The 144,179-nt window shown below is 37.8% G+C and overlaps 5 protein-coding genes, 3 long non-coding RNA genes and 4 pseudogenes across 11 annotated transcripts; 6 read left to right on the top strand and 6 right to left on the bottom strand.

The window, feature by feature from the left end:
- Window positions 1–27,249: 27,249 nt before the first annotated feature.
- Window positions 27,250–35,506, bottom strand: LOC147523803 (uncharacterized; annotated as a pseudogene).
- A 3,483-nt stretch (window positions 35,507–38,989) lies between these two features.
- LOC147523802 (uncharacterized) lies at window positions 38,990–41,310 on the top strand. The gene is made up of 2 exons (XM_086599641.1): window positions 38,990–39,342; window positions 39,590–41,310. Exons 1-2 carry the CDS (start codon window positions 39,277–39,279, stop codon window positions 40,685–40,687), a joined length of 1,164 nt encoding a protein of 387 aa, XP_086455767.1. The 5' UTR covers window positions 38,990–39,276; the 3' UTR covers window positions 40,688–41,310.
- A 2,891-nt stretch (window positions 41,311–44,201) lies between these two features.
- Window positions 44,202–48,983, bottom strand: LOC147523801 (RNA-binding CRS1 / YhbY (CRM) domain protein). 2 transcript variants are annotated; one of them, XM_086599627.1, is made up of 4 exons: window positions 48,763–48,983; window positions 48,433–48,688; window positions 45,849–46,250; window positions 44,202–45,434 (listed from the first exon to the last, which is right to left on the bottom strand). In XM_086599627.1, the coding sequence occupies exons 1-4, from the start codon at window positions 48,840–48,842 to the stop codon at window positions 44,472–44,474; spliced, it is 1,701 nt and encodes a 566-aa protein (XP_086455753.1). In that variant the 5' UTR covers window positions 48,843–48,983; the 3' UTR covers window positions 44,202–44,471. The 2 variants fall into 2 exon arrangements, with proteins under 2 accessions (XP_086455753.1, XP_086455758.1); XM_086599632.1 differs by having other exon boundaries at window positions 48,433–48,683; window positions 48,763–48,975.
- Window positions 48,984–57,734: 8,751 nt separating this feature from the next.
- On the bottom strand, window positions 57,735–59,457 carry LOC147523800 (uncharacterized). 2 transcript variants are annotated; one of them, XR_015196792.1, is made up of 5 exons: window positions 59,320–59,457; window positions 58,510–58,667; window positions 58,006–58,331; window positions 57,839–57,936; window positions 57,735–57,769 (listed from the first exon to the last, which is right to left on the bottom strand). It is a non-coding gene; the product is annotated as an uncharacterized LOC147523800 (long non-coding RNA). The 2 variants fall into 2 exon arrangements; XR_015196791.1 differs by lacking the exons at window positions 58,510–58,667; window positions 59,320–59,457 and having other exon boundaries at window positions 58,006–58,492.
- A 196-nt stretch (window positions 59,458–59,653) lies between these two features.
- LOC147523799 (serine decarboxylase-like) lies at window positions 59,654–60,993 on the bottom strand (annotated as a pseudogene).
- Window positions 60,994–67,926: 6,933 nt separating this feature from the next.
- Window positions 67,927–69,271, top strand: LOC147523798 (uncharacterized). Its single transcript, XR_015196790.1, has 2 exons — window positions 67,927–68,285; window positions 68,376–69,271. It is a non-coding gene; the product is annotated as an uncharacterized LOC147523798 (long non-coding RNA).
- A 2,492-nt stretch (window positions 69,272–71,763) lies between these two features.
- On the top strand, window positions 71,764–75,199 carry LOC147523797 (Phototropic-responsive NPH3 family protein). 2 transcript variants are annotated; one of them, XM_086599624.1, is made up of 5 exons: window positions 71,764–71,919; window positions 72,436–72,671; window positions 72,765–72,834; window positions 72,960–74,225; window positions 74,453–75,199. In XM_086599624.1, exons 2-5 carry the CDS (start codon window positions 72,613–72,615, stop codon window positions 74,945–74,947), a joined length of 1,890 nt encoding a protein of 629 aa, XP_086455750.1. In that variant the 5' UTR covers window positions 71,764–71,919; window positions 72,436–72,612; the 3' UTR covers window positions 74,948–75,199. The 2 variants fall into 2 exon arrangements, with proteins under 2 accessions (XP_086455750.1, XP_086455747.1); XM_086599621.1 differs by having other exon boundaries at window positions 71,782–72,047.
- A 10,133-nt stretch (window positions 75,200–85,332) lies between these two features.
- Window positions 85,333–85,839, top strand: LOC147523796 (uncharacterized). Its single transcript, XR_015196789.1, has 3 exons — window positions 85,333–85,396; window positions 85,478–85,645; window positions 85,741–85,839. It is a non-coding gene; the product is annotated as an uncharacterized LOC147523796 (long non-coding RNA).
- Window positions 85,840–96,194: 10,355 nt separating this feature from the next.
- LOC147523795 (serine/threonine-protein phosphatase PP1 pseudogene) lies at window positions 96,195–99,108 on the bottom strand (annotated as a pseudogene).
- Window positions 99,109–133,308: 34,200 nt separating this feature from the next.
- Window positions 133,309–134,272, bottom strand: LOC147523794 (uncharacterized; annotated as a pseudogene).
- A 3,621-nt stretch (window positions 134,273–137,893) lies between these two features.
- On the top strand, window positions 137,894–140,570 carry LOC147523793 (uncharacterized). The gene is made up of 6 exons (XM_086572389.1): window positions 137,894–138,077; window positions 138,197–139,267; window positions 139,492–139,729; window positions 139,859–140,038; window positions 140,136–140,388; window positions 140,484–140,570. Exons 1-6 carry the CDS (start codon window positions 137,894–137,896, stop codon window positions 140,568–140,570), a joined length of 2,013 nt encoding a protein of 670 aa, XP_086428515.1.
- A 2,013-nt stretch (window positions 140,571–142,583) lies between these two features.
- Window positions 142,584–143,371, top strand: LOC147523792 (uncharacterized). The gene is made up of 3 exons (XM_086572383.1): window positions 142,584–142,799; window positions 142,878–143,147; window positions 143,231–143,371. Exons 1-3 carry the CDS (start codon window positions 142,746–142,748, stop codon window positions 143,369–143,371), a joined length of 465 nt encoding a protein of 154 aa, XP_086428509.1. The 5' UTR covers window positions 142,584–142,745.
- Window positions 143,372–144,179: the final 808 nt, after the last annotated feature.

Below are 144,179 nucleotides of genomic sequence, written 5' to 3'. Positions count from 1 at the left end.
ATGCAATTACATTGAACTAATTAACCTCAAGAAATAATTAACGGGAAATCGAAAACTGGATGCAAATTCATTGAACTAACCTCAAACAATAATTAACAGGAAATCAGAAACTAGATGCAAATACAACTTTATCAAATAATAAACGAGAAATCGGAAACTGGATGCAAATTCATTAAACTAATCTCACAGAATAATTAACGAAAAATCAGAAACTGGATGCAAATGCATTGAACTGACCTCAAAGAATAATTAATAGGAAATTGGAAATTGGATGCAAATGTATTGAACTAATCGAAAAGAATAATTAACGAGAAATCAGAAACTGGATACAACTGCATTGAACTGATTTCAAAAAATAAATAACAGGAATTGGAAATTGGATGCAACTGCATTGAACTAACCTCAAAATATAAATAACGAAAAATCAGAAACTGGATGCAAATGCATTGAACTAACCTCAAAATATTGTTGGGTTATATATTGTGAGAATGTCTCGATAAGTATAGTTTTGCATTTAAAATGGTGTTTATCTTATCTCTTTCACTACTAAAAAAAATGACATTTAATGACAGCTAAAAACTGTTATGAAATATATATAATGACACTTTCTAGTTGAAAAATATAGCCGTCATTACTGGGGGTGTCATAAAAAGTCTACCAAAACTGTCATAAAATCTATGACAGTTTTAGTGAAAGCGTCAAGAAAAATCCTTCTTTCATGTCAAAAATTAAGTCATAAACGTCATAGAGGGACACTGTTTATGACAATTTTTTATGAACCTGTCAACGTTTAATTACAGAAAGTGTCAAGATATAGTTCGCTTAATGACATTTTTACAACAACCGTCATAACAAGTTTATGATTTTTCAAAAAAAAAAAAAAAAAATTACAATATATATTGTAATTTTCAAGATATTCAACCTTTATGTCATTACCATAAACTTAAACCATAACACCACATTAGTTTAGAAGATACTTCAATTCATTCCATAAATATTGTCAAAAACAAGATCATAACATAACATTCAATGATATGAAATATAAATTCTTTTCTTACATTTGAGCACACGTCCTAAAATAAAAAATTTAAACAACTGCATCTAAAACACTTCGGCTAGCGTCTAGCATTTTCCCATTCTTGCATGCCAATTACGAGCAATGACATGCACATCCAATGACATGCCAATTACGAGCAAGCCAGGGAACTTGATCAATGCCCCTAAATAATTTGCAAAAACCTATAGGAGAACCAAAAGATAATATATAACTATCGATGCTACGTGCCACTAAAGGATAAAATTCCATAAGACGAAGAACCAAAATATATATCTAATGGGGAACTAATTTTCAAATGAATGCAATATTATTTATTGAAGCTGATCATTTGGAAAATCAAAATTTTGTACTCATTTCCCGTATAAAAATAGATAAAAGTCACCGTAAAGCCCGCAAATGAGTTTACTAACAACAGTGGAATCATTCAAGTAAAGCAGCGCTGATGAGACAATTCTCAATTAATGGCAGAAAAATTCAAGGAAACTTGTGTATTCAATCATGATGTACACTATCATGGTGTGCCATTTAGCATAAAACAATTACATCACATTCTAGTTTCATGGGTTCAGGCCATGCTATCAATCATGATTGCCCATTACACAAAATTTCCCTTAGGAATAACATTCAATAGTGAGATGCTATTTAATACCAAAACAACAAAAGTTTTGTATGGCATTTTATCAAACAGATAATGCACCCCTTGCATACCCAATAACGTCACTGAAAAAAATACATATCTAGTAGTTAGTGAGTATGTATAATTCTTTGTCTTTCATATCTCCTAGGACATAAAAATCAATTAGTAAATAATCAGCATGTAACCGTAGCTAGCCTCTTGAAACCAATAGAGGTGCACCAACAATAATGAAAATCACAAGCACACACAAGAAGTCCAAGCCTTTGAAAGATCAAATTCTATCAGAAATTTAATCAAACAGTCAATATTCACTTTCATAAATTTACTCAGAAATTTCTTTCAAGCTGTCGATTGAAATAAAAAGATACAAGTTCAATTCGTACATGATGATAGATTGATAGAGTGAAAACTCGCTACTGCTCATTGGTTAAGTTCCCTCGTTCCTTTTCCTTATGGAGAACAAACTAATGCAAATGAATTCAAACCAAGAGGAAAAATATTTAATTTTGTAAGTGAAAAAAAGAAAGCAGATAAAGATTATGTGAAAATGGTTGGGAGAGGATCGGAAAAATGAAGGAGATGAAACTGGAGGCCGAACATATCAGTAAGGGGGAGAATTAGGTTTGATGAGGAGAGCATCACTCGGGTGTTTGAAATTTCAGCATTTCTTTTATTTCATTTAGATTTATTCAAAATTTTAAATAAGTAAAAAAAAAATGAGTTGCTCTTTTTGACGCTTCAGTTCAGCCAAGTGCTAGGACTGAATACTTTTGATGGTTCACTTTCTTTGTGAGTTGGGGTTGTTTCTGGTTAAGTTCTCGACGGTTTAATTGAAAGCCAAAAATGTGGGCCAGAAAATAATAGAAGGAGATGACGGTCTATTATATTGCTAACTTGATTGTTTTAAGAAACCCGTCATAGAATCAACTTATTTTCTTAACGCCTATCTCATATACCACATAATATTGTAACAGCCGTTATAAAATCATAATATTTTCTTGACGCATGTGTCATATACAACATGATGTTGCAACAACCGTCATAAAAATATCACTAAAGTGCCTATCTTGACAGTTTTCAACAAAGACGTCAAAATATAAAAAAAACCAGCATCATAATATGTCCTTTTTTTAGTAGTGTTTCCGTATGATTAGGAACTCCTTGATATTCAAGTAGCTTCAATATATATGAACTTCACCTTATTAGGCAATCTCATAAAACTTCAATCAAACTTCTATTATTAAACAACAAAATAAAGTTGAAGGGTTTTATCAAAGGTGAATTTTTTTTAATGGAGAGTGGGGTTTTCACGTTATAAGAAATTTGGTTGAGTGATCAATATAATATTAATATATAATAGTTCTGTATATTTGCAAATATTTTTCAGAATAATTAATATAACAACACCCGTTCGTAGATAATCTTTGAAGATTCCACATAGTGAGTCATACATAATTTAAAGAATAATTAATGGGAAATCGGGAACTGGATAATCTTCGATGATCCCACATAGTAAATCAAGCATAATTTACTTTTTATGTCATGTTTGTAAAGACACTACAGATGGATCAGTAGAAGTTGGTATTACACACCACATTGAATAATTAAAAGGAAATCAGAAACTGGATTCAAATACATAACTGAACTAAAAAAGTAATTAACAGGAAATCGGAAACTTTATGCAAATGCAATAAACTAAACTCAAAAAGTAATTAACTAGAAATCATAAACTAGGTGCAATTGCATTAAACTAACATCAGATAATAGCTAACGGGAAATTAGAAATTTGATGCAAATCCTTGAAAAATATTTAACGGGAAATCGAAAACGGTATGTAAATAAATACAACAAACCTCAGATAATAATTAATGGGAAACCAGAAACTGGATGCAAATGCATTAAACTAAACTCAAAAAATAATTAACAGAAAATCAAAAACCAAATGTAACTACATTGAACTAACCTTATAGAATAATTGGTGGGAAATCAGAAACTAAATGTAAATGCATTGAATAATCTCAAAGAATAATTAACAGGAAATCAGAAACCAGATATAATTGCATCGAACTAACCTCAAAGCATAAATAATCAGAAACTAGATGCAGATGTATTGAACTAACCTTAAAGAGTTATTAACGGGAAATCGGAAACTGGATCCAAGTGCAATGAACTAATCTCAAAGACTAATTAACGAAACATTGAAAAATGGATGAAACTGCACTGAACTAACATAAATGAATAATTAACGGGAAATTATAAATTTGATGTAACTGCATTGAACTAACATAAAAAAATAATTAACGGAAAATCAAAAACTTGATGCAAATGCATTGAACTAACCTCAAAGAACAATTAACATAAAATCAGAAATTGGATGCAACTGCATTGAACTAACCTCAAAGAATAATTAACAGAAAACCAAAAACTGGATGCAACTGCATTAAACTAAAATCTGGGAAATCAAAAATTGGATGCAAATGCATTGAAATAACCTCAAAAAATAGTTAACTAAAAATCGGAAGTCGGATGTAACTGCATTGTACTGACCTCAAAGCATAAATGTCTGCTTTTTTGGCATTCTCACATGAGTAATTACGAGTAATTAAGAACCTAAAACGAAGGTGAGATTATAGAAACAGACTCTTACATGTATACAAACTATATATAAATTGTAAACTATCGAACTAACCTAGAAAAACAATTAACGGGAAATCAGAAACTGGATGCAGATGTATTGAACTAACCTCAAAGTGTAATGAACGGGAGATTGGAACCTGGATGCAAATGCAATGAACTAATCTCAAATACTAGTTAATGAAACATCGAAAACTGAATGCAACTATACTGAATTAATCTTAATGAATAACTAACGGGAAATCATAAAGTGGATGCAATTGCACTGAACTAACCTCAAATAATAATTAACAGGAAATCGAAAACTTGATGCAACTGCATTAAACTAACCTCAAAGAATAATTAATGAGAATTTGGAAACTGGATGCAACGTACTACATTAAACTAACCTCAAAGAATAATTAATGGAAAATCAGAAACTTGATGCAAATATATTTAACTAATAACCCTAAAATATATTTGTATTATATGTAGGGGGAATAAATGTTTCGACAAATATAGTTTTGCATTTAAAGTAGTGTTTATCATAATTCTTTTATTGTGATTGGGAATGCATTGCTATTCAAGTAACTTCAATATTATCTTCGCCACATTGGATATTCTCACAAAACTTCAATCAAATTTCTATTGTTAAACCTAACAATAAAAAGAAGTCGATGAGTTTTATCAAGGTTTGATGCTTCCTTTTTATAGAGAGTGGTGAAAGAAATTTAAATGAGTAATTAATATAATTTTCACATATCATAGCTATGCATAGTTGCTAATATTTTTTAGAATAATTTAATATAACGGCACCCGTTCGTAGGACACGTTCATGTGATAAATCTTTTCAAGTGGGAGTAGTATCTTCTTTGAGGATATAAAAACAATCAATCTGTTTTAGTGATTTGTACACATTAGTACGCAAGCTGAGCAGTGATGATTTATCGCTAAATCACCATAAATCTAATAAAACTATTATACAAGCTAGATCGAGTTTAATATAATTCCATTTGAAAATTACGGATTAATATCCTAAACCACAAAGTGAAGAGGCTATCTCAATTTGATCTCTTAGTTTCCAAGTACTTATGCACCATAATCGCTACTCATTAATGTATTTCGGTTTATTTTCAATAAAAATATATTCTAATTCTAAAATTTGCCACTAAATCGCCATAAATATAAGAAAACTATTATACAAATGTAAATGTTATATTTCGTCTAACCTTACTAGTGTGGGTAACTTGGGGGAGATGGATTAGTTGATTGAGTTTGACCGAGTTCGTATGGACGAACTACATACGTATTAAGTTCTCTCTCTCTGGGGGGAGACTTGAATCAAGTCAGACGTAGTTCCTCATCCTCCTTATACAGGCAAGATGTCCGCGCCTCATGCTCTCCCGCTTCGGGTCAGATCTAGGTCTCAGGTCACTTATGAGCCATGATGGCGATTTATGATGAATCAATGAGCTGCGTGACTGAAGCTTCGGTCTTGATGGTTGCAATAAAGGGTTATATTACAAGCCGTTATGAAGCGAGAGGAATGAGTGCTAGTGAGGTCGCTGCATGGTGAGATCGTCTACTCGACTCGAGTCACTTTGAAGCTAGCTTGCAGGTCGAGTATGGGAGATCAGTTGGTGGTGACATTACTCTGGGCGGGAGTTGAATAGGGTACTTGCCTGAGTCAAGTCACTATGAAGCGAGCTCTGAGGGCAAGGATACGAGGTTGGTTGTTAGTTCTGTATATGCTGGACACGTGTGTGGTATTCATTGGATGTGAATATTACTCTCTCACATAGCCCCATCTCAATAAGTCGTTTAGTACGTCTTAACAATCTGTTGAGAGAGAACGTTTGCACGTGTGTAGCATGTGTGTGGAATAATAACTGCCTCGTTTTTTGGAAGTCAAAAATACAAGACATAAAGAGACGTGTTGGTTTAGGGTTCAGTGCAATGATGGCCTGCATTGGGAACTGAACGGGCGGCTTGTATAAGATGTTTTCAGGAACTGAGAGTTATTGTTTTGCCTCATTTCCTTCAGATTTTTTAGATCGTTAAGTGCTTAGGTTAGTTCAATCTCCTCAGCTTTTCCTCTTCTCGTTTGATAGTTAAACTTTACTTGTTTAGGTTCATTCATTTTTTTGTCTTCACACCATGTCTGACTCCGATGATACACGATCGGAGGAGGTTATAGTAGGGTCGGTAGGGTTTGAGAGTGAGAAGATTATGTAAGATATGAGTCTGTAGTGGCTGTGGAGAGTAGCTCTGGGCGTTGCGAGGGTTCTTCTTCTAGTGAGTTGCCCCTTAGAAATGTAGATAAGTGTGCTTTGGAAAGTTTTGGAGATTTGAGAGATGCTTGTGGTATAGATGTTAGCGACCTGGAGATACATGAAATAGGGGATGACGTTGATACTTTAAGTAATGCGTACACCCCCCAAGGATATGGGGTGGTAGTTTGTGAGGGGCAATTGCGAGCTGGCATGGGGATACCGTTCTCACCACTTATCTGTAATTTTTTGAACTTTTGTAAGAAAGTGCCCTGCCAGTTCGTTGGCAACACTTGGAATTTATTGAGAGTATTTGACCTGTTAAATGAGAGGTTGGGGTACCGAGTTGAGGTCGCTGACATTATTGAGCACTTTACTGTGAAGCGATCTCGTGTTAATAACTTTAGCTTGCAGACGACGCTAACGGGGAAGTCGAGCGTTCTGGATGGTGTGAGCAACGAACCTTGGGAGAGAAGGTCGTTGTTGTTAATTGGAAATTACTGTGCTAGTGGGTTTGCAATTCATACTAGGGTTTGCAATTTTTTTGGTATGTCTTGTGTCATCTATTGTATATTGAATGATATTAATTTGTTTGAGTTGACCCTTGAACTGGTTGTTTTGCAGAGGTCGCTATTTCCCAACGTACTGAGCAGGGAGTGATCGAGAGGTTTGCTAAGTTTAGCTGGGCTAAGAAGCAAGAGAAACTGCCTGCGGTAGCTGCTTTCTTTGTGGAAAGGGGAGGTCGTGGGATAAGGCTCAAGCGAAGGACTCAAAAGAAAAGAGCTCATGGTCAGGTCGATAGTGCATCCTCTAGCGAGTTCGTCATGGAGAGAGAAGAAAGTGGCGTTCGGACTAGGGAGGCTAGGAACAGGAGCCAAAGCGGGCCTTTGAGGCCTGTGGGAGGTGTTAGAGCCTCTGGGAGTGGTGGTGGGATGCCCAAGCTTAGTGGTGGGAAGGGTCACCATTCTAGTTCTGATCCTACTTCTCAGGAACAAACCAAGAAGCGAGTGCCCGCTCTGGTGGATGTAGATGAGCTCAGAGTTTCAGCTCTAGAACCTGGAAGTTTGTTAAAAAGGAAAGCTGTTGCTGACGACGATAGGGTGGCAAAGGCAGCCCGTCTGGAAACCATAATGAGAGAGGATTCTGGTCAACGTTCTGTAAGGAAGAAAGCTGGGCATTCTGATGGAGGTTCAGGCTCTCAGGTGAGGTCGTTCAAGAGGGTCAATCTGGGAGATGATGACCTGAACCCACTTGAGAAGGAGAAGGGTATAACCGTTGTGACTGTTATTCCTCCTGCTAGAAGAGAAAAGTCTTTTGGCAAGGGTAGTGCCAAGGCTGGTCCTAGTAAGTGGAAAGGCGGCGCTCTTGAGACGGGTGTCACCTATGTTAATCCCGATACTAGAGAAACCCAATACGTGCTGAGGTCTGACTGTAGCTTCCAGTCGGCTCCAATCATGAGTTGCTTGTTGGATAGGATCATTCTTGATGGAGATCGGTGGAACTTGGATGCTATGGGCGACCTCGCTGCAAACGTGAGGGCCATGGACCTTGGATATTGCTTGGTATGTATTTGTACAACTTTGCCTTTTGTTGTGTATGAGTAGAATGTTTTATTGATTTGTGGACGTTCTGCTTCTTCATAGGTACTATCCGGTTATCAAAAGTTGAAAGAGCTGGCCGTGATCGCTGATGCTGAAAAGGGCGAGCGAGAGAAGATGAAGGAAGAACTAGAGAACGTGCGTTCTATTCAAGTCTCTCTCCAAACCATCTATGACGAACTGAAGAAGCAGCATGATCAGGTCACTCTAGAGAAAATGATCATGACAGGGGCATTAGAGGGGGCAAATGACGAGCTGGCACAGTATACTGGGTATGTAGAGAAGGCAACAGCTGTGGCCAAGGCGGTGAAGGACGCCTATGAGACTCTGTTCGGAGAGGCGACCGAGCTGGCCAAGGAGTACAACGATGTAAAGCACAAATACCTTGCCTTACAAGAGGAACCAAAATGTGGGGCTCGAGGTGCAACAGTGTTAGACGCACCTGGAGATGCTAGTACCGTTCTTCCTGTATTTGAAGGTCCTGCTCTTGTGGCTGATGCTGCCTCGGATCCCGCCATGTTGGAGCTGCTGTGGAGGACGTGCTGGAACCCCTAGCCACTGAGAGTTTGCCCAATGTTTCTTGAATCTTGTCGACTGTGAGAGAATGTTCCTTTGTTTTTGTTTATCTTTGTGATTGGTTGTTATGATACAATACAGCTGGTTTCCTGGGCTTGCCTGGGCAGTTCTATTTTATTTATTGCTGCATGGCCTGATACATTAAGAGTTGATAACCTGGGCTTGCCTGGGTAGTTCGTCTTTACTATCTGCTTTAGTTTGAGTTCAGAACGACTGGTTTCCTGAGCCTGTTCAGTCAGTTCGTTCGCTTACATTCATGAAATGCATGTTCATTCTCCTTGCTATTTTCTTGATGTCTTGAATGCAATTTGGCTGATGTTGTTGCACTTGCCTAGTGTTGTAAGTTCCGGCTGGTGAGAAGTGTTCAGGCTATGTAGCCTTTGAGTTCGAGTGAGCGTCTCTCTCTTGTAGAGCGTTCTTCACTGAGTCACATCTAGCGTTGTAGGCTTCAACTAGTGAGAAGTGCTAAGGCTATGTAGCCTGTGGGCTCGAATGAGAGTCTTGATCATAGAGAGCGTTCTCCATGTTAGAGTGTTCTACTGAAAAAGGACTTTAGCACATGTTTGGCACGTGTTAGGAGGCAAAATGTTTGGTAGCACAAATAGTAACTACCTTGTGTTGTGGAATTTGAAAAGATGGCGGGTCGTACGGAACGTCGGTTAGGGTTTCAACATATTAATGGTATCTCTTGGTAAGTGAAACGGTTTACCCTACAAGACTTTTTGTGAGAGGTTTAGGGGTACTGGTTTATCACTTTTATCAAGCTGTTTGCCAAAGTTCTAGAGCGCTTCAGGTTAGTTTCTGACTTCTTTTCATTCCTCTTCTTTTGTGATATGTAAGTTTTGTATGTTTGTTATTTTTGTTCCTTGCTAATTGTTGGGTTGTCCCTGGAGTGTAGAATGGCTAAGGCAGATGGTGATGATTATGAATATTTGGTCCCTCTAATGGGAGGGGTGATAGTTAGTAAACTGATTCTTAATTATCTATAGATGAATATAAACAACTAATGATCAACTACCTTATCAATATTATTCCTACTCTCAATTCATTATGCAATATAAAGAGTACGGATTCGTTCCACTCCTAAACTACCAAGACTAAATAGAATCCAATTAATCAAACACAAAGAAACAATGGTGAGAGTAATATTATGTTGAGAATTTATACTACGAGATAATACTATCAATTGATTTTATACTAATATTAACTAAAGTAATTATTTATAGGTGAATCAAATATAGAGAAAACTAGAGAGAGATTGAAATCCACTTTTAATTTCTTAACATGCTAGCATAGATTTGTATAGAAACCCCTAGTCTAGATATTCTCACACAAGGTTAAAATATAAATACTAGACCTTTAATGATCCCTAATTACTTTATACTATCTCTAGTCATAAACTAATTAGCATGAGAGAAAGCTTGTTCCCATTCTCATGGCAAACTCACTATTTGCTAGTTTAGGTTAAACTCTTCTTATCTCTAAGTCAAGAAAAACCTAAACTTAAAACCCTAACAGCAAATCTATACTAACAAATCAAGTCCTCTCAAAGCTTCATTCAAACTCCCTCTAATGGGAGTTTAGCTTTGATTCATGAGACTATCATGAACAAAAGAATGAAAGGAAGACATAATGTAAAGAAGAAGTAATTGAATTGAATAAACTAAAGCTTTTATTAATAATTTTAATGGATGCTACAAACTAAACTTATAAACTAAAACTAAAAAGGAGATAGAGAGAGAGAACCCTAATTTATTCTAAACTAAAGAGGGGAGTAGCTAAGTTTTGTTTAGCCTTAAACCTCTTTATATAGGAGAGAGTTAGGTTTACAATTTCGTGCATGGGCTTTGGAGCCATGTTTTGGGCCATGAAATCAAGCCCAAAACCTAATTACATATGTCCAAAAAGGGTTTCTCTGTGTGAAATTACTTTAACACCCTTTTTGTCCACTTTTACTGCTCTGATTGAGTCAAGATTTGGACCATTAGAAAGCTCTTTCCGAGCCTATCGTTTTGACATATATTAGGCCCAATTCTGAGGTCTGAGTCCAAAGATACGACCTGCGAAAGTTCTGTTGATTTTTCTGCTCTTTTTCTACCCACGTTGACTTTGATTTTTCAGCTTTGACTAGGCTTTTTTTCTTTGAAACTTGGGCTTTAACTATAGAATTTCTTAGCAACCAACCTTTGCTCCTTTCTCTTGCAAAAGTGACATATTTTTTCACATATTTGACTCCAAGACCTGAAATACACAAAAACACGTAAACAATACTAACTCTTATTTATTATACTTATAATTGGTCTAAATGTGATATTATTAAGGGGTTAAAACTATAGTTTTGGGCTCTTATCAAGGAGCGAGGGAGACCTCTCCGCTCGTCTTGGAGGAGATTAAATTATTGCCGTGCCTTTCGTGCGATTTGGGTAAACAGAAGGTGATCGCTTCTGACACAAAGGACACGAAGTGGTCTAAACCTATAGGTCACTCTACTTCTAGTTTGCTCAAGCGACCTGGAGGTGTGGTGTTTAGGTGCCCTAGTTCTAGGGGTGGGGTCGACCTGGGCGCTCACGACCATGCTGTGGCGGGTAAGGGAAAAGTTGTTGCTGGAGAAAGCTCTAAAGCTGGTGCATTGGGAAGGCGGGGAGGTAGCCTGGGAAGCAACTTCGTCTATACTGGGAAGACGGGGAAAAAGCATGCAGTAAAACGATTTGATTGCAGCTTCAGGTTGGCACCCATAGCTAATTGTCTCTTGGAAGGGATTGTCTTAGAAGGTGACAAGGAAGAGCTGGACGGTCAAGATTTGGACAAGATTTTGGAGACCATGGATATGGCTTGCTGTTTGGTAAGCTTCTAATATTCTCTGGTCCCTTTCTATTTTATTGGCGAGAGTAACATTGATGTTTCTATTTGTAGTTTCTTGCTGGATATCATAAGTTGAAGCACACAGATTATGCGTTGCTAGAGGAGACGTAATTTTAATTAAAAGAAGAGCGTGAACATGGGGCTCTAAGTACAAGTATGCTTGTCGTACCTGGAGATGCTAGTAACGCTCAGTCTACCAGTACTATTCCTGCTGAGCGAGCTAACGAGCCTGTGGATGATAAGCATGTTACTCCTGGTGCTTGACCATTGCGTTGTGGTTTCTTCTTCCTTGTGTAAGTTGTGCGGCTTTTAAATATTTTTCTCTAAAGCCATGTTTGTAAATGGTTGTAAAATAATAGAATTGGTTTCCTGGGATTGCCTAGGTAGCTTTTAAAATGGTTGGGGTGTGGCCCAGATACATTAAGAGCTGATACCCTAAGAAACCTGGGCAGTTTGTGTTATTGATAACGTAGCGAACTGGTGTCCACATAAGTGGCCGTTCGGTTATTTTGAAGAATTGGTTTCCTGAGTGTGTTCAAGCAAGTTCGTATTTGCACTATGGAATGCATGTTTGCTTTAAATTATTAACTTGCTTTTGTTTGAATGCTTGTTGCGTATATTTTCGTAGGAATTGAACCTAGAAATATATATCCCGCTGTCTAGGAAGACATAAGATGCTATGAAACATTTGAGCTCGTTTGAGCGTACTTCTCCGGATAGCATTTTGACTGTTCCAAAGAACGTTCTGCACTAAATTGATCCCCGAGTTCGACGTTATCAACTAGAGAGAAGTGTTGGAGCTATGAAGCCCTTGAACTTGAGTGAGCCTTGTAGCTGAAGTAAGCGTGTTGCTCTGAGAGCAGTCTTCACTAAGTTAATCCTAGCAGTGTAGGTTTTGAACTAGTGTAATTAAGATGTGTAAGCTATATAGCCCTGATCTTGAGTGAGTGTTTAGTCACTCAGAACGTTTGAGCTTTGGAGAGCGTTGAAGTTCGTTTGAATGTTTGGCCCTTAGAGAGCGTTCTGCACTTAGTTGACCCTAGAAGTATATGTCTCCAACTAGCGAGAAGTGTTAAGGCTATGTAGCCTGTGAGCTATGTAGCCCTGAGCTCGAGTGAGCATTTAGTCATTCAGAATGTTTGAGTTGTGGAGAGCGTTTAAGTTCGTTTGAATGTTTTGCTCTTAGAAAGCGTTCTGCACTTAGTTGACCCTAGAAGTATAGGTCTCCAACTAGCGAGAAGTGTTAAGCCTGTGAGCTATGTAGCCCTGAACTTGAGTGAGCGTTTACTCGTTCAGAATGTTTGAGCTTTGGGGAGTGTTTAAGTTCGAGGGAGCGTTATTTTCTTAGAGAACAAGTTGTGTGTTGACCTGGCAACATTGAGAGATGCAAAAATAAAAGCTATATGTATACTGCTAAGAGTAAGAACTCATTAAAGTGGACTCGTTTATTGATAAAATTTCTTTAACAATAAAGTATTCCAAGGCCGTGAAAGTGCCTGTCTATCTTGGGTCTTGATCCAATATGCTCCATTGCCAACGACTCGTTCCACTATATAAGGGCCTTCCCATGTTGGCGCCAGTTTCGAGTCATCCTTAGTCTTTTTCAAGACTAGGTCGCCTGGTTGGAAACTGCGAGGGTTAACTCGCTCGTTGTATGTCTTCCTCAGAGTTTGTTGGTAGGATGCCACTCGAATGGCTGTTAGGTCGCGTCGTTCTTCAAGTAAGTCGACCTCACAAGCAAGAATGGAGTCGTTCTGCCCCGATTCGACTATCTCAGATCGAGTCGTTGTAATTGTCAGCTCAGTAGGGATGACGACCTCAGTACCATAGCGTAGTGAGAATGGTGACTCGCCTATACTAGAACGAGTTGTCGTTCTATGAGCCCATATGATGTTTTCTAGCTGCATTGGCCACTGATTTATGTTCTTTTCGATCTTCTTTTTCAAGTTTTCCAGAATTCCTTTGTTACTTGCTTATGCTTGACCATTGCTCTAAGCGTACTGGGGAGTGGAGAATGCGTGAACGATCTTCCACTTGGCCAAGAGTTCTTTGACTGTATTTCCCTTGAACTGAGAGCCATTGTCCATCACCAATTGGTGGGGGAGGCCAAATCTGGTAATGATGTTAGTCCAAATGAAGTTCTTGACATTAGACTCTTTGACATGAGCCAAGGGAATTGCTTCTACCCATTTGGTGAAGTAGTCTATTGCAGCTAGGACGAAACGAAAGTCTGTGCTTTTCTGTGGAATGAATGGATCCATGATGTCCAAGCCCCACATGTGAAATGGCCAAGAGCTGGCAATGTTGATCAGTTCACGAGCTGGCTGAATGATGTTGTGGGCAAATGTTTTGCACTTAATGCATTTGAGTATAGATTTCTTGGCGTCAATCTGCATTCATGGCCAGAAGTATCCTTGTGAGATCACTTTGTGAGCCAGAGAGCGACCTCCTGCGTGGTTTCCGCATTCTCCCTCGTGGATTTCTGCGAAAATCATCTGACCCTGTAGGGTCTGGGCTTATGCACCTCAGATGGGGTCCTCCGGTGGATTTTCTGAAAAGTTTGTCGTTTACCAGACAGTAGCGACCTGACTGATACTGAACCTATCTGGCTTTTGTACTAGACAGTAGCGCACGCCCTCCATTTTACCTTGTTCAGAGCGTGCCCGCCCTCCCTTGTGTCTGCGGAATTATGTTTTCCCTTTATTGTTTAAGTAATTTCAGTCCAATGCATCAAAGCTAAACTCCCATTAGAGGGAGGTTAATGAAGCTTTGCGAGAACTTGATTTGTTTAGCATAGATTTGTTGATTAGGGTTTAAAGTTTGGATTTTTCTTGACTTAGAGATAAGAAGAGAAAAATCTAAACTAGAGGATTGTGAGTTTTGCCATGAAAATGGAAAACAAACCTTCCTCTCATGCTAATTTGATTATGACTAGAGATGGTATAATTGAATTAGGGATCATAAAAGTTTAAGATTTATATTTAACCTTTTAGTGAGAATATAAAGATTAGGGTTTCTTAACAATCTATTCTAACACTTCTAGGAATTGAAAAGTAGATTTAATTCTCTCTCTAACAATCTCTCTCTTTGATTTACATCATTATATTGTTAGTTAATTTAGTATAAATTCATAGTATCATCATATAGTTAATTTCTTATTCAAATCATTACTCTCATCATTGTTCCTTTTGTTTGATTAGTTGAATTCTATTTATGTTTCGATGGTTTATGAGTGGAACGAATCCGTACTCTTTATATATTGCATAATGAATTGAGAGTAGGAATATTGATTAAGCACTTATTTAGTTAATTGATTATTTGTGTTTACGCATAGATAGTTAGTTTACGTAAATTTGTTATTATCAAATGACGCCGTTGCCATCTTAAACTCTTTCAGGACAAGAATTCAATTGCTTGAATCTAAGGGGCAATCCCCCATTCTCAACCCACCCACCCTTTTAATTTTTCATTCTTATTTCTTGTATTTTCGGTATTGTTCACTGTTTTAGGCATAGGGGCTGCGGATTCACAGAGGAAAATACTCCAGTAAAGGTATTTGTAAATTTCTAAAAAATTTAAAAATTTACAGGTTTAATCCTTAAGGTGTTATTGATTTACTGTAATTGTTTCAGATTTGTCCTAGTTGTTTTACCTAGTGAACTAATACGATCTTTACAGTACTGTATTTCAGCTTTCAAACCGTAATTTCTTGAAAAACAGACGAGTAGGGTTACTTAGGCAGTTCCAAAACTTTTAACATTTTTACAAGAGTATCTATCCTAAGTCAAGAGTTTTCAGTAAAACTTTGACGAGTTTTTGATTTGTTTTGACCACCTAACTAGTGGATTCTTTTTAGTGTGTTTTTGCGGTTTTGCAAACACTTAATTTCTGGAACACCAGCCAATAAGGAGGGTTTTTAGAACTCCAATTGCTCTAAATGTTTTACAGGAATACGTAGGATCTGTCAGGAGTCTCCAATAAAATTTTGGCAATTTTTGGCTCTGTTTTGATTGGTTAACTATTCGGTTGTTTGTATTGTATTCGAAAACTGTTCCACACACTTTGAAGGGTAGTAGAAAGACTTTCATAGCTGCGATTGATCTAATATTTTATAGACTACTTGATAGATGTCTTAACAAACTACTGTAAAAATTTCAAATTTTTTAGAGCACGTTAAACGTATTGGGCATTGCCAAAGGAAAGAGCACGACCTGCGCCCGTGTCAGGCAAATTCTGAGCGTCCCCTGCGTTCAACTCACTGGACATCGCCTCAGGCACGAGCGCGACCTGCGCCCTTCACAGGAAAATTTTGAGCACGCCTTACGTTGAAGTGCCTGGAACTCGAGTTAGACAAGAGCCCGACCCAGCGCCCTTCCTAGGCAATTTCTGAGCGCACCCCGCGCCATCTTCTGAACACCCCGATTTTCACAGGTTAGTACAAACTTCCATTTCTTCAAGTTATTTAGTGTTTCTAACTTGTTCAATACACTGTGCTCACGTATACAAGATGCTATTCATAAGCATAGTAAGGAGGCACTCAGGTACTCCTTCTTCCACTCCTTGCCTCTTCTGTCAGAGGAGTTTTAATTCTAGTATAATCAGGCTTATTTTTTGTAAACGCAATACCACACGCCTATCTAGAAATTTATAGTTAGAGTTTAATTTGTATATTAATTATCCTAGAATATTTAAAAAAAAAACCAATATGGCATATCAATATGTAGACCAACAATCATGTGGTTATTATGCAAACCCTTCACCATGTTCATGCTGTGGTAGTCCTTACCATTGGGCTTCTCAGTGCCCATCATACCAAGAGTTTTGACCTACTATAGGATATAATAATAATTATGAGCCTCAATTTTTAAATTTTCATAGTAACCAATACAATCAAGAGTTTTTTAGTCAACCTAACCCATCACAGTATGAGATCAACCAGAGTCACTCAAACGCCAATAACTATGACTATCAAACACCATACCAACCAGAACCACACCACCAAGCTTCCCCTCTGCTAACGACATTTGACAAAATAATGGCCCAAAATAGAATATAATACTTCAGAACCTAGAACGGACAAGATTGATGCTAACCTCACCTACGCCAGAACCTTCCACCATGCCAGAAATCACCCACACATCTAGCTCGCCACCCTTCCCAAACCAAATTTCCCAATAAATAGCCAACAATGGAAAAACGTTTAGAGAACAAAATGCCAAAACCCAAACTATGCTTCAGAATTTTGCCCAAATGATTTCCATGATCCCCCCACCTAACACAAAATTTTCAACCTTGCCAGAGATCGACACATCAATAGAACAACCTATTCCCATAACCAAACCATTCGACCTAGTTAAGACATACCCTAAATTTCATGAACCATTACCTTCCCATGACCCTCCCATTAACCGGCCATTATATTATCTCCACACACTACCTGGATGAGGAAATTTTTGAAGACGACTCTGTAGGACTTGTTTTGGATGACCATGATGTCATTGAGGAAACTTATATTGTTTTAGAGGACGAGAGTGAGAAAATAGAAATCAACAATTCTAATCTAAGGCATAAACAAGGTAATGTGCAAGAATTAAAGGAAGTAACTTCTTTATCGCAATGTGAATCTCAATTTAGTTTGGCAGCTGAGGAAATAACAATGGAAGAAATAGATGAAATTCTTAAAGATAAAGCCACGAACCACAACTTTATAGATTCAGCTAAGCTAGATGAAGAATTCTATAATTTCTTAAGAATGTGTGAGGATCCTACCCCAACCAACCACCTTCCACCTAAGTTACAACCTCCTGAAATCCAACCATCTATCATAACTAAGTCATCCATTCCTCCACCATTTCAAAGGAACCTAGAATTTGCACTTGAGCCAATTGCCTTAGAGACCCCTATAATTTTTTCAACCCTCACGGGGAAGAGTATTTGCCTAGCACACAATCCCATGAGTACACCATTCCTATAGTTGAGAGCCAAGCGTTAACCGAGTGTAGTGAGAAACCTAATTTGTCTTATTTTTCCTCATCTGAGCCTCATGAAAGACATCAGGATCCATACTTCATTCCTTTCTCATCTAAAGTATCAATAATTCATCTTTTGGGTCATTCTAACTCTTTAAAACAGCTACAACATGATCGTTTGCATACGTTCTTTGATGGGTTGCATACGTTTTCATTCATTCTTCTACATGTTTGCTTCCAATTATACAACTTCATTCTGTTTGGGAGTGCTTTTGGTATCATGTTTTTATGGCTAGACCCCCAACTCTTTCGACTATTAGTTTATAGTTGACCACGCATCATCTATTTTGTGCCACCCTAGTTTCTTACTTGTTTGGAGGTGTGCACAGTCTAGGGAATCTGACTTTAAAAAACCCAAGTTTTTTGTAAAATACCACCTTAATGGAGTATAAGCCACAAAAATTTTCAAACTTAAAAAGAGTTTTCAAATTTTGTTTGGGGGTGGCGTATTTTGGTATTTCATTTCAAATCTTTTTGCCACTCTTTGCCTGTCATGTTTACTCTAGTAGAGTCCATGTTAGTTCGTACGTAACAGTTTAATTGTGTTTCATGTTATCATCTCTTCCTTACAATATTTCTATTACAGGTACTGCCAATTTTTGTCACGTTTCTATGGTAAAGTCTTTCCTTATCTCTTTACACTTTGAGGACAAAGCGTTCATGTCACACCCCGAATTTCGATAAATCAGATAATAAAATGATATCCGACTCCTCGATATCCGAGATGTGACAACAACCTCACAACCCAATCTATATCATAACCCTAATGAATAATAACACATGCGGAAAAACTAAAAAATAAAATACTCAAAACAATCCACTCATCATTAAGAAAACTTGTGATCAAAAATTAAGTTACAAACTTCTTCACTTAAGAATTCGGAAAAAATAAATTAAACATATGTCCCCAACAAATTCCACTACATCTCTGAGGAAAAATGAAACGACATCTTATTAAAAATAAATGCTAACATCAATCACGAAAGCAAAGACGCCACCTTCTCGAACATCGCCTAACCTGTCGGCTGATTGACTATGTTCATATAAGAACACACCCGATTAGCAAACATGCAAATCGGGTCAGCATTATAAATAATGCTGGTATGAGTAGCCTTAGTAAAACCATTTAGACATACATAATATTTCATTCTTTATATGGCAGGTAGTTCCTCCATCGAGGCGCCTAAGCTTAAAGTAGTTAGTTCCTTCATAAAGGCACCTTAACTTCTAACTAAGAGTAAATAACTTATGTTAGCCTAGTACTTACCTTTATGCGTGTTCTATCACAGAGTGGGTCCTCTCTGCAAGAATAATTAGTTTAACCCACTCTCCTGCAAGCAATTATTAATAATCATAACAAAAATGAAACTTAACTTGAAAGTCTTAAATCAATAACCACGCCTGAGGAAAATATCATGGCAGTAACATTTATCAAGTGTCCCTAATAACCCGTCGTCTCTATGTTTTACCTAGTTTTTCTGGCTACCACAATCGCTACCCAACGCCGAACATGTACATCCACATGCCTCCCCTTACATAATGTACCACTCCGTGTAACTAACTACCACGGCGGGGATGCACACGGGTAACCCTCACACGAAAGCCATTATGTAAGTAATGCCACTATTCGGCATAAAATATCGCGCGTCTCGTTCTATTTTGCGAACGGAATAATCAAGCCATTATTCGGCTACACCAGAAGGGTCATTCAGCTTTACTGAAACGCCAGAATGGCCAATCACATTACTTACGCCCGAAGGCCATTCATATTCACTGAAACGCCAAAAGGGCCAATCAAATTGCACACACCCACACAGGGCAAATCACATGAGTTGTGGTAGCTATGTTCTAGGATTTTCGTTACGTAATTTATTCAAATGTATATATCTATGCATCTTAAAATTTCTCTATCTTCACGTGTCAAAATTTACACCAGATCGACGTCAAATCTATATTAGATACTGACAAACAAGTTTATACAAGTATCACCCACATCCTATCATCGGATTGGTCCATAAAATCACTCTATAAAATTTTTGGAAAAAGTCAACAGTCAACGGGTCAACAGTCAACCCAACAGTCGACGGTCCTAACCGGTGGTCATTCCTCCCGATCCTCACCCAAACCCATATTTAAAAAGAGTTCAAACCCTGGTCCTAAGCGACTAGCTAAGCTGACCCGGTTTAACCCGGCCCATAAACTGATCTGACCCAACTGGAAATTTCAAAACTAACTAGATCCCATGCGATCCAATTCAAATTTTAGGAACCAGCCCACATAAACATATTAAACTGGCCCAAAAATAAAAGACTAAAAGAATTGGCCCAAAACAAAACTGATGTGGTCCGGCCCAAAGGTAACCCAACTAGTGCGGTCCGGCCCAACTAAAAAAATACCCAAACAAAACATCAGCAATAGTGGCCGATCCCTTCATCTTCTCCAGTGCTCCAACCCAATTTCCGGCCACCCAAAAGCCTTCACACACCACCCAAAACTAACCAACCGAAATTGGTTAGGATGAAAAACCCCAAAGCTTTAATTCACCAAGCAACCCCCGATTTCCAGTTAGAAAAATCACCTCCAAATTCTTAGATCCGACCGCCATTAATGTTCTTGGAGCTTTCAAACCCCCACAAACTCCCCACTACCACCATACATTCAACTAACAACCCTCAATACATAAAAACAACTCAAACACGAAAAAAATAAATACAAAAACAAATCCCTCAGTATCACAGTAATGGCAGTAATGGCCTTCTTTACATGGGGAGGAGGTTTGGGGCTCGCGCCTCCCTTTACCACCACCTAATGGTGTTGACAATACTAACAATCTACTAAGTTTTAAACATACACAATAAGAATACTCTTTGAAGAGAAAAATGGCAGAAAATGAAAGATGAACAGAACATGGTTTTGGACGTAGTCAACTATGTCTATATACGAGAAAAATACAAAAAATAAACTACTCACCTCCTATGTTCGGCAACAGAAAATATCGAAGAAAAAAATGAGAGAACCAATCCCAGCTAGCTCGCGATATCCGCGTTCTTCTCCGTTTTCGGCTTGTACGTGTTGTTTGTGGTTTTTCAGAAAAAACTAGTTTCTCCAGAGACACCCTCTATTCTCCTTAACTTCCAAATTACTAAATATTCTTATATCATAACTATGGAAATATTATTTCTATTAAAAGTATTATATATATATATATATATATATATATATATTATGTTCCTTAGGTTAATATCTTGTTTCCTTTTTATTTAAAGCTTTCCAAAAATTAAAGATAATCTACCCACATTCAAAATTCAAATACTAGTTTCCTATATTAACATTATTCGAAATTACTATTTGGTATTCCACATGTTAGTACGTTGACCAGAAAAATACAGTCAAATACAGAAAAATATTAAATATTGTTATGCAGATAATGTAAATATAAAATAGGGGTCTTACAGTTCGATTATTTGGCGGTGAGATAGAAACATTTGCAAAAATTAGGCACTTTTAAGATGTGAATTACGACTTTTTTTTTTTATAACATATTAAAAATCATAAAAATTGTTTATACTAGGCACTTAGTGATAATGGTATTGTCCCCTTCTCCATGATGATATTAGTCTAGAAATCTCACGTAGTACTTGAATTAGGATTTAATTTTTGAAACTTAGATTAATATATAGATAATAGTCGTTGCATCTTTTCATGAACATTTTGCTTGAGCATATTTGATTGTACTTGGCAGTATTTTTCTAAGACCTAGGTTAAAGTACTTAATACATATCCAGTGAGCATCTAGCCTTAAAGCCTCATAAGAGTGAAATATCTGAGTGATGACACAAGGGAGAAGTAAATTCCAAGTAAAGAAATCATACATCCACTTGCTTGATCACCACACCATATCCTAAGCGAGAATTTAGACTCTCTTTAGATCGATATAGCCAGAAATTCACACCTATATGAAATTTATTATCCGCTAGTCACCTCACTGAGTCTTGCATTAGCCTTTTCACAAATCATAAATCCTTTACCCAATAAAACAAAATAAAAAAATAAAATCAGCCTACCTATCTGGATAAGTATGAGAAGTAGGATGAGTGAAAAAAAAAAAAAAAATCTGTGTAAACAAAAATTAGTTAGTTGCTTCAGAAAAGAAAAGGAAAAGAAGTTTACATCCAAAGAAAAAATAAAATAAAAGAAAAGAAAAGAAAAAATAAAAAAATAAAAAATAAAAAATAAAAACTCCAAAAATAGAATAAAATGAGAGTCAAAAAGCCAAAATAAAAAGGCTAAGGATGGAAACAAAGTGTAGAAGCAAAAGAACAAGGTTTTCTCTAGTTACATAATATGAAGACCCTATTTTCTCATACTTGTCTTTTTGAATATCTATTTTCTTCCTTCTTTAACCAATACCTACGCCCCATATCACCTAATAAAGACATCTAGCTCAATTAGGAATAGGTTGGTGTGATAGTAAGTGGTAGATGTATTCGATCGACCTCGGCTTTCTTTGATTGTCATTGAGATTGTGAGAAAACGTGTGCCCACTGCACACTAGAGTTAGCAAACTTGAGTGGAAAAATCAGAGTGTTATGTGTTTTGACACATTCCTGGTGAGAACCTACTTAGGCACACTACCCAAAATTTCCGAAACGGACCTGCCATTGCATTTTATATCATAGTTCATTGTATAGTTATTTATCTTAAGATGATTTGATTATTATGCATGTATTAGTTTAAGTTTTAGAATGATCATCCTTGTTTAAATACTAGTGAGATGTATAAAGTCCGAGATAAAATTAGGAAACAATTACTTTTATTTCTTAGTCGTTGTAGTATAAATGAAGTTTGTGAGTACCTTCTCTAGAAAACTCTCACGAGGCTATAACTCGTCTACTAGGGAATTCCTAGTGGTTTAAGACCTTATTGTATATGGTCAATGCAGTCGCCCTCAACGAAACGAGACTAGTTAAAAATATATTTTTGGCCACTTATTTTAATTTCACATATTTGTTTGAGGACAAGCAAAATGTTGTTTGGGGGTGGTTTGATAAGAGCCCAAAATTGTAGTTTAAACTCTTTAATAGTATTTCTATTTAGCCAATTATGTTATTAATAATATAGGTTTATCACTAATTACGTGCTTTTGAGTATTTTAGGCTTTGGAGTTGAATAAATGTCAATTCGTTACTAATTAGGTGCTAAAAAGAGCTAAAGTGATTGTTAGAGAAGTTCCATGAAGAAAGCCCAAATTTAATGGAGAAAAAGCCCTTAAAAAGCCCAAATTTAATGGAGAAAAAGCCCTTAAAAAGCCCAAGTCAACACTGTTAAGTAAAAATTAAACCGGATTAGAGAGCTGAAGAAAAGTCAATAAAACTTCAAAAGGCCATATATTTAGACTCAGGCCTCGGAATTAGGCCTATTGTATATCAAAATGACCGGCTTAGAAAGCTCTTTTCAATGGTCTAGGCCTTGACTCGATCAGAGTAGTATAAGTTAGTAAATTTGTATGCTACAGTAACACGACCAGAATTGGAAGTTTTGGATTTACCCAATTGGGTTATGGACTTGATTTATGGGTCTATAACCTAGCCTAAAAACCCATGCACGAAATTGTAACCTAACCCTCTCCTATATAAAGAGGATTAAGGCTAAAACAAAGATTGGCTACTCCCACTTTAGTTTAATATAGTTTAGGATTCTCCCTCTCTCTCTTTTTGTAGTTTAGTTTAGGTTAGAATAATTTAGTTTGTAGCCTCCATTAAATCCTTCAATAAAAACCCTTAGTTTAATATTCAAATATTGTCTCTTTAATTTAATGTCTTCATCTTATTGTTTTGATATTGTTCATCCAATGAAACAAGGCTAAAACCTCCATTAGAGAAGGTTAAAGAAGTCATGTGAGGATGATTAGTTGTTAGAATAGTTGTTATTTAGAATAGAATTTCAAGTTCATTATTATGAGTATTTAGAGATAAACCTCATAATGATGAACTAGAGTTTAGAGCCACCATCAAAGAGATTTGTGGTGGAGCTAAACTCTCATGCTAGTGGAACCTTGATTCGAGAGGACTTGGTATTCACTAGGGATTAATATTCGATTCGATGACTAACTAATAGCCAATCGAATTGCATGGTGGAATTTCCCCTCTCTAATTATTCTTCTCATCATTATAATCACTTTTTTAGCTTCTTAAAATTATTGTTTTCATATTATTATAATTACTCTCATCATTGTTCCTTTTGTTTGATTAGTTGAATTCTATTTATGTCTTGATGGTTTATGAGTGGAACAAATCCGTACTCTTTATATATTGCATAATGAATTGAGAGTAGGAATATTGATCTAAGAACTTATTTAGTTAATTGATTATTTGTGTTTACACATAGATTGTTAGTTTACATAAATTTGCTATTATCAGTTTGCTGGTGCTTTATTACCGAGCTGGATGTAATCTATGATAGGTTGCATCCATGTTTGACTCATCTGAGTGTCAGAGAGTGGGCATAGGTCTAAAACTTTTAGGATATGCTCATTTTTGTAGGCAGGTCGGTCGACTATTTCGATGAGTAGTTTCCTAGGGTCACAATTCGGTGTTTAGGTCGCTAGGTACACCAAGCTGTCCGCGTGGCGATTATCTTCCCGTAGGAAATGTTGTATAGAGATTTTTTGAAAAGAAGGCAGTAATTGATCTATAACTTGAAGGTACTTAGAAAGGTTACCTTCACTGGTGGTATACTCATGGACGACCTAGCAAACCACCAGTTGTGAATCACTGAAGACCCTGAGCTCCAAAACATTGAGTTCTAGTGCCATACGAAGTCCCATGATTAGGGCTTCATACTCCACTTCATTGTTAGAAGTCGCAAAATCGATGCGAACTAATTTTTCCACCATAGAACCATCTGGTGACACTAGGACTACTCCGACTCCACTGCCTTGGATTGCTAGCTCCATCCACGAAAAGTGACCACTCTGACGGGTCGTGTTGTTTAGAGGTCGGGGTGCTGTCATTTGGTTCCCAGTTTAGGTCGTCTATTGGGAAATCTTCTAAGAAATCAACAACGACTTGACCTTTCTGAGATGTTCTTGGGGTGAACTCAATGTGGTGTTCACCGAGTTCTTCTGCCCATACTGTTATACGAGTTGTCTTGTTGGCTTTAAGAAGGATCTTCTTAAGTGGAAGATCGGTGAGCACTTTTATTAGATGTGCTTAGAAGTAGGGCCTGAATTTTTGTGCTGAATAAAGTAGTGCCAGTATCGCCTTTTCAATGTGTGAGTAGTTCTTCTCAGCTGGAAACAATGTCTTGCTTGTGAAATAGATTGGTTTCTCTGCATTTTGATCCTCTTTGAAGAGAACTGATAAGCGAGAAGGAAACCACGACTAAGTAAGTACCCAGTGATGTTTAGCCATCAATCGGTTTTGCAAAGACGGTGGTGTTGTCAAATAGTCCTTGAGAGTATAGAACGCTTGGTGGCATTGGCCATTCCATGAGAATTGTTCACCTTTCTTAAGGATTTGTAGAAAAGGTAGGCATTTGTCTGATGCTCTCGATATGAATCGGTTTAGGGCACGCCACCATTCCTAAAAATTTATGTATTTGTTGCTTTGTTTTTGGGTCGGGCATTTCCTAGAACGCTCGAATCTAATATGGGTTCGCTTCTATCCTTCGTTGAGATACTTGATACCCCAGAAATTTCCCAGAGGACACGTCAAAGAGGCATATCTCTGGGTTGAGCTTCATATGAGTTTGCTTGAGTCTGGAGAATGCTTGTTCGAGATGATCTAAGTGATCTTCAGATTTCTTGCTTTTTACAACCATGTCGTCTATGTAGACCTCCATGGTGTCTCCTAACATGTCCTAGAACATTTCAGTGACCAATCGTTGGTAGGTTGCTTTAGCGTTCTTTAGGCCGAACGAGAGGACGTTGTAATAGTAGATGCCCTGTTCTGTTACGAACGATGTTTTCTCTTAGTTTTCTTCTGCCAGTGGAATCTGGTTGTAACCACTATAGGTGTCCATGAATGACATAAGTTCGTGGCCAGCAGTTTGGTCCACGAGTTGGTCAATTCTTGGTAAGGGGAATCCATTTTTAGGGGTTTTTTGGTTAACATTGGTGAAATCGACACATAAACAAACTGTGTCGCTCTTTTTTTGGGATTGCTACTATGTTAGAGATCCATTCGGTATTCCACCTCTCTAATGAAGCCTACTTTTTTGAGATTGTCGATCTCGTCGTTTATTGCTTTTTTGAACCTAAGAGATAATTTCCTAGGTCATTGGCGAACTGGCTTAGCATTAGGGTTAACATTTAATTTGTGACATGCAATGTTAGAGTCAATTCCAAGGACATCGATGTATACACTACACCATAACAGCCTATTTGTAACGGATATATATCCGTTACAAAAAATATTAGTAACGGTTATCTTGCGTTGACACAAAAGCGTGACTAATATTAGTAACGGATATTTGTAACACTTATTATCCGTTACAAAATTTACTAACGGTTATAAAGTGTCACTGAAATTAATTTCAGTAACAGATATCTAACCGTTATAATTTATTAGTAACGGTTATCAAATTTGTTTATCATCTATTAGTAACGGATATAAAGGTCACTTCGATTTTCTGTTACTAACGGTTCTGTATCCGTTACTAACGAATTTTCATTGTATAAAAAAAAAATTGTTGCTAACGGTTCTGTATCCGTTACTAACAAATTTTCATTTTATAAAAAAAATATTGTTTTCTCTAGCCCTTTTATATATGGGCCACCTGTAATGATTGGAGGCTTTGCAGTTAGTGTTAATAGAACAAGACCCCGAAAAATATATAAGCCAAAATAAATGTCATTAGATAAGTACATGCAAATTAAATTAAACCCATATCAGCTATTCTTTAACGAATAAATATATTTATGACTATGAGCGCACGAGTTTGAAGAGTAAGATACATGTAAGTAATTTTTAGTCAGTCTACTACCAACAAGGATATAAACGATGAAGGTGATCGATACAACAAAGAAATTGCCCAAGAATGAATTGAATCGATGATAGCTCCAACTATAGGAAAAAAGCTGGAGGAACCATTGACAACGTTGGATATATGTCTTTGCTCGATATTCTTGATGTTGAAACATTCTATTAGATATACGATCAAGTTTGTATTCCATCCGAAGCGGCAATAGTTAAGCCCATTAAAGTAACGCCACCACCACCAATATAAAATAAGCACAAAGTCATGATTATACTCTTTGTATAGACAAACATGAAGACACTTATAAAACCATCATGCAAAAACAAATGGAATGGGATGAAGACCGTGACAAAGGGGAAGGTAGTCCAACTCCCTTGTTTTGGCCAACAACGCATGTATTAAATGCTTCTTCGCCAGGGAACATTAAGATGATCGTCGTAGGGCGGGCTTATTATTTCCGTTAAATGCTTCTTCATAAGGAAAAAATTTCGCTTAATCGACATACCTTAAAATGCGCTTGTTCACATGCCTCGACCGTCTCGAACTCGGGATAACAAAAATAATGATTTCGTTATATGCAAAAGATGAGAGTTTCATGCTACATCATAAATTAGGCTAAAGGATTCAATCATATGATATAAACCTGGCCTTAACAAGCACCAAAAAGTTATCTTTGACTTATAAATATGGTAAAATATAGGTCTTCCTCATTATACCTCTGTGCCCCGGGGGCTAGTCGGTGTAAATTCCTATGGCTCGGTTCATCGAGGTTGTGACAAACACCTTGTGTTTTGGTCTAAAATCGTCATATTCAATGGACTTTTATGAATTGCTACAACAGGGGAAAATTGTATTTGGTCTGAAAAAATTCATTTACCTTTGCAGACGGATGTACTTTTTTGTCGATGGATGACCATACACATCCCCAACAATGGTAGCATTCTTTGAACCATCGCATTTAAGAAGATGAGGAGAAGTTAACCGAATTGTGCAAGATAGAGTCGGAACATTTCAAAGACATTACGCACATTCGGTTGTAAAGTTTGGATAAGTCATCGAGTCTCCTTATTAATGCCAAAGAGGAAAAATAAGAAAATGGAGAATTGGCTGAAATTTATTACCCCGGAGTTTTGATCTGTTCCCAGAAATCTAGTGTTTTGTATGTATATAGCTGTTTTTTCCGGCAAGAGGTGATAAAATATCATGATCCAATCTTACAAAATCTGAAGGAAGTGTCTGTTGAAGCGAGAAAACATACCGATAGAAGTCAAAGAAAGTAAAGCTTCTTCTTACGCAAGCCAATGGAGACATGGCAATAATAATGTCTCCATGAGTAAATAATAATCACATCCGTCCAATTTGCATTCAAAAGAAAGAAGTAAACTCGCATCGCAAGAGTTTAACCCGGTCTGAACTTTGCCTTATTGCATCATTTCAGTTACCAAAGAATTAAGCGAAGTGTGTTCAATCACAAGTCCTAGATTGTGTATTCAGTATCATAAAAATTACAATGACAACACATTTGTTAAGATTATGTATCAAATAACATCATTAGATATATAACATGTTCACATTCTATGTTGTTTTTGAACACTAATATGTAGACAACCGGTTGAGAAATTTCGTTGAGAAATTTCATATCCGCATAATTTCAACTTCCGAAATTACAAGACAATGCATTTAATAAAGTAAATTCAACATATCTTTTGATATCACGTTGAGTAATCCATGATGTTTTGAAGACAAAATAACCCTAATTTAACAAACTTATTACAAAGCTAAATATCATACTTTGTGGCCGATCAAGAGAGCTTCAAAGTTGGATACACGCCGCAGATTAGCTGCAAAATGAAAAAATGAAAAGAAAATCAACAAAGGTAGTAATATAAGAAATCAGCAATAATAACAACATTATATATCTACCGACACCTTATCTTTTGTCCGAGAAAATAAACAAATCAAAATTTTCATCATATTATCACAAAGTCAGGAATAGATGTTTTGAAACCGGATGAGTAAACAATATATAGTAGAATTGTTTTCACAAGGGTAACAACCAAATGCTAGATTCAATTTTCAAATGCACAAGTCATCGATTTCGATTTATGTTTATGAATGTAACTTGAGAGATTGCAGGCTTTAGGAACTCCAAAGTTTATGATGGTATTAGAGAAGGCCATTTTCAGTATTTGACCCAAAAGTTGGTACTAGAACGAGCTATTAAATTTATTATAAATTCTGTACTCAGATTAGCCAAATCTTTCAGATGGTACAAATCATAGGAACCAGCTTTAAACATTCTTTTGTGATCATTTATCTATTGAAGTTCAATGCTTTGATAAAAACTGAATGAAATAGTCCAAAGAATTTTGTGTGTGCGTAAGACCTTTAAAAACGGATAAGTTCAAGATATGAAGCTAGCTAAACACCACTTTAACATCGAGCCAATAAAATTCATACTGCAAAGCATAAAAACAATAAATGACCTGACAGAGGATGCAATAGGAACGCAACTAGGTGAGTTGCATACAACCTCACAAAAAAACAGTTAATGTCCGGACATTCCAAAAGTACAATTGAAAGTTGGAACCCGGACGAAAAGGGGTCTATTAGCCGGTGGCTTTGTATGCAACTTCGAAGTGATTGTCTTCTAGCACTCATGCTCACACATATTTTGACACATGCTAATTCTTTTCACTTATGTTTTAAGAAGCGGTGAATGCAAATACACACGCCCACGGTATAAACACTCACATTGGGTCGACGGACAAGAGGCCGACAACATGAGCTTCATTTCGACTAGGGTGTGGTCCAAGGTGGCATGAGTTAACTATACAGCCACCGACTTTATTTGGGGATCATTGGACTTTTAGGGATAGGAGAAAGGGCAGAGATCATTACTTCCTTGTTTTTCCATACATGCTCAACCCATTCACTAACCCGGTGTCAAATAACAATCTACTAGGCGTGCTTAAGCCGTAGGGTAGTACGCGTGAAAGGTATCACCTCATTAGAGAAGAATTACAGTTAGGAATATGTGCATTAGAACTAAAAGAGAAATCCGTCGCATGGAATATGCCTAGAAGTTGGAGTTTCCTAGTTATATGGGTCTAGACTGGCAGCACATCCACGCACAAAACACACATGAACAGGAGGAAGAAAAAAAAAGCCTTTCTCTTATATATAGAAGTTTTTACTTCTCGCAAATATTCATCCTCAACGGGCAGTTTGAATCCAATATGCACTATGTTCTAATCGAATGGAAATATAAAAAGTTTAAAAAAAATGAAACTGAATTGGCATCCTATCGGCCACGGATCTATAGTTCATAACCATTGTCTTTCCGTTGTGTAGATAGATCCACGAATGGCGGTAAAAATATCTGGTGTAAATATGTACACACCACAATTTATAAGATCACTCACTGTTGATCACAAGAAAATGACATTGGTCAAAACAAGTTCTCATTTACAAGTTGCCGACTATACACCGAAAAAGAAGTTGAATCTAAACCGATTACGCATAAAGGTCTCGGTTTCTCCTGTAATGTAATAATTGGTTGGTGATAGGATCGCCACCAATTCCCCAAACCGATTTGTTGATTCGATTGAAACATGCACATGAAAAGTGAGGAAAAAATGAGCATGATAAAAATCAACTAAGCCGACATCAAATCTACTCAAACAAAGTTCATGCTTCAGCTTAGCGACTGAATCACTAAGATTGTTCCCATCCCACCATAACTTCTATGGGCAAATTTGTAATGAAGGGCAAGCCAAAAACAACAAGCAACAATGAGATCACAAAGAAAAACAATTCAAGGTAGAAACGATTCACGGTTTTATTATTAATAGGAGTATTTGCGACTTGATAGACCTACCACGATTTCGGCAATGGAAAATCAGCAAGCGTCACAATTCAGCAAAAAGATGTGTGGATCGCCACATTAAACAACAACCATATTAGCTATGTTATTGGAAATGGAATCACGTAACACCGAAAAAAATCATTATACAAACAGATCTCACCAACATGAGTAAGGAGAAAAATAGAAGTCAAACCGGATTATCTTCCATGATTAGATCTCTAAAGTTGTAAAGTTCACCAATTTGAACCATGTGGTTTATCTTCTTTCAAGTATCTATAAAATTTCAGCATTGCAATTGCATATCAATAAGCCCCAAACTTTCGGATAGTCGTGAACCAAAGTTAAAGCTAGAAACACACTAGTGCATAACAATTACCTTTTGGGACTCTAAGCTCATTAGAAAGCAGACGAAACATATAATGCGAATTCACGCTCCTCATAAAACCCAACGAGATAGATTTGCACCAAGTTAGGGATCTACACAAGCCCATAATTCATCTTAATTACATAAATAAAATAAAATTATCCAAACACATAAATGAAGTATTAAAGAGCATACCTTTTACAAGCTGAAATTGGATGATGAACCATTGCACCGCCACGCCAAAGGAAATAATGGCTTGGGTATATTCAACGACAACGGTCGAAAAACGAAGTTCTGCAAAATCCAAACACAATAACCAAAATTCTACTAAAAAAAAAAGACACCACCAATCCAACCTACCAATCTAAACACTAAAATTTCAACTAATTCAATCAGAATCAAATCAAGATTTCACCTTTAGTTGGTCCACCAACCATGATCACAAGCAACAACTTTCTCTTGAGCTCCCCATCTAAAAACCCAAATTCTATCCAATCTCACTTGTTTTATCTTTTTTTTTTTTTTTTTTTATTATCGAAAAAAAACGATCTCACTTGTTTATCTAAAACCATGTAAATTAGACAAGAAATTTTATTGCGGCAATAATATATGACGAAGTGTTTGAGAGAACGAGATCACAAGAATATTTGAACAGAGTTGGTTTTTTTCCAGTTATGAGGACAGATATAAAACTAATATAAAAGAAAGTTGTACTTGTTCTAAAAAAGACGACGAGAGTTTATTTGAGATAGAGTGTCAGTCTTGCAAAGTGGATTATTATTTACTTATTATTACAGAAAATAGTTGAACACCACTCAATTTATGCGATAAGTTTGCATACATACATTCAATTTCTCCCGGGACCCTATTGTGTGTTGGGACTTGGGATATGATTGAATTGTTATTAAGTAATATATATACTATGATTCTTGTATGATATTAGAAGACACATAGACGATGCTCTAACGCTAGGGATTCTAGTATTCTCAATGAAACAAATTTATGCACTCTAACTAACTTCAGACTTGATTAACACAAATATAAACTCTCAATAACTTGACACAGAGAATCTAATTAGGTCAACCAAAACGGACCACATTGACGGCTTTTTCCGGACTTTTGTTAAAACAAAAAAGTTACTAGATTCCATTACTTTTACTCTACTCTAGAGATAATTATCATTTCCTACCCTTAACTATTCTCTCTCTCCCCTTAACCCAAAAACTCACACATTAAAACTCTTCCTCCAAAACGCCCCAATAAAAAGGACCAACAAAAAAAGAAAAGACTAGTGTCAAAACAAACGCCATGGAGAGGTTTATCTCTACCAAAACCTCTCCTAATTCTCTCCACCTCTCCTTCTCTCAAATCGGTCGAGTCGGTGTTCAAGGACTTGGGTCATCTCCGTTCCCACGATGTTGAGTTTGGCCGAAGTCGGTTAGGTTTCATTTTAAGCGAACAATCTTCTTTAAAACTTAAATCCATAATTCAATGCTCTACAAAAGATTATGTTACACCTTCTTTGATGTGGATTCGGGTTGACTACCAAAAGTGTAACTCCAAGCTATAGTAGGAGACAATTTCAATACCTTTGACAAGCTTTCAAGTGATGTACAAAAGTAAGTAGAAGTTGTATCCCCAAGATGTAAAACAACACAAGAATCCAAAGGAATACAAGGGTAGAACCCAAAAAGGCCAAATTCCCACACAAACAATAAAACAGTAAAAATAGTCAATGTAACCACTAGTGTCACATGACCATTTGGGATTTAAGAAATAGACACTTGGCTTTATAGCCTTTTTGTTTTTTTAAGTAACTCTCTGTAATCTTTTATAGCATCGAGAATCAATTGTAGATTAGAACTTGAAACAAGAGTACTCTTTTGATGTGAAGAAATAGGCAAGTCAAGAACAAACCAAAGAGTAAAACAAAGGAGATGTTTAAAAACACAAGATAAGCCTTTGATTTATTTAAAAACCAAAACTAGCCATTCGGTATAAACTTCTCAATATTTAAAACCTTAAAAACGGGATCTAAACATGACATAAAGACATGGTTCATACATCATTTTGATCACACCTAACCTCAACAAAGCTAACCTGTTTTCACTTGTTACTTGAAAACACATGAACATAAGAAAAGGGTGTTGTACCATTAGGATAAAAACTAAAACAAACAAAAAGATGTAACAATAATTTGAAGAAAATGATCACTCAATATACTAAAATGGAGTTTATACTTGAAAATTAACAATTCCCAAAACCCAACCCCATATAGACAAGCAATCAAACAATTCAAGTGCTTTTTATAACTATACCGATAACTGACGAAAACAAAATCGGTGAAGCTAAGTACCCTAATTATTAGTTACCATTTTCAAAGCAAGCTTCCTTCCACGGATCAAACAATTTCGTCTTTGAAATATTGAATAAAAGGTATGTCCTTTTGGCACCACAAAGAGCTAACTTTAAAACCCTGCGAGATCGAGCAAAAAAATATTCTTATTAGTTGAATTGAGCAAGATGGAGAAGAGGAAGAAATGGATGGAAGAAGAAATGAGGAGGAAGATGAACACTTACATTGACAACAAAGACGCATCGGTCGGGTAAAAAGAATAACCAACACCCATTTTCCTCTTTTTGTTTACTCTTTTTCACTTGAAGGGTTGTTGACCTAATGAGCACGAAATGAAAACAATCTCGTTCAACATTTCGGTTTTTGTTTTCTTTTAATTAGTCCCAATTTTGCTATTTACTTTTTCTAACACTTGCAACATTTGAGTAACCGTTAGTTAATATCTAATAGACGTCACAAAATATTTCAGGTAAATTACTAACGGTTACGTAATTTTGTAACGGAACTCTAAGTGTTATTAATTTACTAACGGCTGGGTATGTGTTACAAACGAAAAAATGCAATTGTTGCAAAATCCCTATTATGGTGTAGTGATAACCAAGCGAAAACGTCTTTATTCAGAGATAAAAAGCTTACAAGTTGTGCATTGAGCGTAGGATCAAGGTTAGCTCCTACGTATACAAATTTGGGGTCGTCCTCAATTCCTAGGTTGACCTTCTCCTTCGGTTCTGTCTCCATGGCTGCAGCAGGCGGGGGAGCAACCTCTGGGTTTTCCGTTTCTTGTGGTGCCTCCCCTTGCTAAGTTGTCTAGGCAACTTCAGGTAGCTGAACGCCTGTAGGGGGTTATTTAGTGGAGCCCCCAGCGTTTTCTTTTGGTGGCTTCACCTCTGGGGCACCTCTTTTTGTTGAGACCACAGTGTTCTCCTTGGCCAGATCGCTAGATGTGGATTTGGCAATGGTTTGGACTTCAGCAATGAAGTTTTCTACTAAATTTGTTGTGGCGATTTCTCCCTTGTTTTTTACTGAAGCCCCAGTAGGCTTACTGACTGAGAGGATCTGGTTGCAGTTGTGATCATCGAGCTGGTTGCTTCGTAGCTCCATCATTCCTCTGGGGTCGGGAAATGCAGCACCTGATGGAGTGTGGAAGGCACAACTTGCATCTTGTGGATCCAACGACGTCCTAATATAGTAGTATAGGACGAGTTGATATCCAGAATGCTGAAGCGTGTGTTGATATTGATCTTGTCTTCATGTGACCCCACTGAGACAGGTAGAATGATGTCACCTATTGGATCGGCTCATGATATGTTGAAGTCGTAGATAGGGGCTATTGGATTGACCATGACTGACTTGGGCATGTTCATCTTCATCAGAGTTCAATAGAATAGGATATCGCACGAATTGCCTAGATCGATCAGGACGTGTTTGACAGTCCAGTCGCTGATTTTGACGTGGACTACCAAGGTATCATTATGTGAGAGGCACACCTTATTGAGGTTTGCTTCAGTGAAGGTGATATCTCCTGAGCTGCGGCCATTTGTGCGTGGGATGGGGGTCGCTTGTGAGGAGAATTGGTAGACTTCTTGGAGGGTGCCAACTCATCTCCTTCTCTCTCTGGACTTTGGAGGATATGACAGAGTCGTCCTGGAAGGTGATCATGTTGATGGCTCTGTTGATATCTCTGTCAGAGTAGTGTTAGCGACGTTCATGACGCGATCGCTCATTTGAACGTCCTATAGCATGAGAGCGAGCTCTGTTGCTTGGGCGCGGTGGAGTTCGGCTTCGCTCTCTGTGAGCCATGAGTTTGTGACGCAGATCGCCATCGGGTATATCAATATAATGTTTGATATGCCCTGCCTCGATGAGGTCTAGAAGGTAGTACTTGAGCCCCTGCCAGTCGTTAGTCTCATGGCACTTTGCTTTATGGAAAGCGTAGTACAGCTTCCCTGGTGTGTCCTCTAGCCGTTTTACCTCAGGTCGGTAATAGGCCGTGTTTTTTATTTTCTCCAGTATGTAACTTGGAGATCTTGTAAGCACAGCGAACTCTCTTTTGGTTTGGTTTCGGTGCTGGGATGGGCTACTGACCCTGTTGCCTAGGTCACTTGTTGGAAGACGGGGCGTTATCTGAGATCGCAGCAACCTCACCTGTTGCCTTCAGCCTTTCTTTTTTGAGGCCCTTCAGTAGGCTTGATGTATTTCTCCACGCGTGCGTACAACTCGGCCAGTGTTTCAGGGTGCTCTTTCATGAGTGACCTGGACAGACCAGTGTTTTTCCTGATCGCATTGGAGAAGGCCATTGTGGCAAATGACTCCTTGAGGCCGCTCTTTATGGACAATAGCTCTGTCTTGAAACGTCCCAGGAAGGTGCGAATTGGTTCGTCACTCTTCTGAGATAATTAGAAGAGTGAATTGAGATCGGTTGTCTTACGTCTATTGTGGACGTACTGGCTAGCAAACTGGTCAGCGAGCTTTTTGAAGCTGTCGATTAAGTTTGGTCCTAGCGAGTAGAACCAATCAAAAGATCCATCCTTTAAGCTTGCTTCGAACAAGCGGCACTGCAGGTGGTCAAACTCCTGCGCACTGTAGAGTGTAAGGCTCTGAATGTAGTGAGCGACGTGCTGACCAGGGCACATGTTGCCGTTGTACATTGCGAACCGAGGTTGAATGAAATATTGGGGGGAGGGTTTATTGAGTACCTCGAGCATGAAAGGTGATGCCTGGTATGTTTTCAGCATCTTATGGACGACTTGAGTGGCGTCCTTCTTCCCAGTGTTCTGTTCGATCCACTGGGAGAGGCTGTTGATCTGCTGGTTGACCTTATTGATCATGTCCTCCGCGGTAACTCCGTTCGGGTTCTAGGATTAGACCTGGGTTTTGAGAGCGATGTTTTCCTGTCGGAGTTGGGTGATGCTACAGTTCATGGCTTCCATCTGGGTAGACATAACCTTCAGTTGATCTTGGAGGCTTTCCATGCTTCGTGGGCTTGAAAATTTGCGATTCTAGGACAATGGTTGGAAGAAATGGAAATTTTGAGTAGATGAAATTTCAAGTAATTCGATCCACAGACGGCGCCAATGTAAAGGTTATATTTCGTCTAACCTTACTAGTGTGGGTAACTTGGGGGTAGGAGTGTAAAAAAAACCGTTGACCCATCATCCTGTAGGGTACCCGGTCTTCACCCGCCACCCAAACCCGCACCGACCCGAAAACAGACCCGCCCCGCCCCGCCACTATTTTTACGCAGTCGGGCTATAGGTGTAGGTTCTATGCTCAAACCCAACCAATCAAGCTGCCCGACCCGCACCGTGTCAAATTAAAGTCGTTGACCCAACCCTGTTGACCTGCACAATTTCAAGACTCTAACTCTAATATTTTTGTATTTTATTTATATTTTCTTTTAACTTTTGTAGGAATTTGGGAGATATTAACACAAACTTATAAGTTTAACATCAATTTCAAATATTCAAGTTTGAACATTGGGCAAATATCAAAAATTCAAATTCAACTTTCGAATTTTGGAGAAGATGAATCATTCATCATTGTATTAATTTTGAATTATTTTAGTTTATATTTTATTGTTTTGTACCATAGATCTTAGCTCTCATCTTCATTTTATCATGTTATAGAAGATAATCAATTTACAAATGGTAAATCACGAGAAAGAAGTTTCAAATTTGCAAATATGGTTTTGGGTTCAAGTTCAAGTTTTTTTTTTTTTGATTGATTCTATTTTTTTCTCTATGTTGTGAATTAGAAATATATTACTTGCAGAATTAGACAGTTCTTTTTGGGTGAAATTGGGTTAAAATGATCATTTCCACCCGACCCGGATGACCCGCCCTGAAAGCTGACCTAACAAGCCGGGTGATGGTACTAAGACATGACACTTCAACCCGCCCCGCCCCGCCCCGTCGGGGACCACTGGATTTGTATGGCCTAGACCTGCCCTAACCCGACCCATCACTATTTGACCCGCTATTGACCCGGCCCGCCCCGTATTACACCCCTACTTGGGGGAGATGGATTAGTTGATTGGGTTTGACTGAGTTTGTATGGACAAACTGCCTACGTATCAAGTTCTCTCTCTCTGGGGGGAGACTTGAATTAGGTCAGACGTAGTTCCTCATCCTCCTTACATAGGCAAGATACCCGCGCCTCATGCTCTCCCGCTTCAGGTCAGATCCAGGCCTTCAAGTCACTTATGAGCCATGATGGTAAGTTATGAAGAATCAATAAACTACGTGACTGAAGTTTCGGTCTTGATGGTTGCAATAAAGACTTACGTTACAAGCCGTTGTGGAACAATAGGAATGAGCGCTAGTGAGGTCGCTACATGGTGAGATCATCTACTCGACTCGAGTCACTTTGAAGCGAGCTCGCAGGTAGAGTATGGGAGATCGGTTGGTGGTGACATTACTCTGGGCGTGAGTTGAATAAGTTACTTGCCTGAGTCGAGTCACTATAAAGCGAGCTCTGAGGACAATGATACGAGGTTAGTTGTTAGTTCTATATATGTTAGACACGTGTGTGATATTCATTGGATGTGAATATTACTCCCTCACAACAAGCTAGATCAAGTTTAAGATAATTATATTTGAAAATTACGGATTAATATCTTAAACCACAAAGTGAAAAGGCTATCTCAATTTGATCTCTTAGTTTCCAAATACTTATACACCATAATCGCTGTTCATTAACGTATTTCGGTTTATTTTCAATAAAAATATATTCTAATTCAAAAATCTGTGTGAGACATTTTGTAAAGTCCTTTCAACCCAAAAAATATTTAATAGATCCCAGAAATATGCCCATATCCAAAATCTAATATAACTCTATAGGACAATTTTTTGAAATAAATCATCTTACATAATTTAGCGAATTTGATATAGTATACCGACTCAAGTAGGGAGTCAGGACTTGCATATCTATTACTTAAGTAGGATAATTAATTTATCACGTATTAATTTAATGATATTATATTATACCTAATACATATTGGATAATCAGTGAATTGAATTGAACCAATCATGCAATATCAATATTCAACTCTCCTACTATTAGTATATGATTCATTTTTCAAATTTATACTCCTAAGGTACTAGGAATTTGAAGAGCTTGTGAAGGCTTAAAGGTTCATCTGCCGACTAGTGTTGGTTTTAGGAGTCCAATATAATGTGGGAGTTCACAGCTTGTGATGGCTTTAACGTACCGAAGACTCTATTTGCCTCAATGGTATACCTGTGAACTGTGGTCACATATCCATCTATATATAATATATATTAGATACAGATAACTGTTAAAAAGCTCGGAGTGCTTATCGAGAAGTATCCACGAAATAACTAAATTAGTTTTGTCAATTTGAAAATCTTACCAATATTTCCGTCAAATAAAAATTTGCTAACGCTTGAAAATTCAAATTTAATTTTTTTTTACATAAATGCCAATGTCAATGGTTACCGAGTTTTTGTTTTTATTTTTTTTCAGAATATATCACACACACAAAACCGACCCACTCAACGCGTAATTATAGCCAACACTTCACATACCATTTCGATCAAAATTTAAGATGATGATAATAACTTATCCAAGACCGAAGTTGCCTAAATAAAACGTGACTAAGAAAACTTCTCGAGTCAACCAGCGCGTAAAACATTCATTCTTATTAAAACTCAAATTACAAAACTACCCATCTCTAAAAACAAAAGAAAAGTCTAAAACAGTCAATTACGCATGACACACTCCTTGTTTATATAAACACCCTCGACAAACTAACAAAATTTGTACCAAAAAAAGTAGTCCAAAAATTAAACAACTGCTGCCACACACATGACAGATAGGTTTCCTAAATTTTTAATTTTTATTTAGGGTTTATAAACAAAGCAAACAAACCCCCTCCCCCCTCCTTTCCTGGTTTATTGTTGCTTTTTTTTTTTTGTTAAAAACAAAGATATCCTTAAACGGCTATAATTGCAGAACCATAGATCCTTGTTTTTGACAATTTTTTGTTTTTATTTTGAGATTGGCGGTTGAATTTTGAAAAAAGTTTTGATTTTTATTAGAGAGAGTAATGGCTGAAGGAGGATATTATAGTTGGAAGAAGACCGATGATATTTGTGATGGTGTTTGTAGTCAGGTATGTTTGTTATTATGATTTATGGATCTGTTTTATTTGTATGTGGATAAAAATTGTATCTTTTGGCTAATTGAATACAAACTGTAATGTATAGATAATACGTGTTTGATTATGATTGGTTTTAGATTGCAGAAGTTGTATAGTGATATATTGTCCACTTTAAAGTTAGAATCACCCTTGAATGAGATTTTTTTTTGTTCTTGTAGTTAGAAGTAGTACTTAATATATTTTCGGTTTTGATCATTAGGAAACAAGAGCAGCTTTGAGCCTGTCGAGACTTCGTTGCATTCTTCGAGGGTTGGACTTGAAGCTCTACATTCTGTTATTTGTTCTAGTTCCGGCATGTGTGTTTGGGATATATTTGCATGGGCAGAAGATCACATACTTCCTGCGGCCGTTGTGGGAATCTCCACCTAAGCCTTTTCACGAAATCCCACATTACTACCATGAGAATGTGTCGATGGAGAACCTTTGCAGGCTTCATGGATGGGGAATTCGTGAGTCTCCGCGGCGTGTCTTTGATGCAGTGTTGTTCAGCAATGAGCTTGACATACTTACAGTTCGATGGAATGAGCTATACCCTTACATCACACAATTTGTTCTCCTTGAATCAAATTCTACTTTCACTGGGTTGCCGAAGCCGCTTGTCTTTTCCGCTCATCGAGATGATTTCAAATTCATTGATTCGAGACTGACTTATGGCACTATTGGAGGGAGGTCTAGGAAAGGAGAGAATCCATTTGTTGAAGAGGCATATCAACGTGTAGCCTTGGATCACCTTCTCAGAATAGCAGGTATAACTGATGATGATTTGTTGATAATGTCTGATGTTGACGAGATTCCAAGCAGCCATACAATTAATCTTTTGAGATGGTGCGATGAAATCCCCCAAGTCCTCCATCTCCGGTTGAATAATTACTTGTACTCTTTCGAGTTTCTCTTGGACAATAAAAGCTGGAGAGCTTCTGTTCATAGATATCAGACAGGTAAGACAAGGTATGCACATTATCGGCAGACTGACGACGTCTTATCAGATGCGGGATGGCATTGCAGCTTTTGCTTCCGCCGTATTAGTGAGTTCGTTTTTAAGATGAAAGCATATAGTCATTTTGATAGGGTAAGGTTCTTGCACTTTTTAAATCCCCAAAGGATTCAGGATGTAATCTGCAAAGGGGCTGACCTATTTGACATGCTTCCTGAGGAGTATACATTCCAGGAGATTATTGGGAAGATGGGACCGATTCCTCATTCTTTTTCAGCTGTTCACCTGCCAGCGTTTCTTTTGAATAATGCTGAAAAGTATAAATTTCTCTTGCCAGGCAATTGCAAAAGGGAAAGTGAATAAGTCTTATAAGGATTGGAGTGTTTGCATTGTAAATTTAGACACAGTTGCTTAGTGCAGTTGGGTCATTGCGGCAGGTGATGGACTTTAAGGTGGCCGTGGTACTGGATTTGGTAGACCAGAGATCCAGTTAGATGTAGACCATTCTTTTGAAACAGGGTTGGAGAGATTTGGATGTCTTCTACACTTCGGAGGTGACATTGTACATTGTCTTGGCCGTTTTTGTTTTGTTTCCTCAAAGGTGGAGCGGCCATCCATTTAAGTTAAACAAGAAGCTTGCTTGTTGGTGTTAGGGGGGATGAGGCCCAGCTACACTTCTCAGGATACCTTGCACATAGTGCCTGTTGGTATACACATAATCCTTTGAATGTGAAACAAAACAACATTTTTATGCTCGGTTTTTTGTTTTCATTGAGACTAATTATTCATACATTCTTACAACTCATTTAGGCATTGTCTTCTACTCGTTTTTGTACATTTTTATTGCTACAGACCTCTTCATGATAATGCCATTTATTCTTTATACATATGTCTGTTGATGGTGAAGTGGTTATTTTGACTGCTATTGAACTGTTTTGTAGTTAGTCGATATTTTATGAATGCAAACAAAGGATCCGTTGCTTGCATATCTAATGTCTTACTTATGATGCATTGCTTTTTATGAAAAATGAATGCTGAATTGTTACAGGTCTGATCTATGTATATTATGAAACACTTATATTGCAGTCCTTGTATTCAAAGCTGTGGTGATGGTAAACTGGAGATGTGCTTACACTTTACTTGCTTCATTCTAGAAATATGAGTTGAGGAACTAGTGAAAGTTGTGTTAAATGGCATACATAAGAACATAATCGAATCTTTCAATGTAGATAATCTTGTTCTCACTGATTGTGATTATTGCTGCTGTATCATTGGTTGGGAGGAGTATAATTTTTTTTTCTTTGTTCCTTTTTTAAGGTGTTTGATCTTTTTGTTCTTGCTACAGATGCATGTTTTTAGATTTTTTATTTACTCTGATGTTTTACGTGACTGGTTACTTGACTGAGATGGTTTAGATCTAGACAGTCGAGATAGGTGGTTTACCGGTTGCACCTTTGTCCTAGATTGAATGGTTTGTCAATTTAGTGTTATATGGGATTATGCATATCAGATACAGGGTTATCTATGTTTGTAATGCTGGTCAATGCTTGTGGCTATAGAGGTGTGACCTTGGGGTAGGTCCGCTTGTCTGGACCATTTCTTGGGCTTCCTTATCGTCTTGGAGCAAAGAAAGAGTCTTTTAAGTAGCTTAAAAGTCTTCAGACTTAAAACAAAGTATACTGAAGCTAAAGTATTGTACATATGACAGGTTGGATGAATGTTTGCCCCATGTCGATAATGCCCACACTTTAGTATGTCATTCTCACTTTGTAATGGTTGTCTTTACTTGCTGAGACGTGCCTTAAATTTATAGCTGTGCCATGTGGTGTGGTGGAATTTTTTAGCTGTTTTTGTACCGTTGTAGTGTATTATTCCTATGGGTGGTGGGGCACATTGTCTTTGATACCTTACAGCCATGATTCATTGTAAAGAATGTTTTTGGAGAAGAACTGGGACAAGGCACTAAAGAAATCTATTGAGTTTCCTAGGGGGCAAATTGTATATTTCAAGAAATAGTATTGTGTATTATATGGTGCATTCTACCGTTGCTTTGTTCTCTGACTTCTTTCTAGCTGTTGTGTTTTAGTCTAGGTGCTCAAATCACACGAATATGCTGCAGTATTAACCAAGTAGCTCGAAATGCTGCAGTATAATATGGTGCATTTAACAGTTGCTTTGTTCTTACTAGCTGTTGTGTTTTAGTCTAGGTGGCAAGTTTTTCCCTCTTTCCTTCCCCTTGTGCAGTTGTGATTCCACATGCCAACTTTGTAATTCTATAATAATGCTGCTTAATAAAATCTTTACTTATAACAAAAAAGAATAGGATTACATTGCAAACCAAACAATAATGCAATGTTGGTGCTCAAATTACACGAATATGCTGCGGTATCAACGAGAGCATCTCGCATTGGGGCTAGCAGTACTTTTGATGGACATTTTAAATGAGGGTCTCCCATGTGTCTACTGTCTAGCCAAGTCAGTGATTGCCAATTTTAAACTTTCAGAAACTAGACATTTTTTTTTTCGTTTGGTCATGCATAGCGTTTATTCGTTTAACACATGTTTTGATATTTTGAATGTGATTTTGGATCGTTTTATAATTACAAAAATTTCACTGGGAAAACAAAAGAAAAAGAACCACACTATGAAATGGCGTCGAAGACTTTTGTTGTCAGCCTAATGCTAATGTCTTCAGCATTGGACTTTACGAGTGTTTCTGATTTGTAGGGATTATTTCCGCTGAAGTAACACTCCCAATGTAGAGATTTTAGCTTAAATTCCTCTTTGGTTGCGGTACATTTTTTCCGCAATTACTCTTATACTGCCCAAACCCTCCCAACCCGTCTCTTTTAAACCTTCCACAATACAGTTGTTTTAGCCTTTTTGGTCGCAAAAAGTTTAACAAAGTGTTCAGTTCCTATCATCCATGAAAAAGAAAGTTCCTAACGCATATTGGTTTCCCACAAATCAAACACATCCTAAATTTGCATATATAGCTAGTCTATGCCATCCATTGCAGAGGCCGGCAGTGAGCATGCGACTTTTCCATTTCAAGTTTATTGCAAACTTAGACATTCCCTTAGTAAATAATGCTGCAAATGGCGTCTCTCCTATATGACTTAATTGTATTTTTTTTTTCTCATCGTCATGAAATAATCCATAAAAAAACATAAGGAAATAATCCTGTAAATGGCGTCTATCAGTCTATCCTATATGGCTCGTTATACTTATACTCTTCTATTTACAATGCTGATTACGACAAAAATAAGGGGAAAAAAAGTTAAAAAAGTAATGGGCAAAAGGCCGAGGGAGCATTAATACTCCAAGTCAATGACCAATTTTTTGTTTTCTGTTCTCAAAATGCGTATCTAAAAGTTTGGGATGATGAGCATCATTCCTGTAGGAATATTCTTAACTGAACCTGGCTTTCTCTCATGAAATAATTGGACTAAGTGGTCTGGTCTGGTACCTGGCCTATCAATATCAAAAGTAGTCTGCTGATATGATCAAGACGTGCACGATTTAATATTGATAAAAAGTCATGCTCGAAAGTCTTCTACAAAGACAGTAGTTCGGGAAAGATATGAATGTCTACATATGTGTGTATTCAGTTTATCATTTTTCTAATACAAGTACATACGGAACAAGTGAACAATGTACTTCTTAAAAGTCTACCGTTAATACTTAGGACACGGTTTTAAAATGTTTTACTCCTAGTCCTTCAGCTTTATTGATCAAGACATTCACTATAAAACTAAGGTTCCTAGTTTACTTAAACAGATGATTAAACCATTAAACCATTAAACCATAAAACAATAGCAACCAAAAATAAATGTACATATTAAATAGAATGACAGGCCAAGGTTGAAGATTAGGAGAAGAGAACAAGGGAATCAATCATTCATTAAAGTATAAAGTTCAAGTGAAACAACAGATGAGATAGTTGTATACACTTATCATCCTCCATACTAGCTGGAGTATACCAGACTGTTGGGCTGATAGTCCAGACAAGTCTCATCAAATTTATAACCAAAAGCACTGCATTGTTATAGTGTCCTTTCCTCATCATCCAAAAGAACAGTTCCTGTCATCGATCACCTTTGATGATATATTTAAACTGGGAAAATTCTGTTCTGTAAACATCAAGCTAATCACTGTCCCAATCCTCATCAGCCTGCTTTGGTGTTTTAACCCCCTTGTCATCTAGCCAGTTTGTTGTATTTTTCTTAGTATCATAGTCATCATTCTCAACATTGTTGCCCGAGTAATCATAACCATTGCGTTGAGACACATTTGTATCAGGATCTACCTGATCATCTGATTCACAGAGTTCTTCTGAATCTCCAAATATATCCTCAGAACCTGATGAATCTTCAGAGACCTGTCCTCTTGATCTGGAACCATCATTTACTTTAAAAGGTATAACATTAACTGCCCTGCCTAAAGTTTTTTGTCCTGTGCCTTCAGGTCTTGGTCTTAATATCCTGGAATCATCATGATCTTCATCAGAATTTTCTGTGTCACCATCAAGATCACCGAAACTCCATTTATCATCTTTTAAGGCATCTACATCGTCGTCATTGTCATCCTCCTCTTCATCCTCATTATGATGCCTTCCTAATTTGCTATTAGTTCTAAGGTTACTACTTGTGTCTTCCCAGTTTCTTTGCTTCACTTGGATGTCATCTTCTGAATCATTGTCGCTTAGCATTCGAGGAGGTATGATCCTTCCAGCTGAATGTTCTCTATTCCGATACTTTATCCTTTGCAACTCATCTTTTTCTGCAGCTTCCTCTTCTTCCCATTCCTTTTCTGCTGCCTCCTCAATGTCAGCGATGAACTTGTCAAGCTGCTGCCGTTCCTGTTCCTCGGCTTCCTCGTCTTTAATCTCATCACGCTGAGCTACTGGGCTTTTGTCACGCTTGAAAACATAAGGAGTCCCTTGTTTGTCTTCAATAGCATTGAAAAATTGTGAAGCTATCCTATGTAGGGCTTTTATAGCTTGTGGGTCCTCAGGATTCACACCCCTACGCCGGAGCTCTTGCTCTATCTTTTTAATGTTTAGTTTTTGGGAATCAAGAGCCTGCTCAAATCTGGCCTTGAATAATGCCTGCACGTTCATAGAGCTAAACATCAATAAACCTTTAATTTGATGCAGATGATTCAACAACTCAAGAATTTAGAGAAGAACCCCGTGTCCCATGATCGCAATGGAACAACTACTACTACTAGTAACAATGATCATAGCAACAACAACACCAACAATAATAATAATAATAATAAATTCATAAACATATTTACAGAAAATAGTAGAAGAAATCTCTCGCTCTTTCTTTATCAAAAAAAAGTTTCCCACTCTTTCCTATGTATTATTTCCTCTACGGATCTCACAATCTATATACCAATTAGACAATCATTATATTTGAAGATATCACATTGGTACACTTTAAAGTTGAAACATATCGGCAGTATTCAACAACCTAACCTAAACAGTAGATCAAAGGGAGCATTATGGCGCACTCACCTTCCGTTTGGTCAGTGTGTTGATAGGTATCAGATTCTTTGGCTGGCGATAATTTCTGCCACGAAACATGATAATTGTTTTCACATCATGAACATTAATGACAATGCCACCACTCAGTCTTGCAAGCATTGTTGCCATTTCCTTAATTTTTTCTTTGGGGTAATTATCGCAACAAACTTGCACAGTCTCATGAAACTTCCAATGGAGGTGCATATTTTGAACAACACCACCAAAAACTCCACGAATGCCAACAGGCACATAATTTTTGTTTCTAAAACCTATCTTCTTGTATGCTTGAAGTTGCTCAGGTGTCAGTAGCTCAGGGTCGTGTCGTGGGGGTGGTAGTTCTGGTAGCTCGTACTTCTTGAGCTTTTGTAGGAGTAATGCGACTTTCTTCTTTGCCTTCAAGATAGAAAATGAAACAACAATGTAACAAGCCGATATATTAGTTTAATTATTAGAAACAATCAACTCACAAAACACTTGCTTGGATTTATGAGAAAGGCAAATTCAAAAGATATAAGCAAGAATGACATTTATAACTTGCAACAGATTATTGTCTGTCTTCAGTATGTTACAACTGAATCTGAAAAGAGAAGCTAGAAACTTAATGTTAACTCATCAGTGATCCAGTGAAGAAAACAACCAAGTACATTATCCTCAGAGGAATACAAAAAACAGGCAAAATTTGGTATCCATCACTCAAGGTAATCATAACAATTTTCGACAAAGAAGAATAATTAGCAAAAGCTAGAAACTTATGATCAAGTAAACTATCCCCTACTGGCAAAGACCGTTTATGTTTACTTTAAAGATTTGCTCAGTTCTCTTAAGATGTCATAAATCACTACAGCTTAATAGGTAAGATAGCGATTACAATTACTGAAAACTAAAGGAAACAATTGTCTACATCTAAGAACAATTTAGAGGGGAATACATTCTCAACATTCAAGAAAAAAATCAACAAGAACAAACAATGGGAATCAAAACAAAAGAAATTATCATAGGCCCTTTCTGCTTTGATTCACGTCATCAGTACCAAACTACCAATTATACCAAGAATTACGTCTCTACAGATTGTTATCACTAATTCTCTTAAAAAATTCCTCATCATTTGATTCATTTCAAGGGTTTGAGATTTTCAGATGAGATTCGTGCAGCCTGACTTGTTATTTGGATTCATGTTTACAAGTTAGTATCCTATCAGGCGTTTAAAATACTTACTTCCACATCCTCCCAGGACTTTTTAACAAATTCAATCTGATGGATGATCCCCTGTCCTTGATCAGTGAAAGACATATTAGCCTACTGGCTTTTCAGGTATCTGGCTTGAGAGGAATCTATATATTAATCTAGGGTTTTTGGCCACTAGAAGACAAAAACATATATTGCCTAAGACAAAGAACGGTCCAGATTAATTTCTACCACCATCGAACGGTTGTTGGGACTTGATCTTCCCCGAGATGCGTTTTTGGTGGTTTTTGAAAACATTTGTCAATTGTATCAGCCGCATGAGTAGTGTGTCTAGACCGGTTGGGACAGCCGTTCCGTCAAAGTGTGGTTTCGGGTTCGAACCTTGCTGCGAACTTTTTTTTTCCTTTTGCAGTTTTTCTCTTTTGTTCTTATTAAGTTGAATAGTTAATAAAAAACGGGAAAAACACTGGCTCTGTGAGTCGAACCCAGGCAACCTCCCCCACACTTGATAAAACCGACTAGGGTCAATCCACCGTGCTACATTCACTTATCTGATCAATCTCTTTGATATTTTCTTTATTCTAACCCACATTTTGTTCAGTAAAAGAGTGTCGAAGGCACGCTGATGAGTGCCTCTAAGGCACGGGGCATACTCTAGTAGAATACATTTCGAGGACAAAGGGAGTAGATCATTTTAATCAAAGGGTTTATCTTCCTTGGGTCAAAATTCTGGAAAGAGTGAGTTGTATTCTCCTTTTGGTAAATTTATGTTCACATAATGGTGAGTAGTTAAATTTACGACTTCAGTTTCAGCTATTCTTTTGTTATATCTCTTCTGTGTGTTCATTCATCTTTTAGAAGATTAATCCTACAATTTGTTTTAGTTGATAATATAACATATTCCATTTTGGTGCCTAAAATTGCAGGTGACTCAAAACGTACTGCTCCTGACAGAGACTGGTTAAAACAAACAAACTTGATACAAAGTCCTATTGCTAATATCAGGTGTAAGTACTTACAAAACTATCAGTTGTGAACTGGTAAGAGGATGAAAGACCATCCTTTAAATTACTATAACTCCACAACAACGTCACTTAATATTATAGTCAGTGTTTAAAAAAACGCCTCAAGGCGCTCTTGCCTCTGTGAGGCTTGAGCCTCACTAGGAAAAAAAAATGAGTAAGAACTGAAGCAAGCAAATAAGCTAATCCTGATAACATTAGTGCACACAAAATCAATATTTTCTTTATGTTCTATGCTTCTATAAGATAGTTCATGTTGAGTAGGCTGAATCCCACTACAACCGTATAACATTCCCCATGACAAAAACAAAGGCATAAGTTCAAAATTTCGACAAAATAAAAAAACGATAAGGTAATGCAATATATACCCTTCTGAGATTCCAAATGAGTCTCTCCTCTTCAGTCATCAACTTCTTACTTATAGCTTTTGCTCGTCGTTTCTCCTTTTCAGTTCTCCCAATATTTTCATTCATTCTTCTCTCCACTTTACTCCTCATACTCCTCCCTCCAGCTGTCGACATCAACCGAGTCCCACCAATCCAACTACACTCTCTCTTTGACATTTCAACATACACATTGCTTGTAATAATCTTTGGCCCCAAACTTCCAAAATAAAATGCTGACCTGACACAAACAAATGAAATGTAAGTAACAGAAAAACAAATAATAAGTTGGAGGGTTTAAGTTTTAATGCTTACTCAGTGTTTTTGAAGAGAAAGGAAGAAAGGGTGTTTAAGTAATGTCTTTGTAGAGACTTATTTTTTGTTGCTGCCCACATGGTTTTATTGTTATTATTTAGCTCATTTAAAAACTCATCAACAACTCAATACCCTTTTTCAGATACACATAGAAAGAGTGAAAGAGAAGGGGTTTGGAATGAAAGAGAGATTTTTGTTGTTGTTGCAAAATATATGTTGGAACTGGAACTGGAATTTGAGGTTTAAGCTACTTGGGCCTTAAGCACGAGCCCATGAGATTTTGAGTCTCGGGGCTTACTAGTTCAGCCCAATAAACTAGATACCGACACTGAGTCTTCTAGGGCTGGTCATCGAGTCGAGTTTTTCGTGAGTAACTCGAATTCGGCTCGACTCAAACTCGTCTGCACAAAAGTATGAGTCGAACTTGAGCTTAATTTAAAGCTCATTCTAGATAGTGAGGAGTTCGAGTTCGAGTAGCTCGCGAGTTATTCGTGAGCTACTCGTTTTATAAGCCCATACATAATATATAATTTATAATTTATATGTCATTTTATACTTTATATCCAACTATAATTTACAATTTATACTAATTTTAATGTTTTATATACATTTTTTTTCAAGTTTGAGCTCGAGTTTGAGTTCACACGAGCATAACTGAACTCGAGTTCGAACCTGAGCTCGAGCTCGAAGTGTAAAACGAGTTGAGCTTGAGCTTCAATATTAAGTTCGAAACGAACTTCTGCATGTGTGAGTCGAGCTCGAGTATAGCAAAACTCGACTCGGGTAGCTGGATGAACAACTCTTCACTCCTGTACCTCAAAACAACTCATTTATCATGAGTTTTGATTCCAGTGAACAAAGACGGGAAAGGGGAATAAGATGTAATACACATAAAACAGTTGTTTTAAGTATAATTTCCACACATAATTGGAATAGGTTTGCCTCTGATGATGATAAGTAATCTAGAAATTAAAACAATATTATACACCATTATGATGAATACAATTATCAGAAATTCGGTCTGTCTTTTTGTCGCTGACTTAGTACTGGTCGAAATTTCTCATTCAGATGAAAAGGATCGAGAAAATTTATTGAAACAAATAATTATCATTGTGGGACTTATAACCCAAAAGCTCAACCAAATTAAACTAGACATAGAACCTCGTATTCTTATATGCACAAAAAATAAAATCAAGTAAGGTGGGTAAAATGTTCATATATAAAAACTGTGCTAGGTAATTTCCAGTTCCCACACGTAACCGAGCATGATATGACTACACCACTCAAGCTATCTTATCTATCACTTAAAGAACTAATTCAATTCTAGAATGTTGCTTGATATTGGATAGATACTAACCAGCATTCACCTAACTAAGCATCCAATCTTATATATTTTAGCATCATTATATTAATAAATTAATGCTAAAACCATTCTCTCGTCAATAGTAATCGTGTCTAGCGTGCTGCGTGTTAAGTACTCTTATCAATCCAATGCTTACTTAAGAGTCTTAGACAACAATGACATAAAGTCGGGTAATGGAGGCGTTTGTAGTAATCTCATTTGTCTAATTAACTTTTTGGGTAGCTGAATGTTAATCACATTGTAAAGAAAATTTATAAAGAGATTCGTTTAAGCCTTTTTAAGGTTTGACTTTTGGTGATCCCACGCGAAGGGAATGGTTCTTATGAGCTCTTTTTTGTTTAAGAATTTTAGGTCCTAGATTTGTTAAAAACAGGAAAAAAAAAAAAAAACAGTAGGGCGAAGTTTCCTAATTTAGTTGGAACTTGGAAATGTACAGGAGCAGCTTCTTATTGGGATCATTAGACTGTGGCGTCAAATGATGATGCAAATTCATGCACATTACCACTATGTGCTACGTAATCTTGACATTTTCACATGTTAAGCTCTCACATAAAAATTAGATTTGAATTCATTTTATATGTGAAATGTTATTTATGTACTTATTTTAAATTAATTTAAGTAACTACTTTGTAGAGAAAGAGTTCTCTAAAAAGTAGCTACTATATATATATAGTTCCGATCTTAAAAGTACATACTTATTTCAAGTTAAAATAAGTACGCAAGCAAAATTTCACCTAGAAAATAAATTCAACCCTAATTTTTTTGTGGATATGACCTACTCACTATAAAAATCATCTTTGCAAAATTTCATATCATTTGGAAACATCTAACCTAAGCAAAAAATAATTGTAAAAACTATACATTTCAAAACAGTTGGATTTCTTTTTAAAAGTGACAACAATGTTTAGCTAGGTTAAAAGTTTCCAAATTAGCTCAAATTTTGTAGAGATGATCTTTATGGTATGTAGATAATACCCACAAAAAATTAGAATTGAATTCATTTTCTAGGTAATGTTTTACTTACGTACTTATATATATTAGAATTAATTTGGTAATCTATAAGTTGGTATCACATTTTAAATGTTAACTTACACATACATCGTAATTTAATTTGATGTGCGATTCCTATTTAAATTATTTTGGCTTCTTTCAGTTGCCTTGTTCAAATGATCATGTTCAATTTGAACATTTGAACAAAATATTGCATAATTGTGAGTAATGTATGTTTCAATTATCTAATAAAATTCTGATTTGTAGAGCTACAAATTATCATGTAATTATGTGCTTCAATTGTAACTGTTTTTTATGTGTGTTCGAAAGAACCAATAGACCATAAGGAGCTTCATGTATGTGTTTCCTAAAACCCAAACCGTGCATTAGTTCATCGGCATTACTCTAATTTTGATCCTAGCTAACAAAATTTATAAAAATTGTCTTTACCTTTGCCATTTCAAATTTTGAAGAAAACTCCATATTACATTTTACAAGTTGTTTATTAACCCTTTCAGTCCCTGCCATTCCAATTTGATTCATCCATTGTTTGAATTTATCTAAATCAATCTCGACGTACAATTTATGTAAATTACTACAATATAAAGGAAATTACTATTACGTGAAGTTTTAAATTCGGGATAGAAGAAAGATTTTATTTCCTTAATAGTTGCAACTTATTAGCACAATTTTAGGGCTATTATTAATTATGAATTTGTATCATATTTAAACTCTGATTGCTTTATCCCATTTTGAATCCTTAGATTTTGGAGTGCATTCTAAATTATATATATACATATCTCGAGACATTAAATTAGCTCTAAGTCATAAGTTAACTTTGGACGGAAGTCTCAATTAGGGCCACTACTTAACACTCAAATTCCTCGAGATCAAGGTGTGCCTAAGTGATTCACTAAGCCAAAATAAATGAAAAAAATAAAAATAAAAAAAATCATGCATAGATGGAGGTTACACATAGTCAAATATAGTTACCTTGCATTAGATCTACGACATATTCTTTGGCGCTATGCTATGCGTTGAGTTTCCTAGCTTTTCTATTTTATGTGTGGTCTAGTTTAAAAAGAAGTTCCAGATCTTGTGAATTTGTTCGCTGGAGGAAATTGTAGATAAGAGATATTTAGAGTTGGTCTTTAACTCTAAAGAAATGCACACCACTTTATTAATGGTTAATACTTGGTGGTATGATTTTACCACTATAGAGATCATATTTATAAAATTTCATATCATTCTAAAATCTCTAACCCTTTCAAAACTTGATTTGAAAATGTGATATGTTTTAACGGTCAAGATTTACAATTTTGAAACTTTCTTTTGGCATCTTTAGAAATTTCCAAATGAGCTCATTTTTTGCAAAGATATTATCTATGGTAGGAATATGACATCCATAAAAAAAAATCAAGTCGTAAGTAAATTTGTAGAGTGAGATGGAGCACATTATATAAACTGTTGTATAAAAAATGGTGTATATGGATCCCTCCTCTATATATGGGGAAGGACAGAGCCACTCCCAAAATGTACAAAACCATATCTCATCCTACTTGTTGAATTAAGGGACGATATTTTGTAGATATGATCTTCCCACCATGAATAAACATGTCTACAAAATTTCGGCTCATTCAAATATGTCTAACCTAATCAAATGTTATTATGAAATTTGAAAATTCTGGACCATTAGATAAATCTTCAAAATTGAACACTAGTTTTCGGAGGGCTAGACATATCCACATAGGATGAAATTTTGTGGCCATATTATCCATTGTGAGAAGATTATATCCACAAAAAATCAGGTCACACACACATGTTTTTATAAAGACACCACTTATTTTACCAAGGGTTGTCACACCTAAAACAAAACAAAACGGATCCTAAGACCAAATGAGCATCACTTCAAAATTGAATAGGCACCACTTAAGATTTTTATGTTTTTATAAAAAAAAAATTGTTTAATTTTGATTAGTTTGGTTTTATCTTACGTTTCATTGAATCAATGTGCATTTTCCATGTTGACAAATTCAAAATTTTAATCATCTTCTATAAATTGAACGAATGTGTATATTCATTCAAATGCGCGATTGAATAATTTCATTAGAAGTTTTGTTTTGATTGCAAATGTAATAATCTGGAGAAAAGATTATAGATTTGATTCGTAAATTATTAGGAGAATTATTTGTTTTCATGTTGGGGTTCCTTCAAACTTCAATAAATTTTATAATTCAATCAATTTAAAAAAAATAGAAAATAAATAAATCAATTAGTATCTTCAATTAGTAATAAATTTTATAAATCTTTCTTGTTTGATTTTAAATATTAGAAAATTCTGTAAAAGAAAATTTGTGTTTTGATTATTAAAAAATTATTATTTTCAGTCCTAATTCTATGACTCCTTTGTTTTGTGCTTAGTGTGTGGTGCCTTTGGTAAAATTAGTAGTGTCTATATGCAAATCCATATGTATTTGATGTTTTCACTAAACTTGCATAATTTGCAAAATGAACTGGCTGTGACACTATCATCAGACCAAGACAAAACTTGATACCATTGCAAAGAAAATTCACTGGTCCAAGTGCAACCTGATTGTGCGTTTGCCACTTGTACTGGCAAGTGCGATGTATAAATCAGTAGACAAGTTAACTTTGCCTGCAGGTAATGAAAAACTAGGTCCTACATCCAGTACATGCGGGAAGACGTTGTTAGTTTGTTACTAAGCAGTGGGAGTTATGAAGTGGGCCCTGTTTGTTTAAACTAAAAAGGACTAGCTAGGATTTTTAGTTGCCGGTGAGTTATGGTTATTTTGAGGGATACAAGTCGAATACTCGAATGTGGTTAGATACTGCAAGATCAGAAGATCTATAAAATTTGTGGGTGTAGGACCTTATTGGCGTGAGTGTGTTGTATGTGTGTCGAACAAGATTACAAAAAAATTCGAAGACAGGATAATGAAGAACATGACATTTCATACTAAATTATTGTTAACCGGATATTTCCTTTGATACCTAGATGTCAAAAACATTCATATCCCTGCTCCTGGTTTTGAACAACAAAGGGGGGGCATTTTTGGGGTCAGCTCCAACCTGGTCCGACCAACTCTTTCGCAGTTTTGTGGCTGCATCCTTTCACAATCCACATACACATGCACACACAAAGTCCTTTCAGCCTAAATTCCTAAAAGTTTTTCATCTATAATCAAAAGCATAACTTAATATCATCCTTGACCTTGATGGAACTTGAATATATGCAATCGCTACTTTGTCCATTGTCATTCTTAGCAAGATTTTACGTAGACGGGTGTGAATGAAATATCCCTCATCCGGCTAAGCAAGAGTTCAATGTTGCGTTACTAAATTGAGATATCGCCTCCAATCCACATCATTTATGATGCCGCTTCGGCTTAGTGGTTGTAAGTGAGGGACAATATTGGTGATATGCGAGATTCATGATCCTTGGTGTGCCGTGTGCCCTCCCCCAGTAATTCAGGGACCAAAATTGCTATCAAGACTGTGGCGGCGTGTACCATTGGTTTTCGCCTTAATTATTAGTAAGGATAACTTATATCAGCCCCATTTACCTTCTTAACATTAACTTATGGTTTAGATTCTGTTATGAGAATCACAATGCGGAAACGAGTGTTCAACAACAAGATTAACTACAAAGGTGTGACTTTTAAACAAGACAAGTGTTCTTGACAATACTCAAACACAACCAAATATCTCTATCAACTAGCAAAACATAAACAAGTAAAGAGATGTAGTAAAGAACACACACAATAACACAAAGATTTAGGGTGGTCCAGCAATATGCTTACATCCACACGACGAGATCAATAGTTCCACTAGATGAACAAGAAGATTACAAGAGGATTTGTTTTAATTGTACACAACAATCAATTCTCAATCACTCACAAAGAATGAATCACTCACAAAGAATGCTCTATCAAATCTCTCTATTTTCTTCTCACTTATTAGCTTAGTTTTGGGTCAAAACCTTAACTTCTTTTATATAGTAATCCGAAATTTTGGTGTAAGACAAAATTCAGAATCATCTCGGTAAAACTGAAACTTTACTTGTGCAAGGGCATGAGCCTTTCACCAAGACATATTATAGGGCGTGCGCCCCTTATGAAGGATCAACTTCCAATATTGTTGTTTGCCCTTCCTGGAGAAACTTTGCTGATCAAGACTAAGGAGCGTGCGGTCCTTCACCAAGGCATATTAGGGGTACTGTTTTCCAACATTCTCCACCTCGGTGAGATTTTAACAGATAAAATCGAGCCGAACACAAACATACTATTCACTAAAAATCACTAGTCTTCAAACCACATATCGAACTCACTATCAACTATCCCGAAGGACTTTGCCCACAAAGAGTCTTGCCCACGAAAAGCTACCCACAAAGAGTTATGCCCACAAAGAGCGATAATGCCCACAAAGGGCCATACTCACAAAGAGCGATATGTTCACAAAGAATCATGCTCACAAAGAGCAATAATGCCCACAAAGGGCCATGCCTACGAAAGACATCAATCAACAATGCAAGAAGTAGAGTACCTCCAACCAATGTTGGAACTCAACTCCATAGAGAACTTTCTACAACCCAAAACCCTCTGCCTATAGGCAAAGAAACAAATTCCCAGGTACGAAACTTGTTATGAGCCTCCACCATTTCTTGCATATCCACCAACCAATCTTTGCAATGACCATCTCTAACAACTTCTTTGAATTCGTTTGGCTTATCACCCACGTTATTCAGTGCGTATGCAATCGAGTCTGGTCAACCATAATGTTTCACTGGCTTATCATCACTACACTATAACAGGATATTTGCAACGGCAAAAAAACGTTGCTAATAATTTTCGCAACGCTTTTTAAGCGTTGCAAATATGGCGTCGGTAAAGTGTTGGAAATATTTAAGCAAAAAAGCGTTGCAAACAGAAATTTCTAACGTTTAAAAAGCGTTGCAAACAAAAATTCAAAGCGTTGCAAATAGAAATTTCCAACGCTTAAAAAGCGTTGCAAACAGAAATTTCCAACGCTTATTATAACTATTTCGTACACATATTTAAAACCTTTGCAACGGTTTTATTTCAAAGCTTTTTAAAGCGTTGGTAATTTGTTAAAATTTTTACCAACGGTTTGTAACTGTTGCAAAGTTGTTAGTTAATTTAAAAAAATAATTTAAAATTCATTTGTAACGGTTATAAACCGCTAAGCGATGGGTTGCTAATAAAAAAAAAAAAATTTCTCATATTTTGTAGCGAGACCAACCTAAACCTACAATAACCAATGAATACAAGAATCCAATGAATACAAGAATGAATGGACAAATATATAAAATATATATATATATATATATATATATATATATATATATATATATATATAGCTACAAACTCACTCCAAAAACGGAAGCAAACAAAATTAGGGACGAAAGCAAACTTCCCACAAAACAAACCACCCTTGCTTTCAAAATCTTCCCTTCACTCTAAGAAGTCCTTGGCATCTTCAAACCCAAAAGCTCAACGCTTCGTTAAAGATTCCCCTTCCGACCCACGAAACCCCGCATGCCGCCCTCAACCCATCGCTCTAAGCGAGCATCTCCTCCTTGTATACTCTCCGCTGGATTATCAATACAATGAATAGCCATTAGAAAATAACAATACAAAGAAAAATTAAAAACAACTTGTGACTACCAAGGATGGCACGATTGGAATGAAAAAAGGAAATAAATTTGAACAACTGAACTCTTGGGATATGAAGACACTGAACTTTTGGCAGAGTGTAACATGTTTGATAGATAACACTACAAACGCCATACAAGTAGCTGGAGAAAACCTTACCTTTGGGTTCTTCACGGTCTCGTCCACACTTAGAATTAGGCAAGTTTGCCCTCTGTTCGCATTTATAGCATTTATCTGAGACATTTGCAATCACAACCAATGTAGGTAAAAAGAAACTGAACAAAGCAACATGGGAAAGAACATTGAATACCTTAACAACAGCAAGTTCCCATACAAAGTTGGCAAATGTATCTATGATTCCACCAGTGTTTATATCGACCCCGTAGCGGGCACTCTCACCTAATGACATGACATGTGATTAAAAAATCGGCACTTCAGCCTTTCATAAACAATTTAAACCGCAAACGAACAAAGACATACACAATCGAAACCATAACACAACTGGCAAGTGTCAACCAAGCTAGGATGTTAAAAAGTAAAGAAAATAGTGCAATAGTGCAAAGTCCATTCTAATAAAATCTATTTATCCAAAAAAAAATACGGACACGTGGATACGTATCCGACACGGATTATTTTTGAAATATAGCGTGTCCATGTAACATAGGATTAAACTATTCAAACAAGGTTTGTTCTTTGAACTGATTGATTTTCCACTTCTCTTATAGAAATAAATATATCCAACGAGTAGAATGATTTGATTTCACTATTCCCTACAAGATAAGCGAAACAAGAAGAGCACAAGGTCTTACAGAGGTATATATATAGATGATGCAAAGTATGGAAGGGTAAAAGCATTGCATACGATTCGATTTCAGTCGATATCTTCAACAACATGTCTAAGTTGTTCTCGCGATAACTTGATACATCCCGGTCGTGCTCCATCACTAGTAGGATGTTCTGTCTACAGATAATCAATATATAAATAAGCATTGAGTCTTGAGGATTAAGCATCACACCTAAAAAACCAAACCTTTTTCTGTGAATAAACTGCTCGTATCGTTCTCTCGGTCCCATTTTTATGAGCATGAGTATCCCGTAGTTCCTCATCGGTTTATGAGAAGAGTGACTCTGTAAAATTTATAAGTTAAATAATAATAATAATAATATTAATAAAAAAAAATACAACATTATTCTTACCGAGTATCCATCGTAGGACTTTGATAATTTTCTTTGTTGATGGTTGAGAGTAACACTTTTGACACTAGAGTTGTGAGTATGATGATCTATATCATCACTCTGGCGTGATTAAGAAGAAATAGTTTAATATGTTGAAAAACATAAACTAGTAAATAAACTATTTCATACCTCTGAATCACTAAAAGCAACTCTGTGTTTCATACCTCTGATTCAGCAACTCTGTGTTTCATACCTCTGATTCAGCAACAGCCCAGTAACTCTGAGCCTCACTTCTAGGACCAGCATCTTTCCTAGTCTCCCCATTTATATATAGTAACTCTGTGTTTCTAAAAGCAAAAGCTCAAAAGACAAATCAAAGGAAAAAGGATCAGAGGTATCTGGCGCTTAATTAATTGAAAAAATGGCATATACATGTGTTTCTGGAGGCTTCACTAGTAATCAAGTAAAGGATGTGAAAGATAGGTATAAATACGATACATAAAGAGTGAAGGAGAAGGCACTTACGTTGATCAACTGTTGCTTCATATACCCATTTTCGTAAACAAACTTTGAGACACTTACGTAGCCGATCATTCTCTTCCATCAATAGCTTGTTCATGGCACTCAGCTTCCTGTTCACCGTCTGGAGACGAGAAGATTCTGTTTTCTGCTTGTCACGACATCTATAAAGAAGGGGAGAAAGATAAAATATCGCTAAATGGCAGAAAATAGTAACCACAAGCACTACAATTTATCATTGATAATAAAAGATACTTCGGGTCTTTTCCTATAACAAGAGATAGCTATGAAGAATATCTACATTTAGTGTTATGAGCTATACATTATCCAAATGTAGACATAGTGGATGTGTTGGTTAACAACATTCTATCTGGTCACCCCATGTAAATGAGTTAAAAGTATCATGAGTAGTAAGCAACTCTCAATATAATCAGATAAACAGAAGGAATATCCATGTTTTACTTCTGACACGGTCAGTAAGTGTGTCCTTGCCTTACCCATATTTTTATTTTTTCAAGAATTGTTGTACATTCATGTCAGACAGACTGTGTTGGTGTTGGTGTCCTTGCTTCCTAGGTTTTCAGAAACGTACCACTTTCAAAATCTCACTAAATATAGCTCATTTCAAAATCTCGTAATTATTCCTTCCACTTTATTAGGGTAAATCTTAAATGCATATATTCTGATACATCCATCTGCATATATTAAACAAAATCAACTTCCATACGGGGAACTAAAGAGAACGAATATAAACATGTTTCCAAACAACTTTGGCACATGTAAAGTATGTAAAAGTATAAATGAAGAATTACATACCTCCATCGATCTGGGTTCCCAATCTTTAGGCCGCTTGAATGGCAATTCATATTCGGGAACAATGACAGTCCTAGGCAATGTTGGTTCTAAATGCACCTTTGCCATGTCAAACCAATCGAAATCCCATTGCCTTCCGACTTTTTCTGAGAGAACTCATCCTTGTCCAATAACAACAGCGGCCTGCTTGAATGTAAACAAGAATAAATGGGAAAAAAAAAAGGGGAAGGATTCTCACTGAGATCCATCTTCGTGAGTTTTATTAATAACACAAGTTTTCAAGTACAAATAGCACAACAAATGCTAGAAAACTACAAGTCTAACTTAAACACATGCATCACTTGTGTAGAGCACAAGCACAACAGTTCTTTCCTATCTCTGGCTGCAATACAAGGAGTGCGGGTTTTCCATCGTGGAACCATGTTGCATGCTTCTCGATCAATTCATTCAAGAAATCATCTAGCTTGTCAATGGTAATATTTGGCATGACCACAACACATGGATGATGTTTCCTGGCGGGCTAATTGCCACCGACGAACAAACTCCTCGTCTTGTGGCCGTTCAAAACAACTGTCTTTGCTAAGCTCATTAAGCATGACACCAATTCCTTCTTCGAAGGCGGTCTTTCAAGTAGTGAGCATTCCTAAGGCACTTTCGGACTTCTTTTACGGAACCCCCGTAACCTTTCCGGTTCAGGGTATACCAGAGAAAAATTGGTGCATGACCGTTACGGCTGCCCATGATGGTGGCATCTCGCGAAGCGAGGTACTCAACATTCCTTGAAAGGGCGTTGATGTGTTCTAGTCTTGTTATCTGAACACCACAAGGCATTGGGCAGCCAACAAAGTTGTGACCAGAGACACTCACACTTCCAATTGGCTTCTTAAATGAGACTTTTGGTGCATGTTAGACATTGAGACAAATCAACACAATATACAAACATGCATTCACATAGAACTACCACCAAAGGATACAGTAGCTTAAGAAAGGAACAACTAAAGACATACACGTTTGACAAAAGGCATCATGAGCCCAAACAATGCCCCATCACAATGAATGTAGAATCAGTCATGCGAGAATCCCGTTTCTTCAAGAGTTTTTATAACTAAATCAAGATCATCAACGGCTCCTTTAACCGTTGTTCCTGCAAATACATAACTAAGGTTGAGCATGAGTTCTTGTAAGAAAGATAGAAATTAGAAGGAACAACTCGACACACCTATGTTAACATTGATGATGGCTGGCTTCTCCTTATTCATTTGTAGTTTATCCTTGAAATCTGCATAACCAATCTCACCGAGACCGAGTGTTGACTTTTACGATCCATCCAATACATTCGTGCGCTTTGAAGGCGAGAATAGTGTGTATCTCGTGGACGATAGAGAATTCCATCGGAAACACCCTCCCGCACATTGTCATATCGGTTTACTATTCTCAAGTAAATAATGGTCACGTTCCTACTCGGTCCCAATAGTGACAACAAAAAAAAAATTTACTAACCCGACAAGGATACCATGAAGGTTGCCTTATATACCACAATTTGTAATATAACCCCAATATTCATCCTCTCTAATTCCCGAGGCGAGCAAACCAATCCAAAACACCCACTTCAAATTGCTCGGAATGGACACCATAGTTGCTCTCAATAAACGGATCACCAAGGTTATTAAACGGACACCATAGTTGTTTTTTCTTCTTCTTCGGTTTTCAACTTTCTGTTCTTCTTCTTCTGGGTATGGTATTGCTACTTCTTCTTCCCCTTGATTTTCATCTTCTATTATTATAGCAGCTATAATAATAGTTAAATAATAGTTAGGAGCAATTCCAAATTCCTTTGGTAACATTCCGGAATTGATTGTGATTAGATAACAAAATCAGAACATTAGTTCAAAGAATATTGATTTTCGCCAATTTTCGAACCCAATTTAATAAAAAAATGCACAAAAACAATTTGGGTTTTTGAAAAACGATATCATGCCAATTCACAAATGAAACAAAGAAGAACAAAAGAATAAGCAATTACCTGTAGCTGTTGTTAATTTCTGTTTTGCTTCTTTGGGGTTTGTTTGTTTGGATGTGTTGAGACGAAAAACCAACTAAGGACGAATTTTGTGGATCTGGAAGGTTTTTTTTTGTTTTTGGATCTGTTGTACAACAACACCGCGATACCATATGGAGGAAATGAGTTGGATGTCTAAAGAATATTATGATTTCTGGGTCGAGGATGCATGTCAACAATCCATTTCTTGTTTTCTTTGATTGAGGAGTGCGAAAATTAGGGATCTTGAGATAATGCGGCGGTGCGGTGAGAGAGAGAGGAGAGAAAAAAAAAATTATGTTTTATATTTCGATATTTTTGGTTTCCCTCTGTTCGCGAAATTTTTAAGTTTGTAACACTTCTCCAACGCTTTTTAAGCGTTAGCAATTAATTCTGGAAATTCACCCAAATAAAGCAACGCTTTACAACATTACCAACGCTTATTTAACGTTGAAAACTTACTAACGCTAAATAAGCGTTGCAAATAAAAAAAGGTGCGTGTTGCAAATATCCTATTATGATGTAGTGCATGCCCATATTTCGTAACTTGTTTCACATTTCTCTTTGGCTTTCATTCTCCACCTCAGTGAGGTTTTAACAGATAAAATCGAGCCTAACACAAACATACTATTCACTAAAAATCACTAGTCTTCAAACCACATATTGAACTCACCATCAACTATTCCAAAGGACTTTGCCCACAAAGAGCCATACCCAAAAAGAGTCTTGCCCACGAAAAGCTACCCACAAAGAGTCATGCCCACAAAGAGCGATAATGCCCACAAAGGGCCATACTCACAAAGAGTTATGTTCACACAGAGTCATGCTCACAAAGAGCAATAATGCCCACAAAGGGCCATGCCTACGAAAGACATCAATCAACAATGCAAGAAGTGGAGTACCTCCAACCAATGTTGGAACTCAACTCCATAGGGAACCTTCTACAATCCAAAACCCTCTGCCTATAGGCAAATAAACAAATTCCCAAGTATAAAACTTGTTATGAGCCTCCACCATTTCTTGCATATCTACCAACCAATCTTTGTAATGACCATCTCTAACAACTTTTTTGAATTCGTTTGGCTTATCACCCACGTTATTCAGTGCATATGGAATCGAGTCTGGTCGACCATAATGTTTCACTGGCTTATCATGCCCATACTTCGTAACTTGTTTCATACTTCTCTTTGGCTTTCATCTAGGCAAAGCTTGTTGCTCAAGTTGTTGTAACTCGATCTTCTTCTTGTTGAATAGTTCTTTCAATAAGAACCTTGCTCTCTATAGCATCCTCTGATGCTTCCATCTCAACCATTTGAGATTCTATAGAATCACCACTATCTCTAGCCTTCTCTGGCCTGCTAAAATGTAGTACCGAAGTCTCATCATATGTAATCTCACGTATTGTTGACTAGGGACTTATGGGTTTCAAGACACCACAATCAGTATCACTTTCCTCTTTTTGCATAGCCCAAGAATATAGCTTTCTTAGTTTTAGAATCAAGCTTACTATCATTCATGTGGCAGTAAACACTAGATCCAAACACGCGTAAAATATCATAATCAGCTGGTTTCTCTGTCCATACCTCATAAGGTGTCTTGCAGTCTATTGTCGGAACTGGTGATCTATTGTACAAGTAACACATCATGGCTATTGCATATGCTTAGAACTCTTTGCCAAGATTGACATTGGAAAGCAAACACCTAGCTTTCTCAAGCAATGTGCGATTCATTCTTTCTGCTAACCCATTCTACTGCGGCGTGCCCATCACTATCCAGCGTCTAGCAATACTATGTTGCGCACAAAATTCCTTGAAAGGACAATAAGTATACTCAGTGATAAGCACCTAAAACTGTATTATAAACCCCGTAGAGACACTACATATTGGTTGATTATATGTTTAATAAATATAAATTAATTATATTTTCGTGATTTCGTAGGTTTCGGCAGTTGATGATAAATTTATAGCCAAACATGCGTTTTAGCATGAAAAAGTGTTTGAACATGAAACCTTCTCTTTATGCCCATTTAACGCTCAAAAGGGCCAGACTAAAGCCCATGGACTCAACACCGACCATTTTCGGTTCAAATGAAGACAACGGTGCAGAAAAGCCGTGGAACTTCCAAAGAGCATATCTCCTGATTCTAGACTCCGAATTCGGTACGGGAATCGTCAAAATGATCAGTGCAGCGAGCTCTACACGAAGATGTGAAATTGTAAAAGTCAACGTGGGCCCACATGGACATCACATGCCAAAGCATGTAGCCCCCATCACTGATATGGAATCTTCATTATCTTGTTCATAATTTGAGACAAGATGAGTGGAGATAAGAATAATAGAGAAAAAGACAAGTGGAAGACAAAGTGGAACACTTATCCATTTGTTTAAGGGGATTGGAGTGAGCACTCATGTTGGGTAATCATTCCTAGGGGTGGGAATTTGGCCCTAACGACCCTAACCTGGCCCTGACCGACCCGACCCTAAGCCCTATAAAGCCTTTACAACTAAAGCCCTCACAGAGTTTAGGGCAGGGCCGACCCGGCCCTAATGCCTTCTAAAGGTGGTCGGGCTAAGGTTCTGAAACATAGGCCCGACCCTAACTAAGCCCTAGTTATAATTTCACTATAAAATACACAACTAAAACTATCCAACTCCTTGTTACATATTTTCAATTAAAATAACACTGTCCTTTGTAATTTATCACTTACCATATGGGTACTTCTAATAATTTGTCTTATATCATAAAAACTTGTAAACCTAATTGTTTCTATCTCACAACTCACGTACACCTCACAACTCCCCGTCTAACCTAGTCGCTAAGAACAATAATGAGCACTGGGTACTAGCCTAATGAAAAATAGGTTGACGTGAGTAAAAACTCATTCCATACTCTTATTTGTCTTTGTGTTCTTCAATGTTAAATGTAATTTTGGTGAGATTTGAGTAAAAGAAATAACAGATTTATGTCAGTGAAAGCTCATTCCAAAATGTGTCTTGTGCATTTTAACTGTAATTTTGAAATATAAATATGAGTCTCTATGTACTTCAGTTTATCAGATTGTGGATATGCATTTTAAATTGTTGGACTTATCAAGAATTATTACTAGATTGGTTGTTATTCAAATTTCAAAGTGGTGGGACTTTGAGTTTGCAAATCTTTGAATTTTTTTTGTAATATAAATGAGTTTTAAAACTGATGCAGTAAAAAGAAGAAAATATATAGGCCCGGCCCTAAATTGTTAAAGAGGGCTTAGGGTAGGGTCAAGGCTTGAAATTTAGACTTATGACCCGGCCCTAATAACTGAAAGGCTTTAAATGCTTAGGGCCGGGCTAGCCCGACCCGGCCCATTGCCCACCCCTAATCATTCCATTACATGAGATAAATCTAAAAAGCAAAGCAAAATTATTCAATTCATTCCATGTTTTTAGTTTAGAAAGCTTGTAAGTTGTTAATGGAGTCTTCTCCACTCTAGGAATAAAAACTTCTTCTCTCTCAACTTGATTTTCTCTTTTGTTCTTCTTCTTGTTGTTAGTTCATCCCTCCTAGGATCATGAGCTAAAACCCTCCTATGTGGAGGGTTAATGATGCTCATGTGAGGAGAGCTCCATTAATGAAGTCTTTTATTGCTTAGTTTTTCACAAGTTTGTTTTCAACATTAACTCTATAATAGTTGATGTTGATAACAAACTAGGACTTGTTAGGGTCTTCTAGAGATGGAATACCATATCAACTCCTCATGCTAATAGGTTTTCTTAGAGATAACTTAAATCCACTAGGGATCAAACTCTAATCATTCTTGGGTTTGTCTATGAACCCAAGAATGATTATAGTTTTTGTAATGAATACTTTAGAAATGGTAGTTATCCTTGCATGAGTGGAGTTAATTCTCCACATCCTTCTCTCTTAATTCTCTTGTAAGTAGTTAAAAGATAAGTTACATTATTTGTAAGTTTAATAGAAATCAAAGTCAAGTGTAGTGTAAAAACATCAAATCAAACCCTTATCTCATTTAAGTTATCTTGTGAAGTATTAGAGTGAAGTTGTGAACAAGTGTTTCAATGTTAGGTACGGGACAACGAATCCTTACTCAAAACTAATTTCAACACGAATCGAGAGTAAGGTATTTAACATAAGTGTGAGTCGAGTAACATCCAATTTACTCATATCACTCAGTACCATTATCACAAAGTCTTCACCTTTCTTTCTGTGTGATTCTCAACCATTGTTTTCCACTTTTTAAATGTCTTGAAAATTTTATCCTTAGACTTCAAGATATATACCCACACATAGCGTGCATAATCATTGATGAAAGAGACATAATACCGGTTACCTCCCTTAGAAGCCACCTTTGAGGGTCCCCACACATCTGAATACACATAATCTAGGATGCCTCTCGTCTTGTGCTTGTTTGTATTGAACTTGACTCTGCACTGCTTGTCATAGACACAATGCTCATAGAATTCCATACTTGGTTTATTCAAGTCTTTCAGTAGCCCTCGCTTGCACAACTCAGACAATCCCTTTTGACTCATATGCCCAAGGTGCATATGCCACAATTTTGTGTACTCAGAATCATCACCACATGTACCTACTGCTCCATCGCCTATCACTGTACTACCCAATAAAATATACAAGTTTCCATTCCGTTGACCCTTCATAATGACTAAAGAGCCACTAAAGATCTTTGGGACCACAATTTCCCACAAACTTGTGGTCTTTGGAATCCAAAGTACCAAGAGAAATAAAATTCTTCTTTAATTCAGGAACATGCCTCACATTGGCTAAAGTCATCACCACACCATCATGCATCTTGACCCGTATAGTTCCAATCCCTACCGTCTTACAAGCAACGTCATTACCCATCAAAACGGAACCTCCACTCAAGTTCTCATAGGTAGCAAACCACTTCCTATTTGGACACATGTGGTAGGAACACCTGGAATCAAGAATTCACCTATCGGTTATGTGGTTATCTTGTGTAGACACCGAAAGACTTGTTTCACCAACATCCTCATTCTCCAACTTACCACTCATCTTGTTACTCTTTTTCAAGCTAGGGCAATCACTTAGATAATGTCCCTTTTCCTTGTAATTGTAGCATCGTACATGTTTTAAAGGCTTCTTAGAACTATACTTCCACTTGCTTGTGGAAGTCTTCTCATTCGATCTCATTCTTGCCGTCAAATCTTGTGTTTCTTTATCAAACTTCTCTTCTTCAAACTTTACAAACATCTTGGGAGTCATTTCTACAAGTCACACAAAGTAACTCACAAGAAAATTCACTTGAGAATTTTATCAAACACTTTGTCTTTACAAATTTGAGCACCTTATGATTTAACCCAAAACTCAAACTCAATGCTCCCCAGGTCTCAACCTGAAGCTCTGATACCAATTGTTATGAGAGTCACAATGCAAAAACAAATAACAAGATCAACCACAAAGGTGTGACCTTTAAACAAGACAAGTGTTCTTGACAATACCCAAACACAACCCAATATCTCTATCAACTAGCAAAACATAAACAAGTAAAGAGATGTATAGTAGTAAAGAACACACCATAACACAAAGATTTAAGGTGGTTCGACAATATGCCTACATCTACACGGCGAGATCAATAGTTCTACTAGATGAACAAGAATATTACAAGAAGATTTGTTTTGATTGTACACAACAATCAATTCTCAATCGCTCATAAAGAATGAATCACTCACAAAGAATGCTCTATTAAATCTCTCTCTTTTCTTCTCACTCATTAGCTTAGTTTTGGGTCAAAACCTTAACTTCTTTTATATAGTAATCTAAAATTTTGGTGTAAGACAAAATTCCGAATCATCTCGGTAAAATTGAAACTTTACCTGTGCATGGGCATCGGGGTGTGCGCCCCTTCACCAAGACATATTATATGGCGTGTGCCCCTTATGAAGGATCAACTTCTAGTACTAACGTTCGCCCTTCCTGGAGAAACTTTGCTGATCAAGACTAGGGGCATGCGTCCTTTCACCAAGGCATATTAGGCATATTATGGGGTGTGCGCCCCTATACCATTACTCAGTCAATACCCGTTTTCCAACAGATTATTTGTGAATTTGGGGTAGCTTCAATTGCATTACTTGTCCATTTTATGGCTGATGTCAAATGTACCAAAGATTGGACTCTTCCACAATTTAGTAGCCTCACGGATCTGAATATCTTACTATATAGAAAAATATGGGGCATGATGAATAGTGTTTTCATGTACGTCACAGGGGCATTTTGGTAATTTCACATTCTCTTTTATATATTTTTTACTTTTTTTTTGTCATTTTGTAGGGACAAAATTGTAGTTTTATATTTTTTTAAATTAATTTCTAATCATAATAGGGCGTATGTTTGGAAGGTTAAACAAATAGGGGTAAAATAGTTTTTTTCATATATGTTATAAGGGTATAATTGTAACTTTCCTTTTTTTGAATATCTAAACTTTACCATTTGTCTTCATTGGTGGGTCTCTCCTCATCAGGTGAGAAAGTTAAACAACAGCTGCATAGTTGAATACGTGCGCAGACGTGCGCAGCACGTGTCTTTTGCTAGTGAATCATAGTGGCACAGACCATCTTCCAAGGACCTTTAATGGTTCTTAAAGTACTGTTACACTAGGTCACTAGTGTCTGGGATTCCATATTTCTTTATCAAATTGAGTCAAATGGTTATGCAGATTAGACCCACAGATTCAACCACTTAATAACTACAGTGTTATTTATTCACCCAACCAACTGAAGCATTTTTCATTAGGCTTTGAAAATCTGAAGGTAGTTCTTGCTGTAAGTCTTTCTGAGCAACGTTCAATGTGTACAAGTCAAACCACTTGCTGGAACCCAATCTAACTGCTGCACCTACTGTCTATTGACATTTGACATGAGTGAATTGAAAGAAATGTTGCAACAATCAACGGTAAGTAATTATTATGTGCATTTGACAACCTTTTGTTGCATATTTGTATGGCGATGGAAAATAACTTTGAACGTGCTTTTCTCCAAACAGGATGAGAAATTTGTCTATTTGATCCAATATACACACCCACCCCAGGGGGCAGGTTGTTCCAATATGAATCTAACTTAATAATCAATGTTCCTGCAAGTCAAGACTTAAGCCGGGCCATCGTTTGGAGACTTCTGCAATTTGATTAGCGAGCAAAATATTGTCAAGCAAATTGTAGATTTGTTGTAAATTGTGCTAACTATAGGGACTACAAAGGTGATGTGATATGATGCTGTTCAATGCCTCAATGCAGCCAATGCTCATGTCAAAGTCTCACCCACAATGTTTTGATTTATTTGCATCATTTTAATATGGAACTCGATCAAGACAACCAATGTCCGCACTCCGCAGAAGCTGACCTAATATTATGCGAACTTATGTTGAAGGTCAAGTTAAGCCCCTACACAGGGCTCCTCCAACACACACACACAGTGCAACTCATAAAGTCATAATATATCCTCATGGAATTCATGCTGCTTGCTCCATTTGGTGGAATTCTTAGTAAGCTGAGGAAAAGAAGGAATTACAAGCCATCTATCCGCAGTTTGAAAAATCGAGACAGTAGAACCTGTATTACCTTGTGGTTTTGTATAACTATTCAGATCAAGAAACAAGTGTCTACTTTTTCGGTATAAAATCAGAAAGAAGTTCTCTGTGGTAGTTTTGTTCGGATGATTCATGAATTTATCAACAGCAACAACCTCTTGGCTTGGATTATTCAGTGACAATTCTTATAAAATTGTCTAAGTTTTGTATGTCTTAATGTCTTATAGCAGTATGAGTTTATCAGTGAAGATTGTAGTAATTGTACCGCCTTATTTCATAAGGTTGTTTGCTCCACGTATGGTCATTATGAGAAACAATATCAGGATATTAAGCAATATTTAATTTTCTATAAATTATAAGTTCAAATCCGTTATTTCAAATATTTTAATTTCCTCGCTAAAAATCATGATCAATGAATTACGGTGTAGTATAAGAGTAACCATGAGTAATTCATTCATACCTTTACAGATCATGATTTGCTTTCTTCACCAAACTATTGATGACCAATCAGTAAAAATAAACAATTAAATATAGCAGCCCATGGATATTCCTTCTTCATACATGATATGGTTATTTCTTAAGAAAACTTTAGGGATCCTTGACGTCTCAGGGATATGCAATTAATGATGCACTGTCAATGGTACGGACTACAATGGAAACATATTATTTCGATCTTATACAAACTAATACAATTAATTAATGGAGAGATGCCAATACCTTAAAATTTGTCAAAGGGTGCCAATCCCTTTAGTTGGGATGTAAATACCGCCCCACCCAAAAATTATGAATTTTCTGTGTGGGGGAGCTTTCGGAGGTTCATAAAACCTAAGGTTTTAGTCCGGATAACCTGAATATAGGGGAAATTCTGTGAACTCAAGTTTCTTAATCTCAGTTGATAGTACTGATTATATATGTGTACGCTCTGCGTAACACATACATCACCAATAAGCTGAAATCATAATATAGACTTGTTCTTATTCACCCGAAAAAAGATTTGTTCTATGATAGGTGATTTATCACTATGTGTTATCTAAATGGCTTTCTAAAATGAAGATAAGTTAAATATGTGTGCCATTGCTTTTGAGAGTAGCTTTAGAAATTGGCTGGTGACACCACTAAGGATGGAGGGCCCCTGTAAAAAAAAGAAAGGGTCCCCTCTTGAGGGAAGGGCTGTCTCTTGGCCCCCTAACTGGGTAGCATCGAAAACGATTCTTACAGCGTGTGGATGGCTGCATCTCACAAAGCTACAACATCCTTCCAGACCCGCAAGTCCATTAAGCATCTACGTTTCTTCCATCAAATTTACCCCTCCATGGATTCTATAATATCGAAATTGTCATCTGCCCTTATATGGAATGTAGATTGATCGAACCAACACATAGTTGGGTCTCAATTCATTGTCGACAATGATCGAGCCTATACACAGCACTGGGAACCACAGTGTGATTGTGGTCTTGTTTTGCAAGGTTTTCATCTGACATTTTGTTCCCTAATGCTTATTGCCCGGCCAAAAATATCGTCGGTCTTGTTTAAAATCAATTATATTCTTACTGGAATCAGATTTTTATGAGATACAAGGAGTACTAAAGGTTGCTCACAGAAATAAGGGTAGGATGGCCAAGTCCCAGTACTTATATCATGGACATTTCTAAGTATCTAACAGAATCCATAAAGAGATATACACTCTGGTAACGGCTCTAATCATCTAAGGGTTATATATGCTCTAGTAATTGTTTCAAAGGGTAGGATGGCCAAGTCCCAGTACTTATATATGCTCCCAAACACTGTTTTACATTTTTTTTTTTTTTTTTTTTTTTATTTATTGGCAAGCCTGTTTTAAATGAGATCAGTAACTATTTGATGCTGGTGGGGTTCGAGCCGCATATCTCTAGTATCATCACTCAAAAGTTTTACCGACTTTTCTAGTGGACACCTGCAATGCTGTTTTACATTAACGTTCTTCAATCACTTACCAGCCATATGCAATGCTTTCGATTGGTATTTGAAACGAGTTTGTAATTACCTTCAGTATATTTAGGCTCGACATACTTGATCTTGAAACGAGCATAAAATATGTTTAGGCCTTTAGGCTTGGCTTGTATTGCTTCGTAGAATCAACCTAGTATCTAAGAAGAACTTGAGCCAAAAAAAAAAAAAAGTTAAGCCATAAGTTGATGCCAAGTGGCTTAGTTTGTTTACTAACAATAGGAATAGTGTAGGTGCCGACTAGCAAAATCGGTAAAACTTTTGGGTGATGATACCAGAGGTCTGGGATCGAACTCCGCCATCATCAAAGAGAACAACAGGGATGGTATTCAAGCAAGCCTGTATTGTTCACCTGATTTTACTTCCTATTTAGGCATTTACCTAGGTTTCTAAGCTTTAACAAATCATCATTTCCATTAATTAATCAGACAAACCGAACAATCACACTCAATCTTTTATCCTATGCCAGTCAAACATTGGATCTAGACCCAAAGAGGATCCAATGCATAACAAGTCTAATGAAACCTCAAAACAGTCAAACTAAATCATATAATATATAACATGTTGGAGATTTGAAGCTTACTCATTGTTGTAGCAACATCAATTGGGTAAATGCATTCCCTTGATTTCATACCATAAGGAGACAATGTCTTAAAATACTATGTTCCAAGAGCGTGTTATTTTTCTGTAAATATAGTTACTATCATGGGCTATTTCGATTGCGCGCGAATTATATAATATGCTCTGGGCTTACTCTATTTGCTAAAGCTACCTTTGATGGTGATACACATACATCCTTTTCTTTTCACCAACACCACCACCTTTTTTTTTTTTTTTTTTTTTTCTTAATATAGTTTCTAACTTAGATATTTTTCTTGTTCTTTAAAATTTTTCAATGAAGTTTTATAACATAATTATGTTTGACTAAAATAATGCAAGCTAGGCTGAAGAAGAAACTTGAAAGGAGCAATGATGAGAAGAGTGTAGTGGGGAACGGTTAAGCACGTGCGCGTGGGTATCACTCTTACAGTTAAAACATAATTAGAACTTGAAAGACATAGCTGGAGTTGTTTTTCTTGGCAGAGTAGTTGGTTGGTGTTTCTGCATGTGGAGAAGAATCAAACTTCATATTTTTTTTTTCAGGTTCTTGTTCATATGTTTTTTTTTCGTTTGTTTTGATGTTCTAGAAGTCTTAGAGATGTAGGGTTGGTTTCGTTGGTTGGTTTTTGCTTATAAAGCTCTGTTTCTTCTCTGTTTTCTTTGCCTTCTCACTTTTAAGTTGGTGCAACTTGATTTTTGATTGATTATGGATTGTATACTGGATTTGTTTTTTTTTTATATAATACATGTCTAAATCAAAAGGGGTTACTGAATTTGATTGAAATGACATCACATTTGAGTCCAGTAGATGGCTTTTTGTTTGTGTGTGTGTGTGTGTGTGTGTGTTTTGTTTTTTTAACAATTATGCTTTTGAATTTTATATATTTTTTCTCTCTTTATGTACTAATAACTGGATAGGATTTTGTTGCAGGAAATGGGTGTTTCTTAACTGTTTTTCAGTCTGAAGAACCAGCCTAGCTTGCTTGTTATTATTGGAGGGTGTTTGTGAATTATAACTGTACGTGTGTTAAAACAGAAGCTTTTCTACCAGTTCTGAAGGTGGTATTATTTTTTTAATTATGCTGATGAACACCCAATAAGCCTAGACATGAAGTTCATGAAACTTGGATCTCGTCCTGATACTTTCTATACTACTGAGGCTGTAAGGTATGAGTTTCATCTTTCTTTTTATCTTTCCTTTGTTTCTTAGGACTATTTGATGAAGTATGTGTATTTTTAATGCCTTCCCTATAAATATAGGTCTGTCTCCACAGAAGTCTCTAGTGATCTTATAATTCAAGTCAAGGACTGTAGATATATGCTGCACAAGGTAAAATTGAAGCTTATATGAGTTTTTGTACTACGATTTCCATGACTGAATTGAAGCAGTTGGATTAAATTGTACTAGTTTTTTTCTTAGGCTTGTGTGATTTATTCCTTTGCTTCTTGTTACAGTTTCCTCTGCTCTCAAAGTGCTTGCGTTTACAGCGACTATGTGTGGAATCATCTAACTCCCCCCAACCACAAATTATCCAGCTACCTGACTTCCCCGGTGGAGTTGAAGCTTTTGAGACTTGTGCCAAGTTCTGTTATGGTATTACAATTACAGTCAGTGCTTTCAACATTGTGGCACTTCGGTGCGCTGCTGAATATCTCCAGATGACAGAGGATGTGGAGAAGGGGAACCTTAAATACAAGCTTGACGTCTTCTTCGGTTCCTGCATTCTTCGTGGGTGGAAGGACTCGATATTGGCTTTGCAAAGCACTAAGTTCTTGCCTTTATGGTGCGAAGATCTTGGAATCACAAGCCGGTGTGTTGATGCTGTTGCCTCCAAAGTTTTAGCTCATCCCACAAAGGTGAATTTGTCTCACAGTTACTCTAGAGGAGGTAGAGACGATGCTTCATTATGTAATGGAACCGAGAGCCATAGACACAGACCTGTTTCAAAGGGGTGGTGGGCTGAGGATTTAGCCGAATTGGGTATAGACCTTTACTGGAGAACAATGGTGGCAATCAAATCTGGTGGAAAAGTACCCTCTAATCTGATAGGTGATGCGCTGAAGATTTATGCATCACGATGGCTACCCAACATATCAAAAGATGGATATATCAGTAAACGAGAAAAATCCAATCCTGATACAGACTCGTTTGAAGAATTAACCTCAAAGCATCGGTTTCTTTTGGAATCAATAATAAGCTTACTTCCAATGGAGAAAGGTTCTGCCTCCTGCAGTTTCTTGCTCAAGCTATTGAAGGCTGCAAACATACTTGGTGCCTCTTCTGCTGCAAAAATGGAGTTGGCGAGACGAGTGGGATTTCAGCTTGAGGAAGCAACAGTCACTGATTTATTAATTCCTTCCCTATCACAGACAGATGAGACACTCTATGATGTCGATATAGTCATCACAATACTAGAGCATTTCATGTTGCAAGGGCAGAGCCCCCCAACAAGCCCACCAAGAGCTAAATTTGGTTTTGAAAGGAGGAGGTCTCGATCAGCAGAGAATGTCGATTTTGAGTTTCAAGAGGGTAGAAGGTCTTCTTCAGCATCACATAGTTCAAAACTGAAGGTGGCAAAACTTATAGATCGGTATCAGCAGGAGATTGCTCACGATGTAAATTTGCCTTTGTCCAAGGTGATTGCACTTGCTGAGGCCATTCCAGATTTTGCAAGAATTGATCACGATGATCTCTACAAAGCCATTGACATTTTTCTAAAGGTAAACTACTTTAGGCGGTATCTTTTGGCCACCGCTTCTTGCTATACTTGAGCTCCTCGGTAGTCCCTTTTTTGAGATATACTTGTCTTTTACAACTTGGGCAATGCCCTTCCTCATTTTGGTTCCCTGGACGGTTTCGTTAGTCCTATTAGATGTAGATGTGTAAACATATGTAATTTCCTTTAATTCACAAAATGGTATTTTGATTTCTCTCTTTTGCCATACAGTCACATCCGGACCTGAACAAGAGTGAAAGGAAGCGTTTGTGTCGAGTTCTAGACTGCAAGAAGCTGTCCATGGAAGCTTGCATGCATGCTGCGCAGAATGAGCTACTCCCACTTAGGGTAGTGGTGCAAGTCCTCTTTTTCGAACAAGCAAGAGCAGTCATGGCTGGTGGTCAAGTGACCGAGCTGCCTAGTAACATTAAGGCACTCTTAGCCACCCACGAAAGCAACCTGTCAAAGAATCCACCATTTAGCAGCGCAGGTACTTGTCCAACAGAGGATGAGTGGAGCGTCTCTGGCCTTAAATCACCAAAGTCGAAGCTGTCAACTCTTCGAATGAAGCTAGCTGAAGAGGACGACATCGATGAAAGTTTCATCAACCATGATGGTGTTTTGAAAAACTCCAAATTCAAGGCCATTTGCTCACTTCCTGGCAGACCCAAGAGGATGTTTAGTAAGTTATGGCCTAGTAACAGAAGTGTGAGTGAAAGGCATTGATGCATAACGACAATATGTAGATGCCACTACACAAGGTCTCTTAGCCTCTTAGGTTGGGAAAACTCCCATTTTCCATTGTTGTTGTACTCTATGGTAGGTAATAAACAACTAATCTTTTAGGCAATCCAGAAAGGAACTCTGCGGTTTTCGAAAGGTGGAAACATCCTGGGATCTCAGATCTGTAGATCGACAAATGTGAAACTCAATTTATTGTCTGTATCTAGTTCATATATATATATATATATATATATATATATATATATATATATATATATATATATCAAAGTTGTCATTTATGTGTTTTGACTTGATAGTATGCGTCAGTAGTGTTCTTTCTGTCTTTGTGGCTTAATAGGAATCTTAGTACTACGGGTAGAATTATACGTTTGCTGCTAGAATCTTTGTAGAATTTGGGGACTGCTTTCATCTAAATTACCATAATGCAACAAAAAATACGGAAAGAGACAGGAAAACAACCTTCTGTAGATGTCGTTGCTCAGAACGAAATCAGAAAATGACACAAACCTACTTACGGCTATAAAATAATTGATAGCATAAAGAAAATTAAACCCAAGATGGGAAAACAGAATAAATGTCAATGTCAAGCCATAACTCAAATTTATTATCTTATCAAGATTTGAAAATCTAAGTTATAAATGTTATAATCTAAGTTATAAATGTTATCCTTTCTATATCATACCAGAACTGGCTTCAACCTCTCATCATATAGTATATGCTTGGAAGTATGAAGCAAAAACATCAAACTAATTCAATATTGTTGGTCTGCACTGAGTGCAGAAATGAATAAATTGGATTCTGATGCTGGACCACGTCAAAATAAAGTGGTTAGCCGCATAGCCATCATTTAGCAACACAAGCGAAATTAGAATCCGTCTAGAGGGTGAAAATTACTCTTCATCATAGCTAATGACCCGATCGGAGTTGGTACGAGGCGGTTTGGTCTATACAAAGTTACTCTTCTTCATAGACAAGGTGGAGGCGGTTGGGTCTACACAAAATAGAGCATCAGCGAGAGCCTAGTTAGAAAAATAGATGTGCAATGAAAAGTTCAAAGTGTAGGGAACACATGGAACTTGAATTTGCACAAATCCATTGAGAAATGAATGAGTAATTTGTCTTCCAAATTAACCCACATGAAATGAAATGGCTAAGAAAAACATTTAGTCCCACATGGGAAGAAAACCAAAGAGTTGTTAAGTTTATAATGCCTAATTGGGTTGGGCCATAAGGGGTACCACTAATTTTCTGTGGAGACGGAATGTGCAACGGTATGAAACGTTGTTGCATTATATCGAAAAAGAGCAACCTTTGGAAAGAGACAACAATTTGAAACGTTGTTTTATGCAGAAAAGGTGCACCCTAAATATCGGACGTTTTTGCATGAAGAGACATCTCTTTCAACCTCTCTGTTGTCTCTTTCAACTTCTCTGGTCTTAGTCAAAACACAATATTAAGTTTACTGATTCTGTGAAATTAAAATGCTGCTTTTCATAGAAGGAAAAATTTGTTCTATCTTGGGAGACAGTTTCCCATCCAATCTTGAAGCACCGTGAGGGTAAAAATCTGTCTTAAGGACATAGTGAATCTGCACTATGCTCGGATTGCAATTTTCGTACTTCGTACAAAATAGAGAAATGTTTGTACTCCTATTGGTAATTGGTAAAATGCAAGTATAATTGGGTTGTGGTTCCTAACAAGCCTTCGGACTAGGTTCCTTTCGGGGTTGATGAGCCTTCAGACTAGGGTATGTGTGGGTCTGTCTTTAACCTCTCTCTCTCTCTCTCTCTCTCTCTTTCTATACTAGCATTCTGGGCACGCGCTGATGAGCGTGAAACCTATTCTGGCACGCGCGATGCGCCTATTGTTTTTCACACTTATTTTATGCTACATATCCGAAACTGAAATCAATCGAATCAATAAAAAACCACGATTCCAAAATTCAAATTTGAATCTCCAACCCGATTGTTGCTCTAGATGTAAGGAGGTCCCACTAACTATAGTTAGCAATTCGGCGAATTATTTGTTTAATTCGGAAAACGTTTAAAAAAGTCGTATTTGTCAATGATACAGAATAATTCATTAATTCGACAAGAAATCATTAATTCGTGAATTATTCGTATTTTCACTATAAGTTTGTTGAGTATGTTGTCAAATTTTATCGTAATTTTTTATTTTTAGTTTCGTATTATACTTGAATTACTTATAAACCCGAACTTTTGCGGTTTCCATTTTTTTTAATTGCCGTTTCCTTTTTTTTTTTATCCGAATTGAAAAAACAAATTCTTATCGAAGCTCGAATTTTATTTGAATATTTTCCGTATCGAATTTTTGCCGTATTACGAATTGCTAACTATGCCACTAAACCACTAATTTAGACTATGTATGTTAAATTTGTCGGGATAAAAAAAAAATCTGAAAATTTGTCTAGAATTTATAATGAAATTGTCGAAATTTCAGGTGGAATTATCGAAATTTCGGATGAAATTGTCGAAATTTCGGATGGCATAGGATGTGGCATGGGTTGTAATAATAGTGTGAAAATTTGTCCAAAATTTCCAATGACATTGTCGAAATTTCAGATGGCATGGAATGTGGTATGGGTTGTAATAATAGTGTTTGGCAAGGACAAAATTTAAAAAACGAAAAAACGACGTGTGAAAACACATTGTAGGTGGGGATATATATATATATATATATATATATATACGGTTTGTCTAGAGTGCCACTCTTATAGTGACACTCTTATCTCACTCTTCTCTTGAGCCGCCGGATCTCGCCCTCAAGATCTGAAGATCTCAATGAGGGTAAAAACGTATTTTCCTCATCATCTTCTCAAAAAAAGAAAAAAAAAAAACCGATCTAACAAAAAAAAAAAGAGGGATCGACTTTATCAGAACCCAATTCCATCACCATTAACGACCACCTAAAAAAACAGATCTAGCAAAAAAAAAGAGGGATCGACTATAGTAATTACATATTTCCATCGCCATTAACGACCACCTGAGCTCTCTAAACTTCACTCTCTCTCGAGTTCTAATTAAGGTATGCTTCCATTAACACATTTTATTCTCTACTTTGGCCTGAAATCGTATTTGTATAAATTGGTTAGTTACTTGATGTACATTGTATCAATTGGTTCAGAAAAAAGTGTGTTGTATCTTGTAGTATTTTAGTCCTTGTAAACTTGTAAGCACGACTCGGACTTGTGCGTTTTGAGGAGTCGAGTAACCCATTTTTTTTCCCCGTTGAGTATACTAAGTGGATAGATGATTTTGGCGAGTATTTGTCCATCAAACTGCAATAGTGAAAATCCGTGAGTAGTAAGTAATAACTAAGATTTTGAGGAACATTAGCACCGATGAGGAAAAGAAACGCGCAGCCAATCTACCTATATGCATATATGGTAGCAAATGTGGCACATTTGATTGGTGCCTAAGCAATAAGCATACAACATGGTAGAGGTACCCTTGGAGTTGATTCCTCTTCTAGACAGGTTCTCGTATGCAAACCGGGTTCTAAAGAAGTAGAACCATATATACAATTCGTCAGAGTCGAGAGTTGTCGGACCATTGGATCCACTATGTTCAAGAGAGACATACGTTTGCTTTTGGGCAACCACCAAAGTTAATAGAACGACAACCAACATAAGCATGATAACTTTCGCTCATCATATATCTATCCGGAAAACCTTTTCGCTATGCAATCAAAATCCTAAATTACCAAAAAAATATTCTTCATGTCGATTCTCAGAAGAGTTTTGAACTCGTCCGAGTTCGTGAAGTAGCATATTCGGTGAACTCTATCGAGTTTTGAACTCTGTCGAAGTTCGTGAACTAGCATATTCGGTGAACTCGCCGAAGTTCGGTGAACTCTATCGAGTTTTGAAACTGTTAGAGTTCACCGAACTCGACAGAGTTCGTTAGAGTTCGGTGAACTAGCATATTCGGTGAACTCGCCGAGTTCGGTGAACTCTATCGAGTTTTGAACTTTTCGAGTTCGGTGAACTAGCATATTCGGTGAACTCGCCGAGTTTTGAACTTTGTCGAGTTGGTGAACTCTATCATAGTTTTGAACTCTGGCAGAGTTCGGTGAACTAGCATATTCGGTGAACTCTGTCAGAGTTCGGTGAACTCTATCAGAGTTTTGAACTCTGTTAGAGTTCGGTGAACTAGCATATTCGGTGAACTCTATCAGAGTTTTGAACTATGTCAGAGTTCGGTGAACTAGCATATTCGGTGAACTCTGTCAGAGTTTTGAATTCTATTAGAGTTTTGAACTCTGTCAGAGTTCGGTGAACTCTATCAGAGTTTTGAACTCTGTTAGAGTTCGGTGAACTAGCATATTCGGTGAACTCGTCGAGTTTTGAATTCTATCGAGTTTTGAACTCGCCGAGTTCGGTGAACTCTATCGAAGTTTTGAACTCTTTCAGACTTCGTGAACTAGCATATTCGGTGAACTCTGGCAGAGTTTTGAATTCTATCAGAGTTTTGAACTCTGGCAGAGTTCGGTGAACTCTTTCAGAGTTTTGAACTCTGTTAGAGTTTTGAACTCTGTCGAGTTGGTGAACTAGCATATTCGGTGAACTCGCCGAGTTTGGTGAACTAGCATATTCGTGAACTCGCCGAGTTTTGAATTCTATATCGAGTTTTGAACTAGGGAGTTCGTGAACTCTGCCGAAGTTTTGATGTTTAAGTTATTTACACTGTTTATGTACATTGGGATTTTTGACTGTTTAAGTTATTTATATTTTTAATTTTTTTGATTTATAGAAATGGAGACAGAGACATCAATGTTATGTTTATCCAAGTTCAAAATAAATAAATCATTCAATCAAACAATGAAGTTATGAACTTATTGTCTCTCCTATTGATATCACTAGATTTTTATTTGAGGCCATATCGACTGGAGTACTGCTTGCTTGATTCAAAATAAATACATAGCTCTGTTTCAGGTAACTGTTCTATCTTTCTATTTTTTTTTTTTTTTTTTTTTTTTTTTTTTTTTTTTTTTTTTTTTTGAATTCAATTCTTTTGAATTCTAGACACCCATTTTGTACTTTCCCTGTTGATATCACCCATTCTTAAAATGAAGTTAAGAATGCATGAAAACCAAAATAAAAATTTGAACCTAGCTAGTGGTCATCCATCTAACACAAGTTTCACAAGATTTCGAGTATAACAAAATTTATATTTTTGCAAGTATAGCGGATATATATAGATACGTTCCGTAAGATCCACATCCATCCCCATAATCCCTTTACAGGGTGCCCATAGTCTCCATTAAGTTATAGGGCTTTCATGTTGCACTTTCCCTCGGGAACTTTGTTAGTAGTGTTCCAGTCACACTTCACAAGAAAGGATGTAATGTGGACGAGGTCGGTTTTGTCACAACCCAAGTAACATCTAATTTCTGATTATTAAGAAAAATATAATAAACAATGATATCGCGGAGCTTCAATTGACTCTTACTTTTGCTCTCACTTATCCCAAGTTTCAACTAGTTATGTTACTGGTGGTTGAACTCTATGAAAGTCGTTAATGATTGGAATATGGAAGATGCCAAGATGGTATCTTTTATTATAGAATCCATGTCATCCAATCTGTTATTTTATTACAAGAAAAATATATAATATAAGTACAGATAATTCTTATAGAATTCATGTTAATAGTACTGACACCTTTCAGGTCAAAACAAGGTAAGTAATAAGTTTTTGCTACGACGATCTCCACGAGACCACGATGTGTAGATCATCCTCGCCAAAAGTCATGAGTAACTCTATGCTGTTGAGCTTCATATAAGTGTTCCTTTGATTTATTAGCTTACACATCCTTTGGAACAACATCAATAGCAAAACAGTACATACTCATGTATACTGAATTACTGATAAAATTTACCCAAAAATAATAAAAATAAAAATAATGTATACTGATAAATCAATTTAGTTTTTGAGTTAGAGACTTAAGATCGAGTATCGACAGTTGTTCCCCTTTGATTAGGGGTGGTCATCGAGTCGAGCGAGCCGAGTATTGGCATGCTCAGATTCGGCTCGTGAGTTTTCGAGTCGAGTTCGAGCCGAGGTCAAACTCAATGTCGAGCTCCACTTTGTGCTCAAACTCGACTCGATTTGAATTATAATTAGCTCGAGCTCGACTCGACTCGACTCGTTTTACAAAACGAGCTCGAGTGAAGCTCGACTGCTCGAGCTCGAGACTCGTAGGTCATGAGCTTGCATCCGGAAACGATGGGCATATATACTCAAAATTGTTGAATAAACCCCATTTTTGTATGATTTAAGTACAAAAATTCCAAAAACGTATTACATTTCAGTTTTCACAATGTAGGAAGCGATCCAAACTACCATCAACATCCAAAACATTACAAAAAGCTATTACATACCAACACTTATAAAATAGATAGCCAAAATTATGACAAAATCACTTTTGCCATATCTCTATTTTCTAACTTTATTGGCTGCAACACTCTTGTTTGGTTCAATTGTTTCTACATTTGTTGCAAGTCCCAACACTTTAACTTCTCACCGCCACCATGAGTATCAACTATGGCACACCCAAAAAGAAAACCTACAATAATAATAATACGCTTAATCACATGTCTAGTTACTAAAATTGATATGCTACAAAATCAAATAAACGTTACCTAAGAAATTCTTTTAAGTTTAGATGTTGTAAAACTTCAACTCACATGCATAAACTAAAAGAGGTTAGACATGAAAACAAATTGTTGAAAGGCAACAATAAATAATGAAAAGGATCTCGCTTGTTACGACTCCATTCTGCAGCCTTCAACTTTCGGGCTCCTCACTAGATCGACTAAGAAAGGCTTAGCTCTAGCCGCTATCAAAAACCGCCATCCTCCGCTCTCGCCTTACAGCAGAAAGCACTACCCTTGCCATTGATAACACGAGCTGCCGTGATCAAAATGCACTTTGACCCAATGAATTCGAGAGGACACCAACCTACAACACCTCCATTAGATTTCTTAATAGGTTTATATACGCTTTGCACCAAAGTTCTAAATATCCGTCCACATAATTCGAAAGTGTTCTCGAGGATCACGAATGGTTTAGTTTAGATCAATCAAAGACAACATCATTTCTATGCCTCATTATTTCCCGGATCGTAATAGCTTTATATTTGATAAAGCTCTCTTTCATGCTTTTAAGGCCTGGAACCGAAAGTACCACCAAATTCCACCCATTCTCTTCAAGTCCAAGTAGGCGGTTTGATGCATGATCGAGATGCATACCACAATCTGCTAGAGAATGAACAAGAGAGAAGGATATGTGAAATAGTTTCAGCCTTCCTTCTTGCATAAGGGGCACATTGGGTTTCATTTATGCATTCTCAAAGCAATAGTGGCTTTAGTGGGCCATGTTCATGTAAGCCTTCCACGTAAATAATCGAACTCGGCCGCAGGCTTTCAAAGTTGGTTTATTGATGCTTGATGACATACCTTGATTGCTAGCAGCAGTATTCCACAAAGCTTTAAAGGCTGTGAAAAAGTCCCACCTCTTAATAAAAGCTTATGGCCTAAGAAATTCTTTTAAGTTTAGATGTTGTAAAACTTCAACTCACACGCGTACAAACTAAAAGAGGTTACCTGACTTGCTAGTTTTCCGAATCACGCATGTCTTTTGGTGCCTAAGAAGGCTAGTGGTGGATCCTGTAACAACAACAAGCTTTTTAAAACAATGGTTACACTTAGCCTTCTTTCGTCCATCCTCATTTACTTCAGAAAAATCTTCCCATGCTGTCGACGTCTTCCTCTTGTTTGTAGTCTTTGCAGATTCAACATGATCAGTTCCATCATCACCACTTACGTTAATAACATTTTCGGCATCAATGACGCTACTAGCTGTTGAAGGAGGAACAGAATTTGAAGCCATTTGCTCGAGCATATCTAGTTAAAACCAACATTGAAATTATAAGATTTTAAGAAAATAAAACCAAGAAAAACACATGGAACTAAACTAAATATCAAATATTAAACATACAATTCAGAATTTCTAGTTCGAATCACAATCTAAGAAACCCTAACATAACAAAAACCATAATGAAGTTGTAAGTGATGATGGTAACAAAGTTTAATTACAAAAAGAATATGAAAAGAAGTGAAATTTACCAGATAAAAACAACTATGAGAATGATGAAATTGAAGTTCATTAGTTTTGATATGAGTTGATTAATGATTAGCTTTGAGACGGTGTTGGTGGTGTTTGAATTATAAGGTTTTTGAGAACCGCCATTAAATTTTGGTGCTTTGGAATGTGTTTTTAACTTTTGAGATAATGCGGCTATTTTTTAGGGTTTTACATTGTAGGTTAATATGTTTATGGGCCTGGGTATTTTTCTGGATCACATATGATATATAATGATATATAGAAAAAAATAATAATAAAATAGCGAGTAGCTCGCGAGCTACTCGACTCGTATTCGACTCGAACTCGAACTCAAAACGAGCCTAAAACTAAGCTCATATTTGACCCATATTTTTTCATGAGCGAGCACGAGCCGATCTCAAAACGAGCCGAGCACCGAGTCTCATGACCAGCCCTACCTTTGATGTTGGTCTTTCTTTGTTCCTCCACTCGTGAGATTATGGCCCTTTCATTTTCCCCATCGAGCTTCAGCTCTTATATTGTCTTTCTCTTATGCCGCGTCGACTATTTTCGTTTTACAAATGTGCTTCTTTTTTCGATGTTCATTATCTCCATGGCGGCTTTAAAGTTTTACATGAGTCGTTCTTGCAAAGTTTTCCTAGTCGATTTTGCATGCTTGAATTAGATTGGGTTTTTTTTGTTAGTGTGTGGAGGGGGCATTTAATAGAGGAGTATAGTTTGCCTAGATACATGCACACCTTAGATATAGATTGGCATGCACACCGCCTTATTTCGTTTTTTGTTTTTTCACGTTGGTATTGCAACAATTTGAATTAGTTGAATGTCTTATTTTTAACTCCTATTTATTTTGTAGCAATGCCTCAAACAAAGAATGTGAATGTGAAGAATGCAGCAAAAAGTGTTTTCACGGGTGCTAAGAAGTTGTTAGGTGGGGGGAGTAGTAGTTCGGGTCGCGATGAGGAGCCTGAGAAAAAGAGAGGAAGGAGAACAACCACTTCGCCATCAGTTCGTAGAGGGGATCGGAAAGCGGATGATCCCAGTAATGTTGTAAGTGGTGTAGAGTTAGGAAATCAAAAGAGAAGAAAGGGGACAGTTCTGAGTGATGTAGATGTAGATGTAGATGTAGATGTAGATTTAGATTTAGATGTAGATGTAGATGTAGATGTAGATGACGATGACGATGACGTAAATATGGATCATGGGAAGAGTGTAGTTCTAAGTCATGCTGATAGTGAAGAAGAGGGTGTTGATGATGCAGAAGAGGAGACTGACGAGGAGGAAGAGGACGCGGAGGAGGAGGAGGATGACGAGGATGACGAGGAAGTCCATGTACTGCATACCTCCAAAGTGAATATTGTGAGAAAGTCTAACAATGACTTAGAGTTCAAGAGAGGTGTTTATGGAGGTGGCCCTTGTGTGTCACATCCGTTGTATGACTATGCAAAGGCACGCGGCTCCGATGTTTGGGAGGGGCAGGTAATATTATCATATAGTGTCTATTAGTATTTAAATTTTGTATTACTAAACTTGTGCATACATTAATACTAAGTTTTTGTTGTTTTAGGCGGAGAGGGGTGTTGAAGTGCCATGGGCACCTAAACAAGTTGGTACAATGGGATATCATCGGAGAGTGTTCGACCGTTCTACTTTTCACGTGGAGCTTCAAAGGACCGACTTTATGTGCTCGGGTCTTAGGTGTATACAGCATCAGGATCCCGTGGTTGGTCTCGCATTTGTGGAGAGGTGGCATCCGAGACTAACACGCTTCATATGCCGTGGGGGAGATGACAATCACGTTGGACGATGTTTCCCAACTCTTAGGAGTTCGATCGAGGCAAAAGCGGTGGGTCGGGGACACCGATTTGACCTTGGAACGCATTAAAAAGACTCCTCCACAAAAATCTTGGCATACCCATGGATAAGATAGATGCGGAGATGAAATCCAATAAGTTCACTTCCAAAGTTAGGATGGATTTCTTGATGAAGCGATTTTTGGGAAGGTAAATGATGAAGATTTACGGATGAAATGGGGTTGTTGTGAAGAAGCGCCAACCTAAAAAAGAGGTGCGTTTGCTGTGAGAGCTTATCTGTTATTTTTCTTTGATGTACCGCCTTCACCGACATCGCCCGAACCGCAGTTCCCATTTGTTATCCGAGATCGCCAAATTTGCCGAGATCGAGACTACGCTATGGGGTGCAGACTTTCATGGCTTACTTGTACTGTGGGTCTTGGGACTGCCACAAGTGCCAAGGTGAAGGGTGTTTCAGGCTATTTCACTCTCCTACAGGTATTAGTTTTTTTGTTTTTCTTTTCAATGTCAATTTTATCTATCTATTACAATATTAACTCGGTGTCTATATTAATGTAGGCATGGATTTATGAGTACTTCCCAGTGTTCAGGCCATACCCAAATGAGGACTATCATTTGAGCATGTCCCGTGCTCATAGGTACTCAGTTACTCAGTCTTTTTATGCTAGCACAACAGCTGCATTGAAGTATACCCGAGCCACCATTGATAATATGACTTGTACCGATGTAAGCATTTTTGTATGTAAATAGTTTTATTTATTAATTGATATTATTAGTATGTGATTAATGATTAATTTCCTCGATCATATGCTATTTGACAGGTTGAATGGTATCCCTATGTTGAAGTCCGAGCTACACGGCCGGTGGATGAAATAGCATTTTTCGAGGGATTTATATGCTTTCTTGATAATGTCGAGCAAAGATAATATTGCGAGGGTGTCGCGTCCGGTTGGGTCATATGCAGTTTGTACCCTCAGATCCCCCAAAACCAAAGACCTCGACGCGAACTACTTCCGGACGCGGGTATGATGTGAAATTTAATATCAAGGCCTTCCCATCGGAGTAATTGGCGTAATCACTTGATTCAACTTGAACAACGAGGACCCATTCCATCTTATCCATGGGAGTGTGTTAGTAGATACATGAGTTGGTACGAAAACAATAGTCATATTCGAATGATAAACCCTGATCATCTTAGTCACTACTCCCTACAGAGTCTTCCATATCATAATCTGGTGAGTTAATATCTTACAACGTTAATTTTTGTTTTGTTTTGTTTTGGTATTTTATAAATGTAAATGTATATACTAATGTAGTTTTTTGTTTTAATTTTGACAGTACCCCATCGTCGATGAAATTTCTCGCTTGCTCAATCAAGGCCTGCAATTGGGTGGGATTGCGATTCCAGACGATGCACAGAACGAGTTCATGGAGGCATTCAATTTGACCCGGTGCAAGTTCATTGGCGGACGATATCGTGAAGGAGCATAGGATTTAGGTATGTTGAGTTTGGTTAGTTTAGGGTTTAGTGGTTAGTTTGGTTAGTTTATCTCCTTTTATCTTGTGTTGGGACGAGTGTTGGAAATGGAAATGGTTTGTTTGTGTTAGTCGAGATGATGCGGGGAGTGTTTATTGGCATTTGAGATGATGCTGGTTTTGCTTTACTTTTCAGTTTGTGTTAGTTGAGATGATGCGGGGAGTGTTTATTGGCATTTGAGATGATGCGGGTTTTGCTTTACTTTTCAGTTTGTGTTAGTTGAGATGATGCGGGAGTGTTTATTGACATTTGAGATGATCTTTGGTTTTGCTTTACTTTTTTCGGTTTGTGTTAGTTGAGATGATGCGGGGAGTGTTTATTGGCATTTGAGATGATGCGGGTTTTGCTTTACTTTTCAGTTTGTGTTAGTTGAGATGATGCGGGGAGTGTTTATTGGCATTTGTCTTTCTTTGTTCTTTTGAGAGTTGATCATGACATAAGTTCAAGAGTTTTCCAATCAATGAGGTTTCTAGATTTGGTGTTGGATTTGACATATGTGGTAGTATTTATACTGATTCATGTGTTTTTATTGGGGGGTAATTAGGCAAATGGTGGTGGCGGAAGATGGTGAACATGAGGAAGCAAGTGGAGATGTTAGTTTTTCTGTCAAACCTTAATAAAGCAGTTTGATTTAACTTTGCTTGACTGATCTGTTTATTCAATTTTTTGTTTTGCAGGGAAGGAGATAAAGAACAAAGAGTTAGATATACAACTAAAAGAGAAAGTTAGATTGGAAATCTCTTTGTAGTCAAAAAATGTTATGTTAGGACTCTTTTGTAAGTGCAAGTTGTTGATATGTAGCAACTTAGCTTTATGTTGATAATTGCAGGACAATGTATTTCACATGGTGTCACATTGTTGAAATATGAAATGATAGTGATCTTGCTTTGGACTTGTCATTCTTTTCATGTTCACCTAAGATCCTAGGGTTTCATGTATTTCATGTCACATTGCCTTTGGTTATGTTTATGCTATTAGCAGGCATTGATTTTAATAGACGCCCGTCTCATTGTCGATTGAGTAAACAGCTATATCGCTTACTGTGGCTCTTGCATGTGCTTTGCTTAGATCTCGGTTTATATCCATTCAATGGCTCTTCTTGTGCTCTTTGACAATTTGGCGATTTTAATTTGTCACAGTGAAGTATCTCTATTAATAATCTAATAACACAAAAATCCCAATGTTATCAACAAAATCCCAATGTTATTTACCAAAACACAAAAATCTAATGCAAGACGCAATGTTTTTGCCAAAACACAAAAGATCTGCTTTTTGCCTCTTGAACGGTGTGGTCACACCGTTTGGGACTAAGTCCAAACGGTGTGGCCATATCGTTTGGATTTGAACTTGTAAAAAAAATGGCGCGGTTCGTTTGGACTTTGTCCCAAACGGCATGGCGTGTCGGTTTGGACTTAGTCCCAAACGGCATGGCCACACCGTTTGGTACTAACAACCAAGCGGTTAACCATGCCATTTGGGACAAAGTCCAAACAGACATGCCATTTTTTTGCAAGTTCAAAGTCCAAACGATATGGCCATACCGTTTGGACTTAGTCCCAAACGGTGCAGCCATGTCGTTTGGAACTAAGTCCAAACGGTGTGGCCATATCCTTTGGATTTGAACTTGAATAAAAAATGGGTGGTGTTTGGACTTTGTCCTAAACGGCATGGACCGTTTTTTAGTCCCAAACGGCATGGCCACACCGTTTGGTACTAAGGCCAACGGCGGTGTGGCCATGCGTTTGGGACAAAGTTCAAACAGACACACCATTTTTTATCCAAGTTCAACCAAAGGATATGGCCACACCGTTTGACTTAGTTCCAAACGGCATGGCCACACCGTTTGGGACTAAGTCCAAACGGTATGGCCATATCGTTTAGACTTTGAACTTGCAAAAAAATGGCGTGTCTGTTTGGACTTTGTCCCAAACGGCATGGCCACACCGTTTGGACTTAGTTCCAACGCGGCATGGCCACAAACACCGTCGGGACTAAGTCCAAACGGTGTGGCCGTATCCTTTGGATTTGAACTTGAATACAAAAATGAAGTGAACGTTTTGGACTTTGTCCCCAAGCGGCATGGCCACACCGTTTTGGTATTAGTACCAAACGGTGTGGCCATGCCGTTTGGAACTAAGTCCAAACGGTGTGGCCATATCCTTTGGATTTGAACTTGGATAAAAAAAATGGTGTGTCTGTTTGGACTTTGTCCCAAATGGCATGGCCACACCGTCTGGCCTTAGTACCAAACGGTGTGGCCACATCGTTTGGACTTTGAACTTGAAAAAAAATGGTGTGTCTATTTGGACTTAGTCCCAAACGGCATGGCCATACCGTTTGGCCTTAGTACCAAATGGTGTGGCCATGCCGTTTGGGACTAAGTCCAAACGGTGTGGCCACACCGTTTGGGACTAAGTCTAAACAGACACGCCATTTTTTTTTATCCAAGTTCAAATCCAAACGATATGGCCGCATTCAAGTCAATATCGTTGTTGATGTTGATGTTTTGGCAATTTATCGTTTGGTTTGTTTGTGTTGATGTTGATTGATGATCATATGAGTTGAGGTAAATTTGTTGTTGACAAACGTTGGCATTATACCGGTGGTATAGTATCTGCATCAATTACATTATATCAACTTACGGAACAAAATTGCAAGTGGCTGGCCAGGTAACAACAAGAACATTTATAATAAGCACATCAAAATGCTTTATGCAATCCCAAATATTATTGTTTCAGATTACAACATTTAAGCACATCAGAATGAATTAGCAACAAGTATAGCCCGCCAAGCACCTAGCTTTGGCTTGTTCAAGCCTTTCACTCCAAGTTTCAATTTCTCTTCAACTTCTCCACCTTCTTTCAACACTTCGCTTCTTCTCTCTCTTTCCACGACAATTTCTCCCGCCAGTAGCTAATAACTCAATTTTGACGACTTTCTTGAATGGTGCATAGTCAAGGTGGCAGTGATAATGCGGGCATCTTGTGGAACTCAGAAAATGTAAACATAACCGCAGAGAATGATGAAAAGATCAAGATCGACCGATGCAAAGTTGGGGGGCTGAAAACTAAAAGATGAGTAGGCAGTATTTTTACCTAAAGCAAAGCTTTGCCTCCAGATTCTCCATTTCTCCTTGAGCCATACTTCTCTTTTCTACAACATCAATGAGATTAGAACTCAGCCTAATTAAACTCCCCAAATGTAACCTAAACCAAAGAATATTGAACTTTGAAAATAAAAAGGAGAAAGAAGTTATCAAAAAGCACCGGTCTATCATTATGATGTTTCCTATCTAGAGCCTAGCAGACAACATTAGATACTATCCAATGGACATAATGATGCAATAGAACACAACCCCGACCACAGTTCAACTTAACAACACTTGATAAAACTCTAACAAGGCTGCCATATCTAAACCACTCTTAACAAGTCCGGACATCAATGAAGTCCATGACTTGAGATAAAATATCATTAGAACTAGTGAACATTTAGAATCAAAGAGTTTTGAATAAAGCTATACTTACAATCGGATGATTACGATTATTTTTCTCCTCGACAATTTCTCGAGTCATGGTTAGCAATCATCCACATCTGTGACACTTTCTTCCCTGAATTGTTTAGGGCTATCTCTTTGGGGATTTCCATCTATCCGCTTTCTTCTTCCCCTCCCTTTTGTTTGAGAAATGTTGGGATTCAAAATCAATAGCTGAAATAAAGACCTAATTAAAATAAATATTTATATCAAATTAAACACCGAATTAAACACTAAATTTATATCAAATTAAACATTCAAATAAAAACCGTGATGTATTAACCGAAGGTATCAAGGCTCAGAATCGAGGCTCTGCTGGAACTTCAAGGCGTCTCCTTTGTAGGAAGTCTCATTAAACTTTGAAATTTCAATAGCCATTTCACCAATCTTTTCAATAAAATATGAATAACCCTCAAAAGTATGCGACGATCGTAAGCCACTTGAGAAGCAACCTTGATAGAATGAGCCACTCTCAAAGGTTCATTTGAGACATTCCCACCACAAATCCAAAGATCAAACTCCGCTCTATAAGTGTTAGCCTTTTGCATCCACCGTCAATCTAAAATGGTTTGGAATCTCTTCAATCTCAGAAGATAAAAACCTTTAAGATATGACCACAAAGCAAAACCCATAAACTGAAAGTACTTACATTCGCAGTCTCCTCTAAGGTTCCTCTATCTAAACTCACTCTCCAAACAGAATTCTTCAATGGTCTCTCCATTTCACCATGTAGCTTCCGGTTCCATACCTATCAATTTGTTCCCCATCAATTTTGTACTCCATCTTTGCCTTTTCTAGTTGCTCTTTAAATTTATTGAATATTGAGATCGTGATAGACCTTCAAGCGGCATGCATAAGGAGGAAAGCATCGTTAGGCACAATCCGTGAACTATATGCTCTCGGTCGCGTAATCGAATCTCTTTCTTTCCTAGCAAGCAAAGCCAAAGACTTCTCATTACCATGTACAAACTACATAAGCGTTTAGTCGCCGAATTGACAAACCGGTCATAATGAGCATTCATCGATTCACTTCGACCCGTCGGTGCATACCAAAGAAAAAGGTGCCATCGAGATAACAAGGAACCCATTTCTCCCGCAGATTGAATATATCTGTCAACCAAGGATTTTCAGACAACTCATACTTCTCAATGATTGTACACCATCTTCTCTCAAAATCAACAATCCTATACTAAAAAGAAATAGTGTTCTTCAACTCGGTTACCAATGTCTCAAATTTGGTAAATGACATCTTCTCTTGGAATTTCTGCATAATATGCCAAAGACAAGAACGATGACGAAAGTATTAGGAAACACTTTGGCAATGGCTGCATCCATCGCTCTATCCCGGTCGATTGATGATTGCGGTTGGTGACGACCACCCCATGACTGCAAGCCCGGGCCTTAAATAGCCATATGAATGTATCTTCGGTCTCATCAAGCAACAATGCCAACCAAACTGAATCGACCGATAATGATGGTTGACTCCAAAAAAAGGGCAAAAGGCATGGAATATGCATTGGTACGATATGTGGTATCAAAAGACACAACATCCCCCGAAATAGTCATATCGCGGCATCGAGACCTCCCATGAACCGAGGAAAAAAGTTCACCGCAAAGTCCCATTTTCATCTAAATCAATAGCGTAGTAGAACCGGGATCCTCAAAGACTCTTCAAGATAAAATATTGCAAAGACGGGCAGGTTGCATCACCTTCTTTAGGCATCTTTTCGGTCAAACCATAATAATGGTTCCAACAATCTTTCTGTGTAAACCCAACTTCCTCTCCATGGAAAACAGATGCCACTTTCCCAATAGATAAACTGTTATCACTAAATATCTCGGTCAAGCACTTCGCTGCTTCAGGCATATGTTTGTTAGTTTTCATGCAAATTCTTCGATGGGGTCACCGGACCATGACTATGGTCATTATGAGCAACGCCGACCTCATATATCTCTTCATGCATTCTTTTCTTAATCTTAATTCTAGCTTGGCAAACCACACGGATAGTTGATGTATTTCTTGATCGGACTTCATCTCTTGTTAACCCCTTCATGTGAGCAAACCAAGAACAACCACTAACCAAATCCACCTGATTTTGTTGCTTGGAAGTCGTCCGAACACGAGTCTCAAATCCCTCTTGTTGACTAAACTCTTTGTAATAAGTCTTTGCCTCGTCAACACTTGTAAAAGTCATTCCTATATAAGGAGCAACTAATGTTTGCGTGCCTTGAACAGGAGCTTTAGTAGACGAAGACCCAACTATGTCTTCTTCGATATTGATTGATGTCTCTGTCTCCATTTCTATAAATCGAAAAAATTAAAAATATAAATAACTTAAACAGTCAAAAATCCCAATGTACATAAACAGTGTAAATAACTTAAACATCAAAACTCTGACAGAGTTCAAAACTCTGATAGAGTTCACTGAACTCTGACAGAGTTCAAAACTCTGATAGAGTTAACCGAATATGCTACTTCACCGAACTCTATCAGAGTTCAAAACTCTGACAGAGTTCAAAACTCTGACGAGTTCACCGAATATGCTAGTTAACCGAAGTGAACTCTGTCAGTTCACCAAACTCTGTTAGTTCACTGAACTCTGACAGAGTTCACCGAATATGCTAGTTCACCAAATTCTGACAGAGTTCAAAACTCTGAAAGAGTTCACCGAATATGCTACTTCACCGAACTTTGACAGAGTTTTGAACTCTGACAGAGTTCACCGAACTCTGACAGAGTTCAAAACTTTGAAAGAGTTCAAAACTCTGATAGAGTTCACCGAACTCTGACAGAGTTCAAAACTCTGACAGAATACGGCATGAAGAATACGACAGAGTTCAAAACTCTGACAGAGTTCACCGAATATGCTAGTTCACCGAACTCTGACAGAGTTCAAAACTTTGATAGAGTTCACCGAACTCTGACAGAGTTCAAAACTCTGATAGAATACGGCATGAAGAATACGACAGGGTTCACCGAACTCTGAAAGAGTTCAAAACTCGACCAGAATAACGACATGAAGAATACGACGAGTTCAAAACTCGACCGAGAGTTCACCGAATATGCTACTTCACCAAACTCGACAGAGTTCAAAAACTCGACGAGTTCACCGAATATGCTATTTTCGAACTCCGGACGAGTTCACCGAATATGCTACTTCATCGAACTCGACAGAGTTCACGAACTCGGCGAGTTCACCAAATATGCTAGTTAACCGAACTCTGACAGAGTTCACCGAACTCTGTCAGTTCACCGAACTCTGACAGAGTTCACCGAATATGCTAGTTCACCGAACTCTGACAGAGTTCAAAACTCTGATAGAGTTCACCGAATATGCTACTTCACCGAACTCTGACTGAGTTCAAAACTCTGAAAGAGTTCAAAACTCTGATAGAGTTCACCGAACTTTGACAGAGTTCAAAACTCTGACAGAATACGGCATGAAGAATACGACAGAGTTCAAAACTCTGACAGAGTTCACCGAATATGCTAGTTCACCGAACTCTGACAGAGTTCAAAACTCTAATAGAGTTCACCGAACGAACTCTGACAGAGTTCAAAACTCTGACAGAATACGGCATGAAGAATACGACGAGTTCACCGAACTCTAAAAGAGTTCAAAACTTCGGCGAGTTCAAAACTCGGCGTATCACGGCATGAAGAAGTTCAAAACGACAGAGTTCAAAACTCGGACGAGTTCACCGAATATGCTACTTCACCGAACTCGATGAGTTCAAAACTCCGAAGTTCAAAACTCGACGGCAGAGTTCACGAATATGCTACTTCACGAAACTCGACAGAGTTCAAAACTCGATAGAGTTCAAAACTCGATAGAGTTCAAAACTCGACGAGTTCAAAACGAATCTGGCATGAAGAATACGACAGAGTTCACCGAACTCTGAAAGAGTTCAAAACTCTGACAGAGTTCACCGAAATTGTCGCCGTCTTTAAATGAGGGTATCAATCATAACTATAATCATAGAAGCCTAAATTAAATCAAAATTCAAGTTTTTATGGTATAATGACGACAATCCAAGTGTCAATTAAAACGTTCCAATAGGCAAGCACCATAACCAAAAGTACACTATAGTTGAATTGCCAAATGATACCTGTCAGAGAAGAAGAAGCCGAATGAAGAAACCGAATTGCCAAATGATGAGAAGAAGAAGCCGAGAGAGCCGTAGAGAGAGAGAACCCAATTTCGGTTTATTTTGTTATTTTCGTTTTTTTTTTTATTTTGAAATACACCGAAATTTTGAAATATCGGTTTTATCAGTAAATGAGATCTTCAGATCTTGAGGGCGAGATCCGACGGCTCAAGAGAAGAGTGAGATAAGAGTATCACTATAAGAGTGGCACTCTAGACAAACCGATATATATATATATATATATATATATATATATATATATATATATATATATATATATATATATATATATATATATATATATACCCGCTCTTAAGCGGATGTACTTAAACGGACTTTATCTAAATATTGAAAATTCACACAAAATACACTCACGAAGGTTTTAAAAATCGGGTCCTAAAAAGTGAAAACCCCATACCTCTCACCTATTTTCTCTCTCCCCAATATCTTCTTTCCATGAGAGCACTCCTCTCTCTCTCTCCCTCCTACGCACCACTCTTTCTCTTTCAATTCTCTCTTTTGCTTGTTTTCCTCAAATAGGTTCAGAAAATTCATGAGATTGAACTTCTGTTGCTATGGAATCTGAGTTTGGTAGTTCTGAAACATATTGGTCTTGTTCTTGAGGTCTGATTTTAAGGGTTTGCGGCTTGGGTGAGTATTTTTGGTAAGCACTTAATTAGCTTTTATCAGAAGCTTCAACTACACTTCTTCATAATCCCCACAAGTACAATCCTATTTTTCTTTGATGTTGATCGATTCAGGTCGGGATTGGACTCAATACATTCTGCCTTATAGTGTTTTTGCTCCCAGTTTTGCCTCGTGATTGTACAAAAAACAAGCTTGTATTCTTTTATTTGTTTTACTTAGCTTGGTGAGGCTTTGGTTGGTTTGGCTTGGTTCTGTCAGTTGCGGAGTGATTTTTAGCATTCAAAGAATCCCCTGAATTCACCTTACTTAAGGTGCTGGATAGACAGGAATGCAGATTGGATACAAAATACGAAAAGATTTTCACTAAAAAAAGGAACGTACCGACCATTATGATTGCAACCCAGATGCCTAGAAGAATCATAAGGGCCTTTCCAAGAGAGATCCATGAGGCTCGGGGTTCATTACCGGATAGACGAGATAGAAGAAGAGAGAGTTCTAGCGACCTTATGGGGGTGTATCAAGAGAAGATACCACAAGCTCGGTTGGTCGTAGAAATGAAACAGTTTTAGCTAGTGAAGATTTAAGAGATAGGGCAAGTAGTCGTAGAAATTCTTTGCTTTGTTGCCGGTTTTCATAGTAAAAGAGGTCGCTTTCTGCTTTCCGCCTTCCACCTTCCACTTTGGTAGGACGGTAGTTCTGGGAGTCAGTAGCGATAACAGATCGAGGGATTGACCCTTGTCATCGTGAATGGTGAAGGTGTCTGCGGAGCCAAGAACCAAAGCGTATTTGTGACTGGGAAAGTGGGAGAGTGTATTTTTTTTTTGCTAATCTTTTTGTAAGTTTAACCTGGATGGAGCAAATTTTAATGTCTGTATTGTGTTTTTGCAATTTGCAAAGCTTTATAAGCCAATGTCAGTTTATCGTATCTCATCTTTATTTTTTTCAATTCTGAATTTTTTTGTTTGAATTAACACAATAACCGAGATTGGGATGGGATTGTCAACTTCCTTGATTGAATCCATACACTGCTCGTCAAGGTTTTTCGAAGTGTATATCTCAGCATCTTGTTGGGCACTCTCTCGACTTACTCAGAGCATTAGGACAAGAAAAGCTGACCATAGATGGCACAAATTAGGAATAGGATCAGCACCCCACAATGTTTATAGAGAAACTCTTGTGGTATGTCGTTCACAGTAAACTTAAACTTAAACTCTCCATAACATGGTCATACAACTGTTCAAGTATAAAGTGGTTGAAATGTTTATAGTAAATACATTGGATTACAAAAAAAAAAAAAAAAAATGTTAACAGTAGTAACGTATGAGCAGTCTGCAGTCCCATAATTCCCTTTTTTTTTTCACAGTAAACATGAGGCACAACATTACACTCATAGGTTACACTCAAAAATAAAAAAGTAACCGATTAGGAAGTCGAAAACAATCAACTTAAATTATTGAAATCATTACAATTAGCATGAGTGCCTCATTGTTTTGAAACTAATTTACACACGAAGAGAGTAGTACAAAATGGCACTTAAATAACTGTCATAACAATCTTGACGATTTTGGAAGAAAACTTGCTTTTTGTGTATATCTGCTCCTCTGGTAGTAAAAGAAAAAAGGTAAAGACAGAATTCTCTGATTGAAGAATTATGCCAAGTACCTCAAATATTCAAGCAACAACCTGTTCGGAAAATGAGATATCAACCAGCACAGGTGCACACTAACCCAGTGGTATGTATTGAGGCTCATGAATCATCCCTTTCCACCCCCTATGAGGTGGCGTCCCTGGTTTTGAGATGTTGCCAAATCCTAATTTTCCTTTCTTATCAAAGGGCTTCAGGATCTAAAAGGAACATATTAACGAATCATCTACACTCATCATTGCACCAGCATTGTCAAACTTGTCAAACTTGCCGCAATAATTTGGCGCAGAGGATATAGTCACCAGCTGCCGATTGGCAAAGAATTGGTATCCATCTTCTATTACCTGGTGAGCCCGGCAAATGAGATCAAGGTCATGTTTCGAATGAAACTCTGCAACCTTGTCAGGTCCAAACGTATATGATACACCTCTATCATTTTCTCCCCAACCTTCGACGTCTTTATCAGGATCAGCCCAAAGCAAATCACAGAGCAAACCCTGATCCGGCATATCTACTGGACGAGCAATATTCCTAATATGATCCAAACTCCTTAGATCTGGAGACAAACCCCATGCATGCAAAGAATCTTTTCATCAATAAGAGCCGCCCGCCAGGTAGGCGGTTGAAGCGATCGATAAATACCTTCCAAAGCCGTACATTAAACCTCCTCTTGCACTCATCATAAAACCCATATATACGGTTAATGGAAGCACATTCATGGTTCAGAAGAAAAAAATTCTCTGGATACTTGATCTTGTATGCTAGGAGAAGGCAAATGGTCTCCACCATCTCAATGTAACCTGGAAAAAAAATATATATCAAACCCAAGTTCGAATAAGCGGAATGCAACGTTAGACAAATTCTAGCAGATTATGTGTTAACTAGTAGACAAGATGGAAGTAGGTACCGTTTAAATTAAAATTCTATTTTACTTCTAGTGATTACTTTTCTCCCCCTTTTTCTTACATAAGGTTCATGAGTAGCAAAGTCTATTCGATTGTTATCAGTTGAAAAAAGACGCTTAATTACGGCAACTAGGAACACGTCTCTAACAGTAAAGATTTAGATTAGGAACATATGTATATAACCACTAAATGCAAGCACTAACAGTTGGTTTTTTCGAAGATGAAACATTCAATATTGTAAAAAAAAACTTATGTTTAGTAATCGTAGATTCTCAAAACTTGTGTTGTGTCTTTTTTTTGTTTAGGACTTGCTATAAGATGAGAAGGAGAGAAACAGAAGTTCAATCTCATGAATTTTGTGATCCTATTTGAGGAAAACATGCGAAAGAGAGAATTGAAAGAGAAAGAGTGGTGCGTTAGGAGGGAGAGAGAGAGGAGTGCTCTCACGGAAAGAAGATATTGGGGAGAGAGAAAATAGAAGAGATGTATGGGGTTTTCACTTTTTAGGACCCGATTTTTAAAACATTCGTGAGTATATTTCGTGTGAAATTTTAATATTTAGATAAAGTCCGTTTAAGTACATCCGCTTAAGAGCGGGGCTGTATATATATATATATATATATATATATATATATATATATGAATCGATTGGAGTTTGACTTGCAAACCTTTCTTTTGTTTGGGCTCTAAAATTTACATTTAGTTCTTCCATACAAGAAGCTGAAGGCTATTATGGACTCGAGATCTCTACAACCAGGTACAGAGATCATCTCTGTAACCGTGTTATTTCGCTGTTGATCAGAATCCGAGATGTGTGTGTGCCTCGATACTTGTGTGTGTACTCCGAGATGTGTGTGTGTGTACTCCGCGATGTGAGACGTGTGTGTGTGGTAGAGAGATCATTCTCTGTACCCGGCTATAGAGGAACCGGTCTCGGCTATTATTACTGCCCTGAAGGTTAATAAGTAGCCATTTGTTCTGTTGCTATGCATAGACTGCTAGTCTGCAGGCCCACACACACAAACCTACTTTGTTATTTAAAATATAAACGGTTAATAGAAATGTGTACAAAAACGAGGCTGAGAATATGCTCTTGATAATCAGCATAAATAGTAAGATATAACAACGCGAGTGAGTGAAGGGAAAGATCACAATGGAATTGTTTGTGAAAAACGGTGCTGCAAACGGGCTCTTTCGATTTTTATTATGGAAGTTGCAATGAAGGCTAAAGAATGTCAGCTGAAAAGTTGCCAATGGCACATCTGTTTTGAATTCAAATTTCATATCCAAGAGGATCAAATTCGTAAATGAGGATTTCAATTTGCATTCTAAGACAAAGTTTATATAACCATCTCTCATCGGTTGCTCTCAGGAAACATGAAAACCCAAATTTAAACACACTACAGAAATGCATATAACATACTTATGTACATATCAATCGGTACTCTTTGAGGGTGGATCAAGAAAAGTAGCAGTACCCATGCTTTTGGTACGTTGCAAACTAGGTACCCGATGTAGCCTGCAACGAAACGAACCAGCGTGTGTGGTTGGAGAGCAGAGGCAGTTGTTCTTCAAATTGCTCGATTGTCTCATGAGCACAGCGCGTGTGGTTGGAGAGCAGAGGCCGCTGTTCTTCATATGAGTCGAATGTCTCATCACAAGCATAGGCCTTGTGGCTGGCGCAACCTCATTCTCCATCTTTGTATCTGTCGCTGATGGAAACTCCAACTTTTTGAGGTTGAGAACTTCCATGTCTCTCTGTGCCAATTCCATTAAAATCTTATGTAATTATTATACTGGGAACACTAAAGAAAATTGACCTTTAATTTCTCTGCAAGGCACTTTTATTAATGAAGAAAAATTGCGACCAAATGGCTCTCTTGTACTACGGTTCCTACCTAACACGAAGGGATAAGAGAAGTTGTTACGATAGTTTCAACTATTATCTAATTCTGTTCATAACTAAATCCCTAGAGACCACCAACTAGACTTGTTCATCGCCACTGTTTCTGGAGGAAAAAAAGGCAAGCAGTTACAAAAATTGCATAACAATGATCACTATTATCACATAGTAGTGTTCATTCACAAGGACGTCCGATATGATCCTTGCTCCTAATTAACTTAATGTGAGGACACAATGTGAAATCTTACGATCTTTTTTTAGATTTCCTCGCAAACATCAAGATTTGCAGACCCACACACACACAAAAGTGTGCCTCCTTGTTAGTGCCCCTTGCTTACTTAAATAGAACAAAATACTGCAAAGCAGGGTTACCACTGACTTAGCTTACAAAGATATTTGGTGTCCTTTTTATTTTTTAACCTTCAAGGCATCCCTGTAATTCTGGGGGATATATGCTCAAACAAGTGCTCTTTAACAAATTGGCCAGAAGGCCACTAGCCGCGTATACTCTATCTGTAGGCATCATTGTGGCTATCATAAATATTAATATTAAGCTAGATAGAGAATAAACAACTGTTTATTAGTGGCCTGTATTTCACGTAGAGGCCTGCCCTGTATATGTTAACCATAAACTTAAACCTGTTGTTTTTACTACTTGGCAAGCTCTAATTAGGATGAATTTAGTTTGTAGTCAAGCGAACTGTGATAGATTTACCTATTCAACACCCACCATTGGAGCAATACATGTACTTGAGAAAAAAAAATCGGAGCAGACAAATAATCTGTATAAAATTAACACAAAAAATAGAGTTTTTAACTAGAAAACGTTTTGCATACCTCTTTGGCTCTCTAGTTGATCGGTGTGTGTCTAGTTCCCCTAACAAACTAACCTAGTCTACTCTCGATTTTCATTAGATAAGTGAGAAGGAGCATTTCAAAAGATTATGAGTTTATGACTATAAGTTGCATTGTAATGAAGTGGATGGGGTGCATATCTTTTTCTCTCACATTGTGCTATTATGAACACCATCATCATCCCATCTAGCTATAAGTTCTATAACTAACACTTTTGGGATTAAGAGTGGTCCAATCTTCCTAATCTATTGTGAACATGATTGTCACTTTACCCTCTTTATTGGTGCTAAACTACTAATAGTTTTGAATCATTCAAGGATATCTTTTTCGATCAATCTCAATGTCAGCTCCTTCAAATTCCATAATTTAGTGATGTTAACCCTACATAAGACCACTTTGCATAATTGCAAGTGATCCTCCATCCGTTTCTTGACCTTTAAGGTAATCAGTACTGAATAAAAGAGACATACATATTGTTCAAATTGCGCAGGAGAGCGGACAGCGACGTGTTGGAGATTGAGAAAGAGTTTCCGTCAATGAAGCCACAACTACCAGGACATAGGCTACTGAACAAGCAATATTGTTATTTAAGAGTAGGAGATATTAGAGAGATAACCCAAGTTTTTTTTTTCCTTCTTTTAAGTGGAAATTTTAATTTTATTGATAATGATAACGAGTTTTACAAATAATTAAGACAAGCATGCAACATGCAAGAAACCAAAAGTGTCAAACGGAATGAAATAATGCTGGTTAGGCAGGTTAACTATACAAACCTGTGTTTCCCAATTTTCCCTGCCACTGCTCTATTAGCTGTCCTTCTCCTACTTCAAAGCCTCCTCGTTTTTTTTTCAGACTATGGAGTCGTAACCTAGTACAACACATACTATTTTAGACATACGTGAAGACTTTGAGTCTGTATCTATTAGAGTCCTATAGTCTCTTAATAATACGGACGACATGTCTAGGCGTCTAGCGGTTTCTATAGTACACTCAGACATCGCTGGCCTGGGAAATGGATTTACAGACTAACGGACTAATAGTACACCCGACTCTACTACGTTTTCTACGCTCGTAGCTGGATTTTGCTAGGCTGCGAATATTTTTCCAACTCTGCGCAGAAATGTTTCCCAAAGAAACTCACAATAATGATTTTCTTCTCGAGTATGGTAAAACGTTTCACCAAAAAAAGAGTCTGGTAAAAGTGTAAAACAGTAATTGGTCTATGCACTAAATTCCCTTTTGCTCAAGGAGCAAAATAATTGCTGCATAATTCCATATGAACATTGAAAGCTGATAGTGGAATCTATTATGCTCTTATTGATGTCATGTACATGTGTGATGTGTAATGCTAGAGTGCTGGACAAATAAACAAGGCGATGAAATTCTTGTACTCTCGATCTCCCCGTGAATGTACCACAACCTAACCCTACATGAAAGATATATTGTATAGTGTTTTATTTTGGAGATGGCACCTAGCAGTTGATCAAATACTATAGGGTTAGTTATACTTACCCCCCATTACTAGTTGCAATTAGTGTTATCCCTCCGTTTTCAAAAATATTAGTGATACCCCCCCAATTGCAAGATCTAACGGTTACGAGATGATTTTTTTTTTTTTTCGGATGAAAAAATCATTTATTGGATCATTCAAATGGGGTAACACTAATTGCAACTAATAATGGGGGTAAGTCTAACTAACCCAATACTGTAATATCCTAGGCAGCAGCTCGGGTCTCATATAAATCGAACAATTGAATAAAGCCAATGCCTCGTCGAGGCCTAGAAGAGTTCCTACTTTGGACCAGTCCCAAATGAAACACTAAAAATGCCATCGTATATCATTGAAAGGTAGGGGAGGTGTCACGAACACGCCCTGAAACATGTGCTGAGAGGGGTTCGTGTGGCATACATGATCGTGCAGCTTAGCTTGACTAGTACAAGCCTAATAAGTATTGGTGCTCGAGTATTCTCACAGATAGTCAAGACTGAAGGTTGCCCCGTTTACCTACAGTCGATTCCTTATAGGTAATCCCGAGAGGAGACTAAGCACACTATTCTCATGTCTTGAGACGATTGGATAGTCAATACTTCAATTCATTGGGACGAGGAATGTGATGATGCAATGACACTCGACCAAGCAACATGGCGTAACGCTCTGCGCTAGGACGTGGTATTTGGAAATCTTGTTGTCCAACAAACCCATGTAGTCAAGCTCCAACTGAGCTACATCTCTAGACATGTCCTATAGTTGTTGAGAGCCTATGACATACCCTTAAGTATCATCATGATTGTGAGGGAGTAATATACACTTCCAGTAGTATTAAGCACGTGTCCAGCACACCAGGACGGTAACACTCATCTATGCGTCCATATCGCTAAGGATCAGTTCATACAGGTCATGCAACCTCATCAGCACCCTGAATGCTACCCCCTTAGATCGTCCGCATTTAGAACGGTAAGCGTCCAAAACACTCATATTGTCCATCACCTCAACGGCTAGTAACGTATGGCCTGGCTGTCACCTTAAAGCTCGGAGCTGCAGATGCGCTCGCCATTACTCCACCGTAGGATGCCTTTACGGCTCTTTAAGTGCCATCAAGTCCAGAATTTGACTGGTCGTGGGAGAGGGGGAGGCGCGAGCACCCTCACCTATATAAAGAATATGAGGAACTACGTCTGACCTGATAAAAGCCTCCCCGCAGCAGAGAGAACTTGATACGTAGGCAGTTCGTCCAAATGAACTCAGTCAAACCCAATCAACCAACCCATCTTCTCCAAATTGCCTACTCCAGTAAGGTTAAACAAAACTTAACCTTTACATTGGTGCCGTCTGTGGATCGAATTACTTGAAAATTCATCTACTCAAATTTCCACTTCTTCCAACCATCTTCATAGAATCGTCAATTTTCAAGCCCACGAAGCATGGAAAGCCTCCAGGATCAACTGAAGATTATGGCTACCCAGATGGAAGCCATGAACGGTAGCATCACCCAACTCCGGCAGGAGAATGCCGCTCTCACAACCCAGGTCGAGTCCCAGAACCCGAACGGAGTTACTGCTGAGGACGGGATCAATGAGGTCAACTAGCAGATCAACAGCCTCTCCCAGTGGATAAAATAGAGCACTGGCAAGAAGGACGCCACTTAGGGCATCACCTTTCATGCTCGAGGTACTCAATAAACCCTCCCCCCAAGATTTCATTCAGCCTCAGTTTGCAATGAACGATGGCAGCACGTGCCCTGGTCAGCATGTAGCTTGCTATATTCAGAGCCTTCCACTCTATAATGCGCAGGAGTTCGACCACCTGTAGTGCCGCTTGCTCCCAGCAAGCTTAAAAGATGGAGCTCTCTATTGGTTCTACTCGCTAGGTCCAAACTCAATCGACAACTTCGAAAAGCTCACTTACTAGTTCGCCAACCAGTACATCCATAACAGACGTAAGACAGCCGACCTCAATTCACTCTTCCAATTGTCTCAGAAGAGTGACAAACCAATTCGCACCTTCCTGGGACGTTTTAAGACAGAGCTACTGTCCATGGAGAGCGGCCTCAAGGAGTCGTTCGCCACAGTGGCCTTCACCAATGCGATCAGAAAGAACACCGATCTGTCCAGGTCGCTCATGAAAGAACATCCTGAAACACTGGCTGAACTATACGCATGCGTTGAGAAGTACATCAAGCTTGCTGACGGCCTTGAAAAAGAAAGACTGAAGGCAGCAGGCGAGGTTGCGACGATCTCAAATACAGCCCCGTCTTCCAAGAAGCGACCCAGGCTACAGGGTCCGCAGTCCAGCACCCAAACCCAAACCAAAAGAGAGTTCACTATGCTTACAAGATCTCTAAGTGACATACTGGAGAAAATAAAAAACATGGCATATTACCGACCTAAGGCAAAACGGCCATAAGACACACTAAGGAAGCCGTACTGCGTTTTCCATAAAGCAAAGTGCCATGAGACCAACGAATACTGGGGGCTCAGGCACTACCGTCAAGACCTCATCGAGGCAGGGCATATCAAACACTATACCGATATACCCGATGGCGATCTGCGTCACAAACTCATGGCTCGCAGAGAGCGAAGCCGAACACCACCTCGCCCTAACAACAGAGCTCGCTCTCATGCTAGAGGACGTTCTAGTGAGCAATCTCGTCATGAACGTCGCCAACACTCCTCTGACAGAGACAACAATAGAACCATCAACATGATCACCTTCTAGGATGACTCTGTCATGTCCTCTAGGGAGAAAAGGAGACGAGTAGGCGCCCTCTAGGAAGTTTACCAGTTCTCCTCACAAGTGGCCCCCATCCCACGCACAAATGGCCGCAGCTCAGGAGACATCACCTTCATTGAGGTTGACCTCAACAAGGTGTGCCTCCCACATAATGATGTCTTGGTAGTCCATGTCAAAATTAGCGACTGGACTGTCAAATATGTCCTAATCGACCCAGGCAGTTCCTGTGATATCCTATTCTATCGAACTCTGAAGGAGATGAACATGCCCAGGTCAGTCATGATCGATCCAATAGACCCCCTCTATGGCTTTAATGGATCACGAGCCGACCCAATAGAAGACATCATTCTACTTGTCTCAGTGGGGTCACATGAAGACAAGGTCAGCATCAACGCGCGCTTCAGCATTCTGGATGTCAACTCGTCCTATACAGCTATACTAGGACGTCATTGGATTCACAAGATGTAAGCAGTTCCATCAACACTTCATCAAGTGTTGTGTTTCCCCGGCCCCAGAGGCATGATAGAGCTCCAAAGTAACCAACTCGATGCTTACAACTGTAATCAGATCCTCTCAGTCAGCAAACCCATTGGGGCTTCTCTCAAATACAAGGGAGAGATCGCCAAAATAAGTTGGTAGAAGACTTCATCTCTGAGGTCAAGACCTTGACCAAGACCCCCGCAGCGAACTCGCAAAGGAGAACACTGGGGGATCGGTAAAAATCGTCTCTCCAGAAGTCCAGACCCTAGAGGTCGCCCCACTCCTTTAGATGAAAAAGACACCACAAGAGACCAAGACCCCAGAGGTCGCTCAGCCCACTAAGGCAGCTGCACAGACCGAGCTGAAAGAAAAGGTCAGCCTAGGAACTGAGGATGACCCCAAGTTCGTTTATGTAGTAGCTAACCTTGATCCTACTCTCAAGGCATAAATTGTAAGTTTTTTATCATTAAATAAAAATGTTTTTGCTTGGTCGTATATCGATGTACTTGGAATTGATCCAAATATTGCATGCCATAAGTTAAATGTCAACCTAAATGCTAAACTAGTTCACCAACAATCTCGGAAGCTATCCCTTAGGTTCCAAAAAGCAATCAATGAAGAGGTCAAAAATCTAAAAAAGTTGGCTTCATTAGGATGGTAGATTACCCTGAATGGGTTGCTAACATAGTAACATTCCTAAATAAGAACAACACAGTTCGCCTTTGCGTGGACTTTACCAACCTAAATCAGGAGACTCCTAAGGATAGCTTCCCCTTACTAAGAATCGACCAACTCGTGGACCAGACTTATGTCCACTAGCTCTTGGCATTCATGGATGCCTACAGTGGCTACAACCAAATCCTACTAGCAAAAGAAGACCAACAGAAAACTTCATTCGTAACGGAGCAAGGGATTTACTGTTACAATGTCCTGCCGTTCGGCCTCAAGAACACTGGAGCGACCTACCAGCGACTCATTACCGATATATTCCAAGACATGTTAGGTGACACCATGGAAGTCCTCCAGGAAATTTCTGGGTATTAGGTCTCACAGCGTGGGATAGAAGCAAACCCTGACCAGATTCGAGCATTCTTGGACATTCCCGACCCAAAAACAAAGAAGCAAATACAGAAACTGTTAGGAATGGTCGCCGCTCGAAACTAATTTATATCAAGAGCATCAGATAAGTGCCGACCTTTCCTACAAATTCTCAAGAAAGGTGAATAATTCTCCTGGAATGAGCAATGCCACCAAGCGTTCTTTACTCTCAAGGACTATTTGACAAAACCACCTGTGCTGGCAAAGTTGATTGATGGTGAAACGCTGGGGCAGTACTTAGCTGTGTCTGACTTCGCTATCAATTCAGTTCTCTTCAAAAAGGAGCAGAACGCTGAGAAACTGATCTACTTCACTAGCAAGACATTGCTGCCAGTTGAAAAAAAATTACTCCCACATTGAAAAGGCAATACTAGCACTACTTTATTCAGCAAGAAAGTTCAGACCCTACTTCCAAGCACGTCCAATCAAAGTGCTCACCGAACTGCCACTTAAGAAGATCTTTCTCAAATCTAACAAGATAACTCGCATGGAAGTATGGGCAGAAGAACTTGGTGAACACCACATTGAGTTTACCCCACGAACCTCTTAGAAGGGTCAGGTCGTTGCTGATTTCCCAGTTGATGACCTGAGCTGGGAACCAGAGGACAACACCCCGACCTCTAAAGAACACGACCCGTAGGTATGGTCACTCTTTGTGGATGGAGCTAGCAATCCAGGTGGTAGCAAAGTCAGAGTAGTCCTAGTGTCAACAGATGGCTCCATGGTGGAAAAATCAGTTCGCATCGATTTTGCGACATCCAATAATGAAGCTGAGTATGAAGCCTTGATCATGGGACTCCGTATGACATCAAAGCTCAAAGTGTAGGATCTCAAAGTCTTTAGCGATTCACAACTGGTCGTTTGCCAGGTCGCCTATGAGTATACCACCAATGAAGGTAACCTTGCTAAGTACCTTCAAGTTGTAGATCAATTACTACCTTCTTTCAAGAAAGTTACCATACAACATTTCCTACGGAAAGAGAATCGACACGCTGACAGCTTGGGGTACCTTGCAACCCAAACACCGAACTGTGATCCTAGGAAACTACTTATTGAAGTAGTCGATCGACCTGCTTACCAAACTGAGCACGTCCTAGAAGTTACCGACCTATGCCCACTTTATGACACTCAGATGAGTCAAACATGGATTCAACCTATCATAGATTATATCCAGTTTGGGAAATCACTAGCAGATCGCACTAAGGCCAGACAGGTTCAATATCAGTCAGGTCGCTACTGCCTAGTAAACGGTAAACTTTTCAGAAAATCCGTCGGAGGACCCCATCTGAGGTGTATAAGCCCATAACAGGGTTATATGATTTTTACAGAAATCCACGAGGGATAATGTGGGAACCACACAGGAGGTCACTCTCTGGCTCACAAAGCAATCTCACAAGGATACTTTTGGCTAAGAATGCAGATCGATGCAAAGAAGTATGTACTCAAATGCATTAAGTGTCAAACATTTGGCCACAACATCATCCAGCCAGCTCGTGAACTGATCAACATTGCCAGCCCTTGGCCATTTCACATGTAGGGTTTAGACATCATGGGTCCATTCATCCCACAGAAAAGCACAGGCTTTTGGTTCGTCTTAGCTATAACAGACTACTTCACCAAATAGGTGGAAGCGATTTCCTTGGCTCATGTCAAAGAATCTAATGTCATAAACTTCATTTGGACCAACATCATTACTAGATTTGGCCTCCCCCACACATTGGTAATGGATAATGGCTCTCAATTCATGGGAAAAACAGTCAAAGAATTCTTGGTCAAGTGGAAGATCGTTCACGCATTCTCCACTCTCGAGTACGCTCAGAGCAATAGTCAAACAGAAGTTAGTAACAAAGTAATTTTGGAGAACTTGAAAAAGAAGATCGAAAAGAACAAAAGCCAGTGGCCAATGCAGCTAGAAAACATCTTATAGGCTCATAGAACGATAGCTTGTTCCAGTACAGGTGAGTCACTATTCTCACTATGCTACGGTACTGAGGTCGTTATAACACCCCGTTTATTTTCTTATTTTTCCCTAATTATTAGGATTTAAAAAGTAATAATAATATTAAAAAGAAAAGAAAAGGATAAAGATAAAATAAGATAAGATAAAAACGTGGGAGAGTTAGAGGGATTTGGTTACAACCGAACTCTCCCTTTTTGTTGGTATTTTTCTGGTTTTTGAAATATAAGAGAAAAACAGAGAGAGACGTACAAGAGAAAAAGAGAAGGAGTGTTTACTGCGGGAGAGTGCTTGAGTGAGAGAGACAGAGATAAAAGTTGGAGGAAGAATGAAGAAGCTAAGGAGTATTGGCGCGATGATTTTTCCAGTTTTCTCTAGTAAATACAATTTCAAGTTTTGTGATATCGGTGAGTAGTCTAAACATATTTAAAAATTTATTTGATTGATAATCATATGATTCTATTAGTTATTTACTTATTTTATATATTGGAACATTGTAATGAAAATATTGATGTGGTCAAAAAGATTTAATTGGCATTCTTGCGAACTCAAGCTTTACTTTGGTTATGCATAAATAGTCATGGGTATGTTCTCTATAGTCAATGGTGGCTGGCATATATATAAATATTTGGAAGTAGGTTTGCGTGGTGCCTTCCTTTTTGTTTTTTGAGTGTCACAGCCAGTGTTAAAATTGAACCATCATATTGTATATAATGGAAACTTTGGAGAGAGCGGAAATTAAGCTATGGGATGCACATTTTTATATGAATACAACCCACCGTCTGGGATTATTAGGCTTTTTTTTTTTTTTTATCTCACCATTGATTATGTATAGCCCTTCTGAGGTGGTGTGGTCTACTGAGCTATATATTTAAAACTTATATGTAATTTGCTTAGAAAGTCAAGATATCTAGATTTAGGGACCCGATTTTTGTATTGTATGGCAGCTTCAAACATTTTTCGGCCCTAGATTTAATTGATAGAGGGTGTATAGCGGTAGGCCTACACTACCTTGTTTTGCTATACGTCTAAACTTAAGGTATTTAGTGAAGGTTTCCCAATATATTACATGGGATGCATTAGCTAAGCAAACTTCAGTTTTGTTTGCTATTTAACAACAGTTTCTTAGCTATCTGGGTTTCCCTTTCCTTTCTATTTTGTCTTTCCTTGGGAGAACTTGAGGTGGAGGTCCATTTATATTTTGGAATTGGAACTGTACTCATGAGAAACAAAAACATAAAGGCTGAAAAATCTACTTGTCTGGAATATATAAGAAGTACATGCTGAATTTGCTAAGGAAATGTTTGACTATAGTTACCGTGCACCTCTTTATGATATTAGATATGCATCTACTGGGAATAGTAATGTTTGATTTCTACACATAGCTACAGAGTGAAGTAAATTCATATACAATTGAATGATATGTGGTTAAAAGTGGAAATGTTTGACTGAGATACATGAATATATTTTTCTCTGTTCCATGATTAAATACAGGGTGTTGTCGCTGGTCTGATTTCGAACTCAATTTTGATTTAGTTGTAGTTTGAACTAGATTTTTATGAAAACATAAAAATATAAGATCTGGAAGTCTGCTTTCTATTCCAATTGGCCTCATTGCATTCTGAGACCTGTGGAATTAATTATGATGTCTGGAAGTTTGACTGGCAGAAAATAGTGCGTCAGAAATCAGTTTCTATGCATGTGTTCTAACCTAGTTTTCGTATACTTAGAATGAGATTGAGTATTTTTTATAAAACATAAAAAAGTAAGTTCTGTGTGTTAGCTTTTCAACACAAAAAGTCTTGATGTATTTGGATACCTGTGGAAAGAGTTGTTCAATTCGGAAGATAGTCCATCAGAAATCCAATTTGCTGAAATTAGGATTTTTACCATTTTCAACCTAAGTTTTCTTTAAGATGGGCTGAGGTTGGGACTTCGAGTACATGAAAAAGTATGTCTACATACCCTAGTTTCTAAATAATTAAGTTACATGTCATTTGGATGAATATAGGAAAAACTATAGCATTGAATATGTGGCTGATAAGAACTACGAAAGTTTGATTCCAATCTTGAAAGATTTGGATACGTAGGCAGCTTTGAGCAAAAGTGCAGCCACTACACTATATTATATATTATATATTAGTTTTTGTGATAACTATATGTGTACAATATTCGTACTTAATTGTGTACGTGATTGTTGTTGTTTAAAATATATTCACGAGACATTTAACTAATGCGTTATTCCTGATTGAACTTTTTGATATCTAAGATTTATATAATTGATAATGAGGTGAGTTGATTAGTTATTGTGCTGGGAATCTTTAGTAATGAATTATTGTTTGAGACGATATTTGTATTGTAATAAAATATTATGATAAATGAGAACTCTTGAGTGTTAAAATCCGGTGTAAAAGTGTCCGGTGAAAATTTAATGTGTCACCCACATCTTTAGATCTCTCCACGCCTCTTTGATGAAAAGAAATGTTTATGACTAATGATGTCATGTGAAAAGCCGCCTTAAGGAGGAACTAAGACATTCGCCTTGCGGGTTGGCTGTATTCCTTGAATGTGGCGGGAATGACCCAAGGTATTTATTGAATGTGCCATGAATGACCTGTTAGTGTTGTGATGAGTATTTCTTGAATATGGCGGGAATGACCCAAGGTATTCATTGAATGTGCCATGAATGACCTGTTAGTGTTATGATGGGTATTCCTTGAATGTGGCGGGAATGACCCAAGGTATTCATTGAATGTGTCATGAATGACCTGTTAGTGTTATGATGGGTATTCCTTGAATGTGGCGGGAATGACCCAATGTATTCATTGAATGTGCCATGAATGACCTAATATTTTGTTATGCTCAAAGGAGGCTTTATGATTTTCTGTATAGGAAGCCCAGAGATGGCTGTGACTCACAAGTGGCGAGTTTACAAGATGAAAATATGTTTCCTGGATGCGATATTCCCGCTTGGGACATATGTCTTGTAGTGGTACTCGGTGTAAGTGAGGCACACGGATATGTGTGATTTGGCAAATGTGTGTAGTGCAAATCTTGGAGTAGGAACTAAAGGTTGGGTTGTGTCTTTTAATAAATGAGTCCACGAGATAATTAATAACCAAAGTTAAATATTGATTTTACGTGTGATGGAATTATTGCATATGATGTATATGATATCTTATGATAAATGTTTATATGGTTTTTGTGAGTTGATACTCACGAGGGATGAATGTACTCCCTGGTTGTGACTTTTTTCTCTTTCTCATAAGTAGACGAGTGATATTAAAGTAAAACATTGATTTTACATGTGACTGAGTTATGACATATGAATATTTATGTATTATGATGTACATGATTTCTTACAAGAAAATGTATACGTGGTTTGTGTGAGTTGATACTCACAAGGGATGAATGTACTCCCTAGTTGTGATATATTATGATATGATGGATATGGTGGTGTGATATTAATGTTAATTAATAGTTGTGATATATTCCCTCGTTCTCATAAGTAGACGAGTGGTTTTTAAGAAAAATATTGGCTTTAAGTATGAGCGAGTTGTTGGATAATAGTGGTGATATATTATGATAGGATGTATATAATTTCTTACGAAGGAATGTGAATATGGTTAGCGTGATATGATGGATATGGTGGTGTGGTATGAATGTTAGTTAATATTGGCGATATATTATGCCAGATTATATATACCCATGATGGTTACAGTGAGAGCGAAATAGATGTATACTATAAATGATTACGTTTGGGAAATCTAACTTTGTTTTGCAGGAGGGTAGGACTTATTAACTTTTTATGCAGAGACGTTGTCCTACCCTAAGACGTCGTGCTGCCTTAAAGGTAAAGTGTATCAAACTTATATTTAAATAAGTTATCATATGTGTATGTAATAAGTTGAATGTAAGTGGAAATTATATTGTGAGTTATTTTGAAAAGTGAGCATGATGAATACTGTTATCTGAGATTAAATATATATTGGGGGTTGAAATTTTACTTGGGAAGAAACTACATGCTGTGTTGAGAAAACATAACTAACTTGTCTTCCAAGTTGACATGTTGAATTTGTACATTAAGAGTTGTTCTTTTGGTTTTAATTTGATCTCATATTTTAACATCGTGGTTGATAATGAGTTATTAAGGTTTTGTTTCATCTTGGATTTTCAGAAGATGGAATAGGGTGTGGATAATTCGCTATTTAAAATTTTCTGGAAATTTGGGCTATGACAGTCGTCATCCCTACTGAGCTGACAATTACAATGACTCGATCTAAGATCGTCGAATCTAGTTAGAACGATTCTATCCTTGCTCGTGAGGTCGACTTACTTGAAGAACGATATGACCTAGCAACCATTTGAGTGGCATCCTAACATCAAACCCTGAGGAAGACATACAACAAGCGAGTTAACCCTCGAAGTTTCCAACCTGGCGACCTAGTCTTGAAAAAGACAAAAAATGACTCGAAATTGGCACCAACATGGGAAGGCCCTTATATAGTGGAACGAGTCGTTGGTAATAGAGCATATTGGATCAAAACCCAAGATGGACAGGCACTTCCACGTCCTTGGAATACTTTCTTATTAAAGTAATTTTATCAATAAACAATTCCGTTTTCATGAGTTCTTACTCTTTGCATTATACATATAGTTTTTATTTTGTATCTCTCAATGTTATCAAGTAGACGGACAACTCACTTTCTAAGAGTAGAATGCTCACTCAAACTTAAACGCTCTACGGGGCTTAAACGTTCTCCACATTAAAATGCTCACTCGAGCTCAGGGCTACATAGCTCACAAGCTACTTAGCCTTAACACTTCTCGCTAGTTGGAGACCTATACTTCTAGGGTCAACTAAGTGCAGAATGCTCTCTAAGAGCAAAACATTCAAATGAACTTAAACGCTTCCCAGTGCTCAAACGTTCTGTACGATCAAATGCTTACACGAGTTAAGGGCTACATAGCTCACACACCTCTCACTAGTTCAAAACCTGCATTTCTAGGGTTAACTTAGTGAAGAATGCTCTCTAAGAGCAACACGCTTACTTAAGCTACAATGCTCACTCGAGGTCAAAGGCTTCATAGCTCCAACACTTCTCACTAGTTGAATACCTACAACTTAAGGATCAACTTATCGCAGAACGCTTACTCAATCGAGCTACAATGCTTCAAGGCATCCTAAGTCTTCTTAGACGACAGAACATACGTCTCTAGGTCAAGTTCTTATTGAGATGTTAAAGCTACAAGCATTCAGACAAAAGTAATTAAGATCATACTTCAAAGTAAACATGCATGTCATAAGTGCAAGTTTGAACTGCCAGAACACATTTAGGAAACCAGTTCTTTAAAACTAATGAATTTAACTACCACTTATGTGGAAACCAGTTCGTCAAGGTATCAAAAATAAAGCAGATAGTAAAGGCGAACTGCCTAGGTCGCCCCAGGTTATCAGCTCTTAATGTATCTGGCCAATGCCACGCAACAACAATAAGTAAGGCAAACTGCCTGGTAAAACCCAGGAAACCAGCTTTATTGTATCTCCACCACTTTTGCACAAGATTACAAATTCAAGAGAAACTTTAAAAAGCCTCACAACTCTCAAAGAAGAAGAAATCAAACAACATGGTCAAAGGTATCAACTTGTAGAGGGTCCAGCACAGGAGATGAGATAGGTTCTATGGCAGTCGCAGCAGGAGGGACGACAATGTTCATTTCCAGCTCGCCAATAACAGGAAGTAAATCAACAGAGGTAGAGGCAGCAATAGAGGGCACTACACTAAGAGCATTACTTGCATCTTCAGGTGAGGCGTTCTCTCGTTCACCCAAAGCCCCACATTCATGCTCTTCTCTGAGCTACTCATACTTCTGCTCCATCTCTTCTAGTTCCAGGCACATATTGTCATACGCCCTTTTAGCTTGCAGTGTGACCCCCTTGCACTTATGGATGAAGTCGTTAGCCGTGGCTAACTTCCCCTCCAGGTCGCTCACCATGTTGACAGCTACCGTCTTCTCCAGAGTCACTAAGACGAGCTGCGCCTTCACAGCGTCCAACTCTTTCTTCTCCGACTCCTGCACCGCCCAAACAGACACTAACTCGTCCTTCAAAGCCTCAACCTCACCCTTCTCCATCTCAGCAAATTGAGTCGCCATCTTTAACTTTTGATAACCAGCTCTTAGTTGCACTAAAAGAAGATTGCAACATCACAAAAGTGTACATTCCAACGCAAATATATGAAAGAGTGGAAAATCAATCAAACAATGACCTTACCAAATAGTGTGCTAGGTCCATAGCCCTCAGGTTCTGTTCTAGACCCTTAGAATCAAGATCCTTCCTATCTCTATCGAGCCTCATCCCCTATAGTAAACAAGCTGCTATAGGTGCAAACATGTAACTAATGTCTAACCTCTTCACGAACTATTTTAGACCCGACCTCTCGTTCACATACTCCAGATTGCATTCCAAAATGTCATTACCTTTACCAGAAGAACTCTTCCCACTATCCTTGGCAACCCCTTTCTCCTTCACCCTGCCAATAGTAGGGATCGAAACAATTTCAGTACCACCACTACCCAGAATACTGAAATCGACCTGGGCTCTCGACCTCAAACTATGAGCGGTCTTCCTTTCAGTTCGCTCAACACTACCAGCACCAAAGCTGCTCCCAACAGCGTGCCCACACCCTTTAGTGACCTTTATAGCTCGCCTTTCAGACTCCTCAGCCTTCCTCTTCAATGTATTCTTCCGCTTATGAAGACTGGGGGCGATGTCATCCAGGTTGAAGGGGGCGTCCTCTTGCCCTCTCCCCCTTGCAGGGACCTCAGACTTTTCACCGTTAGGTCGCCTCACCGACCTATTACCACCAGCCCCACCGCCAGGTCGCTCCTAAGTAGACCAACTCTTGTTCATAGCCTCCCTACTGATAATGCCATTCTCCTCATGCTCCATGCTTGAACCACTTAATGATGTAATCACGTTCTGACCTCTGGACCTCTTCTTCTGTTGTTTCTTCTTTGCCCTGATCCCGCGTCCTCCTCTTTCAACAAAGTAGTCGGACAATTCAGGCAACTTCTCTCGCTTTTCAGCATGAGTCAGATGAGCAAACTTCTCTATCACACTATGTCCTTTCCTTCTGGCAATAGCGACTTCTGTAACATAAACAAGTAAAAGGTCAGTTCGTTATAGCACATACTTATCAACATACAAAACAGAGGCATGGTTCAACCAAACAACCTAGTACGTACCAATAAAATTACAAACCCTAGTTTCCACACTAAACCCATATGTACAATAATTCCCAACTATAAAAAACGGCCTCTTCTCCCAGGGTTCGTTACTAACCCCATCCAGAATGCTAGGCTTCCCAGCCAACGTCTGTAAGCTAAAGTTGTTAGCTCTAGATCATTTCACAACAAAATGCTTAGCAATATCCGCAATACCAATGTTGTATTCTCCACTCTCATTTAAAAGGTCGAATACTCTAAGCAAACGCCGTGTGTTCCCAACGAACTGGCAGGGCGCTTTCTCACAAAAATTTAAAAACTCACATGTCAGCCTAGACAACAGTAACCTCAACCCCGCTCTCAGTTGCCTCTCGCAGATAACCACACCATAGTCACGAGGGACGAACGCGTTACTAAAAACGTCAGTGTCCTCACCCAGTTCATGAATCTCTAGATCGCTTCCACGAATATCATACGCACGCCTCAAATCACCAAAGCTTTTCAGAGCTTGCTTGTCTACTACCCTAGGAGGCAACCCACTAGAGGATGATGCACCAGAACTGCTCGCCACTGTGACCACAGAATCAGAACCAACCTCCTCTATCTCCTCACTCAATGAAACATCTCGAATCTCCTCAGATTGAGTATCATCTGAATTAGACATACTTCCTCTTCTTGTACAACTCACCAACAACAAATAAATGACAGCTAAAACCTAGCAAACCCACCAAAAGAAAAAAAGCAGCAAAGAAAAGGAAACACAAAGCAAAAATGGTAGAGACTAATCTGTGCCTTTCGAACTCAAGGATGCAAATGACAAACGCTTTAGTTCTCCAAGTGTTTATCACAAGTCACCGGTTCGTTTTCCAAAGTAGTGTAATCATTTTATTTAACCCTAACGTGCCATGTTACCCCACATTACGAGGCGGTTCAGTTGTAACTTTTCAAATCAACCATCCCACATGCCATCCACGTGACAACTTAAATCTCTCACCAGGTCACTACACAATAACAAATGACCTGTTGAGAGGGGGCTGTGTGAGGGAGTAATATACACTTCCAGTAATATTAAGCTCGTGTCCAACACACCAGGACGGTAACACTCATCTATGTATCCATGTCGCTAAAGATCAGTTCATACAAGTCATGCGACCTCATCATCACCCTGAATGCTACCCCTCAGATCGTCCGCATCCAGAACAGTAAGCGTCCAGAACGCTCATATTGTCCATCACCTCAACGGTTAGTGACGTATGGCCTGGCTGTCACCTTAAAGCCCGGAGCTGCAGATGCGCTCGCCATTACTCCGCCATAGGATGCCTTTATGGCTCTTTAAGTGCCATCAAGTCCAGAACTTGACTGGACGCGGGAGAGGGGGAGGCGCGAGCACCCTCCCCTCACCTATATAGAGAAGAGGAGGAACTATGTCTGGCTTGATTCAAGTCTCCCCCCAGCAGAGAGAACTTGATACGTAGGCAATTCTTCCAAATGAACTCGGTCAAACCCAATCAACCAACCCATCTTCCCCAAATTGCCCACTCCAGTAAGGTTAAATGAAACTTAACCTTTACAATGATCGAGCTTGCCCTTGTATGTATTTCATCAAGGAAGTTCCTAACATATGGTCATGGCCATGAGGAGGAATGAGAACTCATTACCCCCTATATATCTATATATGTCTAAGTAAGATTTTCAATATAACTAAAGTTAAATGGGTTGACTTCAGTCACACATGATGGCATGGTAATACTTGCCTTCCTTCTATGATTGAGGTAGTTTACAATAGGTTTAAATACAGAAATATACAACGTACTTAAGTCCTATTAACACTTGTATCAACATAGAATTTTTTTTCACAAATGTATCAATGTACTATGCCCGATTTCACAAAAATAGTAATCTATTAGGATCCGTCTGTTAAGTGATGATGTGTCTATTTTTTTTTTCAATTTCATTTTTTTGCATTTTCCACTCGGCATACCACCTCAGCAGGGCCCGAAATTTACCCATATAACCCATTTTCATCATCTTTTTCACCCATTTTCGAACCCATTTACATATAGACAAAATATCATACTCTAAAACAATCATAATCAAACCAAACAAGATCTGAAATGGGTCAAAACCAAATCAAACCAACATAATTCCCATCCATATTCTAAACCCCATGTCAACAAGATCTGAAATGGGTCAAAACCGACCCGTTTCACCATCTTCTTCACCCAAGAAACTAAAACAGTACTAATTTGATGATGAAAACCATCTTCTTCACCCATTTTTGGTTTTATTTTGTTTTATTTGTACAAATTTGATTTTGAACCCTAATTTGAGATAAATAGAGGGAAATAGGTTCGAAAATGGGTGAAAGAGATGATAAAAATGGGTTATATGGGTAAGTTTTGGGCCCTGCTGAGGTGGTATGCCGAGTGGAAAATGCAAAAAAATGAAATTTAAAAAAAAAATGGACACATCATCACTTAACTGACGGATCCTAATGGATTGCTATTTTTATAAAATCGGGCATAGTACATTGATACGTTTGTGAAAAAAAATTCTATGTTGATACAAGTGTTAATAGGACCTAAGTACGTTGCATATTTCTGTATTTAAACCTTTACAATACAATAGCATTTCAGCATGACGTGATGTGCTGATCGCGCCGTTACATTCTTATTTGGTGCTTACATTGTAAAAAAAAAAAATCTAGTGTAACTTAGCACCACTTGTGTTGCACCATCACCCACTGCCTCCACCAGCATCCCGTACCACCCTTTAAAAACCTGACCCTTCTTCTCCCTTGCACTTGAGCCACCACCACCACCACCAGAAAATCAGAAAACAGATCTATAATCCACCCGACATTCTGACTTTGCAGCACCACTACTTGTGCTGCACTACCATCGTCCACCACCTACCGCCACCACCATCATCAAATACAATCCTCACATCGACCAACACCTACTTGCCACTACCACCGCCTCCACCTACAACCCTTTACCACCTTCAACATTCCTCTACCTTCTTCACAAATCCGCACCACCAGTAACACCTCGAGAATACATCCTCAACTATAACCTCAAATCGACCACTGCCCAAGCCCAAGCCACCAACCACTACTCGATCCCTTCCCCCTCCTTAGATTAACTGTAGCCCTTCTAAACCTCAAAAAAAAAAAAAAAAATGGTCATGATGGTTTGTTATTTTTCCTTGTTGTTTCTATAGGCTTTGGTTTGGTTAATTGATTAGATAGTTATGATTGTTTGTTGGTTTTGATGGAGTTGGGTTTGCTTTGATGCTAGGTTTGTTTTAACGTAGTGTTCTTGTTTGTTGTGGTTTAGATTTAGTTTCATCTGATTTTGGGTTTGTTAGGGCATAAGGTGTCGTCATCATTCTCTCTCAGAAGGAGCATGTGCATTGCCCCTTCTGTGAGTTTGACAAATGAAAAAATGAGGCCAATGGTGGTGGTGGCTTTACAGTTTCGTATATCGAAACTCATATTAAGAAGCAGCACTTAAGTGGCCTGCAGGGAGATACAAATAGGCTGCGGGATAAAATTAAGGAGGATAATGAACAAATGGATATGTGATCACTGTCTCAGCATGCATGCACTAACCATACCATATTGTCATTCAAGAGGCATCATAAAACCACTAGAAAAGACTGATAATGAGGAGCTGGGATGTCTTATTGTCGGTATACCAAAACCACCGCCCATCCCTAAGACTATGTAATTTGCACTCTCATCACAAGGAGACACTAGTGTTATCCTGAGGCCTCTTGTTGTTATTCCCTCTCTTGATGAGACGCTACTTGATACGCCATTCCATATACCCTTTCGTACTGTGAAAGTATACTGATAAGTAAATATTATTTTTTTATATTTTGATGAATAGTAGATATATGATGTCGTGAACAGTAAATTATGGTGGAAAAACAGTACATAAATACTCTCTAAACCATGTGAGATAAAGGGGAGTAGTCGTGCTTGCCAAACTTTAGTTGTACATTACTTGGATACGAATCTAGATTGCAACTATGCTTCACTAATAAGAGTCAAAACAATAAATAGGAGATAAAAACAGTGAATTTAAAGAATGGATAAAGGAATTAGAAGGGGACGTACCACACGATTAGATTAACTATTAATTAGTATCGAATTGCTTATATTGATCCCTAGTGAAGACTAAGTCCTTTCGGATCGAGGTTTCACTAGCATGAGAGTGTAGCTCCATCACAAATCTCTTTGGTGGTGGCTCTATACTCTAGTTCTCCGTTATGAGCTCTATCTCTAGTTACTTATAACGAAGAACTTGACGTTCTTTTATGCAACACAATATAAACTAATATCTACTCATCCTCATATGGCTTCATAAACCTCCTCTAATGGAGGTTTAGCCTAGTGTCATAAGAATCATATTACTTAAACAATAACTAGCTACTGTGCACGTGGTACCCATGTGGGATCCACATATTTTTTTTTTAAATTTATAAACTTTAAATTACTATTTTACCCTTCAAAAGTTAAAAAATAATAAAAATATGAAATGACCAAAATGCCCCTACGTCCACGCACATTCACTATTCACTCGACCCCTCATTTTTCTATATATTAAAGATAAGAAGACATAATTGAAAAGACAATAATTGAAATTAAACTAAAGCTTTTGATTGATGGGAAATAATGGAGGTTACAATTGCTAAACCTAATTATAACTAAAAAAACATAAACCTAAATTAAACTAAGGGTTTGCTATAATAGGAGAGAAAGTGTTTAGCCTTAACCCTCTTTATATAGGATAGGGTTAGGGTTATATTTTTAAGCATGGGGCAAAAAAGGGGACTTTGGGCCTCTAAAATGAGCCCAAAGTCTATTAGGTTAAGTCTAAAAGGGCTACAATTGCTGGAAATTACTTTAGTGCCTTTTTCATTTATATTTATAGTTTTAATTGGGGCAAATTTGGGTCTAATGAAAAGCTGATTCCGAGCCGATCGTTTTGGCATAATGTAGGCCCAATTCCGATGCCCGAGTCCAAAGATACGACCTGTTGAAGTTATGCTGATGTTTTTGTCCTTTTTCTACCCGGATTGACTTTGACTTCCCAGTTTTGACTGGGCTTGAAAAAGGCTTTTCTCCATGATTATTGGGCTTTAAATGTACAACTTCCTTGGCAATCATCTTGACTCATTTTCCATGCAAAAGTGGTGCTTTTAGTCACCTAATCAACTTCAAGTCCTGAAATGCATAAAAACACGTAAATATTACTAACTCTTATTTATTATAAACATAATTGGCCTAAATAGAGTACTATTAAGGGATTTAAATTACACTTTTGAGTGCTTATCACAACACCCCAAACAACATTTTGCTTGTCCTCAAGTAAATATGAGAAATAAAAACAGATAAGTGGCAAAAAATGTGGTCCTAACTAGTCTCGTTTCGTGGAGTGCGATTGTATTGACCATATGCAATAAGACCTTAAACCACTAGGAATTCCCTAGTGGACAAGTGATAGTCTCATGAGAGTTTTCCATTGAAGGTACTCACAAACTTCGATTATACTACAACGACTAAGAGATAAAAATAAAATTTCCTAATTTAATCTCAGATATCTATACATTTCAATAACCATATAATAAGAACAATGCTTTAGAAACCTAAGCTAATACACGCATAATAATCAAATCATCTAAAAATATACATGCATGCTATGAAATGCAATGACAGGTCCGTTTCTGGAACTTTTAGAATAACGTCCTTAAGTAGGTCCTCACAATTTGTCAAGACAAAAATACTCTAATTTTTCCACTCAAGTTAGCTCACTCCAGTGTGTAGTGGGCACACGCTTCCTGACAATCTCAATGACATCCAAAGGAGCCGAGGTCGATCAATCACATATACCACTTACTATCACACCAAATTAATCCTAATCGAGTTAGAGGTCTTTATTAGCTGATACGAGACTGAGGTGATGGTTTAAGAAGAAACGGAATGGATATTCAAATAAACAAGTCTGAGATAATAGGGTCTTCAATTACATGTAACTAGAGAAAACCTTGTTCTTACTTTGCTTCTACACTTACTTAGTTTCAATCCTTAGCCTTTTTATTTTGGCTTTTTGACTCCTTTTATTCTATTTTTAGAGTTTTGTTTTCTTTCTATTTCTATTTTTGTTTTGTTTTCTTTTCTTTGGATGGAAACTTCTTTCATTTTTCTTTTCTGAAGCAACTAACTAATTTTTGGTTTTCCATAGGTTTTTTTCTTTATTTTCATTACACATCCTATTCTCAAACTCATTCAAAGATGGGTAGGTTTATTTTTAATTTTATTGGTTTAAAAGATGGGTAAAGGATTTGTGGTTGCGAAAAGGCTAAATGAAAGGCTCAGAGGGGCAACTAGCGGATACTTTCTTATAGGTATGAATTTTTAGCTATATCGATCCAAAGAGGGCTTAAATTCTCGCTTAAGATATGATATGGTGATCAAGCAAATGGATATGTGATTTCTCTACTCATATTATATGTCTTCTTTGTGTCATCACTCAGATACTCACTTATATGAGGCTTTTAGGGTAGAATCTCACAGGATATGTAAAATTAAGTAGTCTAACCTAGGTCTCAGAAAAATACTGCCAAGTACACTCATACATGCTCATGCAAGATGTTAATGAAAAGATGCAATGACTATTACCTACGTATTAACCTAAGTTTCTAAGAACTACGCTTAATTCTATTGCTACTTGAGATTTCTAGACTAATATTATCATGGAAAAGGAAATAATACCATTATCCTAAGTGCATAGTATAACTATTTTTATGCTTTTTATATTTTTTTTATACGATAATTAATATGTAATATACAACCTAATATGTGCTTAACATTTACATCGTGTTTCTATACCACCCCCAAACAGAATCATGTTTTGTCCCCAAAGTATGGAATGAAAATAAAGGATAGAGAGTACCATAGAAACATGCTTGTAAATGGTAGCACTTGAAAAAGAAAGTTAATCGATACAAATATAAAGAATTAAAATGCAGACGCAACTCCTATATGAGTTCCATCCATTATGGATATAAAAGGAAATAAAAGTCGCTTGGGACATAAGCGGACTCTAATAGGAAATAATAAATATTACCATATATAGTTGTTTCTAATCATGCATTTTCCTCCGTTTCCTCCTCACTTGTGAAATGAGGCTCCTTTTAGTCTTGCATATCTATGACTACTTTCCAAGCCTTCATCCTATTTTCATTTACCCTAGCCAACCTATTTAGTGCAATTTGGTCAGATGGGGAGCATGGGGCTACTAGGTGAGGTTATAGGCACCAGCCAGGCCAAACCATAGCACGTAAAGAACGGACTATAGCATTGGTCGTGCGCATTATATCAACCTTAACCCAATTAGTGAAACATGTACATAATTCAGGGAAAAAGAATCACATTATGAGGCAAACCATAATAGACATAAGAAGGAACTCATGCCTCATTATATGGGCTCGTGCTAAACTAGACACTATGGTCTTGGGAATATCAAAATGCATACGTCCCTAAGCTAAAGCAAGGAAAATGTGATAAGTGGCGCTATTCACAGTTGAAAAATGCTATTCCCCTAATATATTTAGCATAATGAAAAACATAGTAGAGCCTATGTTAAGTGACAGGCTTTTAAGTTCTATGTTATGTTGGCCTTGGTCTTCTAAACGAAAATTGCCAGCACCATAAGTGTCTTGGAAGTATGCATAGTTATAATAGAAGGCATTATCTGACATGTAATCCCATGTGTCTTGGCCAGGAGGCATAGAAAGTCCTAGTGCCAATGCTAACAAATACTTGCTTAAATTCATTATTTCATTGTTTATGGAGACAGAGAAGGTTTGTTCTCCATTTTGGTTATTAAAAAAATTACAACTATCATAGAAATAAGCAGTAAGTTTATGTGAATAAGTATCATATGGATATACCAATAGAGGGTGCCAACCTAATTGGTTAATCTTGTCATCAAAGAAAAAGTCATACGTGTCACTATCAAGCAAGTCATAGAAAGACTATTCCGGTATAATTTGTGGAATAGACATAACAAACAAGTAATGAATTGAAGTATTGGAAGTTAGAAAAGTGGAACCAAGAAATCCGAGCCTACTGTGTGGCGGTAAGGGCGCACGCGCGCTTGGAATAACCCTTAGGTGGGCACGATGCGCGATCAAAAATGCTGATACCAATTTAATACGAGCGCGGTGCTCGCTAAGTTTGGTCTTATGAGAGGCGCGTGCACGCTCTGAAATGCAGCGATGTGTTTAGGGTTTTCAGTTATGAAACTACATGCTTAGAGATTGATTTTATAGTGTTTGGTTGCTAAGTCTAAGGCCGGATTGTTACTAAAAGAAAAGATGGGAAAAAAAAAAAACATATTTTTAGAATAGTTTCCTACACAAGAATTCTATTTTAGTTTTTGGAATTTCTTTATATAATTAGCCTCCGAAATTCCCTGAAATTTTGTCATTTCACGAAATTTAAGGTTCCTAATTACATTATGGATCCCAATTGACTTTAACAAGGCCCATGGGTGGCATATAATGGGTTTCTCTATTAGATTAGCTTCTGAAATTCCGTGAAACTCTGAAATTTCTCGAAATATCAGGTACCTAATTACATTGTGGTCCCAATTAATTAAACAAGGCCCATGGGTTGTTATATTTTGGTCCACAACTTATATAAATGAAATTAAGGCATGCAAGTTCATAGGTTCATATATATTAAAATATACCACCCCCAAACAATTTGATGGGGGGTTCATGACATTGATCAATTATATTTCCTAAACATGCTGAATATCAATAGAAAAACTATATGGTAAAAATAGAGATATGTAATTAACCATGTATTAAATTTAACAATACGTGCATATATAAATAATCACATAAACAAGTAAATATTAACTACTTAACTAAAAATAAAATTAATAATTAATTAAACTAAAGTACTAAAATAAATATGGAATTTAAATAGTTATTACAAAACAAGAATAATTCTAAATCAAATTCATCACAACAATTCAAATGTAAAGAAGATATCCATGAGAAGAAGATGGTCCAGAACCATCAGTAGGACGACGACGACGACGCTCATGTCAAGAGTCAGAAGAAGGTGAACCTCCTGGCTGGGGCAAATAACTCAAGACCTCGGCCTGAAAAACTGCCTGCGCCTCTTCCATGTTCTCTAAAGTGTTAAACATGTCAGCGTGGTTGTTAGCTATGGTTCTAATGTTATGCTCTAGTCTGCGTTGATCACATTGAATGGAACCCTGACATTTCTATATAGTCTCACAGAGCGTAGAAAGGGTTCGTTGATGATCGTAAAGCGTATGCATCCCGCTATGGAGTAGTGAAAACCGTGCAAAATCAGAAGAAGCACGGTCTATAGCGTTCTCAGCAAAACAAACAGGATATTCATCTTCATCCTCATCCTGATCTATCCCATCAGCTTTCTTTTCAGGCAATATCCAATTCCTTTGGACACATTCACTATACGTCTTTGCATTTAAGAGAATCTTAAGATGAGTCCTAGGTGAATCAGGCACACAACCCCAAAATAACATAATCTTAGTAATTAAAATAGGGAGGGGTGTAGTAGTAAGATCTATAACCATAACCTCATCACGCAGAAAATCAATGAGGCAAAAACCATACCTCCTGTTATGCAAAACCCAAAGAACGTGCAAGAAAGACAGGCTGATGTCACTCGGCTTTGAAGGTCTACGTACATTCTTGCCTAGCCACTGCATCATAGCCAGCTGGTTAATCCTCAGCGACTGCTGCCTGGCACAATGGGAATGATCATTGTATCGACCCTCAAGCAGCGTCTCCAATATCAGCTGATGCACTCCATTAAACTGGGATCGCTGTAAGGTCAGGGTGACTTATGTCGCTGGTATCCTAGTGATGATAGCAAGCAAATCATAACTCACATCCCGGTGAACTTTGTCAAAATCCACAAACATTCTCCCTGAAGGAAGTATCCTCTTATTTCGATAAAACTTCAACACCAAATCCTCATGGTAGTACTCCTCAGTAGAGTACCACATTCTATCCCACCCTCTAGCATGCATCTGTGCGCGTACCGTAGAATGGCTGGAATATCTCCGTGTTAAATGCGAATTCCGGTAAGATTTTTACTGGTCGGGCCATATTTTAGATGAAATTTGAATACGGGTAAGGGTTTAAATAGGGGATGATTAGGGGAAGGTGCTATAGAAATTTGGAGAAGGTCTGTTTAGTTGAGGGCACGGGGCATGCTTGGATTCAGTTTTGTATAGGTGCAATGCGCGCTGGGATCGATTTAGGTTAGGTTGAATTTTGTTTGAGAAGATGAAGTGAATGGGCCAGTGTTGAGTTTTAAATAGGATGGTCGGTGGGGTGTAAATAACATGGTTGGGGTGGAAAAATGAATTTTGGCCCAAACCCAAATCTTTTCTAAAATACCGATCCTGTCTTGCTGCCTTGTAAACTTAAAACTAAAATTCCCGATTCGTTTGCGGTCCGATTTTGGCAAATGAGCTATGTAAATAATCATCATGAAAAATGCTATCTAATGATCTCAGAAAAACTCAAATCTAACTATGTGTGATATATGAAATGGTGGAAGAACGCCTCAAAATGCGTAAATGGCATAAGTTATGCGGGCGAAGAAAAATCTAGAAACGAGATTGTGTCACACGAATCTATATGACTTAAAGCAGCATAAACAAAGATAGAGAATTGAGAGAACAAGGTGGGGTGATTACCCACCCCCAAACAAATGCTTTAGAATAGGATGAAAAAAATATTTTGTTGTGGTGAAAAAGAAGGTCTTTTAAAGTCAGATACCCTAGACTTTCTAATCTATATTTAATATTTATGGTTTTATATTTTCTAATTTTTATGAAAATGATTTTTTTGAAGAATATTGTTAATCATATATTAACATGCTATTCGAGTTATGAACATACCTTAGTCGTCCAGCGGAAGAAACCCGAATATAAAGAATGATAACCTTGAGAGTTGTTACTAGCCTTTTCTCTTGAGTAGGATTATTACCAGAATGAATCCTTCCTATCCACACCTTAAACCTTACCCCTTGGTGAATGGAGAAAGAAGAGAGTTTTAATGCGAGATTGATTTTCTTTTTCTTCTCCTTGTTATGTTTCTAATACCTACGTAAGGTATATAAAACCAAGCAAATAGCTAACTCCCATGACTCTTGCGTAATAAAAGATTCAGGATAGATTATATTCTATCCAGTAGGACTATGATCCTACGATCCAGGGAGTAGCTTATATTGGGGATGGATCCTTGATCCATGTGGGCGGACCTAAGTGGTCCAACCCACTTACATCTCCCACTGGCCCACATAGGGCAAATCTCAATATCTCTATTATTCATCTTTGCATACATGGAATAAAGTGTGCGACCTCACGAGAAGAACAAAGAGCAACAGGAGCGATATTATTAAGTTTTCACCCAACTAATGAAAATGCATCAGCCAGAAGCATCTCGTATATGCCTTAGACATTGTTGATTACATTTGAATAAGCACTCTTAATCCCTCGTATAAAGTAGTGCTATATCCCCTCCTTGTTTTGTACTCATGACATATTAAAATATAGTCACGGGCTCGCTATGAGTCACAAAATAGATGTAATATCAAAAAGTCTTCCCTAAGTATTCATGCCATTTCAATTATATTCAGTCGCTTTCCTAGAAATGCCCCGTATTACGGTAAATATCTTTGTACTTAGGAAGCACACTAAAGTAGCATCACCAAATATTCTCTTCATGACATAACCTTAGGTTAAGAAAGATATCTAATGGGAATTTTTTTTAATTATCCCAGTGGCTCACATAACAATGAAGAAGGGATTCATTCATTGTTCTCACTATTGGTTGGCAAAGCACATACAATATATTATGTGTGTTATGGTGTTATCCTATTAAAATGGGTATGTCACTTGCAAAACTGTAACACCATACGAATCTTAGTCTAGTCGCTAAACAAGCGCCTAACTTTAATTTTATCCTAGTCACTCTCTAGAGCCTGTTAAGAAAAACACTCATATTCGGTGTAACGCCCGTATTTTAAAATACGTTTTTATCTATTTAATTAATTATTTATTTATTTATTTTCAAAATTCGTCGGATTGGATTGGGATACGTGGGCCTGGTTTTGGGCCCGAGTCTGTGTTGGGCTTGGGTTTCGGACCCAAGTATATAAACACATTGTTCTGGAAAATAGGGTTAAGAGAATAATAAAATATTAAAAATGGAGGCAGAGATGAAATTTGGATTTCGGAGGTTGGAGCCAATTTAATCGGGCTAGGAGGATTCGGCCGAAATAATAATACAGTGAGTAGCTATTTTGCTATATCACCGGATTCTGATTTTCAGATATCGGTGTATAGGTTTCTGTTTTTATATTTTGGTTAAACTGTCGAAACTCATTGAACTGTCCAAGCTTTATGGGCGTTAATGGCAGTTAAAGCCAAATATATAGAAATCGTCATTTCTTTTCTTTGTTTCTCTGTTTGAACACATTTTCTTTACTGTGGCTTGGAGTGTGGCATGGAAATTTGTGGATTGATGTCAGGGGTTACAGGTTGATGTTGTATTATTGTTGTTTGGGTGAGATTGTTAACTCTTGAAGGTGCGTCAATGGTGGCATGAGCCCAGACGTCCTGTACAGCTTAGATAATGTTGTGGTTGTCATTTTTTTTGTAAACCTTTTGATTGTTGGTGGGTGTTGGTGTATTGGAGAGTTGGGTGGGCTGTTGAAGCTTGGTAAAAGCTTGAACGGCTATTAATGGCAGCCAAGAAATCGCCAGTAACTGTTATGGTTGGTTTTGTGTTTTTTTATTGTGGATGAATGGGTTAATGTTTGGTTGTGAGGGGGTGTGTTTGAGGTTTGTGTGAGGGCTGTTGAGTGGGCTGTTGGAAGCTTGAGGCCAGCCATTAATGGCGGCAAGAAATTTCAGATCTAGTTTTGGTCGAGATGTAAATTCAAGAATTGAGGCTTTGGCGTTAATTAATGTTAGAGGGTTTTTGTTTGTGAGTCCAACCGACTTGTCAAAATGGGAGTGGGTGGCCGGAAAATTTTGGTGGCTGCTGGTGGTGGTAGCTAGGGAAGAAGATGAACAGTACCAAGCCGATTTGGGCTTTGGGCCTTGGGCCAAAACCTTTTGGTTTTGTTTGGGCCCAGATTCGATTTTAAGTTGTTGGGCCGAAATGTTTAAGTGTTTTGTCTTGGGCCGATTTCTTTTAGTGGCTAGGCCGAAATTTCAATGGTGGTTGGGCCGAAATTTCAGTTTTAGTTTTAGTGGTCGGTTTCAGAGTTCAATTTTGGACCGAACCACTTAACCTATTTTGGGCCGGTTCTAATATTGATTGGGGCCATCCATTGGACTTAAAATAGATCTACATGGGTCTTTCAACTTTTAAACTTTCGGGTTCTAAGGTTTGGGTTTGGCCAGTTGGGTCCGAACCATTACCTTAGCCATGAGCCATGCACCTTTGCCCTTAGCCATGAACCATGGCTATGACCCTGAACCTGTCGAACACGGAAACGACAGTTTGACTTTGACCAGGACATGTTGACCTTTGACCATTGACGGTTGACTTTGACTTTGACCATGACATGTTGACTTTGACATTTGACCGTTGACTATGAAATGTTGACTTTTCCAGTTTTTCACCTATTTGATTTGTATGGACAAATATAGTAATAAAATATTGTCGATATTATATAACTTGGTTGGTCATTATCTAATTTAGATTTGACATGAGTAGTATGTAAAGCATATATATATTGGGCTTTGATTGTGGACTGTGGACTGTCTAATTGTGTTACGTTTTATGTTGTATATTATATGGACACATATAGTAATAAAATGCTGTGGAAGCTTGTATAAATTTGGTTGTCATTATCTAAGGAAGATTTGACATTGATATTGTGTATTTTTGACACGTGACGATATTGAGATGTTAGGAGACATTATATTCCTAATACGTTATAATAAAAATGTATGCGATACGTTGAAGCATTATGACATGATATCATATGTTGGGATATATATATTAATGTAATATCTTAGAGAAATTTATATAAACGCTCCATTATTATATATGTGAGATGCTACTATGAGGTAGCATAGTATTGGTGAATATTTGCCCGGGGAGTGTGGTGTAGTGCAATAAAATATTGGCACGCGGAAAGTATGAAAATGGTTATGAGATATATTGAGATATTTCTATATATTGTGGCTTAGTGCAATAAGGCAATTGACCCGCGACGTGATATAGTGGATTTATTATAAGTCATTAATGTATGACACTTGAATAAATTACGAACTAAAAATCCTAGAACCTAACTACCACAACTCATGTGATTGGCCCTTCCGGCGTTTCAGTTAATCTGAATGGCCTTGGGGACCCTTCCGGGCGTTCAGTTAATCTGAATGGCCTTCGGCGTAAGTAATGTGATTGGCCCTCTTGGCGTTTGGTAAAAGCTGAATGGCCCCCTCGGGCGAAATTCGAATAGTGGCTTGATTATTCCGTTCGCAAAATAGAACGATGATGCGCAATATTTTATGCCGAATAGTGGGCGATTTACATAATTGCTTCCGTGTGAGGATTTACGGTGTCGCGCATCCCGCCGTGGTGGTGGTTACACGGAGTGGTTCATTATGTGGGGAGGCATGTGGATGTACATGTTCGGCGTTGGGTAGCGATTGTGGTAGCTAGGGAAACTAGGTAAGACATAGATACGACGTGATTTTAGGGACACGCAAAGAACGCCTGAAATAATCTAATTATGGTAATATGTTGGTTATTTGTTTAGTTGAACCTAAGGCGCCTCGATGGAGGAACTACATGCCTTATTTATTATGCGTATAGTTTGTTGTGTGGTTAGTGGGAAGTTAAGGCGCCTCAGTGGAGGAACTACCTGCCTTAATTATTGTACTTGAGTGTGTTATATTAGTCGTTGAAAGTTAAGGCGCCTCGGTGGAGGAACTAACTGCCGTATGGATTATGTATATATTTGTATAAGTATATGTTGTTTTTAGAGCTACTCACACCAGCATTTTTATAATGCTGACCCGATTTGCATGTTTGCTTATCGGGTGTGTTCATTCAATGAACATAGTTGATAAGTTTTGACAGGTTTAGTGTTGAAGAAGAGTGGTTGCTGCTTGTGGTTTGCGTTAGCGTTGCATCTCAGGATTTGTTTTGTTTTCCCTTGAGGTGATATAGAATTTCAGTCTAGACAATGTTTTTGTATTTTTCATTTGTAAATTTTATTAAAGAGTTATTGAAAGGAGAGTTGTAACCTAATCTTATTTGTGAATCTTTGTCATGAAGAAGACTTTTGTTTAAGTTAAAATTTTTATTGGTTTTTATTATCCGCATATTTAAACTGTTTATGGGTTTTTGGGAGTTGAGAGTGCGTCACACCTCGGAGATCGAAGAGTCGGGAACAAATAATGTTTTTCCGAATTCTGTCGAAATTCGGGGTGTGACATTCGGCTTAACTACAGGCTACATAAAATTGTGGATAAATTTTATGTTCGACCTTTGTCTTATAAGGTTTCATCTTAGTTCAACTAAGGCGACATTCAAGAATTTAAAAAAATATATGTTCTTTTCGCTCTTCTAGCGCTAAGAATATAGATGTCTCATCTTGCTCGCTCTCCAAGCACCAAGGTGAATCACCCATGTGAGTATGTCGATTCAAGCCCGGTGACAAAAACAAATCAAGAATGTGTAATTAAAAGAATATTCCAAAAAATCTAAATTAATGAAATATATAAAAAACAATGTCAATTACATAAAAGATGTCCAAACATATCAAATCCTACGAAGTTCCATACTCCTAACCTGAGATTTAAACGCATCTCGTGCAATAGGTTTAGTCATGGGATCAACATGTTAAGCGTGGAGATATGTTTCAAGACTACTTCTCCTATTGCAACCTTATCTCGAATGTAGTGAAAACGAGTCTCTATGTGTTTGGCCTTCCCATGATACTTAGGACCCTTTGCAAATGCCAGAGATGTAGTACTATCACTATAAAGTAATACTGCATCCTCTGCATGAGCTGTGATATCTAAGTGTATCAAGAATTTCCTTAGCCAAACAGCTTCTAGGACTGTAGTTGAGGAAGCAACATACTCTGACTCCATTGTAGACAAAACAACACATTTTTTCTTCTGGCTACACCAAGTAATAATTCCACCTCCGAGCACAAAAGCATAACCCGAAGTGGACTTGCGCTTATCTTTATCACCAGCCCAGTCTGCATCGGTGTAACCTTTTAGTTTCAAGTCTCCACCGTGGTAACTTAGGACAAAATTAGCAGTCCCTTGTAGATATCCATTTGAAAAAGTTCTAAAATTTGTTGTGCGATAATAGCTAGAATGAGGCGAATTGAAGCGAATCTCACCACAGGGGAGAATGTCTCTTCATAGTCTATACCATGTTGTTGGGTATAGGCTTTTGCCACAAGGCGTGCTTTATGCTTGTCAATTGAACCATTTGCCTTACGTTTAACTTTAAAAATCCATTTATTTTCAACAGTTTTACACCCAGGTGGAAAATTAACTAACTCTCAGACCTCGTTTTTCCCCATTAAGCTCATCTCATCTTGCATAGCAGCCATCCACTTGTCTCTAGCAGAAGAAGAAATTGCTTCTTTGAAAGAAGTAGGTTCTTCCTCATCTAATGGAGTACACATAAAAATATCCCCTTCAATCTCGAAATGATGACGGCGAATATTTCCACGTTACTCCTACGCACTTGAGGATATTGTGGAGGATCTAGTGGTACACTCCCACTAGGTTGAAAACCACTCCCACTATCTTCAGCGATTACAGGATGAGAAATTAATTCCCCACCCTCGCTTGAAGATGGTAGGATGTCTTCATACTCCTCTATCTCATAGAGGTCAAGATCTTTCTTTGTGTTACTTTTGCTAGGAAAATCATTCTAATTGAAATCTATATCGCGAGACTCTATTTTTGTCATTCCTCCATCAAGATGTTCACCATACATAACATAACCTTTTGAGCAATTAGAATACCTTACAAAGATACACTTTCTAGCTCTAGGGCCTAGTTTCCCATACTTATGAGAGATGTTGTGAACAAAACCTGCTGAACCCCATGGGCGCAAATGCTCCAAACAGGGATTTTCGCCTTTCCAAAGTTCATAAGGTGTTGAAGGAATTGACTGAGAAGGCACTCGGTTAAGTATGTAGGCAGTAATCAAAAGTGCATCCCCCAAAAATGATATAGGGAGATTACTTTGTGCCATCATTGATCTAACCATATCTAAAAGAGTTCTATTTCTTCTCTCCACTACACCATTTTGTTGTGGAGTATAAGGAATAGTTAATTGTCTGTGTATCCCCTTTTTCTCATATAGTTTCTTGAACTGATCAAATAAGTATTCACGTCCTCGGTCAGTTCAAAGAGTTTTTAAGCTCTTCTCTTTTTGTGTCTCAACCTCTGCTATAAAGCGTTTAAAACAATTCAAAGCTTCATAGCGGTAAGCTATCAGATAGACGTAACCATATCGTGAGTAATCATCTATAAGAGTGAGAAAATAAGAGGCGCCATGACATGCCTTAACATTCATAGGCCCACAAATATCTAAGTGGATTAGCTCAAGCGGCTGAGTAGCTCTTACTACTTTTCCACAAGGCTTTCTACATGTTTTACCAGCTAAACATGGTTCACATATAGGTAGGTCAACCTTAGCGAGTGGGCCCAATAGGCCTTCTCTAACTAATATGGTCATCCTATCTTGTCCTATATGACCTAGTCTAGCATGCCAAGTAACAGAATCAATATTTCTACTTGCACTAGCCATGTAAGATAATGAAGAAACATAATCATTCAATTCAACTTTAAAGAAATTATTCATAAGAAATACATGTCCATAAACAATATCATCCAACTTAATATCCAACTTATCAGCCTTAAAATCAAAAGAATATCCAAAATAAATAAGTGCTAAAATAGAAAGCAAATTATGCTGAATTCCAGGAACATAAAGCACATCATGTAGAAGAAGTACGCGCCCAGTGTGTAATGAGAGTTGGTATGTACCAATTCCTAATGCATCTTCACTAGTGCCATTTCCCATATAAAGCCTCTGGGTGTTTGCTATAATTCGACGATAATCTCCAAACCTTACTCACTCTCGAGCTACATGCCCGGTTGCTCCTGTATCTACAATCCATTCAGGGAGAGAATGAGCAACTAAAACATGTGTACATACACTTATGTAATGAGAGTCAGGGGAAATGGATATCTGCTTCAGCTCAGTGCAATCACGAGCAAAGTGTCCCATCTGCTTACAGTTGTAGCATTTCACCTTGGTCATATCAATTTGTTTCTTTCCACCACGCTTGCCTCTGTGGCACTTGGCTATGCCTGCCTTAGGAGCTAACTTATTAGCTCCTCCTTGCTTCTTGGGTTTGTTATTACCCTTGCGCTTAGACCCATTTGTCTTGCGCTCACCAAATGCGATTAAGGCAGAAGCATTACGGTTCGCATCCTGGCGCTCTGCCTCAAGCTCACAATGTCGAGAAATATCAAAAAAAAATCTTAATACTCTCATTGTGAATCATGATTTGCTTTATATGCATCCAAGAATCAGGGAGAGATCTTATCACAGCTTGGACTTGCTGCTCATCAGTAAGGACATTTCCAATGGCCTTTAACTCGCGAACCATGCTTGATAACACCCTTAGGTGTTCAGGCATGGTTGTCTTGGGATATTTCCTGAGCATCTCAAACTTTAAAACTAGACTTCTAAGTCTAGTAGTAGATGTTCCACCGAAAGCAAATTTCAGTTGATCCCACATATCTTTAGCAGTGGAGGATGTCTCATATTCTCCAATCAGATCATCATGCATGCTGCTCAACATAATGTAGCACGCACGATGATCCGTTTTGGTCCATGCTTGATAAGTCTCAAGGTCGCGACAATTTTGGGCTATTCTCCCAATTTTAGGTTGGGCCATTGAAATGGTTAAGTGTTCTTGGAGTTCTTGCTCATTCAAGAGGTATTGAATTTTCCTATGCCATATATCATAGTTTGTCCCATAAAGTTTAGTTCCATGGTTAAGGTCTGCAACTACGGTCTTGGTGGCCATCACTACATTCAGATTACGCAAGGATTGACATATGTCAGCAACTAAGTTTTCTGTATCCATTTTCTACATATATGCAATGGTGGATATAATATTAGTCTATACACATTCTTTAAATTTATTCCAAAAAATCCAATCCAAAAAATATTATCTTATTCTACATATTGGGATTGAAAACTTGCTAAGCTCATAATCATCTCCAAACAATGTAAATAAAGAGTATATCTTCTAATTGATTTTTGAACAAATTCCTTATTAGGAGGAACAAAACCTCTACTAATAATATTCCACTTAATACGATAAAAAAAATATGCCAAGCAAAACAAAGAAATGATTACTAGTCTCATATGGACCTCCATTGATATTTTAGAGGCTATTCCCAATAAAATATATAAGCTCCATTAAAATATCAATTTGCATAATATTTAACATTTTATGGCATAAATAATCATATGGTTCTACGGTAACTATATGTAATGCTCGGAATCATGACATGGGATCTATCCCAATGGATTAAGAAGGGTCAAAAACCCTTGTATACAAAAAACCAGATCATTTGGCCCTCTCCAAAGGCCTAAACCGGCTCATAAATATTATACCGGTTCATCTAAAGTATACTATTACAGAAATTTATACCTGGAATTTCGATCAACCGATGATTCCAACAGATTTAGAAGGGTCAAAAACCTTTGGGTACAAAATTTCAGGTCAATCAGTTTTCAAACAAGGCCTAAACCGGACCAAACAAAATAAATGGTTCACACTTAACCGGATCGAACCGGGTTCAGTGACCAGGTTGGTCCAGGTGCGGAAAAAGAGTCGCTAAACAAGAACTAGGAACTGAGTCAACTCAACTTCTTAAATTGATTCAAAACAGTTCTGACCGAGTTAACTCGTGAGCTAACTCGGTCATCTTCTTCAGTAAACATGCAGAAAAGTATGGCGAGGCAGGCATGTTTAGAGACGTGTATCTTTCTCATTATAGATCCAAATGAAACATACTTTATACTGCTATGAAGACCTCACTACATGGATTACTAACATGCAAACTTCAAGCATTAATAAAATCTATAAATCGATAAAAAAAAACCAGGCCAAAGTTATGAAAAAAAACAAAAAAAAACAGATTTTATCAAAAACTTTGATTTGAGTTTTCTCTCAATCTACTCAACGGTTTTCCATGAAATTTTGGGAGAACGTTCCTCTTACTCACAGTAACAAACCATACTAATTATTTTTTAAAAACTCATGACATATAGAGATAAAAAATCAACCGATTGTTTATTAATAGATTTTAAGAAAAATCTAACAAAACTTGATTTTTATCAATGCATATTACAATGGCGAATCAACAAACATAAACAGCTTTGATACCAATCTTAATAATATATTAACATGCTATTCGAGTTATGAACATACCTTAGTCGTCCAGCGGAAGAAACCCGAATATAAAGAATGATAACCTTAAGAGTTGTTACTAGCCTTGTCTCTTGAGTAGGATTATTACTAGAATGAATCTTTTGTATCCACACCTTAAATCCTACCCCTTGGTGAATTGAGAAATAAGAGAGTTTTAATGCGAGATTGATTTTCCTTTTCTTTTCCTTGTTCTGTTTCTAATACTTACGTAAGGTATATAAAACCAAGCAAATAGCTAACTCCCACGACTCTTGCATAACAAGAGATTCAGGCACTACAAGAAAAATGACTTTTGGCCACAGGTACAGATTAGGTTTAGCCACGGTCATCAGCTGTTGCATAATAACCACGGGCTTTAGCCGTGGCTAAAACTTTTGACAGGTGTGGCCAAAGTTCTGTGCGGTTTGAGTTTAATTTGTTTTTTGGCCACGGTCTGTTTCTATAATGAACCGGCCCAAAAATTTGGTCTCAAATGTAAACCGCCACAAATACTCTTCGTTTATTGAAGGGTTTCTTTTTTTCGAGAATACACAAACAAATACTGTTTTCTCGGTTTTCTTCCATCTCCTCTCTCACGGCAGTGACGCAGACACGCCACCCTCCTCTCTCTCAGGTAACCCTTTATCTGTTTTTTCCTTCTTATTTTGCTAATCTCACTTCGAACATCTCTAATTCACTATTTTTTCGAAAAAAACTTCATCTTTAATCACTAGGTAATTGCTCTTCGTCTTTCCCCTCATGTCTCTCTATCCCCTCTCACAATTCTTGTTTTCTAAGAGTTAGGCTGCGTTTGGTTCACGGAAAATGAGAGAAAAGAAAATGTTTTCCTGGATTCTAAACTCTATTAGGTGTTTGGTAGACCATGGAAAATGATAAACAGAGAAAACATTTTCCATTCAGGGTCACTATTGAGGAAAACAACATCTTTTTTAAAACAAGAGAAGTTGCTTTCCTTTTGTCGTTCGGCCGAGATTTGCTGAAGTTATTTCATCGTCATTGAGAGGAACTAGAAAATCACTCGTGTATAGAGTTATCAGGTTTTAGGTGGGGTTTGATCCAGTTGACCAGTTTTTAAAATTGTGAACCAAACAACTAGAAAACACATTCCTCAAAAATGGATTCTGGCAAATTTGTTTATGGATTTTCTCTTTCTTTGAGAATCAAAATTCGTTGAACCAAACACAGCCTTAGTGTTTATCAATTTCGATGAAAATGTAGTGTTTGTAAGGTTTGTTTTGTTAAAATTTAGTTTAAATGAAATAATATCACTCATGGTTTATGATATTTGTTGTGAACAGGTCCGGATTATTGTTTTTTTTCATTTACATCAAGGTGAGTTTTTCTCCCATCTCTGGTTTGGTGTTAACTTGAAATGGGTATTTTCTAGAAAAGTTGAAATTTGTTTTGTTTTACTTCTCTTGGTTATAGATAATGTTAGTACTGATTATATCACCAAATGGGGTTGTGTTATTGTTATATGTTAGTCCTGATTCTAAGTTAAAATGGGTTTGTGTTGGTCGTTTGAGTTTTTTAGGTATAACTTTGTGTTATATTGAATACAAGTTAAGATATTGAATACACTGCTACTGGGTTAACTCAAATACGCTGCTAATGTGGGCGGTATAATTATATTTCTTCTAGATAACATCCTACTTGGTTGCATATGATATCATCTTTGTTGTTACTGTTCTTTATCTAGTTTCAATTTATTTTTTTAAGTGAGAATGTAGTTTGTTTTTTCGTATGCATGCCTCAATCGATCCATTTTTTTGTGTGCTTCCAATTTATTTGAATTTATGGGTGCAACTAGGTTAGATTGATTGTTGGATGTAGTACTTGTGCTATTTTAGTCTCTCCCAGCGTGGAGTTCGTTATTTACTTATGTGGTGGTCTATTATGTGTATGGTTTACCTGCCATTGTATTTTCAGTTCTAACTATTTTTGATTTATTCATATTGCAAGAACTACAGTATGGAGGGGTTTGGGGTGATAGATAAAAGTTGGATTGATCTACCAAAAGAGGACGATCGTTTTATTCATGGTGTTAATCAATTTGTCCAATTTGCAAGGGATAACTGTCACCACTAGGATGTGATCCCATGTCCATGTGATAACTGTAGAAATAGGGGTCGAGCACTAACCCATGAGGTGGTCACATTGCATTGTTACCAAAAAGGCTTCTACAAACAGTATACATTTTGGAGAATGCATGGAGAAACAAGTCAACCACCAAGTGTGGCATTTGAAAGGGGTGGAAGGTCAAATTCCACTAATTTTGAGGTGGGAGGGGACTTCCGCTTTTTTGAGGAGAATGTTGCATTCAGTACTGTCGTAGAAGAACTTGACGGTGATAACTTGGATGCTGTTATTGAACAATGTTCAACAGATGGTGCTCGAGGAATAGTTGAGGAAGATCCTATAGTTGAGGAAGAGCGACGACACAATTGAGTCCGATAATTTTCGTGGAGGCTTTGAGTCCCTTTATATCTGATTGTGAGGACTTTACAGTTTTGAAATTTGTCGTCAAGTTGTTTCGGTTAAAGGTTACACATGGGTGGACAGACAAGAGTTTTACGGGACTCCTCGAATTACTTCGTGTGGCTTTTCCACGTGACAACAAGACTCCGGAGAATACTTATAGGGCAGAAAAATTAATAAAAGAGTTGGGCCTAAAATATGAGAAAATTGATGCTTGCCCGAATGATTGCATGCTATTTTGGAGAGATGATGATTGGAGGGATACTTGTACCACGTGTGGAGCGTCGAGGTACAAATATGCTGATATCGAACAAAGGAAGAAACATATTAGGATTCCAGCAAAGATACTTCGATACTTTCCAATTACGGAGAGGTTAAAGAGGTTGTATAGTGTACCATGGGTGGCAAAGGAGATGTGTTGGCACTCGAAAAATCGATTGAAAGGTGGAGAGATGGGGCATCCAGTTGACTCATCTAATTGGAAATTAATTGATCGGAAGTATAAGGACTTTTCAGCTGAAGCTCGTAATGTTCGATTAGGACTAGCCACAGATGGTTTCAATCCTTTTGGAACTTGTGGCACATTATACAGCTCTTGGCCTGTAATGTGTGTTGCCTATAACCTTCCTCCGTGGCTTTGCATGAAACCCAAATTTACCATGCTCTCTTTACTCATCGAAGGGCCACGACAGCCAGGAAAGGATATCGACATATATTTACAGCCTCTAGTTCGTGAATTACAATCTTTGTGGAATACCGGGGTGACTGTGAAGGATGCAAACATAGGCAAGATGTTCAATATGCGTGCAGTTTTGTTATGGACTATCCATGACTTTCCTGCGTTAGGTAACATATCTGGTTGTAGAACCCATGGCAAATATGCTTGTCCCGTTTGTGGCCCAAATACCTCTTCATTGAGACTCCAACATGGCCAGAAATTTGCTTACATGGATAGTAGACGATTCTTGCCCTCCTCGGATGCTAGTAGGATGGACACTAGACCAAGCACCTTTAACAAGACTGAAGAGCTTAGAGAACAGCCTTTGAGATTGACCGGACTGCAAGTTGAACAAATGACACAGAATCTGAAAATGCAATGGGGTAAGGGCAAAGAGAAGGAAAGGGGGAATGGAAAAAGGAAAAAAAAGGGAAGGGCGGTAGAAAACAAAAAGAGGACAACGGGGATGGGACATGCTTTTTCAAACAGTCGATATTATTTAGGCTTCCATATTGGGCAGAGCTTCTTATCCGTCACAACTTGGACGTTATGCACATTGAAAAAAATGTTTGTGAACTCCTGATTGCTATGATGTTGAACACAAAAGGAAAAACAAAAGATAACGCCAATGCACGCAAAGATTTGCAACTTCTTGGGATTAAAAGGAAGTATTGGTTGAGTGATCAAAATGGCAAGAAGGTTATGAAGCCTGGGGTGTTTTGGCTTCGAGCGGAGGAGAAAAAGTTGTTCCTTGCGAGCTTAAGAGATCTCAAAGTACTTGTTGGGTTTAGTGGTAACTGGAAGAATATTGTCCAAGGCGGTGCGAAGGATTTGAGTGGAATGAAGTCTCATGATTATCACATTTTGATGCAACATTTGCTTCCAATGCTAATCCAACATGCATATCGAGATAGGAAGGAAGTCCGACATGTGATCTTGAGTATTTGCACATTTTTTCGTGCGTTATGTTCTAGGAGACTTGATGTTGACACTTTACATGCACTTGAGAGGGGTATGGTCAGGACTTTATGTGAGCTTGAAAAAATTTGTCCTCCATCGGTATTTGTAATAATGATGCATCTACCTATTCACTTAGCGTATGAGGCTCGTATGTGTGGACCAGTATTCTATCGTTGGATGTATTTGTTTGAGAGGTAATTCTAACTAATAAGATTGTTTACTTAGCTTCATGGTTGGTTTCTGTTAAGTTATTCTGTTATAAAATTCTTAATTTTGTGAAGGATGATGAAGGTCTACAAACAAGGCACGTCCTGAAGGTTGTATCGCGGAGCGATACTTGAAAGAGGAAACCATGAACTATTGCACTGGTTACAAATGGGGGAATAGTCTTCTCCAGAAGCTTGAGCGAAAGTCTAGTGGTGAAGAAGTAATACCATCAGATGTGTTTGATAGTGAATTTGATGGGGCTGATGAAGTCGGCCCAGTTGGTTTGGGTCATACTTATCATTTGGTAGGTGTTGAATATGAGCAAGCACTTAATTGGGTAACTTGAAAAGCCATCCAAGATATGATTGGTGGTACACGTATGTATTTCTAAATTTTAAAAGTTGAAATTATAACTTCTATATACTTAAATAGACTATTGCTTTAACTAATACATATATTTATAAACGTAATATCCTATTCAGGGAGTACACTGCAGATTTGGAAGCCCGTGGAGGTTAATGCAGGGGAGGAAGGAAGGCAGGCCAATATAGGGTGTCCATGGATGATGAGTTCATTCCTTGGTTGAGAAGACAGCCTGAGTTTGAAGACATGGAGGAAGATTCTTTCAAAAATATAGTGGCGGGACCAGTGAGCTGTGCCATGGCATATAAAAAGTATTGTGTCAATGGTTTCCTCTTCATTACAAAAGACTATCAGGAGAATAAGAGGAACCAAAATAGTGGTGTTTGCACAGAGTGTCCAACTACATTCCGGGCTAGCGCGAAGGATAAGAACCCAGTAGAAGATGTTGCAGAATATTATGGTGTTCTTACGAATATCATTCAGTTAAAGTATCGAGATGGGTACCAGCCTGTTTTGTTCAAGTGTGAATGGGTTAAACTTAGACATGGTGTGAAGCTAGATGTGGAAGCGAACCTTAAGTTGGTAAATTTGTCAAATCAAATTAGTTCGGATAATATGAGTGACGAACCATTTATTCTTGCAGATAAAGCTTCTCAGGTTTTCTACTCTAAAGATCCAAAGGATCCCGACTGGCATGTGGTTTTGGAAGTCCCAAGAAAGGTGTATTGTGATCAAGATGAAACATGTCTTCTATCTGATGACCCAATTGAAGTTGATCCTTCTTATGCGGAGCCTAGTAACCTTGAACCATCCACAGATGATCTGATTTTTAACGATCCAGACGATATGTTTGTGGTTGTTGAAGACACTAGGAGGAAGAAAAGACAAAAAATGAATTAGTTCACTTGAACTAAATGCTTATCTGCATTAACTATGTTTGAATTTTGAATCTATGTTTGAATTTTGAATACCTGTGTTTGATTTTTCAGGTTACACAATTATAAATGGATATCATGTTTTCTGATTTGTTTTGATAGATTAAATGTTATGCAATATCTGTGTTTTGATACATCATGTTTTAGATACTTGAAAAATGCATGTTTTGAATATTAAGAGTTTCTGGAACTTGTTACAATATGTACAGCAGCCTTCATGGGAACTCCATCTCAAAATAACTTGAACTTGTCCGGAAGTGACTCGGAGGACGACATGGAGCAGACTAATTATGGTAAGAATTTTGAATTTTGTCTAGTTATGTGTTTGTCTTGGTTACCGTATATGAATGCATGTGGAATTAGATTCTTTATCTTTGGTTCTTAGATTGTAATTCATTTTTTCTTTGATCTTAATATTTTCTTTAGTTATTACAGGAATTGCATCGAAGTTTAATGTATACTAATTGACAAGTTTACTATGTACTTACGAGATAGGACTCCATCTACTCAGAATCATCCAATGCTCCTAAGGAGACTAGAGGTAAGGCAAAAGGAATGTCGGATACACCAAATCTGAAGAAAAAAAGTTTGGTTAACATTGGACCATCTTGAACAACCATGTCACCCTTTAGCAGAGGTAAGTAGGTTTTCCTCCGAATGTGGTGTGTACTTTATGCGGCGTGATGTTGGATATGCTATGATACTTTTCCAACCGCTGAAACATCGTTAGTAGACATCTTTGAAACATTGGAAACCAAACTTGGCGGGTTTGTGGGGCCCTAGCATCAATAATCGACATACACTAAAAAAGTCTTGGGTGAGGCATGGAGGCGTCATAAGAGCACCTTGTATAAAAACTTAGTTAAGGGCAAATCTCCTACTATTGTTAAACAAGGACCAGCTCCAGAAGGTGTCAATCTTGAAGATTGGCGGGTTTTTGTTGATATCTGCAACACTGAAAAATTCCAGGTTATCTAATCATTAGTTTATTAGTTGTGAATCTTATATGTATATTTTCTTATATATTGTTTTGTATATAGGCTGCTAGTGAAAGGAACACTATAAACCGGTCAAAACAAACAGCTCCTGCTTGCGTTGGGAGGACACCCACCCAAATTATTAGGCAGATTGCTAAGGAACGTAACAAGCAGATCCATATGGTTGCTAGGCCTGAATCTTATATCCGGATACACAAGAAGGAAAGCTCCATGCACGAGAACCCGGTTGAGTGGGAGGTAAGTGTCATTTTCCTGGTGGGAGGGATTGTTGGTAGTAAGTTATTTAAGTTGTATCAAGGTTTGATTGCAGTCTTGAGCTTTAGTGTAATACTTTACTTGGTAAGACTGTATTATGGTTTCACTCCCATTGTGTTGAATAGGAGAGGATTAATGAGGACATGTCTGCAAATTCAGGGTCTCCAATGACAATCACCAACGATGCCGTGACAAGGGTATGCAAATTAGGATGTCAGTAGTGCATTAAATGTTTGTGCTATATTGTAGGTAAAATGAAATGTGTTTGGATACAGGTGGTTGGCAAAGATAGCAGGGGCCGATGTCGGGCTATGGGTCCAGGGGTCAACAAAACAGCAATGAAGAGCATGGAGCCTATTTTGGATCAAAACTATCACTTGGCAGAAGAAAACTCCAAGCTATGGAAGGAGACTCGAACAAACCAAATGAATTTTGCTATGCAATTAGAAGAGATTAGGTCAACGATATTGAGGCAACAAGAACCATCCACGACCAACTCTTTTGGAACTTCCAGTAGTATACCTCGCTCCAGTAATGCAACCTCGGTATGCGATTGTCTCTTTTAATGCTTAACTTAAGCCTTTGTAAGTTGTTTGATCTTTTTATATCCAACACCTTTGTTTTTCAGCCGGAAACCTCAAAGATTGGCAAAGAAGTTAACTTACTTGGTGGTTGGCCTCTTGACATTGTGCGATATTTGGATGTGTTAAAGAAGTTGACCCCACCTACAAGTTCCATGAAAGGTGCTTGGGAGAGAGATCTTACTTAGTTTACGTTGATGAAGTACATGCACAAGATCTTTGCTCTACCATGCCCCTCATGATGCATGGTGTAAGAATCTAGGAGAGAGTTGCCCAGGAAATGTTATATGGCCCAAGTCATGTGTTGAGCTTTTGTCATCTACATCGCGGTCTTGAATAAGTTTACTATATTTTTTTTTGTTTATGATACATGCCTATGGGCATGTTTGACTATGTTATCTCTTTTGCTATTTTGAAACGCGTTTCTATGTTCATGTCCAAGCTACTACCAAACTGGTATCATATTTTTTTATTCAATGTAATACTTGTCTTATTTTGCTAATATCAATGTATTGAATGTTTGCTTTCTCTGTTTTTGCTAACCCATTTTTAACTCCGCCAATGCAAGTAAACTTTACGTTTGCATTTGCATTGCCGGTCCCAAGCCCGGAAAAAGGAGGAGGGAGAAGTGGTGTATAATATGTTTCTCCTTGTATTTCATTCCGTTTATTTTTCTCTGGGATGCAGGGAAGAGCTACCAAGAGGTACAAGGGCAACCAATATCACTGTTATCCCTTCGCTAATGGCAGGTCCATCTATCACTCCTAATGTCCCCAGTAGCATCTGCCTAGCCATGTCATTGATCACAGGTCTGCATTCCAATCCAGTAGACTTGTGTGCTCATATATGATTTCCTTTTTGCAGTTTAACTTTATCAAATGCAGAAATACAAATATCTAACAAATGATATACTATATTTTGAAGACACAACCCAAGAAGATTACCATGTCTTACACCCACTTAGACTTGCATTTGAAACCAAGAATTTAAAACTCC

Source organism: Coptis chinensis, chromosome 1, assembly GCF_015680905.1.
Source record: "Coptis chinensis isolate HL-2020 chromosome 1, ASM1568090v1, whole genome shotgun sequence".
Taxonomy (NCBI): domain Eukaryota; kingdom Viridiplantae; phylum Streptophyta; class Magnoliopsida; order Ranunculales; family Ranunculaceae; genus Coptis; species Coptis chinensis.
This window is presented reverse-complemented; position numbering and strand designations above follow the sequence as displayed.

What these genes read in the sequence shown, in the direction of transcription:
- LOC147523792 (XM_086572383.1), top strand. Translation starts at nt 142,746, where the DNA reads ATGTCTGCAAATTCAGGGTCTCCAATGACAATCACCAACGATGCCGTG. An exon ending in CCAACGATGCCGTGACAAGG is followed by an intron (nt 142,800 to 142,877) that starts GTATGCAAATTA and finishes GTTTGGATACAG; the next exon opens with GTGGTTGGCAAAGATAGCAG. An exon ending in GCTCCAGTAATGCAACCTCG is followed by an intron (nt 143,148 to 143,230) that starts GTATGCGATTGT and finishes TTTGTTTTTCAG; the next exon opens with CCGGAAACCTCAAAGATTGG.
- LOC147523793 (XM_086572389.1), top strand. Translation starts at nt 137,894, where the DNA reads ATGCATGGAGAAACAAGTCAACCACCAAGTGTGGCATTTGAAAGGGGT. An exon ending in TGAACAATGTTCAACAGATG is followed by an intron (nt 138,078 to 138,196) that starts GTGCTCGAGGAA and finishes AGGACTTTACAG; the next exon opens with TTTTGAAATTTGTCGTCAAG. An exon ending in GAATCTGAAAATGCAATGGG is followed by an intron (nt 139,268 to 139,491) that starts GTAAGGGCAAAG and finishes TGAACACAAAAG; the next exon opens with GAAAAACAAAAGATAACGCC.
- LOC147523801 (XM_086599627.1), bottom strand. Translation starts at nt 48,842, where the DNA reads ATGTGGGCAGCAACAAAAAATAAGTCTCTACAAAGACATTACTTAAAC. An exon ending in TCATTTGGAATCTCAGAAGG is followed by an intron (nt 46,251 to 48,432) that starts GTATATATTGCA and finishes TCTATCTTGAAG; the next exon opens with GCAAAGAAGAAAGTCGCATT. An exon ending in ACACACTGACCAAACGGAAG is followed by an intron (nt 45,435 to 45,848) that starts GTGAGTGCGCCA and finishes ATGAACGTGCAG; the next exon opens with GCATTATTCAAGGCCAGATT.
- LOC147523797 (XM_086599624.1), top strand. Translation starts at nt 72,613, where the DNA reads ATGAAGTTCATGAAACTTGGATCTCGTCCTGATACTTTCTATACTACT. An exon ending in GTAGATATATGCTGCACAAG is followed by an intron (nt 72,835 to 72,959) that starts GTAAAATTGAAG and finishes TTCTTGTTACAG; the next exon opens with TTTCCTCTGCTCTCAAAGTG. An exon ending in CCATTGACATTTTTCTAAAG is followed by an intron (nt 74,226 to 74,452) that starts GTAAACTACTTT and finishes TTTGCCATACAG; the next exon opens with TCACATCCGGACCTGAACAA.
- LOC147523802 (XM_086599641.1), top strand. Translation starts at nt 39,277, where the DNA reads ATGGCTGAAGGAGGATATTATAGTTGGAAGAAGACCGATGATATTTGT. An exon ending in GTGATGGTGTTTGTAGTCAG is followed by an intron (nt 39,343 to 39,589) that starts GTATGTTTGTTA and finishes TTTGATCATTAG; the next exon opens with GAAACAAGAGCAGCTTTGAG.